Source organism: Anopheles coustani, chromosome X, assembly GCF_943734705.1.
Source record: "Anopheles coustani chromosome X, idAnoCousDA_361_x.2, whole genome shotgun sequence".
Taxonomy (NCBI): domain Eukaryota; kingdom Metazoa; phylum Arthropoda; class Insecta; order Diptera; family Culicidae; genus Anopheles; species Anopheles coustani.
The window spans coordinates 15,136,936-15,252,723 of NC_071290.1; the positions used below are offsets into that span (position 1 = coordinate 15,136,936).

The 115,788-nt window shown below is 44.3% G+C and overlaps 10 protein-coding genes across 15 annotated transcripts; 5 read left to right on the top strand and 5 right to left on the bottom strand.

Moving 5' to 3' along the window:
* Positions 1-871: 871 nt before the first annotated feature.
* Positions 872-10,844, top strand: LOC131269692 (neuropathy target esterase sws). Of its 3 annotated transcripts, none has more exons than XM_058272181.1 (13): positions 872-942; positions 1,038-1,137; positions 1,205-1,286; positions 1,374-2,131; positions 2,216-2,545; positions 2,621-2,865; positions 3,400-4,399; positions 5,020-5,295; positions 5,366-5,552; positions 6,172-6,288; positions 9,409-9,620; positions 9,696-9,907; positions 10,402-10,844. In XM_058272181.1, the coding sequence occupies exons 2-13, from the start codon at positions 1,045-1,047 to the stop codon at positions 10,673-10,675; spliced, it is 3,786 nt and encodes a 1,261-aa protein (XP_058128164.1). In that variant the 5' UTR covers positions 872-942; positions 1,038-1,044; the 3' UTR covers positions 10,676-10,844. The 3 variants fall into 3 exon arrangements, with proteins under 3 accessions (XP_058128164.1, XP_058128165.1, XP_058128163.1); XM_058272182.1 differs by lacking the exon at positions 6,172-6,288 and adding an exon at positions 8,114-8,230; XM_058272180.1 differs by having other exon boundaries at positions 1,374-2,545.
* Positions 10,845-12,224: 1,380 nt separating this feature from the next.
* LOC131269347 (uncharacterized) lies at positions 12,225-15,209 on the top strand. Its single transcript, XM_058271698.1, has 2 exons — positions 12,225-12,551; positions 12,594-15,209. Exons 1-2 carry the CDS (start codon positions 12,225-12,227, stop codon positions 15,207-15,209), a joined length of 2,943 nt encoding a protein of 980 aa, XP_058127681.1.
* A 989-nt stretch (positions 15,210-16,198) lies between these two features.
* On the bottom strand, positions 16,199-19,019 carry LOC131269026 (protein ILRUN). Of its 2 annotated transcripts, none has more exons than XM_058271336.1 (7): positions 18,691-19,019; positions 18,506-18,608; positions 18,318-18,437; positions 17,989-18,242; positions 17,253-17,371; positions 17,085-17,192; positions 16,199-16,997 (listed from the first exon to the last, which is right to left on the bottom strand). In XM_058271336.1, the coding sequence occupies exons 1-6, from the start codon at positions 18,767-18,769 to the stop codon at positions 17,157-17,159; spliced, it is 711 nt and encodes a 236-aa protein (XP_058127319.1). In that variant the 5' UTR covers positions 18,770-19,019; the 3' UTR covers positions 16,199-16,997; positions 17,085-17,156. The 2 variants fall into 2 exon arrangements, with proteins under 2 accessions (XP_058127319.1, XP_058127320.1); XM_058271337.1 differs by having other exon boundaries at positions 16,199-17,024.
* An 18,601-nt stretch (positions 19,020-37,620) lies between these two features.
* Positions 37,621-40,119, top strand: LOC131269065 (probable methylthioribulose-1-phosphate dehydratase). 2 transcript variants are annotated; one of them, XM_058271381.1, is made up of 7 exons: positions 37,621-37,853; positions 38,623-38,646; positions 38,725-38,819; positions 38,948-39,061; positions 39,146-39,299; positions 39,373-39,575; positions 39,650-40,119. In XM_058271381.1, exons 1-7 carry the CDS (start codon positions 37,812-37,814, stop codon positions 39,735-39,737), a joined length of 720 nt encoding a protein of 239 aa, XP_058127364.1. In that variant the 5' UTR covers positions 37,621-37,811; the 3' UTR covers positions 39,738-40,119. The 2 variants fall into 2 exon arrangements, with proteins under 2 accessions (XP_058127364.1, XP_058127365.1); XM_058271382.1 differs by lacking the exon at positions 38,623-38,646.
* Positions 40,120-41,688: 1,569 nt separating this feature from the next.
* Positions 41,689-43,784, top strand: LOC131269011 (F-box/LRR-repeat protein 4). The gene is made up of 4 exons (XM_058271320.1): positions 41,689-41,692; positions 41,777-41,979; positions 42,056-42,798; positions 42,861-43,784. Exons 2-4 carry the CDS (start codon positions 41,788-41,790, stop codon positions 43,660-43,662), a joined length of 1,737 nt encoding a protein of 578 aa, XP_058127303.1. The 5' UTR covers positions 41,689-41,692; positions 41,777-41,787; the 3' UTR covers positions 43,663-43,784.
* A 505-nt stretch (positions 43,785-44,289) lies between these two features.
* Positions 44,290-46,699, bottom strand: LOC131269348 (uncharacterized). The gene is made up of 2 exons (XM_058271699.1): positions 45,841-46,699; positions 44,290-44,654 (listed from the first exon to the last, which is right to left on the bottom strand). The coding sequence occupies exons 1-2, from the start codon at positions 46,697-46,699 to the stop codon at positions 44,290-44,292; spliced, it is 1,224 nt and encodes a 407-aa protein (XP_058127682.1).
* A 3,980-nt stretch (positions 46,700-50,679) lies between these two features.
* LOC131268607 (armadillo segment polarity protein) lies at positions 50,680-90,980 on the bottom strand. 2 transcript variants are annotated; one of them, XM_058270830.1, is made up of 7 exons: positions 90,387-90,980; positions 82,395-82,461; positions 57,839-59,469; positions 57,565-57,768; positions 56,539-56,811; positions 54,702-54,795; positions 50,680-52,285 (listed from the first exon to the last, which is right to left on the bottom strand). In XM_058270830.1, the coding sequence occupies exons 2-7, from the start codon at positions 82,423-82,425 to the stop codon at positions 51,891-51,893; spliced, it is 2,628 nt and encodes an 875-aa protein (XP_058126813.1). In that variant the 5' UTR covers positions 82,426-82,461; positions 90,387-90,980; the 3' UTR covers positions 50,680-51,890. The 2 variants fall into 2 exon arrangements, with proteins under 2 accessions (XP_058126813.1, XP_058126814.1); XM_058270831.1 differs by lacking the exons at positions 82,395-82,461; positions 90,387-90,980 and adding an exon at positions 63,707-63,734 and having other exon boundaries at positions 50,680-52,089; positions 52,192-52,285.
* A 2,355-nt stretch (positions 90,981-93,335) lies between these two features.
* On the bottom strand, positions 93,336-94,468 carry LOC131269196 (uncharacterized). Its single transcript, XM_058271533.1, has 3 exons — positions 94,351-94,468; positions 94,188-94,293; positions 93,336-94,125 (listed from the first exon to the last, which is right to left on the bottom strand). Exons 1-3 carry the CDS (start codon positions 94,387-94,389, stop codon positions 93,737-93,739), a joined length of 534 nt encoding a protein of 177 aa, XP_058127516.1. The 5' UTR covers positions 94,390-94,468; the 3' UTR covers positions 93,336-93,736.
* Positions 94,469-95,043: 575 nt separating this feature from the next.
* Positions 95,044-96,101, bottom strand: LOC131269188 (tubulin-folding cofactor B-like). Its single transcript, XM_058271523.1, has 2 exons — positions 95,904-96,101; positions 95,044-95,841 (listed from the first exon to the last, which is right to left on the bottom strand). The coding sequence occupies exons 1-2, from the start codon at positions 96,024-96,026 to the stop codon at positions 95,239-95,241; spliced, it is 726 nt and encodes a 241-aa protein (XP_058127506.1). The 5' UTR covers positions 96,027-96,101; the 3' UTR covers positions 95,044-95,238.
* A 1,074-nt stretch (positions 96,102-97,175) lies between these two features.
* Positions 97,176-98,818, top strand: LOC131269014 (retinol dehydrogenase 13). The gene is made up of 3 exons (XM_058271323.1): positions 97,176-97,273; positions 97,354-98,196; positions 98,289-98,818. The coding sequence occupies exons 1-3, from the start codon at positions 97,176-97,178 to the stop codon at positions 98,401-98,403; spliced, it is 1,056 nt and encodes a 351-aa protein (XP_058127306.1). The 3' UTR covers positions 98,404-98,818.
* Positions 98,819-115,788: the final 16,970 nt, after the last annotated feature.

Genomic DNA, 115,788 nt, shown 5'->3' on the forward strand with positions numbered 1-115,788 from the left:
AAGTTGATTTAAAAAGCAGGTGAATTCATCTCGCATGACTCGCTTTAATTTCATTAGAAAACGAAAAAAAAATTTTAAACAAGCAGTGCTGATTAATTTTCATGTTGACTGCATATCATTTTTCTACTTATTTTTGTGAGCAGTTTCTTTCCAATGAAATCGAAAAGCTTCATTCGTTATGAACTCACCTGCTATGTAGATCAACCGTGGGCTGTCATTCGTGCGATATACGTTTACACTCACCAGTTGCGTACTTCGCTCAAGCTGCTGTACCAGGAGGATTATAATATCAACTGCTACGATTCTGATTTCAACTGACACAGTTATAATAAACATGATTGCGTTATAAATTCAACTGACACAGTTGGAATATCATGTGCTGCAGTTGGAATAAATGGTGCTACTGTTATGATATCATCTGAAAATCCCTGTAATTAATCAAGATTTAATACGATGCGTACGAAGAACACGGTATGAAACACTGAACAGTTGTTTTGGTTGCTGTTCATTCAAATAATGTTGTGTTTTATGAATGATTTCGATTCTACGCTGGAAACGATCTATTTTGAGAGAAAAACGGGGTTTTCCCTCGATTGTTGTCCTAGAGTAGCAAGTAACGCTAATGGCACTGCGTAGTGTGCATGCTCCTAAAGGATTCAGCTGACTGCTTGACGTACAGATGACATTTAACTGACAACCTCTGCTTGGAATACCCCTCAATGTGCGCTCCCTGGCACATCGTAGATTGCTAGTTCGAGAAAATATTGTAGTGACAATAGGACAAAGCTGATGCGTAAAACCAAATAATAGTGCACTGTGTTGTAAAGTGCTCCGAACTTTGTGTTGTAGCTGGAGCTGCTGCTGTTTCTGCATCGCAGAACACGATGGAGTGTTTTGTCAATTAGGCTGACTGATTTTTTGAGTTATCAGCGCTATTTAGACGTAAGTTTATTCATAGCGCGTCAACAACCCGTGGCCACATCTCGATCTGCGATTACAGTAAACATGACTTCGCACACTCTCTTCTCTTTTTGCAGCAACAAAATGGATATTGTAGGGTTGGTTAAAAAATCCTACGCCGATTACGGCACAATGATTAAAGATTCCTGGTACACCATTAGCATTGAAGACCACCGAGTAAGTACATGGAATCACAGCCAGCGCTTGATGAATGATTTTGTGTAATCTTTCTCGCTTCCTGCAGCTCTTTTGGCTGTTCAAACTGCTCGTGGGAATGGCGCTAGTAGCTTCTGTTTTTTTGAACTGGCGGAGACGGTATCTCAAAAGTAAGACAATTGTCTCCTCTCCTGTCGGTTGCATCAATCGAATTGATCTTTGAACATTTCAATTACAACTGCCTTCGTCTGTTGTAGAGCTCGCGGAGAAGGCATCGCAACTGCAGCACCAGTACGCTTCGCAGTTACGCTTCCGCAAGCGTGACAAAATGATGTTCTACGGGCGGCGCATGTTGCGTAAGGTAAAGTCTATTTCGGGTCAGGCCACGAGTGGCCAGGGCCGAAAGCGCAAGGCTGTGATGCGGTTCGCCAAGCGGTTACTGCTTCGGAAGGACGTCACACCGACGCAGCTGCTGGTGATCGAACCGCCGGCGGAGTATCTGGAGGTGGCCTCGGAGGGGAACGATCGTGTGCCGCCGGATGCACTCTACATGCTCCAATCAATTCGCATTTTCGGTCATTTCGAGAAGCCCGTCTTTCTGAAGCTCTGCAAACACACGGAAATCATCAACCTGATAGCCGGCGAGAGTCTGATCAAGGTGGGCGATCCGGATGACAGTGTGTTTATCGTGCAAACCGGTCAGGTGAACGTGTTCCTCAACAATCCCGACGGTAGCTCGGTCACGCTAAAGCTGGTGCGTCAGGGCGAATCGGTGACGTCGCTTCTAAGCTTCATCGATGTACTGGTGGGCAATACGAGCCAGTACAAAACGGTCACCGCCCGTGCCGTTGAACCCTCGCAGGTCATTCGCCTACCCATGTTTGCCTTCAAGCAGGTATTTGACGAGTGTCCCGACCTGCTGGTGCGCGTTATTCAGGTGATTATGGTTCGCCTGCAGCGTGTTACTATAACCGCATTGCACAACTATCTGGGCTTGAGCACTGAGTATATTCAGGTAAGGAAAATTACACCACGTGCATCTACATATCACAGGAGATCGAAATTATTCACTTTGATTGACTGTTACCTCGTTTTCCAGTGCTCATCGCAACGTAGGAAAGCGAAAAATAGCCCTGGCCATCGGCGGGTACCATCGGATCAAGTGCACCACGCAATCCACTCACTAGTCGGTGAAATCAAACCGGACATGCTGGTTGATCTGAGCGCCGAAGGAACGCACAACGTTGCCCGTCGTACGTCCACCCTACCGAACGAACCGGTCGACCATGCGGTGCTGAAAGCGTGCGCGGTAGATGGCTTTATGCAAGAGCTTGGTTTGCATGCCACGCACCAGGGTACGATCGAGGAAAACATCCTTATCAAGGAGGTTTCGCCGGGAACAACGCTGGTGCATCAGGGCAAGCTGGACGTAAGTGCGGGAAGAGTAACAAAACAATCGACCCGACACACTCTCTAACACTTTACCTTTCCAATGGCATGGTAGGATGTGCTGCTTATATTTGTCATCAGTGGAGGGCTTACGCTCACGCAGTATCCGCAGACCGGACCCATCGGGAGCCAGGAGTCTGGTGCGACCGTGGCAGACAAAACAGACAATCACACCGTTACGATATACCCCGGAGACGTAGTGGGCGGTCTGGCGGTGCTCACGGGAGAGTGTAGTCTATATACGATCAAAGCTAAACATAATTCGCGTGTCGGTCTGCTTAACAAGGAAGTTATTTACAAGTAAGTAGAACCATTTGCATAATGAATATCTGTTTTAGTTGTTTAGTTGTGTCATCATGCGCTCATTTGTTTTATTTTATCTTATTAGATATCAAAGTAACAGATATTAACTATCAGAACTATTTCAACATGTTCTTAATATAAATCGAATAGTGTAAGTTCTCTCCATCTACGAATAGTTTCTAAACTGGATAAATTTTCAACATCGTCTAAAGTTTTTGTTAAGTATTATGGAACGTTTTATAAACTTTTTTGTTGGTTTCTTATACTAGTTTTTTAAATTTTGCAATATATTAAATGCAATATTTAATCCATAATACGTCGGTCTGTTATTGTATTATTTTTCAAAACCACGAAGTTGAGGCGAAAACAGTCTTAGCTCGTTGGAACAAATAGTTTTCACAAAGAAACCATTTTGAAACCATAATATATAGAATAAGACATCAAAACTGGTGTACGTTGCATTGAATGGTTCGTTTTTTTTTGTTTAAAATAGTAATAATGCGCGGCTCAACATCACTCTCTATATTGCAGAATCATGCGAGACAGGCCTGCGGTGGTTTTGGACATAGCGAACAGCGTTGTGAAGCGTCTGTCGCCGTTAGTACGCCAGTGCGACTTCGCGCTCGACTGGAACTTCATCGAGTCGGGCAGGGCCGTGTACCGGCAGGAGGAAACGAGCGACTCGACGTACATCGTGCTGAATGGGCGCCTTCGCTCGGTGGCTACGAATGCGAACGGCAAGAAGGAGATCGTCGGCGAGTACGGCAAGGGTGACCTGATCGGCATCATTGAAATGATCACCGAAACGCCGCGTACCACGACGGTGATGGCGGTGCGCGACTCGGAGCTGGCCAAGCTCCCGGAGGGCCTGTTCAACGCGATCAAGCTGAAGTATCCCATAGTGGTGACGCAACTGATCAGTCTGCTAAGCCATCGGATACTCGGCTCGATGCGCTCACGTCCCATCTCGACCAGCACGTTCACGTCGGTGCCGTTCGACACCAATCAGCAGATCCAGCACCGCTACTCGACGGTGGCGATCGTGGCGATCAGTGACGACGTGCCGCTGACTGCGTTCACCTACGAGCTGTACCATTCGCTCAGCACGATTGGCTCGACCGTGCGGCTCACGTCGGACATCGTACGCCGTTCGCTGGGTACGAACATCATGGAGCAGCCGAACGAGTACCGGCTGACCAGCTGGCTCGGCCAGCAGGAAGACCGGCACAACATCACGCTGTATCAGTGTGACAACACGTTCGGCCAGTGGACGCAGCGGTGCCTGCGCCAAGCGGACGTCATACTAATCGTCGGCTTCGGCGATCGATCACCGGTGATGGGCAAGTTGGAGCGCGAGATCGATCGGCTCGCCATCCGCACGGCCAAAGAGTTGGTGCTACTGCACTCGGAGGACAGCAATACCCGGCCGGCCAATACAATCAGCTGGCTGAATATGCGAGCCTGGGTATCGCGCCACCACCACATTCAGTGCCCGAAACGAATGTTCATCCGCCGAAGCCAAAACAGAATCGTAAGTTGCTGCTCTCTATTTTGTTGTGAACACAAGTAACTTTTCTAATACTAACAGACTTAAACAAGTTTTATCAGCAACGTTATACTAGCTCAAATTTGATTTATTGCTGTTTTTATGGTGCAAAGCAGTTTCAATAATATCAACTTTAACTTTTCATATTTTTTTTAATAACATCAATCTTTAAAACGGTTTAAAGATCACTATAAAAACCGACTATCAAGTCTTATTTTTTGTTAACTTAAAGAGTTCAAAGAATCGTCTTAAAACCTCCTTTTAAAACAATCATAGATAATGCATATTAAAACCATCATATAGACTTAACGTAGTCGTGTGGGAAAATCCTTAAGACTAGTTTAAAAATGTTATTGAAAAAACTTTTTGTTGTCTTTTTGTTTTGGTTTCCATTGTATTGTACATGGCATTCTAGATATTAGCATTAACAACAGCATTTGAACTATCAGATAACTTAAAATTTTACTTGAGAAACTATCTTCTAACCCGATATTTTTCATTTCATTATTCTCTGTGTCCTTATTGTCTGAATCATTGCATTTAAAATATCCTTGAGTTAAAACTTTATACTGGTGTACTAATTTGAACATTCTCTTATCTTGTAGATCGAACTTTACGAGCGGGTGATGATCACCCAACCGTACATCCACTCAGACTTCTCTCGCCTCGCACGTTGGCTCACCGGCAACTCCGTCGGCCTGGTGCTGGGCGGTGGTGGAGCGCGGGGCGCAGCCCACGTTGGAATGCTTAAGGCCATCCAGGAGGCGGGCATTCCCATCGATATGGTCGGCGGGGTTAGCATCGGTGCGTTCATGGGGGCGCTCTGGTGCATGGAGAAGAACATCACGACCATGACGCAGAAGGCTCGCGAATGGTGCATGGTACGGGTTCACAGCAGATCCTTGTCCCTCTTTCCAACTAACCATTCTCCTTTCTCTGCTCTGCTGCCAGAAAATGACCCACTGGGGACGCCAGCTGCGGGACCTTACCTACCCGATTACTTCCATGTTTACCGGGCGCCACTTCAACCAGACCATCCGTAGCACGTTCGGTGATATCTGCATCGAGGACCTCTGGATTCCCTACTTCACCCTGACGACCGATATCTCCGCCAGCTGCGCCCGCATACACACGCACGGTAATGTAGACGCAACCGTTTGTTTCAGCACTCTATCTCAGGCCGGCCGCTAAGTTTCGATACGAGATGATCATGCTATTTGAGGCCTCTGCGACCCTGCATCGTACCGGTACCTTAACGATATCTAGCCTTAATCTCCTCCAGACTACACTATCCAAAATCATTCGGATACTACAAACCTACTCAAAACTTGCCTTCCTCGCCCACCCTATTTTTCTTTCGTCCCCCGTCTCTATTTCATACTCTGCACCGTTTTGTCTCTGGATCTCTCTCTTTCTCTCTCGCTCTATCTCTCTCTTACACATACTTTCGCGCGCGCGATCCCTTTTTCTCTCTTTCTTTTGTCTTTCGGCGATAAATGAACGATCGGTGGATGTACGAATGTCTCTTGGGGGCCAAGTTGATAATTTGCATGCTTTAAAATCTTTTGCTTCGTTCTTCGTGTTTAGTTTCGTTTGTTTATGTTTCATTATTTTTTTTTATCTAAATTATTTATATATATATATACTTTTACCAACAATCAAATTATTACATCCCAGTACTTCAGTATAATGTTAATCTACCAATCAAAGTAATGCGTAACTAGCTAACCAATAATGAGCAATGGATGCCAAAACAGGGTCAACGTGGCGTTATGTTCGCTCCTCGATGTCGCTCAGTGGATACATGCCACCGTTGTGCGATCCGAAAGATGGACACCTACTGCTGGACGGTGGTTACGTCAATAACCTGCCAGGTAATTAAAATTGCGTATGTGTGTGTATGTGCGTGTATGTATGTACCCTGTATGAGGTTCGTTCTGGTTTAATATAAGGATGTTTTCCCCACCACCGGTCGTATAGCGAGGTTCACAGACGCTTATAGCAGGTATTTGGTTTCCATTTGGCCACTGCACACGCTCGAAATGCTACCAGATGTGCAAACTACTCTTGGTTTCCCCTAATGCACGGCCGCATTAGTGTGTACTAATGTGTTAACATGTGTAATAATTAGTAAGTCGGTAAAATTTGGCTACGGCTTCCAATTGTAAGTCGCCCAATCTGTACATATACAGTATTCTTGTAAATGCATATTTACCAAGCCTTGGAAAACCTGTGCGCGAACCCGGAAAAAATAGAATTGGGTGGTAATACTGTAAATATATTTTTATGGCGATCGTACATCTAGGTTTTTGGTATCTTCTTCCTTACTTGGTCGAACGACCGAGCTGGCTGGGTTTATCTGTTTGTTGTGGTTTTCATATCATAGCACGTAAATCATATTCGGAAAACTTCGACTGTACTAGCCTAAGTCTAAGAGGGAGGTTTTCCTTTCGTCGAAAGACGGACCAAGTACGTGATTGAAGGATGCGTTAATGTTACGTAAAACAATCTAGAATATTAAAGCTAACGTGGTGTAGTGTAGCTCAACCTGATAGGGACCACAAGACCTTGAAGTGAAGCTAACGTCGGCTGGATTATCAGCGAACATAGTCTGGTAGTAGATACATGCATATGCGAAAAGAGTCAAACATTTCTAGACTCATTTGAGGTACGGCTAGATTGTTATACAACTTTAATCTTTTCCTAATTACTTGTTTTTGTTGCCTATCCTCATCGATCGATAAGAGCTTACCACCATTTTGTTTTGTGTTTGTTGTTTAACTTATTTGTTTGCATAATATTTCTCGTAGCCTCATTCTACTCTTTGCCTTGTGTATTAGCCGTATTGTTTACGACCGAAAACAACACCCAAACAGTTTTTGACCGTGGCGCGCCCCGTGGTAAGTTTACCATTTTGTGCATAAATCACTGCCAAAAATACTCTTTCTATGGCTCTTGCAGTTATAAAACATAGACAATCAAAAATAAGGTAATTCGGTAAATTCGGTAAGCGGTCGTAGACAGTAGGGTAAAATATTCGATATTGCGTGCATCATTTATCAACCATCTCGATTATCTGTTGCCAATCAGATGGGCGGGATCCGCCTACCGTCACATTTGCTCTAGAAGTTGTATTTTTGTCGATTTATGTTTTCTCTCCTATTTATTCTGGTCCTCTTTATTGCCGCTGTTCGATCGAATCGTCATTATGCCAAAGGGAAAAGAAAAGAGAAACTTTCCGTGTCCATTGCTTCCATCTTTGCTGGCTCGTTCTTCAGGAGCTTCTATTTATCCTCACCACCCTCAACAACCATCCATACTCGTTCACAAGATCGTATCCTTTCACCATGCTCCTGCAAGCCCCCTCCCCTCTCTCATTCCCTTCCTCACTATCTTTCGCTATCTATTCTTTCTCTTTCCCTCTCTATACACGTTACACAACAAGATCAGAGATATACGACGCGGGATGTGCGCGAGTAAAAAAAAGGCAATCTTGTCGTGACCCACATACACACACACACACACACACATCTACACCCCCACATACACGTACACATACATTCATTAAAAAAACATGAACAAACACACATCCTCAGGTAACCGTTTTGCCAAATTTAATTTTGTTTCTAGTTTTGTTTACACGCTGTTGCTGCTATTTGCTAAACATATTTCGTTGTGTCGTTATTATTACGAAATCAGGATGTCTGTGGCGTTATGCACGTGCCAGTATGTCAGTAGCCGGTATCTTTCCCCCTATCTGTGATAATCGAGATGGCCATCTGCTGTTAGATGGTTGCTATACTAATAATGTGCCAGGTAAATCGAAACCCATTTGTGTTTTTCTTCCCCACCCCCCCACCCCTGTCTTCCTTTCAATGTGTTTATAATGTGTAAAAATGTGCTTCGCTTTCTTATCCTCCCTGCGTTCAGTTTGTTGGTTTATTTGTTTATAATCGTTTTGTTTGCTTCATTTCCCAACTGTTCGTATCGACTAAGTACATTGCAAAATTATTAGGACGTTGTTTTTTAAACACCAAGCGTCACACATTCACGAACATCATGTGCAAACTTGGTGGTATCATCAAGACAAACTCATCTGAGATAATTATTACAGCTCCCAAGATATTATTCCCGAAATTCACGTTCCACCTTATTTATTTGTTGCTTTCTTTAGCCTTATAATTTCATTACGTTGGTGTTACGCTCACGATGGTAATATTTCATTAGCCACAATTTGTCTAAACAAAGCCGCCAATAAATTACGCTTATACCAAACGAAATATTCATTACAAATCCACCGTTGTCACTAAACTAGCGTACATCCAGCAGTGTCTAATGTTGGAGCCATGATATTTCGAAAGCAATCCCTTTGTCAAGCTCATAAAACCTCACTAGACAATTTTCACTTGAAAGGTACTTTGATTGTAAACAGTAATCGCCCTGTATAAACACATGCCGTAATCAGAAAAATAACCCCATGTGTAAATATTCTTGATAGAAGCATCACTGTTGTCGGGGAGACAATTCCGCTGAATATGATAGCAAACACGAGCCGCTAGTGCCACTAACACACATCTAACCACTAACCCAGTACATTTACTAACCACCAGCAACAGAAGAGCGAACGACGGTCGATGTGTGATTAGAAAAAAAAGGTCAAATCCTGCGCTGTTTAAAAAGGCATTTAATGTCCTGTTGATGCGTTGATGAATGGCAGCAATCCGCACGCCGGTGGGAATCGTTGAACTTAACTATGGCACTGCCATGATTGGTACCTAAAAGCCCTTCGTTTGCCGGATTGCTGATGTCAAAAAATCTCTATTGGTTGCTGAGTCACTGTTAGGACGAAACGCTGATATACCCTCATTTAGTATAATGTAGTTTAGTCAGTACTCCTTTTGTGTATGGATGTGTCCTCGAACCAATTCCGTCTTGCTGATGAAACAGTGAATAAAGTTGCGGCCTGTTTGGTTTTCTCTTTTGCCACTGTCCAGCGGACGTCATGCGGGCCCAGGGAGCCGCTCATATCATTGCAATCGACGTCGGTTCGCAGGACGACACAGACCTGACCGACTACGGTGACGATCTGTCCGGCTGGTGGCTGCTCTACAAACGCTGGAATCCGTTCACGTCGCCGGTGAAGGTCCCCAACCTGCCGGACATCCAGTCGCGATTGGCCTACGTGTCCTGCGTGCGCCAGCTCGAGGTAAGCTGTTGCGCTCACCTCACGATATCGGAACGCTTATGCTTATTTCCAACCGTTTCCTGCGTCGTCAAACAGGAGGTGAAGAAGAGCGACTACTGCGAGTACATACGCCCACCGATAGACAAATACAAAACCCTCGCATTCGGCAGCTTCGACGAGATCAAGAACGTCGGCTTCGAGCACGGCAAGGCGTTCTTCGAGGACATGGCGCAGAACGGGCGCCTGACGCGCTTCAACCAATGGTCCGTGCATCCCATTCCAAAGAAGACAAACCACTCACTTAGCGAGTAAGTATCGTCGTTACTTCTTACGTCTCTTACACTGTTTTTTTTTGTTGGTTTTATATATTTTAATAACCTTTACATAAGTTCTTTAGAAGCTAGAATCGCTCCAGAATCTATCTTCTATCATATTAATGTTAGATGAGACATTTGAATGTTTTGCCCGTAAGGGTCTCCGGCTTGTTTTACTCTTTCGTACTGCCCTTGTCTCTTTGTTTTCATTTCATTTTACAAGAAATAATTATACGATACAGTTTCGATGGGAATTTCAATCCTTTATCGAAATAATCCATAACAAACTTACAAATAAAGGTGTGCTTGATGATTGGTGTTAAACAGTGAAAGATTTAATATGAATTAGTGTAACTTAACTGCTAGGGCAGCTACCTCAGATGTTCAATTTTGGTAACAAGACTATCCCGTATCAACAGATAAAATTTAAAAAAAAGTAAATCCAGATAGCTATAGCTAACACGTCCTACTCTTTCTGCTCCTTCTAGATATTCCTTCGTTGACCTGGCGCAAATCGTGTGCAAGGTGCCGGAAACGTACCCAGAGCGCGGCTACTCCTCCAGCGAGGACGACTACTACGACGGTTACGCGTCGGAACCATCCGGCATACCGCTGAAGAAGGGCATGCAGATCGTGCGATCCGCCGGCTCGCTGTCGCTGTCCGAGAACGAGATGGACTCGGACGAGCTCGAGATACCGCGGCCGTTCCAGCCGCTGCAGACCAGCGGCAGCCGTGCGCTGGTGGGCGATCGGAAAGAGTAGCCTCCACCCCCTCTGGCCCCGCCGGCCCTCCCGTTCTCGAATTCTTAGTTACCTATGCCAATGTCTTAATAATAGAGCGAACTTTTTTTTGCGTGTGCTTTCTTTTGTCCTGAGCCATATCATCTCACACGGTTTTCTTTTACAATCGTTTCAAATAAACTCATTTTAAAAGTTATAATGCTCTCTTCTGCCCAGGTGGCAGTGAACTTTATTTGAAGATAAAGACCTTTAGCTCTTATCGCCGAAAAGGCGGAAGGAAACATTATTTTTTGGTCAACATTTATTGACATATTTCAGGCCGATCGTTAAATCGTACCGATTTGAACCGCTTTGCCAATTTCTAGCACAAGGACAGCTGATGTGCAGATAACACTGCTACCCGCCCTTGAATCGATGACGGATCGGTTTTCTCAGTTCTATTAAAAGCGTATCTATTACTGCGACGGGTCTTGTGGTATTTCTTCGTTTCGTTAATAAGTTGGATTAACATCGTCGTGGCACTGATTTGTGGTGTCAGCTGCCAGGCGAATGGCAGAAGGCTTTGGATGCCTGACCCGATTGGGCTCGTTCGGAGAAAAACACTATCTAGATGGCTAGTGAGATAATGACTTCCGGTAAATGAAAACCCCCGATCCCACCGCGCGCGATACCACGTGGAGTTTAGGGCCCGTCGAGGCCCGTAGGTTCCTTGGAAGCGTGTGTACTCCCGATATAGATGCAGCCGAACGGCTGTCGGTGCTGCTAGGGCCGTGGAGCTTCCCTGTATCAACAACGGCGCAGATATGAGCAGATTCGGTATGCCAGTGCGATTGCGTCGTCGTAAGCAGCATGAGACAGGAATTTGAGCTTTATTAGTTCCTCGTTGTTATCGTCGCATCCCCGATAACCGTGCCCATCCCCCAGCACGCTGTCAATGGGTTGATGAGTTGGGTTTGCCTCGGAAGTCGGAAGAGGGTAAACAGCAAACACATTCACCAGCTCAACGAAGTGCGATGCAGCACGAGTCTCCCATCCCACATCAAACGTTGGTGTGATGACGAAACCCTCCGCTGACTTTGATCTTTCGGAGCCGGCTCTCCAGCCATTTCTCGGGGGATGGAAAAGCCTTCCTACCGGGAATTATTATTACTGCTCGCCACGACCGGCGGATGTCTTCGCGGCGCGAGGCGCACTTTGCCAGTTGTTTTCGTATGGCGGCGAGGTTACTTTATCGTTGTTGCTAATTTGGCTTAAACAGTCATTTTATGGCTTGTTTATCAGGCAGCACCACTGCTGTACAATAAGATGGTCATAGAGTGAAGAGCGAGTCTGGTGGAAAACATCCCAGTCAGGGGCGACTATCCATTCGGCAGCGTTTTTCTCGAATGCTGTTTATGGCACCGGGCGATAAAGTGGCTATGTGTCCCTATAAAACTACATCGGATATGAGCACTGTAATTCAGTACAGCCTAGACAGGGCAACCTAATACAGAGCGTTCAACAAGCAGCAGCTGAGTGGCAGAGGAGACGGTTTTGTGTGACGAAGCTAGAAAACTAAAAACTAATCAGAATGCGCCGAACGAGGCACGAAGTGTTGGCGGTGATTTGGACAGTCCTGCAGGCGCTGGTGGGAGAAAGTGCAACACAGCAAAGCTTTTCGTACGTCGGCCGGATGACGCGGGAGTACGCGGCCTGCGCCGCCGCGGGCCGCATGCCGAACAGTGCGGCGGAATCGTGCGCGACGTACTTCCTGTGCGCCGTCAACGCGGACGGCATGCTAACGGTCGCGTTGGCGCACTGTCCACTCGGGACCGTGTTTTCGCCGGATAAGCTGCAGTGCGTGAGCGAGTCCGCCTACGCCTGCCCCGAAGCGCCGTCGGTGGCCAAGGTGGCGCTGGTGGGCGAAGCGCCTGCTCCGGTGGCGGACGAGCCGGTCGAGTTCCAGTGCGAACAGACGGGCCGATACGAGAACCCGGAGTCGGTGGACTGCAAAACGTACTACCTGTGCACGCGGAGCCCGGAGGGGGTGCTGCTGCTCTACGTGGCCAGCTGCCCCGGCGAGACCGTGTTTTCGCCCGAGGTAGCCACGTGCGTCGCCTCACCACCGGGTACCTGTTCGTACGTGCCACAAACAACCGCACAACCGGCAGATCCGACCACGGAAGCACCGCCGTTTGTTTGCCCGGGTGTGGGCCGCTTCCCGGATGAACAATCAACGGACTGTTCGTCCTACTTCCTGTGCGTATACACTCCGAACAACGGGATTATAGCCGCTCCCGGCGTCTGTGCGATAGGAATGGTGTTTTCGCCTGGCGCGGAACAGTGTGTAGACTCTGCAACGTACACCTGTCCAACGACAACCACAGAACCGAGCGTAACGACCACCACGGAGGCGTCGACAGTCAGTGAAGCTGCGACTACCGCTGAGTCTACGGACACGACAAGCCAAGCCACTACGACGGAGGGTAGTACAACTACTACAGAAGAACCGACTGAAACTACGGAATCCACAAACCAGTCTACAACGGAGGCAAGTGCAACTACTGTTCAAGAACCGATCGTCACCACCACAGAAGCACCGCCGTTTGTTTGCCCGGGTGTGGGCCGCTTCCCGGATGAACAATCAACGGACTGTTCGTCCTACTTCCTGTGCGTATACACTCCGAACAACGGGATTATAGCCGCTCCCGGCGTCTGTGCGATAGGAATGGTGTTTTCGCCTGGCGCGGAACAGTGTGTAGACTCTGCAACGTACACCTGTCCAACGACAACCACAGAACCGAGCGTAACGACCACCACGGAGGCGTCGACAGTCAGTGAAGTTGCGACTACCGCTGAGTCTACGGACACGACAAGCCAAGCCACTACGACGGAGGGTAGTACAGGTACTACAGAAGAACCGAGTGAAACAACGGAATCGTCGAACCAGTCTACAACGGAGACCAGTACAGAAGAACCAACTGATACTACGGGATCAACAAGCCAATCTACAACAGATGGTAGTACAGCTACTACAGAAGAACCGACTGAAACAACGGAATCGTCGAACCAGTCTACAACGGAGACCAGTACAGAAGAACCAACTGATACTACGGGATCAACAAGCCAATCTACAACAGATGGTAGTACAGCTACTACAGAAGAACCGAGTGAAACAACGGAATCGTCGAACCAGTCAACAACGGAGACCAGTACAGAAGAACCAACTGATACTACGGGATCAACAAGCCAATCTACAACAGATGGTAGTACAGCTACTACAGAAGAACCGAGTGAAACAACGGAATCGTCGAACCAGTCTACAACGGAGGCAAGTGCAGCTACTACAGAAGAACCAAGTGAAACAACGGGATCGTCTACTATAGAGGCTAGTACAACTACTACAGAAGAATCAACTGAAACTAGTGGATCAAGTACCACAGAAGAATCAACTGATACTACGGGATCAACAAGTCAATCTACAACAGAGGGTAGTACAGATACTACAGAAGAACCGACTGAAACTACCGGATCAACTACCACAGAAGAACCAGCTGAAACAACGGGATCAACAAACCAGGCCACGACAGAGGTAACCACCACAGAAGAAGGTACTAGCACATCGAGTAGTATCTCAACGACGACTTCCTCGACCGAGCTTCCGACAGAAGAAAGCACTGGGGAGGAAACGACGACGACACCCTTGTCGACTACGGCACAACCAGCGTCGACGACGCTTGGTTCCATCGATGGTTCGGTTACTCCTGGTGCGAGTACGGAGGTCCCTACCACGACGATACCGTTCGTATGCCCCGACGAGGGCCGGTACCCCGATCCGAACGCGATCGCCTGCGAGTCATACATGCTGTGCGTCGTCAATAGTATCGGCACGCTAACAGCGGTTCGGTTTCCCTGCCCAGCGACCGCCATCTTCTCGGAGGCCATTCGAATGTGCGTCTCGGCGAGTAAATACTCCTGCGGCCAGGTGCCACCGACCGAGCCAACCCCAACCGAGCCGAGTACCCCGTCCAGTGCCACGACCATCACCACTGCCTCCACCACCCAGTCGACGGCTTCGGTGACCACTCCATCATCGAGCAACGTCACGCCAGTGCCGACACCGTTCGTGTGCCCTGCTAGCGGTAGGCACCCCAATCCTGACTCGATCTTTTGCAAGTCGTACTACCTATGCCTGTACGACACGGCCAACCAGCTCTACCCGATTGAGCTGAGCTGTCCTAAGGGTTCCATCTTTACGGAGGCAGAACTGCGCTGCGTTCCGGCCGATGAGTACTCCTGCGTCCCGGCAAGTACGACGACCACGACAACGACGACGACGACAGCTGCTCCGACGACGACAACAGCGCCATCAACCACAACAACCGAGCCACCTGTTCCCCAGTGTCTGTCGGCAGGCAAATTTCCGGCGACCCAGCTCCCCGACTGTCGATCGTACATCTACTGCATCCGGCTGGCGACGGGCGGCTTCATGCAAAACGTCTTCCGATGCCCCACCGGTACACTGTTCGACGAGGAGAAGCTCTTGTGCTCCACAAGCTACGTGTGCCCGCGGTAGTGCTACAACTGAATGCATTTCTAAGGCAACATTAAATAGAATAACATATTTAGAACTTTCGGAGCTACTTGTTAAATCGGTTGACTGCTTTAATTGGCCATATCTCAACGAGGTCCCGTTCAGTTTGGAGTGCAATAAAATATATATAATATGCTTAAAACAAGGAACCCAGATGAAGTGTCTGCAATATCCTGCCGTATATTAACCCCTTCACAGTTTTTTTTTTGTTTTTAAGCAATACAGCTTTTGCTAGTTTTTGTTTCTACTTTCGTTGCGTGTCGTTTATTTCGAGTGCACGGTCTTGTGTGTTGGTAAACTTTTATTCATATATTTAACACTAATCGGGCAATTGCAATTGAAGGAAATGTTTGCTTGTTATCGGCAAATTATTGCTGATAATCATCAAGAATCACATATGTGCAAACTGATCATTAAATGATCAATTAATCAACAAAAACCTAATTTTTTAGAAAATATAATATTGTCTTTGGTTTTAGACTAAAAAGTATACAAACATATAAAAAACAGTGTGACAATTTTTTGAGCCATTTTCTCGACTTGGAAGAACTGTGAAGGGGTTAATTTGTAATTCAAATTATTTTCACTAGTTGGCAATGAAATTGAAATATGTGAGTAAGCAACAGAGGGTAAAGCATTGGGAACAGAGGCGGATCAACGCATTATGTGGCTCCTAGCGGTGCAGCAATCTGGAGCCTTTCATTTCCACCACTTTGAATGTTTCTCTACCAAAAACTCTAGTGGTATTAGCAATAGGCAACATTGTATATATGGTAATTCGATGTGGTGAACCTACATAGAAGTTTGCTTTTTCCTGAAACAATTAATCAATGTTATTTTTATTCTTGCTATTGTATACATTTAAACGCCCCTGACCGCCTTTTTATTCATCAAAAGGAAAGTAGGAAGATCCGCCTCTGTTCAGGAACATCGGAAAATGGTGAAATAACAAAAAATAAAAACAATTATTATCCAAAATCTAGTTTATATCGCCGCTGAAGGACGCCAAAATGGTTGTTCAATTTATTTTATTTAAGAATAAAATATTTACTCCTACTGCTAGTCCACTTGTGACAACATTCATAACATATACAAGTCCTGGCCATGACGGTGGCAATGTTATTGTCGATTTGTAAAAAACAAAAATAAACGAAGTCCAACGAACCGAGTTTTTGGGGACTGACTCAAAGTTGCCTGGACTGTTCGCTCTCCCCTGCCTTATCTATCCCGCCCTGTAACATCTTTGCAGCCTGTTTGCAGCAATAAATGCCGCCTTATTCGATGTTTGTCCGTCATTAGGTGGTGACAAAAAGTTTGCTTTGCTTAGCTGTTTTTTGTGGTTGAAAGAAGCCGCATGTTTCCGTTGTACATAACAAATTTATTGATCAGATATCGTTTTGAACGGAGAGACAGTCTTGGTGCATTACTGACAATGAGCACAAACAACTATAGTGCATATGCATACTTGGTCGAAGAGTATAGCACCATTTGTACCAAAAATTCAATCTATTGTTTCGAAGAAAATAAACGCTTCTCTGATTACAGGTGACGCACCATTCAGATATGATTGTAATGTCCGTTAAGAAGTCTACTCGACAAGCTTGCCATCTGTACCTGATCTCAAAGAATAATTTTGAAGTTCAATCAATTGTAATGGATGATGGGAAAAGAAAGAAAATTATTTCAACAAAATGTTCAAACATGTCCGATTCTGGTCTGAGGAGATTTCATTCGGAGGACCTCAGGTAAGACCTCAACTTATACCATTCACTGCAAATAAAATGGAAAGATTGCAAACTACTTTAAAATGCCACGTTAACATTTAAAGAAATGAAATTAAGAAGAACATTATATTACCAGCATATTATCAGACCAGGTCGTTCTAAACTGTTGATGTATATAAACAACATCAACACCGCCCCATCCCGGCTATCCGAACATGTCAGAGTCATCAGGTTCATTAGGCTAGAAGAAAAAAAGGGTAAGTTAGCGCAATGGCGTACAACAACATGCTGCGAAACATACCTGTGTTTCGGCAGGTTCAAAGTTTACATCACTGCCGGAAATGGTCTCCAGTTGCGAAAATTGTTGGGTTACAGCCATAGTGCCGTCCAGGCTGACCTCCAGTCGTGAAATAATTTCCTCTGAAATACATAGTACAACAAAACAAGTTCATTAAACCATATTAATGTTGAAAACTGAAAAAAAAACAAAACAATCGCGAAACATCACATTTCGTATTGCAAACTTTGAAAGTACCATGGTGTTACTGCATCAACAATGGTTTCATCTAGAACAATATTATAATGAAAATTGTGAATCGGTTGAAGCCGAATGGGGTCGCTACCCTTGAAAAAACATTTAAAAGCGTTAGTAGAGGCGACAAAAGGCCAAAGGCTTTACCCAGGATAGATTGTAACGACTCGGTAGTGAACCTGCTACGGTCCCAAATAAATAAATTGTCCTCAAAGGACACGAGATTCCGGAAACGAGATGGTTAGTCAACATTAGTAGGCAAAAACTGAACGAACGCCGAACGAATCAAACCACGTAACAACTTTAAAAAGCAATCAACAATAACATTTCTTGCTCGGCACATACACACATAAAACTATTGTATGTACCCCAACATAATATTATAAATTCTAGTTCATAGAATAAATCATTATCATGTTTGATGATAGAGATGAATTCCTAATACTTTATCATGTGAGCTTCTCGTTATGCTGATATTTCTAATATAAAAAAACAAGACTCTTACCCCCAAAGCTTGTACCATTCGGGTTGTAGGTTACCCAAACTGTTTCGAACACGCCTTCCTGCGGTGGACTGACGAGCTGCACTGAAACGGGTACCGTTTCGTTAGGCAGAATTGCAGGCACATAGAACTTCAGGTCTTCGTAAGACAGCGTTGGAAGATTTGGAATCACATTTGGTTGGCGCTTTAGGCCAACGTATGTTCCACTCGGCCAGGCGACTTCGCCGTTATTTTGTACCAACCATGTAAGCTTGATACTGCAAATATATCGCCAGAAAAAGAGTATTATTTCGCAAGCTAGTACTCGATGATGCAATCCAGTTGGTACTTACGCTGTATTGGGCGTGATCTTTTCGCCTCTACCGATGGTTAGGTCTTCCACGAGCCTCATCGAAGGTTGTCGCGACTGTGTCATAAAATCGAAGTAATAACCTACGGCCGCTTGCAGATTCCTAATGTGAATAGTAGGAGCGGTAGTAAATGAAACACCTGACGGCAAGGTTATTCATAATAGACTCACCAATTACTCATATCCAGGAAAAACATAGCTGTGTTGCTGTTAAGATTTTCGCCAATGGTCTGAAACTGCTTGATTAATTCGTCTTTGTCCGTAGTTACCATTGCTGTAATGAAAGAGCAGCACGCAAATGACAGAGCGGAGAAATGGAAGTGTTCGTTCAATAAATAATTAATGCGGATACTTACAACTGAACTGTGTGAGGAAGTTCTGTTCGATATCGTCTGATATAGGGGTGCTGGTAGATTGTTGATCGGAATTATCCATTTTGGCGATTGGCAAGACAGGATTGTACACGATTGGACCAGCTCGCAAGCAGTTGGGCTTAGTGCCGCCAGATGTGTTGCACGAATGTTATTTTTAGCATTTATCTATTCCGGAAGCCTACTATTCCTACCTTTACTATGCACAGTATGTTTTAGCAACTTCTACTGGCTGCAATAAGCCAAGTGACCTGAGATAGATTGTGAACCGACAGTTTCAAGGATAAGTCCGTTATGTACTGCGAAAAACAACAAAATGTTCAGGACGGAATGTTTGAGCATTCGCTAATGTCAGTGCTTAGGGCCTTTGTTGATTTCCAGCAGGGGAATGACAACTGATTTCTCAAGCCATATACCCACACAAGGTTGATAGAGCTGTTTAAGGTCAGCAGTATTAACTAATTTTACTGACCTTGGTATTTAGGCCACAATTTAATGATTTATTTTTTTGAACTATCAAAACTCCTCCAGCCAAGTATAGACTCTTGAAAATAATAGCATGAAATCATCCTAGGATTATAAATTCACAAGACTAGGCAGATATCGCACAAACAAGCTGACTAGTGATGAGTATGCGGATTGGTTCCGATTGAATCCGGGATTGAATCTTCGAGAGATTTCGTACTGCTAGAATTGAATCCGGTAACTTTGGAGGGAAGTCATATGTTGAATTCAAAGCATTAAAAGCTAATTTTTTTACTTTTAGCTTCTACGGTGATCGAGATTTCTATCACAATTTCTATTTTATGGTATAGGCCAGCGCCGACTTTTTTTGCACATTTAGTGACGGTGTGAAGTTTGTATGCAAGGCACAATTAAACTGTTCACAATTTAGCATGTTTACACAATAAAAAGGTTCACTTTACGCCTCCTCAACCTCTAAATTCAATTTATTTCGAGAAATCGTGAAAGTAATTCCAACCAAGATGTATCTTAAGGATGCACAACAAAGTTAAGAGAGATTCGCACGTCGGCAAGTGGCAAGTGCAAGTGGCAAATTGACGGGTACCTACCCCGTCCTACCTACCTAGCAAGGAGCAAGTGGCAAGTAGCTACTTGGCCAACCCATATCCAGCATAGCGCTGCTCTTCAATCTCGAAATCATATATTTACAGCTATTCTCCAAATTATAAATGAGGTTTTCACTTCGTTCGCCGAAAGAACCGATCGTTGTGCTCGTCTTTAATACGATATTATTAAGGATTCCTATTCCCTCTAGCTGACGCATACTTTTCGCACAATCTAACTCGGGGTCCACACTGCAGCGCGACGTCCCGTTTCAAAAGTAGCCCAGTTTTGGCAGAACAATCGCGCAAGCCAAGCGCGACAGAGGTAGGAGAGTATGTGGAAATATGTATCACATTGGGGCGCAAACTCGGCTAAAATTGTTTATTGAATTTTGAGGTAGTAATGCATGATATTTGTTTAGCTACGTATTTTATGCACCCTGAGTGAGTTTGGCGCTTCCACATTTGAAATTCACTGAGAAAACAAACTTAAACAAACAACGACGACATTTTGGCCCGCCGTAGGAAGTATATATTTGCACATCACCTCCTACTTGTTGAAGAGCAGTTTGCTTACGTTTCGGCCCGATAAAACTTTGGTAAAAATATCAATTAAAACTGAGTTTCATAACTGAATTACATTTGTGAAGGCTAGAGACAAGTAGTACAACGAAAAATCCGATGTTTCGTGGAGAATATTGCTCGTTTTGTTCGCGTTGGTGTTTCGGTTTGTTTACGTTTTGTCCAGCTGTCGGTTTGTTTTCGTTTCGAATTGACATTTGACAAGAGCTAGCGTGACGTCGCGTTTTTCGCTGTTTCTACACTAGCGCGATTTGTGCGACATTTTTTTTGTATGGAGTTCAGCCGCCTGTCAGGCGACGTCGCGCTGTAGTGTGGACCCCGTGTAACGGAACAAATTGTTCGACTTAGCGTAGGAGGATATATCCCGACTCGCATAACGAAAGAAGAAGAAGAAGAAGAAGAACAAAACGAGCAACATTCTTCACGAAACATCGGATTTTTCATTGAACTACTTAGTTTTGGGCTTCACAAATGTAATTCAGTTATCAAACTCCGTTTTTATTGATATTTTTACCGAGTCGACAGGAGAGTTTCAAAGCGACCGGACGTGTGTAAAGTGCTATCGACTAATAGACAAAGGTTTTGTTTTTTAGACGAGAGGACAAAAGGACGTTTTAGACGCGTGGACGAGGGTTGAGAGGACAAGTAGGAAAGTAGGAAAGTACGAGAGATAAGAGGTAGAGTGAACGATCTCAGTGGGTGGACGGGGAAGGAGATGGGGGTGGAGGACCCCGGAGGGGGGACCCTCCTAAAAAACGGTTATGCCTTATTGGCGGAGCCAACAAAAGAAAAGAAAAAAAGGAAACAGGCATTGCATATCAGCGATGATGAGGCTGTGTACGAAAACGAACAATTTATGCTGATGGAATCGACGACACCTGGCAAGGACCTGGCTAACGCAAATCCTTTTATCCTGGCGAAAATATTTGACAAAGTTCTGGACGACAAACCGATTGAAGCACGACGTTTGAGAGACGGTAAGATGCTGATCAGGGTAAAGTCTAAACGGCAAGCACTCAAACTTATGAAGATAAGCTCGATCCCGCATGGTAATGAAAACATCACGGTGAGTGTGAGGGAACACCCTACGCTCAACGTAGTTAAAGGAATTATCAGATGCGAGGATCTTCTCTTCTTGAGTGAGGAGGAAGTTTTGGAAGGTTTAACGAAGCAGATGGTAACGGAAGTTACCATAATGAAAAGAAGGAACCGAGAAGGTGAAATTGTCAACACGAAAACGGCCATCCTAACGTTCAAGCTTGCTCGAGTACCAAGGAAGGTTGATTTTGGATTGTATCCAGTAAAGGTGGAATTGTATATACCAAGGCCAATGCGATGCACCAACTGCATGAAACTAGGCCACACTAAGAAATGGTGCAGAGGAGAAAGAGCGTGTGCCAAATGCAGCCGTAAGACGCATACCGACGAATGCATGGAACTAAAGTGCGTGACCTGTGGTGGCAATCACCACACACTGGATAGAGAGTGTCCGGATTTTATAGATGAATGCGAAATCCAGAAGATAAAAACGGAAAAAAAAGTCTCTTATGCCGAAGCTAGAAAAATCAGGAGAGAAAGGTGCCCCATGGTCCCGAGGACCTATACAAAAGTAAATAGTTACGCGAATGAGGTAAAAAAAGACAGCATGGATGATAACACACAAAGAAAGGATAATACCCACACAAAAAACAAGAATAATCAAACAGTAAATATCGAACTACAAACACAAAGTACAGAGAACACTAACACACACAAAAATGACAACACGCTCAAAACAGATACAAATAGCCACACAGCCAATAGAGAACCACAAACACAGGAAACAATGAACACAAACAAAAACACAGAAAAAATGAAGGAAAAAACACAGCACGAAAGTGATAACGATACAGAAACAATCATACAAGTAGAAGAAACAGTAACCATAGAATTTCTAGCTTCCTCACCAGAAGGGAGTATAATTGAGGAGACGCGTATGACGGATGTGGAGGACATGAACATCCACATCGCGGATGAGGAGCTGGGAGCAGACTTGGGATGCTTGTAATTCTGCAAGCCAACATACAGGGATGGAGGCAGAACAAGGAGGAAATACAAAAACTAGCAGTCCAAGAGCAGGCCGATATAATAACCCTGCAAGAAACATGGGTAAAGCCAAAGGACAGAGTGTCACTGCCAGGATATTCGTTAATAACGGAGAACCGTGACGACGGGTATGGAGGAACGGCCATAGCCATTAAAAAATGCTACAAGACGGGAAGACCTCTAGGGGCAGTAACTTCCAGCAAGTATGTCCAAGTAGCAAGTGTCTATGTAAGGGAGCTAAACATGGTGGTTTGGTCCGTGTATGTGAGTCCCAAAACCCCGATAGCAATATTTAAGCAAGCTGTACGACAAATAATATCCAACGTTGACAAGACAACTCACAAGACAGTTCTAACCGGGGATTTTAATGCCCACCATACGTCATGGGGCAACACATACTCAGACGCGAGGGGAAAATTCCTGTTGGAAGAGATAAACGAAACGAACCTCATGCTAGTGCACAACAGGGAGGAAACGTTTATAAGCCCAGACCGTGCGAAAAGAAATTCAGCCATTGACCTAACTGTGATACCGACGTCGGCTTACCAAAGAATACAAAGAACGGTCACGGACCTGCACGTTGGGGCTAGTGGGCATAGGGTAATTTTAATCAAAATGGAAGAACCAGTAAAAGAAAACCAAACTGTGATAGTAAACATAAGAAAAATGGCCGCCCAGATGCAGAGTATAAGTGTGTCACAGGAGTCCACCATCATGTCAATCACCAAAGATATCATTAGAATTAGAGATAGTAACACCAAAAAAACGAAGTACAATCCCAAACCATGGTGGAGCGCTGAGGTGGAGAAGGCCTGGGAGGATAAAAAAAAGGCCCAGATGATATATGATAAGGACCAAAGCCTGAATAACCAAATAGAACTGAAAAAACGAGTGGCACGTTTCAGATATTTGAGAAAGCAAAATAGCTCCAAGAACTTCGAGAAATGGCTGGAGAAGGTGGATGGTCAGACCTCTTGCGGGAAACTATGGCAATTAATAGCCAAATGCACAGGAGGAAAAAAGAGTGGAATAAGGGAGAACGTGGTACACAGCAACATAGAGATTGCCAAGGGTTTCATGAACAAAAATTTTCCCGGGAAAAAAGCAAAGACGGTCAAAGCACCAAGCGTAATCTACGAGGACAAGATCTTGGACCTGGAGAAGTGGAGCAACATTCTGTCAAAAAAGAAAAACACGGCCCCAGGAGTGGACGGTATTACGTACAGAATGTTGCAAATGCTAAATGAGGAGTGTGCTGTGCGAATAGTGGAAGAGCTGAACAAAAAATATAATCAAGGCAAAGCGGGCAACAAGCTCAAGACAACCAAAATCGTGGCAATTAACAAGCCAGGTAAGGACCCTACTAAGCCAGAGAACTATAGACCAATAGCAATGCTACCAACCCTGATGAAAGTAATCAACACGGCAGTCCTGGAAAGGCTGACGGAAACGCTGGAGAAGTTCCACACCATCCCAAGCACCTCTTTCGGCTTCAGAAAAAACAGATCGATCACCACCGCAACCAACTGGATCGTAAACGAAATCTATAAGAATAACAGGGCAGGCAAAACCACTGGGATTATTTTTGTGGACGTCAAAAATGCTTATAACAGTGTAGACACCCTGAAACTGAAGAAAATCCTGCAATCCTCCATGATCCCAGAGACTGTGATAAGATGGATTGGAGATTTCTTAACAAACAGAAGGCTGCAAATGGTGGTTAACGATAAAAAGATCGAAAGAGTTGTGTCACAGGGTCTCCCCCAGGGTGACGTCATGTCACCAACCCTATTTAATATTTATACTAGTCAGTGCCATTCCCTTAATAGCGATAGAAAGATCAGTCTAATTCAGTATGCCGATGACTTTGCCATAATCTCGGCCGGCAACCCGCAAGCAGTCAAAGCCGAGCTCCAAAGACTGCTTAATGCCCTCATCGAGCACACAAAATGGCTTGAACTAGACATTAACACAGAGAAAACAAGACTGATGACCTTTCCTAAGGATGAAGCCGCAATCGTAATAAAACATAATGGCATAAATATTATTAAAACAAAAGTACACTCATTCCTGGGAGTAGCAATTGACCAAAAACTCAAATTCAACCGCCACATAGAGAATGAGATTCAAAAGGCACAAGGCAAACTCAACGTGATGAAAATGATCTGCAACAGGCGGAACAACGTAAGCCCGGAGAAGGCGGTCCAAGTTCATAGGGCAATCATAAGGGGGTCTATGGAACTTGGAGTAGCAATGACAAGTAATGCCACCAAGAAGGATTGTTTTAAAGTGGATAAAATACTACACCAATCACTGCGCAAAGCCACAGGGTGCACAAAAACAACCCCAATCAATTCCCTGATGGCAATTGCAGCGGAAGTCCCTTCCCCGATACGAAGGAAATTCCTAGTTGCAAAAGAGATGGTGAAAACAATAGCGTACTCCAAACCAAACCGGCAACAGCTGGAGAAGTCAACAAGAAGGGGCATCCGGAAACGGAGGTCGGCACAAGAAAAAGCGTTTATGGAGAACGCGGATATGGTTAAAACGATCCCAAAAATCATGTACAATGATCTGAAAGGCTGTGAGCTTCGGATTACGAAGCAGATACCGGGACTTACAGTCAGCAAAAAGGAGGCCAACCCCATGGTCATCAGACAGTTGTGCATCGCCCACCTGAAAAAGGGTGACCAAACCCGACCCAGAATTTACACAGACGGTAGTATCACAGAGGCAGGATGCGGCATCGGGATCTACCTCCATATACCAAAGACAAAAGAAACCAAAGAATTTGCTTATAAACTGACGCACAATGTAGCAATAAGTACCGTCGAACTAATCGCCATAGATAAAGCCTTGGAAATTGCCATAGCCGAAAGACTGACACAACCGATAATACTTACTGACAGCATGGTGGCATGCAGCATCCTGAGCAAGGCCCCCGGGGAAACCTATGTGGAGGAGATGGTGCTTAGGATACTGAGCAACTGCCTATGTGTCAGGGCGTCTTTTCAATGGATTCCCAGTCACGTCGGCTTGGAAATGAGAAAGCGGACGCGTTGGCAAAAAGGGGAGCCCACAGCAGCAACATCATTCCGAACCATTGCCGATTAAAAGACGCCATCCTCAACCTGAAACAAACCATGATGCTTGAGGCAAACGAGTGGTACACACAGATGAGCTCCACAAAAGGCAAAACTTTATACAGGCTGCAGAGCACAATTGAAAAAAAGCTATGGCACCACAAGCTGAAGCTACCGGCCAAAGCGACTAAGTGGCTTAACAGACTCTTGACCGGACATGATCACAGCAAGTTCTGGCTTAACAAGATGAACATCGTAGATTCTGGAATCTGCGATATATGTAACGTACCTGAGACTGGCAGGCATAAAGTTTTTTACTGTGATAAATACAAACTAGAAAGACAAAGAAGTGATATTAGCATAGACAAGTTCGAAACAAGCTTCAAGAAAAAAGACGCAAGGTACATGAAAGACACATATAATTTTATTGTGGAAAATAGGATTACGTTCTAGAAAGAACATCAAAAACCAAAGAGGATGAAAGCGACCTTTCCCATTGCAGCACGATCAACCACCGAGTGAGCCCGGTATAAGGCCAGGGGCAAAGCCTCAGCTTCCAGTTGGAAATAGCTGGACAGCTCGACAGGCAACCGGGATGGTCGTCTGGAATCCCTAAGCAGGGACCGTAAACAGAACGAAATGACAGCAGCAAGACGTCACAACAAATGATCGAACATCACAACACATGTATAGGGCGTCAGAACAGGAGTGAACAGAAAAAGGACCACTATCAGACAGGAAAGATAGATACAGAAAACCAGGACATATGGCCTTAGCAGCCAGTCCTTAACCTATAGAGGTCTATGTCTCCAGGTTAGCTTGCGAAGGCCCAGGAAGCTGGATTCAATAGCCGTACTGGAGTAAATCCTCGCGGAAGAAGAAGAAGAAGAAGAAGATATTTTTACCAAAGTTTTATCGGGCCGAAACGTAAGCAAACTGCTCTTCAACAAGTAGGAGGTGATGTGCAAATATATACTTCCTACGGCGGCCGCCGGCGGGCCAAAATATCGTCGTTGTTTGTTTAAGTTTGTTTTCTCAGTGAATTTCAAATGTGGAAGCGCCAAACTCACTCAGGGTGCATAAAATACGTAGGTAAACAAATATCATGCATTACTTACTTACTTACTTACTTATGTGGCGCTACAACCGCTGAGCGGTCTTGGCCTGACGAAGCTCCATCCGAAACCGCTCACGGTCGCTCGCCACGCTGGTCCAATTCCGTATCCCGGCTTTATTGGCGGCTTCGTCTACGCCATCCTTCCTCCTCAATTTAGGCCTACCACGCCTCCTCTGTCCTTGGGGACAGCCTAAAAGGACTTTACGGGCTGGGTCGTCCGGTGCCATTCTCATGACATGACCAGCCCACCGGAGCCTGGCGAGTCTAATTCGCTGTACGACAGTAAGGTCGCCGTACAGCTCGTAGAGCTCGTCGTTATAACGGCTCCTCCATTGTCCCTCCTCACATACGGGGCCAAAAATCCTCCTGAGCATCTTCCTCTCGAACACGGCTAAGAGGGTTTCGTCAGATTTGGACAGAGTCCATGTCTCGGAGGCGTATGTGAGCACTGGTACTATGTATGTTCGGTATAGTCCCAGCTTCGACTGTCTTGACAGGTATCGTGAGTGGAAGAGATTTCTCAGACTGTAATATGACCGGTTGGCTGCCAGCACCCTAGCGCGAATTTCATCTTCAATGTTGTTGTCGGTGCTGACCTTTGACCCAAGATAGGTGAAATTTTGGACGACTTCAAAAGTGCGTTCACCTACTTGTACGTCACCCCCGCGTAGGCTTTCGGCAATTGTTGGCAGGGCCGCTGATGGTGCCACCATCATCTTGGTTTTTCCCTCGTTTATCTGCAGTCCGAGGTTATTCGCCGCTTGCTCGATCCTTTGGTATGCTTCTGCTACATAGGAGAGTCTTCTACCAATAATATCAATATCATCAGCGTATGCCAGGATCTGGATTGACTTATAGAAGATGGTCCCCGAAGTTTCCACCTCCGAGTCTCGGATGGCCCTCTCTAGCGCTAGGTTGAAGAGTATGCAGGCAAGCCCATCCCCTTGGCGCAGTCCCTTGGTGGTAGCAAAGGAACTTGAGAGTTTTCCATCCACCTTCACCTGACAAGTGACGTTGGTCATGGTCATTCTTACAAGTCTGATTAATTTAGCCGGGATTCCAAATGAGCTCATGGCTTGATACAGTTTTACCCTGGCTATGCTATCATATGCGGCTTTAAAGTCAATGAAGAGATGGAAAGTGTTTTGTTGGTACTCTGCCATCTTCTCCAAGACTTGCCGCATGGTGAAGATCTGATCAGTGGTTGATCTCCCTCTTCGGAATCCCCTCTGATAGTTTCCTACTATCTCTTCAGCGTATGGGTCAAGTCGTTCTTGAAGAACGAGGGAGAATATTTTGTAGGCGGTATTCAACACCGTAATACCCCTGTAGTTACTGCAGTCTAACTTATCTCCCTTTTTGTATATGGGGTAGATGATACCAAGATTCCAATCACAAGGCATCGATTCGCTATCCCATATCTCAGATATCAGTCGATGAATTTCGTTCTCTAGATTTGCGCCTCCGTTTTTGATCAGTTCGGCTGTTATTCCGTCCGTGCCAGGCGACTTGTTGTTCTTGAGGCGACGGATAGCCTTTCGTGTTTCTTCAATGCTAGGTGGCTGAAGCATGATTTCGTCTGCTGGTGGAGCCTCCAGCTGCTCGTTAAACTGATCATTTAGTAATTCATCGAAGTACTGAGCCCACCGCGAGAGGACCTCTGGCTGGTTGCTGACCAGATCTCCATCCTTGCTGCGACAGCAGGTCACCTTCGGAGTAAAGGTGCTTCGGTGGCCTGCTATCGCTTGGTAAAACTGTCTTGTGGGTCCGTAACGCACTCTGGTTTCCTCGAGTTTCCGCATTTTGGCGTCCTCCCACAATTGCTTCTTTCGCTTAAAAACTCGTTTCTCTTCTCGTCTGAACCGGTGATATTCTTCTGCGCATGCCCGTGTTCTTTGTTTCTGCTGCATTGCTCGGTATGCGCAGTTTTTGCGTTCATTCACAAGTCTACACTCCTCGTCGTACCAGCCAGATCTGGTGTTGCCACGACGTTCTCCTAAAATGTTTTTGGCACAGTTCGTGATCGTTGTTTTTAGAGCATCCCATCTCCCGCTCGTATCTGTTTCTCCTTGTTGCAGTAGTAGAGACTCATTTATGGCTCCCTGGTAGGAGAGTTGGACTCGACTGTCCTTAAGAGAGTCCGTGTTGTATCGTGTCTGCGTGTTGTTTCTACCCACATTGGCTCGTGGGCAGGCGATCCTGCATCTTATCATTAAGCCAACCAGGTAATGATCAGAATCGATGTTGGCCCCTCTATAAGTTCTGACGTTTAACAGACTCGATTGGTGGCGGCGATTTATCAACACGTGGTCGATCTGGTTGGAAGTGGCTCCATCCGGGGATACCCACGTGATTTTGTGGATGTCCCGTCGCGCAAACTTGGTACTTCCGATGACCAGATTGCTCGCTGCTGCGAACTGGACCAATCTACTACCGTTTTCATTACTGTGCTCGTGTAGACTGTGGGTTCCGATGTACTGGCGGTACATCGACTCCCTACCGACTTTTGCATTGAAGTCCCCCAGGACGATTTTGAGGTCATACCTGGGGCAACTTTCATAGAGTTTCGCGAGGCGGCCGTAAAACAGGTCCTTCTCCTCTTCATCTTTGTCTTCGGTAGGGGCATGAACGTTAATGAGGCTTATATTATAAAATTTGCCTCGCATGCGCAGGTAGCATAGCCTATCGTTTATAGCCTTGAAATCAATGACTGCGGACTTCGCGCGTTGACCTACGGCGAAGCCCGTGCCGAGCATGTGGTGGCGGTCGTGGCAGCTATAGTAGATGTCGTAGCTACTGCCACGCCTATTCTGCACACCACTACCTAGCCAGCGTATCTCTTGTAGTGCGACGAGGTCCATGTTTAGCTTGGCTAGTTCTTCGTCCAATTGTTTCAAGGCTCCGGTTCTATACATTGTGCGTACGTTCCATGAGCCCATTTTAATCGTTGTCCGGGGGCGTTGCATGTGTCCGTTACCGTTGAATCCGTTCCGTATATTCGTTCGTCTTTCTGTAGTCGGAAGTACTGGGGCCGGGTGACTGGCCCTGCGACCCAGTGGCAGCTTTGGTTGCGCCTGGTTGCCCCCCAGGCGTTCAAGCAGCCCGGCAACCCGGACTGCTCACCCCCCTTCTGCCTTAGCCATGCAACCCCATCCTCCCAAGGGGGTGGGATTGGACCCGTTTACCCAAGCTCGGATAAGCGGGGCTACATGTACACGGTCTGTATGGCTTGGACATACCAGAATAGGAGTTGGGTAGGAGAGCCTATGTAGCCTTCAGGAGGCGTCGGATCCTACCCCATTCACAGACCAATATCATGCATTACTACCTCAAAATTCAATAAACAATTTTAGCCGAGTTTGTGCCCCAATGTGATACATATTTCCACATACTCTCCTACCTCTGTCGCGCTTGGCTTGCGCGATTGTTCTGCCGAAACTGGGCTACTTTTGAAACGGGACGTCGCGCTGCAGTGTGGATCCCGAGATACATATTACTGGGCTACTTTTGAAACGGGACGTCGCGCTGCAGTGTGGACCCCGAGTAAGAGTCTTTTTACCATTTCTTTATCGTTATTATTTATGGCGTACGTAAAAGGGATGTTTCCAGTGGTTGTAAGGAACAAATTCTGAGCAAACCATAGTAAACTGACGGTAATGTGGAGTGTAGACGCCCCTAGGCATCGGAAACAAATGTCATCACCTGAGCATAAAAACAGTATTATATTGGATTAACATATTATTATTCAAATCAAATTAAACAATTACACAAACCACGCGAACTTCCTTAATAGATTATTGATCTCTGAGTGAAATACATAGATCTTCCAAATGAATAATAAAATTCTTAGACTCTGGTAACTCACGCGATTGCACAAATTCTGATACATTTACATTTTCTTCAGGAACTGTTGAATTCAACAATGCTTCGATTCGATTTAGGTCAGCTACACTGATTTCCTTCAGTGGGTGTTCTAATTCATATTCAAGAAGGGACTCGGACAATCTGGAGTCATTACATTTCAATGAAAATGAAACTAGATCTACTTCATCTAAGCGCGTGATTCCATGGATGCCTTTTTCATTCGCATGTCGAAGCAAACTTTCTGCCAAATTGATCTTTTTCAAGTATATAGCAGCATAAAGTGGAGTATGTCCTTCATTGCAGATCGTCGTAATATTTGGATCGTGTTTTAATATTTCCTGTAATACTTCAATGGAATGATACATTACAGCATTGTGCACCAATGACCTTCCTCTACGATCCACTTCGTCTATAGAGCTTGAATTGTAATCGAGCAATAATTTGATTATATTTTCGCAATTTGATATAGGGTTTTTCAGAGCCATTTGAGCTGGTGTACATCCAAAACTATTTTTCACGGAGACATCAACATTTAACAGTAGCAATCGCTCAATTAGATCCCGCCTGCCGTTCAAAGCAGCAATGTGTATTAATCGATTCTTCATAATGTTATCTTCTAGATCAAGGAAAGAAACCCCTTGATCATCACGCAGATCACGATCTTGACAAACATCCAACAGGTAATTTAAGACTTTGTAGAGTTTAGCATTCGATACAGAACGATGAATCGCTGTCATTCCATTCCTGGTTGTCAACAGAGGGTCGGCACCGGCTTCAACTAGCATTTTAACTATTTCCAAGGATTCAATAATGTCCATACATGTATGAAGAGGAGTTTCCCCAAGGAAATTTCTATAATTAACAGTCGGTGACAAATCAATCTCAGCTCCGAGGGGAAGAATGTTGTAAACGCAGCTCATATCTTCTACTTGCCAGAAATACACTGAGGTCCCTTCACTTTGCTTAAAGCGCGCTGCAATAACTGAGGCTTCTGCAAACAATGCATTTGATATCATCATAAAAACATTCAGACTGTTCAACAACGATCCCGACTTCCGCATATCAACGTCTGTGGTTTGTTCCGATAGGTCGATATTTTCTTTGTTTGTTGACAACACATAGAACTCGACTGGCACACCTAGATCAATCGTGAACTCTTGCCAACCCATATCCAGCATAGCGCTGCTCTTCAACCTCGTAATCATATATTTACAGCTATTCTGCACATTATAAATGTGGTTTTCACTTCGTTCGCCGAAAGAAACGATCGTTGTGCTCGTCTTGAATACGATATTATTAAGGATTCCTATTCCCTCTAGCTGACGCATACTTTTCGCACGATCTAAGAGTCTTTTTACCATTTCTTTATCGTTATTATTTATGGCGTATGTAAGAGGTATGTTTCCAATGGTTGACTCTTCTACGAATCCTATCATTTCCCAACTTAGTAAAACTTTAATTGCCAACGCAAAGTGACTATCTTCTGTATTCAAATGCTCTGATGGAACGGCGTCTACCATCTTCCATATAGCTGCCATACTTATATCGTCCCGTTTTCTAATTGCTCGATGAAGAATTATAGAGCTGTCAAGCCAATCGAAACCAAGACGCTGCAAGGCTCGAACCATACTCGCACTAGCATTTCCGTACTCAATGGCTACCGTAAGAGGATGTGCTCTGCCATCGGCGTAAATTTGACAGTTGACTGATCGTACGCGATCAATTAATCGCCACAGCCCAAACTTTACCAGTATAACTAAGGTATTGTCCTCCCTACGTCTATTTTCAGGATATGGGACATCAACAGGGGCATCACGATCGAGCAACAAGCCGACACACTTCCATCGGCTACGTAATGCTGCATGATATGTTATTTTAGCAAGTACTTGACTGGTAGCTGGATAAATATTCAATAAATGCTGTAACATGGCTGTTTCGCCCATCCAGCCTGCTCTTAGACAGACATCTACGAAAACTTTTGGTATAAATTGTTTAAATGTATCATGCTCAAGTAGGCACTCTGCGACTCTGTAATTTCTCGCATATGCGGCGAATCGTAGAAGGATCTGGTATTTGTGGAAGTCCATCTCAAAATTGACTATCATTCTGAAGAATAGATCATTCCAATGTACGACAATTGTGAAAAATATTTCGCACACATGGAGTTCCAGTGTATGAGGGAACAATATATCAGCGATAGATTTAACATTACACAGTATAGCAATTCCTAGAGGACCAAAATCATCCCGGTCTAGGAATACATCAAAGTAGGGAAGCATCTCTCGAACACCGCGTTCGTTACCATTCGAGATCAACTTTGTTAGGATCGCGGCCTTTTTGAAGATAAAAGCCGTACTATTGAAGAAGTCGGTTTCGCGCAAACTGGCAATGAGGTTTGGCCAACGGTATAGCATGTCATGTATCTCCGTATCGCCTCGCCGTATTGTTAGATCAAATGCGGTCTGAAAATTGCCCACCAATAAAGCGCAGCCAAGCTGTATATCGGGATCTTTGATGTCATTAGACAAATTTGAATAGTATTTATTTAAGAATTCCAAAACCATCGGTTCTGCGTTGCACACAGTACCCACCAACTTTGTTAGGTCGACATATGTGGGGTAACAATTTTGTTTGCTTGGTGAACAGCAGAACTGGCTCCGAATTTCACCTCCATTTTTAATTGCATCGACAATTGTATCCACATTTTTCTTTCGAAAAGCGTCTAACAGTTGATGTTGCTCGTTTGCCCATTCATGTGTTTCCTTTACGGTCGGCAAGGCCGTAGTTATATCATCGGAGTTAGCAACTCGATTGGCAAACAATTTCAATTTAGTATATCCCAGTACATATGCATTAATTATGATTTTCTCCCGTGAGGAATCGGTTAGGATATCGTACGACAAGCTGTCGTGCGCCAAAAAATTGCGATAGTTTTTCCCCTGTATCATCGGTAATCGGTACTTCATGTATTGGAAACTATCGCCAAAGTATCCAACCGACACCAACATTTCACTAAGTACCAATTGGAGGTATTCCAAAGCAAAAACAGAAGACATGTGGACGCTCTCTAAATGTTTCACAAGAGTGTCCACGTTGTTTATTCCGTATTGTTCAAGTATGAAACGAAGTTTTTCACGATGATCATCAAAGAGTTGCTGTATTTCTGCTTGGTCCTCGTTTGTGAACTTATTTACCAACCCTTCGTCCAATACAATTTTCTGGTTGGTACAGAAGCTTTTCACTATTCCCCACTTACTTTGGACAAGAACAATGTTACTGTAATATGGTTTAAGCTGATCATTAAGTTTTTGCACGGCATTCTCATCTAAGCTGCCTAAATCTAGGTCTTGGATTAGCTTACGGGTCATATATATATAGTCAATTTGTTCAACGCGATCCATCGTCAAATGGAATGATACGAAAAAACTGGTCATTTTAAATGGATGTAGCCCTGCAAACCGTTCATCTTCTAATTCCAATAAGGTTGTCGTAGTTTGGATTGGTTTCCACGATTCCCGGACGTCAGTCCAAAATTTATTTGCCCATCTCCTAGTTAGTTTCAAGTCCAACGTACGGCGCGTAGCCGAAATATCGTCCCCTACGAAGCAAGCCCGTCGTATGTCAGGAAACCATGGCATTCGGTTAGCTTCTAAATCTTCCTCCATGCGTTTAACAATGGCATGTTTCATGTTAAATTGTTTTTTTTGATCTTCAAACGCTTCCGTTTGTGTTAAAGCACTCCCACCCAGCTGTTCAAATTTTCTATTTTGACCATCGAAATATTGTCGAATATTTTTATAGAAAGAATTCTGATATTCTTCTGTTTCGCTTACGTCACCAACATAAAGCATAAATGAGCGTAGTTCGTCGTAGGAACCACATCGGCGCATTGAGCCGTACATCGTTTCCATAGCCTCCTCTAATGTAACTAAGTGCAAAAGGTGAAAAGTTGCGCTTACTAGATTAAAATCCTCGTTCGGTCCTTTTCTAAGCACTTTATACATGTCGTTGCCCTGCAGTACCTTCTTGAGGGAAACTCCATGTGAACATACTTCCCGTAGATATTTAACCGCTTCCAGAAACTCAGCTGATAGAAAGAGCTTTAAGGTCTGCTCTACCATTCCCGGCATGTTTGGTGAGTTTTGTGTGTTTTTCAGTGTTTCTCCGAGCACTTGTATCATCCGCTGCAATATAGCAGGTATAGTGACGTCGTCCTCAGTTTTTAGCAGCATTACTCTATCCCAGTACATGCTCAATTTTTGCAGCGAATATAATTGCCTCGTTTTTCCGTACAATTTCTTCGACTGTCGTATGATGGATCGATCTTTACCACGCAGATGATGCTTCAAATCGAAACATTCTTCACCAACTGTTTCAGCTACTATTGCAACAATTGATTCACCCTTTTTCCATCCTGCCCTCAGCCGATTCGCCACATTCTGCGCATGGATGACGTGTAAATCTCCTTTTTCAATCGCAACGATTAGGCTTTGTTTCATCGTCTCGTCTATGGATTGATTTTTTTTGCTAAAGTACGCTTTATCGGATGATTTTATTTTCTTCATCATATCCTTTATCAGCACATCCTTGTTAAGTCCGTTTGTATCATTTATTTTCTTCGTTGTCTCTGCAATCCAATGGTCCTTATTGGGGAAGTTGCTTGCTTTCAATTTTTCCAAAATTTCCTCAATTAAAGGGACTTTAGCCTTGGCATTTAATAGTGCCTCTTCCTGCACAATCGTAGTAAGCTTCTTTTCCACCATCTCGAGATGGGTTTTGGTGAGTTTCAGTTGCCGATGAATCATGCGAACAAAATCAATTACATGCCGTTTGTTCACTAACAGACGAAAATGGTTTGATGCAGTATCATTTGTATTGCAAACTGAAATAAACTTCGCGACACAGAAGACAATCTCGTGCATAGGCAGATGGTTAAGGAATTGTTTGTGCTTGAGAAAGTAGAGGCAATCATGGATGATGTGCAATCGATGCAGCAACCGGTCATCAACATCGTCATACAATCGTGTATCGTATTCCGCGCTTATCACTCGCCAGCAGTCGTCGATAGTGTCGATATGGTTCTTCCACTCCGTAGGGTCCTTTACACCTGGCCAATTCCCCGACAAGTTCCGGTATGCGTAGTCCGAAAGCTTCCACTGGGCGAAGTATTGCAGCTCTTTCAACAGGACAAATTTTTTCACATTCAACTTCACGAACCCACTGGCGATGTTTTTGAACGTCTCATCCTCACCCATGTTCTTCATCGAAAGAAACAGTTTGAAAAGGTCCAGCGAATCATGTTTCAACATCTTATAGCACGCAGTTGCATCATCCAAGCCCTCCATTTCCACACCAATAAGCTGCTTCGTTAGCTCTAGATCTTTTTTTTTACATGCGTACTCCAGAACCGTTTGTCCTTCATTATCACGCTGATCAAAATCCACCAAACCACTAGCTAGCAAACGGCGTACCACGCCGAGATGACTCACGCCGTCACGTTTCACGCACAAATGCAGGGGTGATTCTCCGTAGATTTTCTCGAACTCCAATACAATCGCGATCGTCGCACTATTCAAGCACAATTCCACTTGTTGCTCATCGCCTACTGTGATGGCTTCGAAAAGAGTTTCCACTAAACCACTTTCCATGACGATCTTTTCCGCTGTGGATGATGTAAATTTACACAGAAAAGTATAAGCAAGTTTTTCTTCTTCTTCTTTGAATGGGATTTACTGCAGTACGGTTTTTGAATCCAGCTTCCTGTGCCTTCGCAAGCTAACCTGTAGACACCTGGACCTCTATTGCGACTACGTGATCAGATTAACCTTACTTCCTAACGAGCCTTTGACAGCTTGCCTTAGCCCCTGGTGGCAGTGTTATCTCAAAATTGCATGGCACGTCTAAGTCTCTCTCGTCTCCACCCGTTTCCACCTCTCATTGGCCAACACTTTTGCACGATGTGCAACACCGTTGATGGCCTAATCATAGCCTTACAGGGTTTGACAGGCCAACATACAACTGGGGCAACGTTCCTTCTAAATCGCACCTTCTTTCAAAACAATAACAAAATTGAAGTTCTAACGTCAACTGGGTTATAGATCAGCATCACGCTGTAACTTGACACGGAGGGCGTAACCGATCAGTGTCAAAAAGGAACTTGTCAATGAAATGAGCGTTCTAGACACGGCAGAAAATCATCACGCTTCTGATGTTTCATATTGTTGTACTTTTTTCATTGGAGTTTACCGCTGTAAATATTTTAAAAATCGCGCGCTTTTTTGTACGTTTGGTGGGCCTGTCAAACCCTGTAATGGGAGCACACATAGCGCGTTGGCCGCACCTATTAGACCGTTCGCACTATGGAGCGAAACGAGCATATTGCCGGGATAAAATTCAGAATCAAATGTTTTGCAATTTTTTCATTATAATATCGTGTAATACTATTATATTGTACGAAATTATGCATATTTTTAGAATTTTCTATGGGTGCATTATTTTTTCGATCTTTTTTTTATATTAATTAATATTTTTTTAAAGTTTGGTATAAAACAAACTAAATTTACAACAAAATTTCATTCAAAATATTTAAAATATAATATAATATTAAATATTCATCTGGAAAATAATTGATATTTAAAGCATCTAACTCGGACATAACGTTTCCTAACGAAGAGCTACTACCTGAATATTCTGAGCTTGTACCTTCATCTTCTTGGTTTTGAATTGGCAAGGGACTATTACTCGGAGTCCACACTACAGCGCGATTACGTTTTAATGTAATTAACCAAATGTAATTCAGTTATTAAACTCCGTTTTAATTGATATTTTTAACAAAGTCTTTTCAGGTGCCGAAACGTATACAAACCGCTCTTCAACAAGTAGGAGATGACGGAAAAATATATACACCTCCTAGGGTGGGGCAAAATATCGTCGATGTTTGTTTTAGGTTGTTTTCTCAGTGAATTTCCAATGTAGAAGCGCCAATGTTGTTTGTTACGGAATTGAATTCAAACGTCCATTACGAATGCTAGTTTTAATTATCATAAATTCCAAGATGGCGCTATGTTTACCTGTCAAATCGCTCCATATGAACCAACCTTGGGAATAATCCTGAATGTGCCGAAATTTGGTTTTGTTTTTGGTGGCGGTGTCTCCTATGAAACCGTATGCTATAGCTTAGGGGCAGAAACCCTTCGATTTGTCGAAAGAACCTAGTTGACATTCATTACTCGCTGGAGAACATCAAGCAAGGATTTTATTGGGGCCTGCTCGAGCAAGGCAAATTGTGCTTATCAGTGTTCCTTCACCATGGCATCAGGAAGGTCATCCATCTATCAGGATCTATCTGAGGTATGTTCTGCTATGGAAAACGCGTTTGAGATGTGCTTGTAGTTTAGTGAACAGAACAATTTAGGGAAAACTCTAAACATATCCACGATTTGTGTGCCTTTCATTTTGCGCGTGATACAATTGGCAATGGATTTTTCAAAATAGGCAGACTTTCCTATTTCATGAGTTTTAGTTCAGAGGCACTTGTACAGTATCACAGATACAAAGCATTAAAATAGGGTCTAAGCATTATCCTTCTGGGAGAAACGAAATAAAATATATACTGCTAATCTGTCAGCTCAAATTATAGGTTCTTAATTGCTTTTATCGATAACGTCTGTTTCAACACCAATTAAATTTCTAAAAAAGGCAATGTGAAACACTATCGTCTTGATGCGATCTCTGAGTAATGATAACCAGCTTTCTATTGAACTTAATTATCATGCAACCACGTTACAAATATAAAGATTCTTTCCTTATAAGTTTATCGATTTTTAGGGATGATGTAAGGGCCACGAGAAATCGATAGTAGATACTCGGACAGGTGCCCTGTGCTATACATTGCCCTGCATAGTAATCATTGGAAATGGAAAAATCGCACGCACAACTTCTACACGTCTTGGATGTTTGCATGTAGATAGTTTAGTTTTAAGAATGAAGCACTCCTGAATCTAATAATTACCCACACATATCCTACCAGCAGGCATTCCAAATACCCTTGGTAATGAATGTACATTTTCTTTTCTTGATTTGCCTCTGTTGTGTCCGGTTATTCTCCTCGCTCGTTTAGATTTATGATAATGTTATCAATAAGGTAAATTAAACATATTTTAGCCCGAAATGATGGCAAGAATTAATTAGTTTCCCTTCCTTAACGCTATTGTTTTAACAGGAACATCCTCGTAAGCTGATACCGGAGTTGTGCAAACAGTTTTATAATCTCGGATGGGTGACGGGCACTGGGGGCGGTATAAGCATTAAGCTAGAGTTCGTATCTTTACCTATATTCCCATGATATTACCAAGAAACATGTTGTTATCACTCATGTTAATCAAACATATAAAGTACAGCATTAAACCCTAGGCACTTATCTGGTTTATGTGTTTTACTTCAAGCGATGAGATCTACATTGCACCATCCGGTGTTCAGAAGGAAAGGATTCAACCCGACGATCTTTTCATACAAAACATCGAAGGAGATGATTTGCAAACCCCACCAGATTATAAGAAGTTTGTTATATTCGCCGACATATATATATTTTAATGATAAAATACAATTAGCTAGAACTATATCTTTTTTCATGTTATTTTAAGGTTGACCAAAAGCCAATGTACCCCGTTGTTTATGCTGGCTTACAAAGATCGCAATGCTGGTGCCGTTATTCACACTCATAGCCCGTCGGCCGTGATGGCGACACTACTGTGGCCCGGAAAGGAATTCCGTATCACACACCAAGAGATGATAAAGGTAAACAGGATAATTCTACTGTGTGGTGCTCAAAAATAATAATTTTATACTCACATTTTTCCAATTTTAATAGGGTATCTACGATTATGAATTGAATCGCAATTTGATGTATGATGAGGAGCTGGTGGTGCCCATAATTGAAAACACTTTGTTCGAGAGAGATCTTGAGAAGTCCATGGCGAATGCCCTGAAAGATTATCCTGGCACGTCAGCGATTCTTGTCCGTCGGCACGGTGTGTACGTCTGGGGCCACAATTGGCAGAAAGCCAAAACAATGTAAATAGGATGAACGATGGTTGATGGAGGTGAATGTTTGCTCCCAAACTAACGATCTAATTTTTCTTTTCCAGGGCTGAATGCTACGACTACCTATTCTCAATCGCGGTGGAGATGCATAAGGTCGGGCTTGATCCGAATGCAGTTCCGAAAGAATACTGAAAGTATGCACACGATGCTGTGTATGACACACATTCTTAAAACATATACCACTGTAGAATTTAGTGCAGTTAGTTGTTATCATGGACTGGTCATGAATTTGAAAGGCACATCTGGTCGCTATATTGTTTCAATCAAATGCACAATCACAGGGAGTAATGTTACTAGCATTTAATAGATTGTTGATCATCGAGTGCATTATAAATCCAATCAATATTATAGAACAACTGTTTTGTACGAAATATTAGTAGGATTCCAAACCAATACCGGGTTGCCTGCAACATGCCCGACACGACCAAGTTTTAATTCATAAGCACGAAACAACGGAGCGGTGATTTTATATAAACCATCTAATAAAGAAACAACCCCGATCTGATTGATTAATTTTGCAGTAACTGATTATTGTATTTTTTATAGTAATTAACTGACTTATTCGGGCGACTGTTTCGAGAATCCTACATTGGGTCGAGTATAAACCCGGCAAAAAAAAAATCAACCCGTTGATCCATAAGTTGATAACAACAAGCGAAGTACTTTGAAAAAAGTTTTGCCTATCTTATCATTAACAGTTCAAGGGTGTTTTACGAATTAATATTATTATATAAAATTGTCCCATGGCGTTTAATGGTAAGTGGGTTGGAGAAGATAACTTAGGCATGCATGGCATAATTGCACATCATTTGAATGCATACCAAATTTAACGTCCTTTATAATGTTGCTCAATTTACCTTTGCTATATATTTTTCGCACGATTTATGAAGCAAATCTTCCGGTCACGATAAGGACTGAATTGCCGTAATGGGAACAAACTACATTTCCCTTAGGTTTCGAATTTGCTGTATCTAAAAGCATGTTGAGTCAACCCGGCACTGGGGAGGTTCCGTTGAGGTATGAAATGCTTCATTTACATTTACATTTTGGGTGTAAAATTTTTAACAGTGTAAACCCGTACGGTTTTGGAATGGTTGGCCAATGAGCAATGTAGTTCAGCGTCGAAATGTCAAGTGAAAAGCGTTCGAAGATCCTTTCGCTCGTAAGTAGTCGAGGAAGTACGCCGTGTTTAAGAAGTTTACTGTGCCATTTCGTTGAGCAAATCAAACTATTGTTTGTAAGTAAGCAAATAGATATTTTATTTAGTACAACTAGACTATAAACTGCAATCAACATGTGAGGAGGAGTGTATTAGACAAAAATTGGAGCAATTTTTAAATGCTATTATAAATATAGTGTGCCTGTGCCAAAACACACATATTAAACCTTGCTAAAGTGCAGATTTCCTCCAGTGGGCCTCGAGTGCAATGTTCAAATCATTTTCCTAGTTTATTTTAATGCAAACGATACCATCCATGTAATACAGTCTATCGTTCTTAAAACTTGGCTTTTCGCAAAAGCTTTTCTAAGGTTTCATTCCTCGTAGATATTGTTGATCGATGGAAGGATGATGCAGATGTTTGCTGCTTTAAAGGTTATGTGGACAGTGCGTCATTATTGTTTAACCTAGGCTACCTTCGTCTTGCAATATGGTTTAAGAAATAATTCGAGTGGTACCAGCTTAGGCATTTGAGTTGTTGCCAGTATATATTTAATGTTGTATGTGCTGTGGATGGACATATTTCTTATAAGTGAAACATGTATTTTTCAACGCAATCTGGTTGCAAGCAAATTACCGAAGTAGTGCTAACCTGGTACAGTTTCTCTAAACAAATATTATTTATAAGGTTATCCGTGATAGGACACCAACTGTTAAACTGTTACTTTAAATAACAGGTCTAAACTTTTCTCATATGTCCTGTCCATTACGTCAGCGGAGTTGTCAGAATCGCGGCCATTGTTTTGTTTTGAATGTTGTAATTGCTGGGTATAAAAACATTGTATTGATATGCTGCGGATGGTTTAAAGGAGACTGTCCAAACAGGTAGCAACGTCGGTAATCCAAATTGAAAAATTCCCCAGAAATGGTAGAGAATCTTGACATATAGTTTTCGGATTCCTTAATTTAAAATTATTCATACGTTTAATGTATATATCATATTGTTTTCAAGCCTGCCTGACAATGCTGCAAATTCCCGGTAATCATGAGGAGTATGCCCCCTTGCCCTCGGATGTTCTACAGTACGTACAGTCGGTTCTTGGGGCAAGCGACCAGTACGGGCCGACTACGAGCATATCATACACAGCGGTTAATATTATCGGGAGGCCAACAAATTTCCCAACATACGGCGAGCACATTGATTCGTATATGCTAGTAAGGATTTGGCAAACGACCTTACAATCGGTAAAGGGGCGCGCTAATGTTTTCCACATCTTCTTCTTCGTTGCAGACAACACACGGCAACTGGTGGCGTGAAGCACCGTCGTTCCATCCCGAGTTCGGCCTGAAGAACGTACCGGAAAGCAAGAATCCACCGGTGCACGATTTCCTGGCCGTTGAGTTCGAACATGCCGTCGTACCCCGGATAATTGGCATCTACGAAACGTTCAATCCGGGATCCATACAGCGCATCTGGGCGTTCACTTGTACGAAAAGATGGGTGTTGCTGTGGGATGAACCGTCCGGTGCGAGCGATACCAACCCGACCGACTTAACGAGCCGCTTATTCTATCCGCAAATACGAAACATAAGATTCCACGTGCGGGTGCTGCGGCTGGAATTTAATACTAGCGAGCTCGATTACTTTCCAGCGCTCGATGGGATTTTGATGGTTGGCTCTCGGTCGTTGAGTTGCGCGAATGAAACTCTGGCAAGTTTCGCGGCACATGAAAGCGCGGCCCAGGTTCCTCCGCCTGGCACAATCAGTTTAATGCAACTGCCGAACGAAATATTGTTCGAAATATTTTCTTTCCTGGATATACCGTCGCTCAGCGCGGTAGAAATCGTGTGTCAGAAGTTCAATGCAGTCGCCCGCGATTCCCGACTCTATCGCGAGGTTAACCTCCGACCGTACTGGATGCAGGTGGACTGTAAGCGCATCAGGTGGCTAGAAACGCGCTGTACAGGGATACGCAAACTGGATCTCTCGTGGTGCGGCATGTTGACGGATCTTAACGCCAGGGATGTTATAAGGTAAGGCACGTGGTGATTTTCCAAACATTCGAAACTCTGCTACATTTGCTCACCTGTTGCAGACTCCTGAAAGCGTGCGGCGATACTATCACGCACCTTCGCTTGGATGACATGGGTTTGGAGTTTTCCGATGACGAAGTTTGCTGCATTCCCACGCTGTGCCCGAACCTGAGGGAAGTGAGCCTCCGTCAAATGACTATGACGTTGAATCCGGCGCTGCTCCACTTTCGAAATCTCACACGACTGAACTTAGCTCGCACCACGGTGGACACGGAGTGCCTTGTAGACTTGCTGCCTAGAAACCCGAGCTTGCAGCATCTCAATCTATCTTGCTGCATGAACGTCACCCCGCAGGCAATCGCTGCCACCGTCTCGGTGCACAACCGGGAACTGGTTAGCTTGAATTTGTGGAAAACCGAATTCATTTCGCCATCGGCAATACGGGCACTGCAGGCGTGCACTAAACTGAAGGAGCTTAACATCGGCTGGACCACCAATGGCACCACGAGCCTGGACGGGGCGATCGGCGATCTGCTGAAAGGCTGTCCCAACATGGAGACGCTCTTCCTCACCGGCTTCCGCTGCCTGCAGGATGCCGACCTGGCCTGCATCGCCGAGTACGGCCTCCAGCTGGCGCAGCTGGATATAATGGGGTGCATTAGCGTGACTGGTCCCATGGTTGAGCGTGTGCTGCAGCAGTGTAACAAGCTGCGCTTTCTCGACTGCGTCCACTGTGAAATCCCATCTATATACCTGCTACAGTGGAGCATATCCTACTTCAATGTCACCATCTGCCACGCGGACGACTTCTCGCGCGGCGTCTTTCCGTGGGATAATCCACTACGCAACCGTCCCATGAACTGACCGGCCCAATAGACGATAGAAGATGTGTCCTACATTGTTACCCATTCATTTATTTATCGTTGATTTAAAGTAATTTAACATGGAATTTGAATTACAATAAATTAGAGCATTTTTTCAGAGAACTATTGCTCATGGAACATACATCGCTTTTGGGGAATAGTTTCGATGCTCTTTGCTCGACATCATACTATTCAAGTTGATGGTATACATACATACACCATTCTTAATTGTTCAAATATTATTTAAGAGTTTGTTCTCTTCATCTTCTCCATTCTATTTTTATCGTTCGAATCATGTTATTTCATTAATATTTTATGTTTGATCTTTTCCACATCCAAAATGAAACTTATGAAACTGATTTATCTCAAAGTTGAACACATTTTCTCCCATAGTTTGTTTCGTAATACATATGGAGCGATTTCCATACGAATTAGTTGTTTAAGAATAATATCTCCCGTCTCAATCTTTCTTTTTCTTATATTCTCTGCTTAGTTTAAGGATTTCAGCACCTCATCAGTGATGATGGTTTTCCTCAGCAATGATTAAAATTTAATTTTGATTTAAGACCGAAAGCTATCGAGTGAGGATTTGGAGCAAAATTGGAGACGAAAGTGGAACCAACCCGTTTCACGTAAATTTGTAGCTGTTGATCGCGCTCAGAACCGCCGGAAGGTGGCGGTCGTCGATGGCGGACTCTCCGACTGGTGGTGTTTGGCGACGCGTCCGCTTCACCAGCACCCCCCCGGAGACGGGCGTTGCCGCCGTGAACGTGCTGTACGTGTAGTGCTTCGCCTTGATCGTGTTGATGACCTGCAACACGAGCTTGATGAGAAACACGGCGAAGGTGAGGAAGGAGATGGTCAACAGGGCGCCCTCGGCCGAGGGGAAGTCCATCGCGTGCGGGTCCCCTCCGTGCGGGTCCATCCAGCCGCGCTTCACCCGCCGCCGTCCGTGGCCCGCCGGAGCTGCCCAGAGAGCGGCTATACGTTTCTCTGCAAAGAGGCCCGCGACGGAAACTCGATTAACCGGGTTGACTGCTCGAATCATCTGAACTAATGTTGAACAAGGTAAGCGATTATATTTCAATCGCTAGAACATTACAAGCCTAGTAAAGTCACTTTCACACACATCGGAACCTGACATCGGAATTGAAGGATATCTTGTGATTAAAAATCTTCCCTTAGAACGCTGACATTACAACACTATCTAGAACTGAATTTCGAGAGGACTTCACGTACACACAGGGAAGCAAGGCTAGTAAGCCCTTAATGGGCAGGCATGACCAAACACGGTCGTTACGCCAAAAAGAAGAAGAATCGATAACAATGAATTTCGCTTATCACAGCTTCTTTGTCTATCTTTCAAAAAAAGGCATGTGCAAAAAGAGAGCTTAAAAGTCGGTCACCAAACGGCACAATGATGGAAAAAGTGCAAGCAGTTCTAATTTTGCCAGCCAAACGTAAAGTTGGACAGTTGCTTTTCAGATTTAATGCGTGGTTTGGTCAACTATTTTCAGGTGTTTTTTGATATTTAACACGTTAAGCGCTATGTGCAAATTGCACCGCTTTCCGTTCTGCCAGCAATTCGTAGAAACGCCGACCTACCTAACGGGCTTTGTCGGTCCGAGCAGACTGACGCCGGCTTACGGGAAAGAACACTGTCGGCTCTAAGGGACCGACGTAGCGCTTAACGTGTTAATATTGTTTCTGATGCCAAAGAAATCAGAAAACTGAAACTAGAGTACACTGAAACACTTACCTCAAGCGTATCGAACAAAATGAAATGTGCAAATAGTTACAGATGTTTGGAAACAAAAATTCAACGATTCCCTTACGAAATTACATTCCCGGATACCATTTTAGGGTTACAAAGTAAGATTTTAAAAAGGACGAGCTGATGAATTAAAAACGACGACCTCTTTTTGCTGATTGATAGTAGAATGATTGTAGGTGGTTGACAGGTGTATCTCCCTCATTCTATTCGTGAATTGGAGCTCAGGTTAAGTGCCGGTTAAGGAGGCTGGGTACATAATTTTTGTTTCGGTGTATCCTCCAGGATCGTTGGAAAATGTTCAGGAACCTTGCACGAACACGAAATGTGGTATGATGAACCCACAACCCCAAAGTTCGAGACTCGAACCTACGCACTGACGATTCGAATGAGAGAAAAAACACCTACCGATGCTGCTGAGCAGCTGATCCCGGAGGCCGGCCAGCGTCCGGATCTTGTCGCCGATGGTGTGCGCCGTTCGAAGCACAAAGTTGGCCTGCATGCGGCGAAGCATTTCGACGAACCCACCAAACCCGGCCACTGGGACGAGCGGCTTGCGCTTCCGGTGTACCACCGGCGACGCTGTTCCCGTCTCGTGCTCTTCCTGGTCGGAGTCGTCACTCTCCGCTGCGTTGATCGTACCCGGCGGTACGTGCTTTCGCTCGTCGTAATCGTCAAAGTCGTCAAAGTGCTCGACGGTGCCGGCCTCGGGACGTTGGACTGTGTACACACCAGGTTCGGATGGTGCAGACGCTTCGATCGATTCCTCCTCGTAGCGATTGCCGAAGGGTAGCAGTTGCGTTTCCTGTTGCTCCTCATCCTCGATCTCTTCCGGCTCCTGCTCGTCGTCGACGTCGTCGTCCGGTTCCCACGAATCCACCTTACTCGACACGTTGACCATCGCCACGCGTCGGTAGTCGTCGCCGAGGTGGAGGTCCACACTGGTCGGTCCACGCTCCCACTGTGGGTTGTTGTGTGTGTGCACTGCCGGGCCGGGCTCGTAGTCCAGCAGATCGCTGATAGGCGGCCGATCCGGGCCCCCCGGTCGCCACCGTCTCCGGACGGAGGTGCTCGGTTCGTGCGCGACGGACAGATGCGACAGCAGGTGCGGCGGTGTACTGTACCCTGTGTCATGCGTGCTACCACTACCCGACGGCTTCAGGTGCGGAATTTCGACCCAGTCCGTCCGACCGGCCGGACACCACAGAACCAACAGCACCGCCCACGCCAACGCTGGCCGCCCAACGCACACCGTGTACGCCGCCATTCCCGATGCCAACTGAACAGCGGACGCCACCGGAGATGCCAACCGAGGCATCGCTGCTCTCCGGCTGGCGGCCGTTTACCGCACCCAGCCGTGCATGGCATTGCGGGATTTGCAGCGCCGTTTAACGTGATCCAGATCGGCACGATGCGAGATAATGCACCGCGCCAGCGGAGTGTCATTTGTGGTGCACTCAAACTGCATTCGCCTCGGAGGACATTACCATCCGTCGACGAAGCGTATCGCCGGTAGGGTGAGTCGGGGCATAACCGTCAGGCAAACAAATTATACCGCCCATTGCGGTGTGCACATTATTTGCATGACAAAATAAAAACGACGATGGAAAAGGCCTTCAAGAAACAAACACATTAAGTGGAAGATGAAGGTAATCAACTAATTCTACAATCTTACGTCCCGAAGCTAATGTTTCGAAAGCAATTAGGGTGAAAATTCGTTGTGGACCGCTTGCAGGCACTGGGATGCTCTGGTAAAACTCCTCAAACCGAACGATGTTGTGTAAATATCTGCATGGAGGGCTTATCATATAGATCAGGGGTTGGCACTCGTTTCTGGAAACGATGGAAAAGAACCAAAAACCGCGGGCAAGATACCGATGTTTTAATGTTTGTAAAATTATGCTAACACATTTTAAAATATAATTTTAAGAACAATATACATATAATACAAGAGCATATTTTATAGTTTAACCATTAAATTTGAAAATTATCTTTGTTGAATTTTGTACATCTTCAACATGAATGTACGTTCACTGTACTTAAAATTAATCTGTTTTATTGTAACTAAAATTAACCAGCAGTCAAGTTATTTTTTCTGGCCTACGCTCGGTCATTTAAATAACTTAACTTTGGGATGTTTTGAATATTCTAAACCATATTCTGTTTATTAAATTTAATTATATCGAAAATTGCATTCTGGGAAAGTAGTAATTGTGCATGCAAAGTTAACATGTTATTTTACCGCTTGGACGAGATTCACGAGAGTTAGAAATCTAGAATCTAGATTTTAGATCTGATATGCGACCGAAAAAGCCTTATAGAAATAAACGAGGAAGTTCCCTCGGTATTCAATAGTTTCAACGTACATTTCAAGACGATAAACGAGCGATATCGTGAACCAATTCGATAAAAATGCTTGATTTTTTGTTTGTTTTTAATAAAATTTCTTACGGAGTGGATAGCCCATCAGCAAATGGACCGGATTCGGGCCGTGGGCCAGGACTTTACCGACCCCTGATATTGATGCGTGGCCAAACGATACTATACCTACCAACCTTACATTTTTTGGAAGCTGAAAAGCTATTTCCAACACTGTGGAAACGAGCCGCCCTGTTTACATTGCATTTTCCAACGAAATTGTAAATTAACTATGGCCTTTTCTATCAAACTAAACAGTGACTTGTAGAACTAATTGGAAACCAAAGCTTGTTGCAGCTGAACATGCATTGATCAGGGAACATAACACTTCAAGAATTACAAGAAATATACATACATCGGGGTCCGCGACAGCCGAGCGGTAGCGCCGGTTAGAACATCGGCCCATGAGCGCCGGGGCTCACCACCTCGACGGCGTGGGTTCGAATCCCAACCGAGACCGGACCCTCCCCTGTACGAGAGGACTGACTATCCACGTACAACAGGGAAACAAGTCTCGTAAGCCCTTAACGGGCAGGCATGACCAAGAGGTCGTTACGCCAAGAAGAAGATACATACATCGGCAATGTAAATTATGAGAATTTTAAACTATACTTTGTCATGCGATAATTTGAAGTTCTTTATTCTACACGTTTGACGAAAATTAATGAAATAAATTAATAATTCTTTACGTTCGTTTTGCGTTGGTAATTTTTCGAAGCGAGGATGAACACGCTAAAGAAGATTTGAACAACCAATTTACATCGATGCGAGCTTTCGATTGGTTAACGAAATGCGTGAGAAAGCCACAAATTTTCATTTACAAAACCAATAAATAAAACTGAAAGTAAAATCATAAGTGGTAATTTCAAAAGTAAGTTGTAATGGTTAATTCAATTTAAAGTTTAAAAGTTACTGTTGCGTTAAAACCTGGAAAATAAAAAGGATAGGACAGGTTTTGTAAAGGTATAACCGTCGCAAGAGTCAACCAAAAACCGATAAAAGGTATGATCGATACGTGTTACTCTTTGCGCCCTTGAATCCCCTATCAAGAATACGCGTCCTTTCAGCTCGTACGCTTCGTGTGTGGTGAAAGTTAACCCGCGTTTAAACTTTTAAAGCCGTCACACCACCACGTTCTACTAACCATCAGTAATCCAACCAACCGTTTATGGACAATTACTGCATCGCTGCTGCACTCTTTTTTTAAAGCTTCGTAGCTTCGTTTGAAGCTACTATCTTCTTAACAAGAGAGAAAAAGCATAGTGTTTGTCGAACTGCTTGTGAAATAGAAAGCTATAAAATAGTATCTATTTTCTGGATCATTATTTCTTCTGATATTATTTGCATGGAAAATGTGTCTTTCAGTGTAGGTACGCTATGCAAAGATGTATAATTATTTACGGCTGAACTAGGGATAATAATGCGACTAACAAGCAGCTGTGATATAGCGCACAAAGAGGAAACAACACGCAGTCGCTCGTTGATTTTTCCGATATTTTTTTTTTGTTTTTTGAATTCCGTTTTTGTGGGTTTCTTTCGTTTATTATACCTTGTTCATATATGAATGATAAAACATTGATTATATCGCTAAAAATCCTTGCTCTAACTTTGCCTCCTTCGCGCTACATCCGTGGGTGTGTGTGTGTGTATGTCTGTGTGTACGAGTTGAAATGTTCTTGCACACTTCTTGTTGCATTTGCTATGCTTAGTAATATGCTTGCTGCTTCTCGGCGTGATGGTTAGTACTTGTCCCGCATCCCGTATTCGCGCCCCCCCCCCCCTAACCAGGTCCTTCCTGCACCATTTTCCGATGCAATTTCCGCACTTGTGTTGTCGGTGTGTGGAAAGCGAACCGGGAACGCAAGGCGAAGGGCACACGGAGTCGAGGGCGAAGCAGGCCAGGAATGGAGGGGTTGGGTCGATGATGGTTCAAATTTAGGCTATGTATCGTGGGTTGCACCGTTCCAATTCCGTGGGTCGGTACGATTCCTTCAAAGACTCGATTGCGGACTCTTCCGGAAAAAAGGGTGAACCGTACGCTGCTCATATCCTGGAAGTACTCTGAGGTCCCACTATCCCAATCGAAGGGATAGTGCCAGAGGACAGGGCACAGAGACAGCAACGGTGCGACGGAAGGGGTGTCCTACTAAACTGATTTTGTCTTTCGCCTTCCTTTCCCTATCGCAAGAAACGTGTGTGAGGGGGTGGTGGTGGCTAGGGGTGAGTAAGCAGCTGTCTGGGATCTCTAGTCAACCTCAAAACAGAGGCGACGGGGTACACCGAAGGGTGGGCCGGAATTTTCTTTAAAACTTAAATTAGAATTATTTAAACAAACGTATAGATGTACGAAAAAAAATATATGGAAGTAGTAGTATGTAAGTATTAGTACTAGTAGCAGTAATATATTTGTTTTTATAAACCGGTTTTGCAGGAATATGATCGTGCCCGTAGGGAATATATTAAAAACTATGCTATGGATGATACACACACACAAAAGTGGGGAGGGGGGGGAAAACTTAAACGAAACCAAACGGAATCCTCGCCAACCGCTGCGCTCTACTTCTGGGCATTCGGCGGTTCACTCGATCTTCATCCTGCCTTTCGCACACCAAGGAAACCGTTTCGTCGGCGCTAGGCAAGGTTATGTTTCCATAGCATTTTATTTTTTAATTTTATTTTCCACCGAGCGCGGCAACTCGTTCAGGGGGGGGAGGGAGAGCAAGTCGTGGATAGTTGTGGAGCTGGAGAAGGGGGTGGGGAAGGCATTACATCAAACGGTTCGTGTATGTGTTTGTGTGTGTGTTTCGGTTTTCATAATTTTGTTGTTGATGTTGTTTGGAAGCACTTAATATTTATAATCATCGTATTATAAAAGTTGATTCTCTTATCCTCCTGATCCCCGGAGAGGTTAGCTTTTTTCATCTTTTTATACTAGAGTTATAATGTTGCTCTATCGATCGCTCTCTTTCTCTCTTTCTGCCGCATTGTTTCACACATACGCCCTCTCCTGCTGCTTCGCTGGCTATTTTTCCAGTACATTGTTAGTAGTTTCATGCATTCATGGCCCTACTCTAGTGCTCCTCGCGAGCTAAAGTGTTGCAGTTGGGAAAGAAAATAATAGTTTTTTTTTTTTGTTTACTATTCCTCCCCGGGGGGACGGAGGGGCATGATAAACAATATGAAATGGTCGAAACAAGCATATAAAAAGAAAATATATAAACTCGCCCATTGTGTGACGACGTTTCCATGCATAATCATTGCTAATGTATGGATCAATCTATTATTACTAGAGACGGTACGTGGCGGCAGCCATACGATACTCGTTTTACTTAATATTTCTCGTAAGTATGTTTCCTCGTGATACACATTTGCCATTATTCGTGGTTTATCAGGACGTGATAGTACAAGATAGGGAGAGAAACAGGAAGGAAAAATGTATCGATACACGTGAAACGGTGTACACGGGTTTCTACGCGTAGTAAGAATCGCAATAATCAAAGGGAAAAAGAGATAAAATAGCATATCCGTTCGATGACGGGTTGTGTACAATCGTATCTTGATGTTGAATCTGAATTTCGCAAACCGCTGACGCACTCTACTGCATTATGTGAAGTTGGACGATTTCAGCAACATGCGGCTGATTTCCTTCGCGGGTGCCTTCGCTGTGTTTACTCCTACAAAGACCCGAAGGCGATAGTTGCGATTGGTTGCGACACAAGGCAATGTAAAATGTAAATGTAAAGAAATCGTAATTGCCCCACACACTAAGCATTTTCGTAGCGTATGCTTGCTGTGCTGGTGGCGTGTGATGCTTGTTAAAATTTTGCATTCGATAATTCGTGAAACGAGAGCAACGGCTGCGGTGCGTGTTCACGCTGGGCGAACAATGTTTCAACGAGCGGATTAAAAAAATGGCTTACAAGCTAGAGATAGTTAATGAATCAATTCGCTGCCCCGCTTCAGAAAGCAGATAGTAGGACGGCCAATGGGCCGCTCTTTCGTTGCCCGCTGGTTGCCGTGGCCTACCACCGTGTCCCCGCTTAGAGATCGGTGTCGTACCAGGCGGCGACCTGGTTGTTGTCCTGCGGCGGCGACGGCATCACGTCCAGATGGTCGAACGTCAGCTCGCTCGCGTCCATCTCGCCGACGTCCATGTCCATGCCGTACGGGGAGGTGGGCTGGCCGGACGAGGACATACCGCTGGCTCCACCGCCCATCACCACCGAACCACCCGCGCCGCTACCGACCGACTGCTGCTGCTGGTGTTGCTGCTGCTGTTGCTGTTGCTGCTGCTGCTGCTGCTGCTGCTGTTGCTGCTGCTGCTGCTGCTGGTTGCCGAGCCCGTTGCCGGCCGGACCACCGTTGCCGACGCTGCTGCCACCACCACCGCCGATCTCAAGCCCCTGCATTGAATCTATCGGAAGAGTGTCGTACCCTGGGCGAACGGTGAAGGTCGTGAAAGAAAGCAAAACAAAAAAGATTAGATGGAAAGCGGAATATTATTGCAACAATGTGCCACACTACAATGTACAAACGAAAATAACTTAACACTAACAAGACCGGCGAACGAATAAAAACAAAGGAAATATAAAATAAAGAATTTTGCGCGTCTGGGGGAAAACATATGTCTAGCAGTACGCAGTACAAATTGAAAGAAAAAGTGAACCAAGGTGGAGAAAAAAACAAATCAATCAATCGAGTAAAACCATACACAAAGCGAACCAACTGAAGTGGTTGAAACGATAACTGATGGATGCGGAACTACAAACACAAGATATCGTAAACTTCACACAGTATAAACCAAGAGATGAAAAGCTAGTTCGCACATAATAATGCTTTACATCAGTTGGTGAACGAAAAGGAGGAAAACTAGGTAAAGGTACTAGCATACAAAAAAGGCATCCGAACGTAAAATTGGGAAGAACAAACGAAAGAGAAGAACGAAACAGCGCAAACGTTGGTCACGCTGTTCGTCTTACAGCTTTTAATCACCTCGTGCCGGACGCAACGAACAGCTCACGTTTGCTAGCAAACGCGAATACCGCCGGATGCTTGTTCTGGCCACCCCGCCACCTGTTGGCGCGCTGTTGCTGACTTGACTTGGCAGCTGACATCCGCTGGCCAACCGTTTCTTGTTGTGACGACTTTAAACCGAAAGGGTATAACATGGGCGATCAGGAAAAAGAGGATTGCCGGGGGTGGGAAGAAAGAAAGAGAGCGATAGGGAGGGAGAGAGAGAGAGAGAGAGAAGGGGACGCTGGGGAACAGGCAGGGCAAGGGGACTTTTCCCGCGGGAAAAGGTCATTGCTTCGGAGGGGTTTCCGTTCCGCCTGTTTCGTGCCACGCTCCTAATTACATTGCTTATCGTAATATCGTACTACCCAAAACAGGACATCGCTTGCCAATTGGATGTACCTTGTCCAGTTAAACGCTCTTGATTCTATCGAAATTGTCTCCACTCAAACTGCTTCACACGGGTTCCTGCTGAATTATCTACGCGCGCGGTTCCTTGCTGTTAGTTTGATTATTTACCGGTTCTACCTCAGTTTTGTCCAGCGTAAAACGATACACAAATAAAAACAAACCCAACAAACTAAAGCACACAAACTCGGTACCGATGTCATTCATATCATTCTACTTATCTACACTGGAGTAAGGATACACGTTTTACTTTGCTCTTCGCTCGGTTCTTCCTTCAATCGCGCTGCGGCGTTCTTTGCTAAGGTTACCACGGGAGACTTGGCGGTTTTTAAAAAATATCCAAACGTTCGACTGTCGCCTCCACCCCACCAATCCCTAACACGCTCGATAGCTAGATTTTGTGTTACTACGATTCATTTTTAAGTATACTAAACGCAAGAAAAGAAATACTTTGACCCCCCCCGTTCGATACCGTTTATTTTGCTACGCGTGTGTACGATCGATTTGCTCGCCGTTCACCGCACAGAGGGTGGGGGGAGAGGCTGAATGTAGGGGTAGGTTCAAAGATACACCCCCGCCACCGTAACTACTTATGACCTGTCGTATATCTACTACCGGGTTTTTCGTTGCGTAACTTTACAAACTAAAGGGAAGTGGTTTGGGTTCGAAAGGGAAAGGGGAAAGGGTTTTGGGGAAAACCAAAGAGAAAAAAAAACACATTCCCAACAGGACAAACGACGGGGAAGGAAAAAAATCGATACGGATTAATAGGTTGTTAACGGTTACGTTTTTAATCGTGAGATCTGTGATGAGTTGGCTGGTTACTTTTCAACGGTTTTTAGTGATGATATATGTTAGGCTGGTTTAGCTGGAATAAATAGAGAGAGAGAGAGCAGAAGAGATAGAAGCGTGAAACGGAAGCGAAGGAGACGGATATACAAATACTATCCAAAGAGTGTTATCCGGATATATCACAACCTGTGGTTTGAGATTAAAACCCTTCGCGACGTGGGAATATTCTAACATGAAAGGTTAAGATTGAAAATGGAAAGAGGCATGCAAAGGGTAAAAGAGTACACTTGTAACCCAAGGGAAAACATCGAAATGTGTTGAGATATCGTGGACGCCTTGGTAGAGATAATCTAAGAGCTATGTTGTCGAAAATGGTTACCAAAGGATAGACATTTTCTTACAGTTCGAATCGATAATTTGCTACATTCAATTACATTCCGCCAACATCCGGACGAGTCGATGGACAGTGAGAAACAACACGAACCAAACAAACAGAGACGGAATCGTGGTGAATCTGGAATTTACCCTATCAGTATACATCTTAATCTATAGGACCGTGCATAATGTACACACTAGACATTGGTTTGGTGCCGGTTTTGCTGCCGCTCTTAGCTAGGTTCTAGGTCCGGAATACGTACCTTGCTGGAATGCACGACCTCCGTGCGAGCTGTGCACGCTCGCGGGCCCCTGTCCGTAGAGACCCTCGTAGGCTTGCTCGGGGGACAGAATGTCCTGTGTGTGTGCCAATCAACCGGGCAACGCGTGTGGGTGTGTGGCGTGTGTTCATGGCGGGTGCGACGGATGTGTGCCGTGGCGCGGGAAATTACAAACCAACACAGCAAGCCCAAAACGTACATACATACCCCGGAGCGTCCCCAGGATTCGGGACGAAATACATCCGTTGATGTATTTTAGTTTGATTTGGTTTTCGCATATGTTTCCAATGGGACAATGGGAAGGGAGTGATGTCGGTAGTTGGTGTTGGTTGTTTGGTTGTTGTTGTGGCCAATTGCGATGCGATGCAGTGTGTATCGATGGTGCAGGGTGAGGGTCCAATGTTCAACCAATTGCGCCGTAGCCGCATTTCGTATTCCAATTTTTCCAGTGATTTTGGTTTCGTTTTTTCCACAATCCGCCCGACAGGTTTCCGATGCGCCGGTGTGTGTGTGTGTGGGTTGCCGATCATTGGGGTTTGTTTCAATTTTTCATGTTCGATTTTGGTGCCGATGGGGTGAAGTAATGGGAGCGGTGTAAAAATCAAACGCAAACGAAAAATTGCATCAGCCGGGATCAAATACATGAAATAAAAATAAAGAGGTAAAAGGAAAATTAAAAATATGAATAAATTATAACATGGCGAAGAAAGTGAATGACACCGGAATGGAGCAACGAGGTTATGATGGGGAGGAAAACAAAGAGAATAGTTGATTTGGTGAGAAAAGATGAGAAATTGATCAATAGAAACCAATATTTTAACGACGTACAAACGAAGCGTACGACAGATGAAGGTGGTGAAGTAAACCAGGAAGAGAAAAAGAGAGAGAAAGAGAACGGATATTGATGAAATTAAAACTGTTTTCTGCCACAACTTGGCACGAATGTACATCGCACTGTTGTGAAATGGGTTTGGTTTGGTTATTTTGCGGTAGCTCCAGTTGGCTTTCGAAAGGAACAGAGAGAATAACAGTTCGCAAACAATGGGAAAATTAAACGGCCTATATTTATGTGTACGTCTTTCGAAAGCCAACTCGAACTGAATTTGCCACATTTGCTTTAGTTTTTCTTTGCTTTTTTCCGTTCCAAATCGTGCTGGGGTTGTGTGTTGGGTTTTCGCGAAATGTTTTTGTTTTGATAGAAAATAGGCAAAATAAACTAAATGTGATCAGGAAAGTAAAAACTATGAATCATGGGGCGCGATTTTAATTTAGGGTTTGGTTGATCACATTCGAAACGAGTTAGTGTTTAGATTTCGACTCGTGTTTCGTTACCTTCGATATCTCCCATTCAACCATTCACCCATTGTGCCATTTGCAAGAGTTGTGGTGTTGGTGTTACGTGCCAGGAAAACAAAAAAGAAACACATCGGTACATTGTTGGGGCGACGTGTTTGTAACGTGTAGGGTTAGGAAATGTTAACACTAAATAATTAGAGCGCTAACAACGATCAAAAAAACGATGCGCCTATAAACTAACAACAAAGTAACGGAGGGAAGCTCGTTTACGGTGGAAAATGAAGTGTCCGGGCACGCAGAGTAGTAATGAGAGCAGTAGATGGTACACAATCGAGCGATATGCAAAAGAAAGGAAAAACACATTCGCAAAAGGGTAACGGCAGGGTCCTTCGATCGTCGAGGACGGGGTGCAGAGTTGTTGTGAGTGAGTTGGGGAATGGTGTGCCCTATTCGTCCGCGCCTGTTGCAACCACACAGTGTCCGATCGACCTTAGGAAAGACGTGCGGGTGCGCTTAGACTGACCTGCAGGTCCGGACCGATGCCGAGCTCGCCATTGTTCCACATGCTGTCGTCCCGGAACACGGGCAGGGTGGTCAGTTCGCTGGAGAAGCGCTTCTTGTAGTCCATCGATTTGTCCTCGCTCATCTTGAAGAGGACGGCGGCGGCGTACGTGGCGACGCCCTCGTTGGCCGAGTTGAGCAGCTCGGTCAGCGGTGCGGTGGCACCCTCGGCCTCAATCATCTCCGCCACCTCCTTGTCGACGGCCAGCTCGCACAGCACACCGGCGGCGACACGCTGCAAAACGAACAAAGCAAGAAAACGTTAGACGTTGGTTGGAACTAATCAGCTTCAAGCGTTTCGCACGAATGGGGACCGGGTTATCGAGACAAGGATACAGCGATAGTATCCCTTTTTCGCAGGGCGTTTAAAACCACGCCTCAAGAGTATGCCGATTGGCCGGTAGCCGCGTGCTAGTCTGCGTGACTGTGTGAGGGAGTCATGACAAAAATGGCAAACATCCTTTCTGGCATTCGCATTTGCGCAGAATCGCGTGTTCTCCATCTCCCATCGTGCACAGATCGTGTGTCCCTGTTTCGTACACACGCAAAGGAAAAAGCATACGGCAATTCCTTCCACGGCCAGCTGTGGATGTCCTTTCCCTTTGTCTGCTTGGGTTCCCTCGGTTCGAAGGATTTCAACTAGAGTTGGGCTTTATGAACCTTTCGACGAGATTCATCAAGGTGATTCTTTAATGAATGAATAGCGTATCTCCAACGATTCATGAACCTTTAGAGACTCCGACACGATACTTGTTCGCGCGAACGCATTGACAAATCACTTTTCCGGTAGAGAAACATACACGCCTTGTTTACAAATGTATGCGGGTTAAAAGTGGTATATGTTTGTACAGGAAACGCGGCTTGTCAAAATGTTCGTCACGGTTGAAAGATTCTTGGATCCCTAAAGATTCCGATTGCTTTTGTTTGACAGATTCATTCACGATGGAGGAATCGGAGCTACACGACTCTAATTTGACGCGACACGCACCTGAATGTTTTCGATGTCGTTGTAGAACAGCAGCTGCACAAAGATCGGGATGACGTTCTGCGAGCGGATCACTTGCCGGTTGTACTCTTCCTTGGCGAGAATGTGCAGCGCACCGACCGTACCCTCGACGATCTCCTCCATGCGTACTCCGTCGGCGTACGCACCCGGCGGCTGCGAGCCGTTCGTGGCAACTGATGCGCGTTGCTGCGTGAGTGAGAGAGAGAGAACAGAGTGTCAGTATGGTAATCGAAAGCAAGTGTCGTTTGCACTGTACCCGTTGCGTGTCCTGGAATGCCTTGAACAGCAGCCGCACGAGCAGATGGATGGCGCCGTGCTCGCGCAGTGGGGCCGCGTTGGCCGGGCACAGGGCCAGATTGCGGATCAGGCCGATGACGGCCTTGATGAGCGGCCAGCGCGACGGCGGATTGAGCAGCTTCACGATCACCGGCAGGCCGTAGCCGTTGCGGACGACGTTCTGGGCCGCCTCGGACTCCGGGTGGCGCGAGGTCAGGTGGCGCAGGGCGCACACGGCCGGCTCGGTGATCTCCTCCCGGTCGCCGGCGTTGATGATCGTGCCGACGAGCGCCTCGACGCCACCGACCTGGCAGACGGTCACCTTGTTGCGCTGGTTGTTGCACGTCAGGTTGGAGAGGATGCCGGCGGCGCACGTCACGACGTTGACGTCGGACGAGCCGAGCACGGTAACCAGCCCGGACAGCAGCGTCTCCAGCCCGTCGACCTTGGTGGCCGCGTCGGAGAGGTTGCGCAGCGTCCAGAGGCAGTTCTGCACCAGGCGCTGCGACGGATTGCCGAGGTGCATCGCGAGCGCCTGCATGCCGCCCGCCTCGACGATGGCCGGCTTGTTGCTGGAGCAGACGGACAGCACCTTCAGCACGCGCGACGTCGTCCACAGCAGCTTCTCGTAGTCGTAGGAGCGCATGATGCGCACCAGCTCGCTCGGCCCGGTCGACGCCAGGATGATCAGCTTGCTCTCCTGGTTGCCGTACGCCAGGATCTGCAGGCAGTCGGTGACGATAGCGAGAAACTTGACGTTGTTGCGCTGCAGCAGCGCGACCATCTTCTGCAGCCCGCCCGCCAGCCGGACCGCCATCTTGCTGCCGTCCTGGTGCAGCAGCAGGTTGTGCAGCGTGGTGATCGCGTAGAACAGCACCGACTCGACCGGCGACGACAGCAGCTTCACCAGCGCCGGGATGCCGCCCGACTTGAAGATCGCCAGCAGACCCTGCCGGTGGTGCGACAAGTTGTGCAGCGTGCCGACCGCCCCCTTGGTCGTCTCGAGGTCGTTCGAGTTGGAGAGGGCGCGCACGAGCGCGGCCACCATCTGCGGGCTGTTCATGATCGCGTGCCGGGACGCCTCCTTCTTCGACAGCTGGTGCACCATCATGGCGGCCTGCGACACCACCACCTGGTCCTCGTCGTTCAGCAGCTTGATCAGCTCGGGGATGGCGCGCGTCGCCAGGTCCGCGTCGTCCTGGTAGTTAATCAGGTTGACCACCGCGTGCTTGAGCATCTGGGACGGCTCGGCCAGCCGCTGGACCGCGGTCGGCTGCTGCGGGTCGAACTGCGTCGACGGGATCTCGATCCCCTCCTCCAGCGTCTCCGGGAACATGGCGGCCCGGACGCGCTGCGAGCGCGTCTGGCTCAGCTGCTGATTCATGTCGTCCACCTGGTCCTGGGTGAAGTTCTGCGAGAAGCCCTGGTCCATGTCGAACATCAGCGGGTCGTCCTCCATGTCGTCGTCCTTGCCGCTCAGCGACGGCACCTGCGTCACCGCACCCGAGTGGATGCCCGAGTCACCGAGGTAGGAGTTTTGCTGCCACATCAGGGTTTGCTCCTTGGCCGACGGCATCGGCATGTCCGACGGTTGATACGGATTGTGCGACACTGCGAAAACGAGAGCAACCGACAGGGCGTTACTTCTGGAACTTCTGGTTTCCAAGCAGGCGCTACATCTACCCGATTACTACTATTTCGACGGTGAGATAGGCAAAGTAAGTAATTTTGGAGCTACTACCAGGAAGGTCTATCCGACATGCACAAATCAAGAAATAGAAACGCTACCGGTTTGCAACAACTACAACCAATGCAATGCGATTGGTATCCTCTTCAGTAGTCCTCAAATACTCAAAAAAGATAGCTGTTAGTAGGGGACGTTATCAGTACCAGAACTCATGGAGGTTCCAACGAGCAAATGCCTTAGGTTCCCACAACTACTTATTTTGTGGAACGGCTGTTAGTAGCCCAGGTTAATTAGTAGTCGGCACACAGTTGCAGAATGGACCAAAACTTCGTACTTGGTTTCGTCGGGTCACCTTTAAGCTTCCACATATACCACCAGCCACTACTGCCGGACCGTTCCTTCGGTCGCGGGGTCTTCCCGACGCCCTCGGGAGCACTGCCCGGCGTCGGCTTTCGCTTGCCGCGCGTCAACAGCATCCGCAGCAGACCGTGCTTATTGTCAACCGGAGGCATACTGCCGCTTCCGATGGGACTAACAACACACTTCCTCACCCGAGTCGCCTACACAAAAGTTCACTGAATTTGGGGAATACGGCTGGTTGTACCCAAAACGCATGCGAATGTTAAGTGTCTCAGCTTTTCTCCCCTTTTTTTCTGATTGAGGAAAAGAATTAGCTATCTCTCCTTCGCTTTTTGCGGAACTTAGCTGAGTGATTTAGGTTTGCTGGAAACGATGTTAAGTATACGGGATTGTGTTCAGATATTAGGAATCAGGTACTTATGTTCGGAATTTAAAGATTGCATTCTATTCGCGGTAGAGAACGATGATCGAGTGGAGTCTAACCCACTCCACCGAAGCTCAGACCTTCGACGCAGTATCTAAAGATGACCTCAAAGCCCAATGTCGATGATAGCCACAGCTATCGAGTACTAACTTTCAATCTTTTCCAAAATGTAATCAAGCAACAAAGAATGGTGAAGTAAGGGATCGTTTCTAGAAAAAGACATCACAGTGAGATATGAGTACATTATAAACTAAATATTGGAAGTCACTAAAACCCATAAAAACGCGTAAACATGATTCATTGCCATTGTTATCATTTTTTATAGCCAGCTGTCATTAGCTCTAAACAGTTTTTGCCCCATAAATATGTAAAAATGCGAAAAAACGCTATAGTAACATTAAAAACAAATTCTTTAGTAGGCTAAGTCTTTGCTTGGTCTTTAAAAAAACATGTACTAAAAAAGTGTACTAAAAACGCTAGTCTGTCAACGTGTTATAAGATTGCATTTTAGCAGTAGAGAACGATGAGGCCATCGAGGTAGTATCGAGAGATGATGTTTGTTTATACTATTTTAGCTTCAATTCAATTCCAACACATGAGAAAGTAATCAAATTAAACCAGAAATTAATATCAGAAATCTGTTTCCAAAAATTAATCAAACAACGAAGAATGATAAAGAGTAAGAAACTTAATCCCAGTAAGATATGAGTACAATATAAACTAAACACTGGAAGTTGCTAAACCCATACAAACATGGTACAATATGACGCGTAGATATAATTCAAAAGCTGATAAATTAACTTAAACATCGCAAAGAAGATAAAAAGATGGAGGACAATTGAAAGAGATCTTTTAATTGCATGCAAATAAACATGAAGGGCGTCTCCTAAATGTTACCATGAAAAAAGAAAAGCACGCATGGTGGAAAATTATCGTAGCCAAAGGAAATGAAGAAAATGGTAAACGCCTAAATCGGGTAATGCAATCGCGAATTATCCTCCTTTCGGCGCGGCACGGGGAAGCCGGAGTTGGGGGAATTGAACTGGATCAAGGTCCACCTACGCCTTGCAAGGATTCTCCCTCCCTCCCACCATCAACATCAACGAGAAGAATCAACATAAGAAGCTCAGCTGCCTTCTTCCCGACTGCCCAGCTGGGTGTGGGTGGGGATGGGAGGTTAGGTTTTTTTTCCTCCTCTCAGTTTCCTAGACCATTTTCTTATGTATTTAAGAAGCGAACCAAAGGAGCGGAAAGAAAACCGATTAGGAAGTTGCGGTTGGTTTGCTTCGGGGCAAAGGTAAACAACGGTCTCCTTAATCTTTCCTCTGCATCTTCCTGTGCGTGCGTGTGTGTGTGTGTGTGTTTGCTATCGTCTTCGAGAGGAAGCACTTCAAAGGAAAGCAATAGCAACAATTTGGGGGGGCCAAGAAATGGCAATAGCCATAAAAAAAAACACACATCAAATGAGACAAAAACACAGGGAAGAGAAATAAGTCAATACAAACGACGCTGTGACGCAAGGTATTCTTCAACCGGCATGCCCCGTTAGCCAGGGATAAGTAACGCTAACACGCTCTTGATCCTCTCGAGAGGATAAATCTTTTCTTTGGCAGTTTCCGGTTGTTGCGACTAATTCCGCAAAAGGTGCTCCTTCCGTCTGGAGGAGATAAATTGCCCTCGGGGCGGGCGCGTTCCGGAGTATATGTTAGGTGTAATGCTTTGTTTGCACCTGCAAATCATCGGCTGAGGGAGGGGAAGTGGAAGGAATCACCGGTCGAATTATACTTTCTTGACCACGACAGGACAGTTCGTCTTGCCTTGCGGAGAGGCGGAATAGCGGAGAACAATCTCTTGAATCAGAAGCATTAAGAAACAAACAAAAACATTCTCAAGAGGAGGGCCTCTTGTACGCGCAGCATTGATTTTGATGGCAAAGGCGTCCTGGCAAAGGAAATCACACGGCCGGGAGGGGGAAATTGCCGAAGCGCCGGTCGAATTTCCGAAGCAACGCTCAAACGCGAAGCGAAGATATCTTGACGGTTTGGAAGAGCAACAAAAAGTCACCAAAAACGAAATTACCCCTCTCGAGCGCTTCTTCCAACGTCTTGAGTTGGGCACTCTCTGTCTCTTCATCCCGCCATTCCCTCCCCCCCGCGTTCGAGCGCGACGCTGAGAGGACGAAACTAATGACGTGAAGAAAATGGACCGTTGACGGCGCGAAGTGCCATCATGATGATCAGCATCATTATTGTCATCAATCCGTCACGCTACCATTTATTGGCACCCATCGCGGGATTTTTCTCTTTCGCTTTTTTCTTTTGCTGGCGAATTCGGTTCTGTTTCCTTTTTACCGGAAAAGCTACATTTTACAGATGGGGATAATTCGATGTAACCATTTGTTTTGGCTCATAGATGTAAGACAAGATCTAAACTAATATTAAATTTTATATTTTTAATTATTAATCAAAATGGAGCATGGAATTTGGGTAACAAGAGTTTCTAATGATTTCTAAATAAATATTATGCTTTCAAATATGTTTCGTTGCCTAGTTCATGTTCAACTTTGCTTCGAAAGCGGGTGATGTTGTCTATAACGCACTTTATTTTGAAATAACTCATCGACTGGTATTGAAATAGCTCATCGACTGTTGTCTCTAACTCATCTGAGTTTGCCTCTAACTCGAACAACAAGGAATAAAACAAATAATAAACAAAGTAATTGTGGTTTGCAAAACATTGTAAAACATCCAAAGCAATAAACATTATTATTTTTGTATGCTTTAAAGATATTCTTATGTATTTTTTTTTTAAATTAGCTGTCAAGTGGCATTCATTGATAGAAGCAAGTATCTACGTTTATGCCACCGGTATTTCTGACATTTTTGATGTTTAAAAAACTTAAAGTCGTCATTTTCTGCATGAGCTATTCCAAATGGGTTGATGAACCGAATTAACCCCGTTTCTGGAATTTACTAAGTTAGGCAATCATTTTTGACAGATTCGTGTTATAAGAAATCTCCACAATATTATGACATCTGACACACATTTGGCGTATTTCTGAAATTTTTATCAATTGTAACATTGGTTTCTTTGTTTCAACTATTAAACTCGTTGTTTTATCTTAGGTTCACACAATTAAACTATGTTATTTTTGAATTTTTGTTACGAATGAACTCAAAAGTCCAGGTGGCAATAGGATTATTTCTGTTGTATATTTAGTTGGAAATGATAGAAAATGTACGCGCAAAGTTCCCCTGTGAAAACAAAATATCAAACACCTCCAGGTGAGAGACATTGACTGCTTCTTTAATTCTATTTTGATTAATTTTATAGCGACATTCGATCGAGCTCGCTCGCCGTTTGGGCAAACAGATCGCGTTTGTTGGCGCTCGGCAAATAATTCATCCACCAGTGGATTGTTTTTAAGTCTCCCAGCTACACTCGCATGCTCGGAAACATGCTGTTTCCGGGCCGATGCAGAGTCGACGACAGTGGAACAGTGGAAAGAACTCATAAAGAACAAAACCAGAGAACCAGCGGAACGACGCGGGGGGACAAAAAAAAAGCAGGCTCGCGTCGCGACACGCGCCACGTCACGTTGCCCGCCGTCGACATCATATCACTTCATCTCATCATCACCATCATCCGTCGTGCTTCTGCCGCTTGACGGCAAGCGCGACCAACATCAAACGATTCCCGTCGAGGGTGTGCATCAAAAACAGACAAATAAAAACCCGTGCCCACCGTGTGCTCGGATGGGCCCAAGTTCCGCGGGATTTTTTTCCCCGGCTTTTCAGTTTTCCCTATTTTTGTATTGCTCCTTGCTTGCTCGTTTTTCCATCATCCCTAACGATTATGGCGATGACGGCGCTTCGGCGACGGTCGTGGCTTAAAAGAAATAGCAACGGGAGATGGGATGGGTTCGTCCTGCGCGTCAAGGACGTCGCAGAGACGGAGGAGAAATTAAAGCGCTCTCTCCTTTAGCGCCGCTGGAAAATTGTACACGCAGGGGGAGGGGTAACGGGAACAAACGCGGGACGCGGAGGGAGGGGAGAACAAGACCCGGACAAGGATAAATCCCCCGGAATAAAGGCGAGGCGAAAAGATCAAAGGGTTTTGCCGTTCCGGGAAAACCGTGGATGTACGCCACCGCATACACATCCGTATCCCGGAGCATCTCCTCCACCCCACAACCCACCTCTTCTGCACCCCTTTTTCCCCACGCTGCGGATCTGTTTCCCCTGGTTTTTATTTCTGGTTTCAGTTTTGCGTCTGCGTTGCTTTATAAATCTAATTTCAATCCCCCAAAACGACCGGATACAGCGGGTCGGGAGCTGGTGGCGAGGAGGGGGAGGAGGCCGGAACACTGGAAGTAAAAATATGCTGGTAAAACTTTACTCTAACGAGCCAGACGTTTTAATAAATACCACGTCACAGGAACACCGCTTCTCACATTCCTTTCGCAAAGGAAATGAAACATTTTGTAATCGCACATTTTAAACTCGACCAACACTTTTAAACGACCTTTGAACGTCAATTGAAACATACTCGAAGGGAAGCCCTTGCTCTTCATCATTGATAATAAAGGGTTGCGGTACTAACACCGTATAATTACACCTGCAAGGCGTGCGATCGCTTGAATGTATTAATCAGTACCTTTGACCAGTTGGTGTATGCAGCACACCGTTCAAAAGCATTAGGCTCTGTTACCTTCACTCCGGTTTTGTTCAAACATTTAAAAGTAAGGTAGCGAACAAAGAAAAACGGAATAAATCACGGGAGTTGTGGGTAGAGTTTAGAAAACGAATGATAAAACTCGTCAAGCAAACTGACTAACGGATTAAAACACTCAAGAAGCGATTATAACGATCGTATCGAACTACAAGTATAAAAAGCTTGTTGTTTAATTTAGCACCTGCGTAAATTACAACATTTATTATTGAAGACGAGATAAAAAAAACATGAAACAAAACAAAAACAAAACAGAAAACTGTGAAAAACATTGAAAATTGTTCAAGGCAAACAATAAGAACAGGGACAAAAAAGTGCATAATCGAGATTTAACAAAAAAATTAAAGCTCAAAATAAAAGCTACGGACATAATAAATGGACCCGGGCCGGTTTGTAATTAATCTAAATGATCGGCATGAATACGTAACCACCGATGAAAAAGTAACCAACCACATCTGTTGCATCAGAAACTTTAGTTTTTCTTCCGCTCGAAAATTCTGGAGAAAGTAAGCTACGTAAGTAGGAAAGTGTGTGTGGGTGAAGCGAACAATTATTAAGCGATGTTCAGTTTTTATCTTTAAACTATCGTACAACGAGTAGTTAGTTCGATGAAGGGAAGGGATAAAGTGAGTAAGAAGTCGTTCGAATGCACGGAATTATCCTTACTGTTTCGTCTTCCCCTCAATACCTGCCAAACAGTCGTCAAACGCATCAAAGGAAAAGCGTTCAGTGCCACTCCACGCGTGGGGTGGAAAACGGGAAGGAAAAACGGCGCAAAAGGAAACGGGTGGGCGGCGATGAGCGTACATATCAATTACGCCATAATTACGGCACACAAACCGAGCGTGTGTGTGTGCCCTCTTGTCCCTGTGGGTTGTAGTGAGGTTTGTTTGGCGCCTGCCGGTGCTTGTGGAAAAACCGGTGTGGTGAGTTTTAAGCACTGGGGCGGTGACATATTTTTCCCCCTGCAGCCGGAACCTGTTCCTTCACAAGCCCTCGGCCTTTTTGTACCGGAGTCCTTCTTCCCTACAGCGCTAAGATCCCTCGTTCCTACGCGGTTTAAATCAATCACCCCTCACTCTGATTGCAGTTCGGCTTTCGAATTGCGTCGAAACTAAGCACGGGCCAAGCAGTGTAGTGCAGCTCCTATGGCTGAGTTTTCTTCAAAGCGTTCTCTGGTAAAAGGATTATCTACGATTACACCTCGAAAATGTCGCTCCATTCGAATTCGTTAATGGAAAACAACGTGCACTTGTGTTACATTTTATGCGCCAAAAATACAGTCGTCGCCATCTATATTTGGCTCTAACCCATCCAAGATTGTACAAACACATCAACTTTTGTCTCTAACACATCAGCGTTTGTCTCGTGTTCATCTGATTTTGTCTCATGATTTAAATGTTGTTCCTATCTAAAAATTTCTTTGTTTTTAGAAAGAATGTAACAATGAATATTATTGTTTCTACTAAAATGTATGTTATAAAGATACCTACACACAGAAAATGAGACAAAATTATTAACAAATGAAAAGTTTGGTACTGGCCAAAATTTGAAAAATATATGACAGCGATTATGAACAAACAAAATAAAGTGACGTTTAGCACCTATGAAAATAAGTTTATATCCCCGATTTCAACGCATCTGTGCGCAAACAAAAATGTAATCTTAAAATTGGTAAACAAATCATGGTAATAGGCGCAAGTAAGGGTTAAAGCATATATTAATTTGTGTTTATTGATTTTCCAACGTAAATAACTGGGAAAACTACAATCACCCTTTTTATTTTAATCTTTTGGGCAACAGACAAAAGCAGTCGAGTTAGAGACAAACTCAGATGCATTAGAGACAAAACCTATCTATTGGCGAAGTAATTCCGTAAACCTGTCAAGTTTCAATCAGTCCCGCACTTTAATCTGTTTCTGGTTGTTTCTAAAAGGCTCCTTATCAAATAAATATTAATGCAAAGCAAATTCTTCATGTTTTATTTCATGCTAAAAAACCAATTGTTTTGGATTGGATCAAAATTGAGACATTTATAGATGGCTACGAAACAAAAATGTATGCGTTGATATCTATCCTGTTTTGCTAAATTTTCGAGCTCTATAACTCCACCAGAAATGTTATAAATAACAAAACTATGCTGGAAATAGGATGAAGCCCAATTCTTCACAATTCCATTCAGGTCAACAACAAAACTGGAGTTGAAAACTTTGAGTATAAACAATGATGCTTCGTTTTTGAAAAAGGATAAAACCTGACACAAAAACAGCTTTCCACAACGAGCACACGACGTTTCGAGACCCTGCGAAAGGCCAAGGACAAGTGGAAAATATCACCTCGAAGTGGACCTTCCGGTTCGCCTACAAAAAAACGGCATGGCCGTTGCTCTGAGTCCGACCTTCTGCTCGCCGATTTCCACCGGCGTGCTGTTGGTGTACGTAATTATCCTCGGCATCGTGGCGCAGGCGAAGGCGGAAGCAAAGGCTCACACCTACGGATCTGTTCACACCGAGCCATGGCATTTTTAAGTTTATGCCTTTGGCCGTGCTCCTTTGTTTTACCACCCACGTTAGCTTTCCCTCCCACGCTGGATGTCCTTAACATTTTCATTTCACTACAGTTTTCCGTACCAACTACTGCTTTGAAGCCGAAGGCTGCTGGAGCCTGCCACCGCCGGCTGCCATTTTGCTTTACCACCGACTGCACTCCCCCCTCCCCTGCAGCAGTCGACGCCCATGGTTACCGCTTCAACGAGGCGGATTTTCCACTTCATCAGCATCAGCGATGTGAGGGTGGGAAAGGAGGAGCAGCACGACCGGAGCGGAGGATCGGGATTGCAAAAGATCAAAGGGACAACTTTTCCTATCAACAGGGTGTACAGGACGGAGAGCGTAACGCCTCGCCTCGGGTCCACCACCCCCGGCCTTCGAACTGCTTTCACGGTTGCTCAAAATGATTCGCATTGCCGAATGCCGGTGGCTGGTAGGGGGAGGAGGGGACGGGGGAAGGGTGAGGAAACGTGTTGGCAGAAAGATGGAAAACACCTCCGCCCCGCCCCGCCCCGGTAGCAGGCTTTTCTCGTTAAGTTAGTCCGCTTTTCCCGGAGCCCGTACGACCGCCGGCGCACGCACGCACACAAGCACGTGTAAGAGGATAAAAGGACACGTTTTAAATTGTGCTGCTTTTCAGCCGGTGAAGAAAGAAAAAGAGGCAGAAAGGGGGGAGAGAGAAAGAGAGAGAGAGAGGGAGAGAGAGCAAGTTTATGGTTCACCGAAACTCGAGCGCAGAGGCGAAGATAAGTTTATTTCAAATGTGAAAAGAGCCCCCGTCCCACCCGCTGGTCACGAGGCGATGCCCGGTGAAAATGGGGAAAACTATCCATCATCATTTAATTGAACCGCAGCACCGGTGATTGAATGCCATGGCTTTTTCCTCCAAAACACAAAACAAAGCAACCATTTTCTTTGAATTCCACCGAACTAACCTAACCATTGAAAGAAAAAAAAAAGGGATAAAAAACGAGGAACACTCGAGTGCATTTTATGTAGCATAACCAACATCCATTCACTAATTAAGAAACGTTAAACTGACCTCTGGAGAGGAACAGGAAAGGGGATGTCCAGCATGGGCGGACGGGATGCTGCGGTGAAGGACAACAAACAACAGGCAACGAAAAGATGAAAAGAACAACTGAAGAGATCAACCAAGCGAACAACCAAAAAGGTAAACACTAAAGGAGTGTGCAAACATGGGAATGAAGATGTTTTAATTTCATTCCGTGTGCCATCACTCTCCTAGCAGCGTTTAAGTGCTTTGTACTAAACGTCAAATGATCGGCTTAATTTCAATTTTATCAAAACCATGGTGGATTCGACATTAATAAATTAAATTGAGCAACAATTGAGTCCATCGAAGATATTGGAAGCTCTGCGCAAGGACAAAGAAACCTCGAGAAGAACATTTCAAGTGGAGATCAAGTGATAAAATCATAAAAAATAATCACTCGAAACATTTTTCGCTACAAAACGAAAACTGGGTGACAGTAACAATAAGTTCTAAAAAGTGTTTGATAAAAAGTGTTAAATAAATGGAAATGCAACATAAAAACCATAGTAAGATAAAACCAACTTCTTTGCGAAGTTAAGTCTTTATTTGGCTTTCGAAAACCGTTGGTTTAACAAATGTTCTAACCAAATTTTATTAGAAAGAATATTGTACTAAAAAGTATGCTAAAAACGCTTGGAAGTCAACGTGATATAGAAGTTGGCTATAAAAATGATTGAAATGCATCCTTTGGGAAGTCTAGTTTTGGCTTAGTTGGCGAAAACAATCGGTTCAGATGTTTTCTAACTAAATTTTATCAAAACATATTGTACTAAAAATCTGTACTAAAACAGCGTGGTAGTCAACGTGTTAATCGGAGACAATTTTAATCCCCGGGAACAGCTAGTACTCAGCGGACGCCGGAGAGGATTGCAGATGAAGATGAAAAACGAAAGAACAAAATAAAAACACACAAATATACACACCAAATCGGAAGATCTAGGTAATCTTTTTATCTCTAACAGCAGCCAACAGCAGTGTCGCCAAGCACCGATCAGCAAAGCCTCGAAAGGAAGGTAAAGCTGTTACAACAAGTTTTTCATTTCTCTCAAAAAGAAAGTTGACAAAAAAGAAAATGGAAGATCTCGGGAGTTCGAGTCAGGGGGCAGTGCACAGTCAAAGCCCTTCTCCCACCTCCCTGGAAAGAAAAAGGACCCATCCCATGGTCGCTCGCATTCAGTCGCTCTTTTCATCATTTTCCCGCGCAAAAAGGGAATGGATCTCCGACGACGTGTCCTTTGGTGGTTAGGGTGGGGAGAAAAGCTGAAGGTGGAGGAGGTACGGAGGAGAGAGTGGCTGAACAAATAAGGCACATAGCGGGGAGGAGTCTGCATGATGGGGGGGACGGGAAAGGCAGGAACCAACCCTCGTCTCATCGACGTGATTAGAGATTCTCTTTGAAGTTGGAACGCTGGAAAGCAGCAGCAGCAGGCAGCGGGCGTGGGCTTTTTTGCCATTTTCCCACCCGCCATCCTTTCCCCGCCACCATTCCGGCTCACAATTCTAAAGACAATTCAATTCGACCTGGGACGGATGCTGATTTTGGGACGAAACGAATAACGAGCAGAGTATTGCTCGAGCTCGCTTTTCCCCAAACACACACACACACACGACCAGCGAACCCATTGGGTGCAGGATGAAAATGGCAGCATGTTGTGATACGCTGCTGGAAAATAGCACATACAAGTCGTATTACTGCTGGTGCTTCTGACGAAAGCAATCGCAGAAAAACCCTTTTTCGGACGGTGTGTGTCGCATTCAAGCCATCCAGTTCGGTCCAGTATGATCCCTTCAGAGATCCCCTTGAATTTGTAGGGTAAAGTGGGGCAAGATGCACTGAAATTTGAGCTGGATTATGCCAATAGCGTGTCTAATACAGCCTGTGTTATTTTCACAGCTCTAGTACAACAATAAGTCTGAAATCGTGTAAACTGTTTATACCATATTGCAAAGTATTGCAAGTATTAACATTCCAAGCAGACATTCATATCTGACTTGATAATGTCATGTAATTAAATATTGAACAGAAAAACTGATTCAAAAAATTGCTATATCTTAAATAATAGACTAAAATCGAAAGTTTATCATGTGAGACAAAACGCACTAGCTTACAAAATATAAACAATTAGGCATAATTCACCACCAAAAAGGATTAACACAGAGCTGCGAACACTCTGCCTTCGTAATGATTGATTTTAATGTCTCACATTGCAGATACGTTGCAAATTTCATCGAATCGGTTATTTGTTCGGTTTTGACTCGCAAATTTGGTGATTTGCTTATGATAAACAACTGTGTTTTCGTATCGTGTATTTGCATTATAAAAAACTAATCTTGACTCTATCAGAAGTGATATCTATAACGTTGATTTTGAACGTTTCGTTGAACGTCTTTCTAATGCTACAACACGAAATTGTCAAACATGTTTGCTATTTCGAACTGTTGCCTTTGATAAGCAACCTTAGGCCTTCTACTTGTTGTTTTGGGTTGTGTTCACCAGTCCGACCATTTTGACCAACATTTGTCAATGCCGTACAGGCTAAAAAATAAACTTTAAACACCGTTGCTAACAAAAGGTTTGGTTGGTGTGCTGTTGGGTAATCGTATTTTTCGTTAACGAAACCAGAAATCTGTCGACATTAAGCAGTCGAATTGTGAAAATTTTGGATTATTTTATTGAATGGAGAATTATTGGGTTTCTCTAAAGAGGTGTATATTGCCTCATCTTCCCTTAAATTGTGAAATTCGAATTGTGACTGTCAAAGCCCTGTTTAAATTGATTAGCGATACTTTCATCTGAGAAAGTTCCAGTTGCATTGAAAAGGATGAACGTGAGGCGATGTAAGCTTTACTAGAAAATTCAAACGGAAAACGTCATTCCCTCCAGCCTGCCTGGTGTGTGCTTGGTCGGCGAAACAAACTGCCATTACACGGAACGGTGCCGCCAATGTGGGACGATCACAAGTTTTCCCCGAACATATACATAAACAATGACTCCCGGCCGGCGCAATTCGCAAGGCAGGGCGTACTATCAATTATCGCCTCGCAACTGCATCACTTCCCATCGGGAAAGTGTGCCCGCACCGACACACCAATTTTCCATTTCCCGAGAGACCCCCCGGCCGAAGCCATAATTAGCCCGTTTGCCCCGATCGGGTAGATATGTCGCAGTCTTTTTTGTGTCGGAAAATTGCGGGTCTGAAAATGTCATAATCAAACCACCCGTAATTTGAATGTGCCAATCTATATTTTCCTCACCGTTTTCTTTTCAAATGAACAACTCACTCGGAAATGATGGGGTGTTAAATTGGAGAAAAAAACGAGCAAGACTTGCGGTTTAAAAGGCAGGAAATGAAAGTCGGTACGGTGTTTGACATGTTCTAAATTGTAAAATGTTTTCATTATGGGTAAACACAATTTACCAAGATAGTTCATTACGATTTATCTGGTTTGCTAGCAATTGTGTGGTGAATGTTATTGAAATGTAAATTTTAGATCAACTGAAATCATCATGCACAAACTTATACTAAACATGATAGAGGAGAAAATAATATTGACAACGTACAAAGTGGAAAAACATTAAAGGACCTCCACCAAGAGCTATATGCAAAACACTTTGATCCGTACATTTTCCTTTCCCCAGCAGTGGCCCCACTTCCCGAAGCTCAAATTTCCATCTTCCAAGTTTCCATGGCTATGGTGAACTTCCACCCGAGTTGGCAACGGAATTGGGGTGCGTTTCCCTTTGATCTACGCAGGATACGGCTACTATGGTATATAGTGGAGTCGAATTGCTCCCCAAAAACTCGCTTAGTGGCGTGCAGCGGTGTCGAACCAATGCAATGCCAGAACGAGTTCGTTACCGTTCTCTTTATTGGCATATCTTTGATGATTACGCGTCTGTTCGAATCACATTTTTGGATTATATTTTCTTGTGGCGTTTTTTTGAAGTGGGAGATGTCTGATATGCAATTCCGTTATGACTTTAGTAATACTTCGTTTGTTCATTTGTTTGGTTTTTACTTGTTGGAGTTTGTTGCTAGAGGGCTGCAGGTTACCATTTAAAAATAAATTATTAACATACAATTCGAACTCATGCCGGCGTGAAGTAAACTTTTCATCGCGACGGGAAACCATCGTTACGACGTTACGGGATAGCAAAAACCTTGCGTAACTCTTACGAAGTCAACCACCGTTCATCAACTAAATGTTAAAAATGTAATGTCGCCTACCGTCAGCTTACTTACAGGCGGACTACTATTTCTGAATGGAAACTTTATGCAAAATACGACGGTAATAGAGCAAGCAACTCCAAAGGAATAAAATCATCACTTTGCCATACCGTTACGTAAATATAAAATTAGCCGGAAAATTATTATTGCTCCACCATTGGCGTCCGTAAGCGCTTAGTAGAATGTTTGCGTGCTTCACGAGTTGCGAAAAATCAGCAAAAGCAATCAACTTATTCTTAGTTTACGTAATTTTTATTTGCTTCCTAGTGTTCCCCTTCGTGTTGGTAGAATTTTAATTGTGTTTATTGAAATACAATAAACGACAGCTGCCGACAATAATCATCATCGTTACGGACTTGTTTTATATGTGTATATTGTTTGCAACAACAAGCACAATTTGCAAACAATCTCAAAAGAAAGCCAGCGTGCGGAAAAGAAATAATTGGCGCAGACAAAAAAAACAACGGGAGCAACAAGGGTTATCGAAAAAAAAAACTGGATGGTAGGCTTATCTGAGGGGAAAAGAGGGGGTATGGAGGGGGAGGCAAAGCGATCGCCACATACGCCGATCGGTTGTTGTACACATCGAACTCATTGTTATAAACAGTAAACATCTTTTTACGATCGGCGCACGATTGCAGTAAATGTACAAACATGGAGGACTCCGCAAAAAGGACACCTTGACGACGGGGCTAAAGCGATCACGGATCTAAACACAATAGTCGCTGCAGCGAGGCAAAGTTTATAAGGTTTATGATAACCACTCGACAGACAAACTAAGAAAGTTAGAAGGGAAACTGAGAGCACGAAACATGAACCAGAATAACACATAAGCTACATCCTCCTCAGAGAAATGAGAAAGAGAGTGAAGGAAGGAAAGTCCTCGAATTAACATAGACATGCACTAAAATTGTGTCCACCAACCAACCAAAGTCAGGTCTTTAAAGCACTTTTAAACAACAGCAACACCAACTGTCAAACGCTCATTTCACTCATCCCGAACGCTAAGTTAGTATGTCTAATCGCAAAATAAACAAATTATTGTAGTTGCCCAACTAAACTTTTACTAAACATAGCCAGGCTAGCAATGTATTTCACATCAATGAAACTTGTGTAACCACTTTGCTCCAATGACAGCTTTGAAAGGAAACATCAGTATAAAGCCTTTTTAAAATGATTGTTTCGTTTGTTGTTTTGCGATTGAAGTTCACTTGAATGAATGAAAATGAATATAGTTATGAACTTTAGAAACGAAATAACTAGGCTTATTTACAATTCTGCACAGTTTGTTTATCTTTCCAAGATACACAGTTAACGTTAATTTGTATTAAATATTATAGCTAGGTACCGGGTTCGGAAACTTTCAATCAACTTTAGTCTTAGAATTTGGACACCATTTGACCTGCCTATGTCGCTCGAATTTTTACATATCTTAAAGACCAAATTTCTATACTCTCACTACACTTATTTGGCTATTGTAGGCGACATTTCGCCTAAGAAGAGATATGTAAGTTTCGTGACAACAAGCGGTGAAATGTGTGTCTTAACCGAAAAGAGCTAATCAGGATCAACTTTAAGGCGTTGAGATCGGAGATCAACGGAAGTCTGGAATTCTCGCCTCAGCATATAGCGTAATGTTATTTTGAAAGTTCCGCTTAAGCGTAGATCTCTTCAAGGAACCATGAAGGTGATTCTGTTGGCGAATATCCCGCTCGACAAAATTCCACGAAAATTCTCACCTCCGTTAGGATCAAGGTTAGATTCGTTCCTCGGAAAGGAACTATCTGGCCATAAGAGTTCACCAGGAAACTGATATAACGGTAAGGAATATGCTATTGCGGTCCAAACCGAAAGGTTTTGAATTGGCTAGATTCTAGGAAGACGAGACTTTAGTCGGTTGACAGATGGAAGAACTTCGCGATATCAGATACTAGGAAACTCAGGCTTTAAAGACAGACTAATGAGATCAAATTGGGAAACGAAACAAATGTCCTCGGTCGGTGGGTACTGAATCTCCTGTATCGGGTACTGGACTCGCTTCGATAGGATTTAATTCTAAATATTTGTAATTTGTTAACCCTGGACTAAGGCACCTTAATGCGGTGGTTCCTTACGTTCTCCGAGATATTGCAGAAACTCCATCGCATCCAGCGCGGACGGTCTGTGGACAGTGGGTGCCCGTCTGCCCGCACTCCTGGCGGTAATGTCCTCACCCTTGACCCTCCCCCTCCCTCTAGCTTCTCTCGACACTTGATCTGGTGTTACTTTTAACTCTTAACAATTCAAATAGACCGTTACTAAACCCTGCTGTCATCGAAGAACCGCAACGATAGGCAACGCTTACCACCACTGCAACCACCACACCCGGTACTATGTGTCACTGTTCCTCAACCCTACCTCCGACCCCTCGAGAACGTCTGCTATCATGGTTTCACTTCCGTTTTTCGGGGGGGGGGGAGCTCATCCGGATGTCCTCGTTTTCGTGACCGGCGCGTAACACTCTCTCGCTCGCACTTTTCTTGGTTCCTGGGAGTATCTAATTTTGGTCTGGGTCGCCACACGCGAACGGAAGGACTTCGACGCGCTGGCAGACGACGAAACGACGAACTTTTCGAGGTCGCGCGCGAGGTGCGATTTGAGTTTTGAGGATGAAGGATGTGTCGGTTGATCGGTGTTTCGGTTCGGTTGATTGTTGGAGGGTCCTGTGGTTGATTTGATGTGCTTCCTTGCTGGCTCAGAAGACGCTTACTTTTACACTGTAACACTACGAGCTCTTGGAGAAAAAACAATGTCCACATTTAAACGCGCACGACCGGGGGGACGACGACAAATCGAGGATCTATGTGACACCGGTGGTTGAGAGTAGTTCTGGGAAGCGTCTCTATCGCGGTACTGTCTAGTAGGCGAGGATCGTAACGGCCTTCTACCAACTTGGACTGCAAGTCCGCCAGGAGCCGAAAGCACAACACGCCCCTGGCCACCCGTTCCCTCCTCCCCCTCCTCCGTGTGTCCTGGTGGACGGTAGGGACTCGTCTTCAGCAAAAGGGCGCAGCAGCCAACACACCACGCGACCGAGCGGGCGAACGTTCACTAAGCGAGTTGGGCTACACGCCGTTTGCATTTATAGAAAAAGCCCAGACCGTTTGGAGTTGGAGGGCCGCCCCCGGGGGGGAAACAGAGAAAGAGCGATAGACAGGGGCGGGGATGGGGGTGGGGGGGCCTTTGCTCGACCAGGATCAAAAGTCGCCCTCCTCCCCCTTCCGCCTCCCTTCCCTTCCTGTGGTCCCTTTTGTCATCCTTTGGGACTGGCCGCCCAGTATTTTTTGTCCCACTTGCCACAACTCGCGCCAATAAACGCAATCTGCGACGTCGTAAACGTCATCTCTCACTTGCCTTTCCCCCCCCCCCCACCCTTCTCCTCCACCATCATTCTCTTCCTAATGCAGCAAGCCCGACGGAAGTGGAGTGCAGCACGGAGAGGATGCGTGCGCGCGCGTCGTAAAAAAAATATCGCCATAAAAAGAAACACAAACATGCACACAACATCCCTCTTCGCTGCCCGATTTTTCCCATTCTGATTTTATTTGTTCTCATTTACATTTATATCAGTGTTGCTTTCGAGTTGTTTGTTTTCTTTTAATCCAGAACTCCCAGGGACGGTTCGAAGAGAGCAAAGACAGGTTTCGGGATTTTAATAATCTGCGGGCATAAAAAGTACTTCCACAGGTGATGATTGCATTTGCTTTTCGCAAACTAGAACCTCGTTATTTGCAGCGATAAAACGTCCATCTTGGAATCTGTGCAAAGAAGGAGAGGACCATGCTTTCGCTTCGACAAGGGAAGAAAACGATACGCAGCGAAAAGAAAAACCAAGAAGCCGAACGCGGTATAAAAAAAAAAACCCCTCGTGACGATAATCTACGCCCCAAACAAATTCGAAAAAAGTCGTGGGAGCGTGTGGAGGGGGGACGTCACAAGGGGGAGGGAGGGAGAGAAGCTGGATGTTGCGCATTATGCTGCCGGTGCGATATGGCGCATGCAATGTCGCCCTAGCGCTCCAACCAATCACCGGTGGAGCCAGAAATAGACTCCCATCCAAAAGACGCACACAAACACAAATACACACACGTGTACGGTGGTAATAAAACGTGTGTGCGCGCGCGCGCGCGTGCCAGGACACGAGGATGCCTTTGGACGAGAAAGTGTTTTCTCCTTTTCTTTACTCCTTCAACCTCATTTGCCAAAAAGCCGATTGGATGTTTGAACGGAAAGATTGATAAAATGCGCAGGATTGCTAGTGAAAGTTTAAATGAAACTGTCGTTGTGTGAAAATAGGAGTAGAAAATTATTTGAACAATATAAATTTGAGGAAATATAAAAGCTACGAAGTAATGCTAACAGAAAATTATAGTAACATCGAACCACGCAACGTCCTTAAACGTCGCAAAGATTGTTCTTTTAAAAGCGTTTCTTTTGCCAAACGAAATATGCAAATCAAATTCCTTCAGTGTTCGGTAACCCTTTTCACTCTAACAGGATTGTTTTTCATGTGGTTGAAATAAAGAGAATATCTCGTTTGTTTCTTTTGACTTCGAAGGGCATTTAACAAACATAAATTTCATGTTTTAAATAAATAACTGAGTTCAAGACTAGCAATCGACGTTTAAATTGATTTTAGAGCATGTTAAAATTGATAACTCCCAGTAACAGCCTATGAGAAGTCTAGATCGGGAGTAGGTTCCAAAGATTTGTAGCAAAACAAAAAAGAAATTTAAAAAAAAAACCACATCAAGAAACACTTAAGCACAGGCAACGAGAAAACAGCGACCGACAAGCAGTAGGGAGAACGTGTGCTGCATACCTACAAGCGAGCAGTACCAGGCGCTAAAATCCGGCAGAGGCTAATTCCGCAGCACACAACTGTTCGGGGCAGCTTCCGGTTTTGCGTTCTAACAGCGGAAGTGGCTGCTGCCGTGCGACATTATCTGTCTGCTTTTGCCCACTAGAATTACCGTTTGCAAGCGTTCACTGGAGGTGGTGGTGTCCGCCCAAAATATCTACCGGAGAAGGTGTTTGTAACCAACTAGAAAAGAGGACGTCAGTTAAAAACATATCCCTGTGCCGGAGTGTGCTTTGGATCTTTAAATTAAGATGGAGTACACCGAAAGGGTTGGAAAACGTTTTCCAGCCTAACCTAAAAGCACGATAAATTAAACAAAAAGCACCTGGTGACACACACAAAAACACACTCACATCACACACACCCACGGGCACGCACAGACTCGAACCTCACTGCCACCGGAAATGGAGGTCCTAAGTTCACTCTTCACTTTACTTTTTTGGGATTATCCGATAGGGGGTCGCTCTAGTATTCGGTGTCCACTTCTGCAATCTCTGCACGAACGAGAAACCTATCCGCACGGGATGGATTCCGAATTTCTAGCTCGCTGTCTGGTCGACTACCCTATCTGAACTTTACTAGATCCAGCGAGAGGACCGAACTAGGGACACGCACCCGCAACCGGCGTTGGCAGATAGACGAATGACACGCAACAACGTCGAACTCCGGATGGTCAACGGTACCCCGGAGAGTTTTTCCGATTTCCCGAAAATTTCCCCGGGCAGCAGCATGCGCCCGTCCCATTCTTCCGTACGCTCGAGCCAAGCGCTTCTCACTCGCTCGCGTCCGCAAGGACTTTCTCTGCCATCTCGTTCAGGCAGTCGTGCGCTACTTTCTTCCTTTCGTTTGCATGCCAAACTTTCTCTCTTTCGCACACGTTGGCTTTCGGCCGTAAGTTCCAGGCAGCGCCCAGGATAGGTCAATCTAGTTTCACTCGCGCGCCGACGGGGGAGTCTCGTCGCCATTTTGTAGCACGCCGACAATCTGTTGCCCCAACATCGCGCGGCCCAACAACAGTAGGCTTAGGCTCCACCTTCCGCGTTGTTGCTTTGTACCCAATAGCTCCTTGTTGGAGTTTCCAGCGTGGAAGGTCCTTTTGCTGAACCGATCCCAAAGTCTGGCGATTTGCTTAGGCGTGGAGACGAGAATAAGACCAAACACTGGACAAGCGCTACCGAAATGCCGGGTTGTTCTCACACGCCTAGCGTCTCTCTCTGGAAGTCCCGGGGGCATCATATTTCCCAGCGCGTGAAATATGGCTCGTAAACATGTCAGTCAAGGGTTTTGCGCTGTATGACGCTTCACACTCGGCTCGACTTCACTTCACACCAACGAAGGATGGAGAAGGCTAAAAGCAAATGCGCGATATGTTTAACATGTTCCTACTTGCAAGTAGCAGCGTCAAATTACTAAAACGACCCGCTTATCCAGGAACCTTCTGGTCGCTGGAAAGAGAAAGCCCTAGCACTGCCTCCTAGGTTGCCCTGGGAACCTACCGTTCCGGGAGAGTAGCACCGTTTTCGGGAGTGTCTTCGGACAAAAAAAAAAAAAAAATGAGAACGCTGCGTCCCTAGACAGTGTGACGCTTCACCGAAAGTGGCAGCTCGTCGACATCTGGTTCTTATTGAATTTCGCTCCTCTTTACCTTGCGGTTGTCTTGGCGAACCCATAACCTGGGGCAACAGTGACGAAGCAACCTAGATCGTGGAGTTGGAATCGTTCGGGACATAAATGACACACAGGCCCGGCTCGGCCCGCAGAACAGGGGGCAAATGTCGACGCTCTTGAAATTGCACCACCTTTTACGAGTGCTTCGTGTGCAGAACCGACTATTAACCGACTCGAGATGTAACCAAAGGCTCATATCGATACCTTTCCGTCAATTCTGAGCAGCTCCAAGACGAACGCCCTTAAGCCATATTGTTCCAGAACGTTTGGACGTAAAATGATTTAAGATCGAAAGGGCACGACGTCTGGGCTCTGGTATTCTGGACGAGGTGCATTATGGCTCTCTGAGAAGATTTGTGGGCACAGAGCTCTGATGGGGGAAGAGTGTTTTTACATGATCCCTGTGTCCATTCCTGATCTCCAATCCTATATCCCTGTGCATCCGTATAAGATGTGCTAGACTAATCCGTCAAAGATCTGAAACCGGGCACAGTGGCTCAGAAACCGGTCATTTGGTTTGACATATCATGTAACCCATGTCCAAAGTCGGTTTGTCATATGAAAGAACGATGCCAAAGTGGTATCTTAAACATTTTTCGTAGGAATCCTCAAGAAATAATTTAAAATAATAAAAAGAAACACAAAATCTTTACTGTGCAAAGTATTATAACGCAATGCGCAAAATAGCTGGAACTGGGTGAACTTGCGATTTTGCAAGTATGAGGTATATGAAATAGTAACATCGATGACCATTTCGATGGCTGATTTAGCTGCGGGGAGGTGTCTATGATAGGTAAATAGAGCTGGGTTCTGAGACATAAAGTAGAGAGTGTTTGCTTAGACAAGATATTTAGAATGGTTCAAACCACGATCAGGTAGATCTCGAAACATCTTTTCATACTTCCAACTTATTGCAGTAAATTCAGTAATATATAGCTCCGCCACCTTTCATTAGAGGGAAAACTTGTATTTTAGTACACCATTGGTCGAGCTATAAAATTGTCATCATGTTTTCAGCTCAAATCAGAACGCAAAATGGCCCGTTAATGCCGTCACAAATGGCAATCGAAAATGGTTACGCACATTTGATGGAAGATACATTTAAATACCACCAGTCGCGCCCGGATTGTGTCCCCTTCTACTTTTCCGATCCACAGATTCCTTCTCCCGTGGTTGTTGGCATTCGAAATTTACAATCGCACGCATGCAGTTGCGCTAATGAAATATGCCCCCGGTGCCTGCACATGCATCTGGATGGCAAGCGAAATTGCATTCCCGTGTCCCCCTCTACCAACGTCTCGCTTCTTCAGTGAGTTCATTGGTTTACAAGTTTCATATGGGTTATTACTTTTACAATAATTTTTTTTAATACGATCCAATTTACCGTATCTTAACGGCGCGAAGGATTAAAAGCAAACGGGCGATAGGCTGAGGATCAGCGGAGGCTTTTCGCAAGACATCCCCCCCCCCGTGTGTGACAAAATTGAAAATCCAAGGGGCAATAAAAACGCGGGACATAATAATAATAATATTACCCGGCTGGGCATATTTCTCCCGGGGCGAATTACGACGCTCGAGGCGCGATGAGCATCTCGTTCATCTCGCTCCCCACCACCAGAACCACGCGAGCGATCGCTTAATCCTTCGGGTCCTTACTCGAATCCAATTCGATTTCCAATAGAGTAATAAAATGACACTTAAATAAATAAAGCTGGATGTTTCCCCGGTTCCGAGCGAACCCGGTTCCGTTGGCCAACAGATTCGCGGATCGGCTTTACCAGCGCCTGGCTCTTGGGCGAGTGTAGTCGAGGTGACATTCTTCTACTCATCACAGTTTTCCGTCATCTATTCCACCCCATGCCTGCAAAAGGCCGAAGCCAAAAACCCAAACCCCGGAGTATCCCACGCGTGGAATAGATTAAAACACCTTGTTGTTCAGTTTGGCGAGCAATAAAAACATTTTAGTACTCAATTTCCATACCGGTCCTGGACCGGACTACCTTTGGTGCGTATTTTTATACCTTAGCCAGTCCGTTTGCAGTTCCCATCTGGAGGTAATTAGCATCTGCAGTCAAGAAAAACATTGCCGTGTGTCGCTTCTTAGCGTACGTTAAACGGGAATATAATAAAATAGGTTACGCAGACGCTTACACTTAATCCGGAATGGTCGGATTAACACGTTGACTGCCGTGTCACCCAAAAATGGGTGACAACAACATTTGTTCTAAAAAGTGTTTGCCTCATAAATAAATGAAAATGCAACATGAAACCCATAATAATATCAAAACCGAGTTCTTTGGAAAGCTAAGTCTTTGCTTGGCCTTCGAAATCTGGCTGTTTGATAAATGTTATGAACAAGTTTAATCAAAAGAGATTGTACTAAAAAAGTGTGCTAAAAACGCTCGGCAGTCAATGTGGTAAGGGAAATTGATTTGTACTGTGTGCAATGCATAAACCTGAAATTAGACTCTCTTCACAGTATCCAAACAAAAGTAATATAAAAGAAGTTCACTGAAGGATTGACGATTTTTAGAACATGCCACCGCAAAGTTAACGACTCTTCACTTGTTATTAAAGTCGCAACACCGTTTCGGCGAGGAAGGCTATAAACATTCAGATCTTGTTTCACAAAATCCAGTTTTTGACCCAGCTGTCCCAGCTTAACTTTCCAAGAACCGAACCATATCCCCGACGAACCGGATTTGCGAGGAGTTGCAAATAATATTAAAAACCAAAAAAATACATTGCTCAGACTACCAGTCATTGCCTGTTTATGAAAGTTTCGATTTGTAAAATAGATAATAAATAGTCCGGGGAAAGCCTTCCCTTTTCTAATCACTACAAACTACAGATTAAATTAAACATAACCCAGGGACGTACCGGGGCCCTGGGAACGGTAACATGCAAAACAAACTATACACTTGTACTCACTTGTTCTATTTTGCGGCATCTGATAGCTCATGCTGATGGCGCGTACGGGCGGCGAACAATCTCACGCCTGAGGCGGATGACGAGGTTTGTTGGTTCGATCGATCGAGATCGCCGGATCCATGGAAGAGAGAGAGAGAGAGAAGAAAAGAAGGGAAGAAAGTGTTAGACGGGTGGAAGTGGAGAGTTTTGTCACGCCCGCCGCACATCGCTGCAAAACATGTGCAACGCCATAAATCACTCATGGGGCTCAGCTTTTACAACCCAAGGCGCGGAGATCGAACGATTGATAGGCGAATGTATGTGTGTGTGTGTGTGTGTTCCGCGAATCCGTGCCGATGAGTGCGAGATCGCGATGTTCTAGCGGTTCCAACCTAACCTCGTTTTCGCGAAAATAATTGACGAAGCAAGCAAACAAGGTTTGTTTCATAACCTCTCGCCCGGGGCAAAGAGTATTTTTAAAACAAGCATCTTTCCATTCCCCTATGAAGTCCCGATTAGGGTCCGATGGAATTCTTGGAGAATCGAATTGTCTTTATAGTTTGGTAACGTGTTGCCGGCCTGTCTAGTCCCTCGCAGTGGTTAGAAGCGATGTAACTCAACACTTCTTCTGGTACAACACTGCTGGAGCTCAAGAGAAGGCCAATTTGACAGCTATGTATTTTCGGAAGGATAGTTTCCTCGGAAAAAATGTGTTTTTCCCGTTCACTGGGTTGTTATTGTTTCCAACGGGAGTCCCTTCGTCGCTTCTAAACGCCGTGGAAGGCGCAAACGATTTACGTAAGAGCCCATCGGACTCGTTATCATCGCGGGATCCGTTTGCCTTTCAAGGGGTTTCAACGAGACAAATTTATTGCAAACAGATGATGTTTGACCCGGAACTTGCACGCAGGTAGGTGGGCCCGAACGTTTCCAGCAGTGGTCCAGTGGCCCGAAGAAGTCGGGTGTCATCTTCGGAGCACCCGAACAGTCGACACATTTTATCCCTCATTTGTACCCGGCACCGCCTCTTCCTGTGTGAAGGTTGGTTTTTTTTTTACCTCTCCGCACGCAAAGCGGACACATAAAGCATTAGCATATCGGTTCGGAGTCCCTTCCCGGGACAGCTTCTGCACCTCCACGCCCATCGAAATCGGGCCTGGGAGTGAGACCGGGAAGTTTTCCCTTCGACGAAACGCTACATGTCCAACCATTTTTATGCATTTTATGGACCTCAATGAACCGCCATGAGAGCTCGACTGAGCCTCCGATGCTTCACGCTCGTCGGAAGATGTGATATTTTTACATAACCTTGAAACCCCGAGAAAATTGATTCTCCGTTCCACGAAGAAAGATCCACAAAGCAGAACGCAAAACAACAATATGTCGCACATATGGTACCAATTTTCTTTCTCCTACATGAATGGTGAAAATGAAATACACACAAAAAAAAACACATAAATTGTTCCCCCCTGCTAGCGGGGGAGGCGATCGGCCAGCAAAACGTTCTATTAATGACTCGTCTATCACGGCGTTCCATAAAGCAGCGAACATTGGGACGTGCCCCACACATGTGTCGACGTCTAGACGCTATTTGGCACAAGCCGGTATATTTATCCGCCAAACGGTTGCATGTGCAACAACGAGGGGGGTGGGAGGCGACGCTAGACGAAGCAGATGCGCGCTCTCCCGCAGGTAAACAAAACAAGTGTCAATCGCAATGAAGAGTGGACGCGAAATTGTTATTGCCACTTTTTAAAATAACGATAGCAACAGCAACATGTGGCGGAAGAAGGTGTTTGGAAAACACGATTGCTGGCCGAAGAACCGACCGGGAGGGCAACATATGGGGCATGCCCCTGACGCAAGGTTTACCACCACAGAGCCACGTGCTGTTCGCGCCAATTCCTATTTCAGAGGCTGGAACAAAAACTGGGGCAATCAGAATGCAGAATTATTCGCGATCACTTACAGATGCGGATCTAATGTTATAACAGCATTCGAACTAACTCCTTTGTGACGTTTGCTTCCCTTTTGAGATCGATGTAAGTTTTAAATGCGGAGAAAACATCCATAGACAACAGCGCTGTGCCTCATTGATCTTTAGGCGATATTCATTCATTTGAATCAACTAAGATTCATTCAGATTGATTCATGAATCTTTTGGGATTTCAATCTTAATACATTGATGAAACTTTCGAAACCTTAACACGTTCACTGCCAATGACCCACATAGACGGTAACAGGCAATCGGGAACTTGTCACGAAAATCAAATATTATTACACTAACACAGTAATAGCCTATGGTAAATGTACAAATTTATCCTTAGGAAAGCTTAGTTCATTTGTTATTTGTTTAAATCTCAAAAATGATTGTACTAAAATATTGTTCTAAAAATGCTCGGCTTTGAACGTGTTAATGAATCCTCATTATTCTTTCATGAATCTTTCAGGAATCTTCATGATTGTTTCATTGGCGTGGATTAGGGGATGAAAAAAGGGTGTGTCGATTCCCATGTTTTTTACTTTTCTTGTTTGTTAAAGGAATCTTTGGGATTCGTGAATCTCTCTAAAAAAGATTCATAAATCTCGAAAAAGAAGCAAAGATTTACGAATCTCAATCGGAATTACACAACTCTAATAGACAACTAAAGACCCCACCGTTCCGCGAGCGCTGAATCACTTCCAGTTACCAGTGAGAACAGTTCCGGGTGCTAAAGTTTATTCCAGGAAAGGGAGCAATAAAACAAACATAAAATACTGCAAGCGACACCGAAACGCGAGTGTACGAGATTGGCGAAGCTTTTTTCTGCGAATTTGTGATTAGCTGATTTCCTCGTAATAAAAAAAAACGAAAAATAGCGCAACAAAACCCTGGTACGTTCTTTTGGGAGGTTGTTTTACAGTAAATCCCACATCGTGTTTTGTGTTTTCCTACTTGAATAATAACACATATTTTATCGAAAGAAACGTGACAAAGACGGAGCAAGACCCAAATCATTTGAACCATTTCAAATACACAAGAAGGGGAAAGTTTTTGTGGAACTTACAAAACCCCTTTTCAAATTCTAGTCGGTTTTGTTCAAGATTATTCTTCCCTATAAACGGTCCAGTGAAACTGTTAAATATTGACGAGAAATTCAAACTGTTGACGAGATATTCCATACCATGGCAAACTTTTTCGATCGTATTTCAATACATTCAAAACTTATTGAAGCGACTAATTACTAAGAGTACGCTTTAAAGAAAAATCACTATGATAAAACAACTTTAGGACACGGTTTCAAATATAATAAAAGAAACCCATTTAAACTATAAAGAACAAACAATTACATGTTAAAGGCGTACAAAATCTCAGAATTAGTTTTCAAATTAATTAATGGTCAAAACTTCGCAAATTTTTAATTGATATCATTGTTTCATGCTGCTTTCCAGTTTAGAAAATTGGTGCTCTTTTTAAATCGTGGTTTAATATCACTTTCAAAGTATTAAAACATCATTCAAGGTATCTGGTTGCCAGTTTCGGGCGCTGTTCATCATCTGACACCTATCGGGAAACGTAAGCAGACTCCTGTTCTAAAGTATGACGCATTTCGCACGGGCCAACTGGAAAAAAGCTGTCTTTGCACATCACAACAAAACAATCGTGCCAGTAGTGCCGACTCCAAGTGACAAACTTTACCAGCACATGGCAATTGGTATCTCGCACCTGGAAACGTGCGTCACCAAGTTGGAATTATATCGAAGTTAGTCATTCGGGCACGGCGTCTCTGGTGTTACCCCCGAGCCGAGGACGGTCACGTTGCAAAGCGTTGAAAGAGTTTCTTCACAGCATACAGAAAACGTGCGCGGTGATGGCGTCTGTATACCTGGCACCAAGCGTGTCTGCATGCGCGATGGACCAACATTTGTCCGCTCCTGTATAATCGTCGAGCAGGAAGTGGCAATCTAGTTTGTCTTTAAATTTACCGTTTTAGTAAGCCGACATTTGAACCGCACGTGACTCACTCCTTCGAAGCACTGTTATTAAAACCCTAACAAACCAGAACAATGCGTTTGAAACTGGTTCGATTTAAACTGTAAAACTTAATCTTACTAACTGCAAAACATATGACAGCGTGTCACGAACCGTACGACTCGCCGGTTCTGTGCGAACTAATCATATTCTGCGAATTTGTAGAATGTGGAAGAAGGAAGTTTTACCGCTGCCCAGAACTTTACGGGTAGAAGACCTATTCTAAATATTCGCACATCTCCCCCGTGGCTTCGCTAAATCTCCCTCACAAAGGCATCCTCTGCCTCAGAGCCTTTTTCCGATTTTGCTACCAAAAAAAAAAAAAGGTATTCCTCTTCTCAAAGCATCGTAAACCGGACCAGTGTGCATTGGGACGGGCGGATGGTGCTAATTTCGCTTAAAACAAGTGAATTATTATTTATTTTTAGAGCGATGTTTACTAAACCACCGAGAGATAAACAAACGGTCCGCAAGAAACGTGATTTGGAGTGCGCTGGTTTGGGGAAAAAAGGCGTTAGAATAAATGCGCATAGTGTATGCCGTTCGCGATGTGGTTCGAGTAGATTGTTTGTTTATTTTCTTCGCGCACGGAAACGCTACCATATGATATAAGAAAAGCGAACCATGAAATACATGATTTGTAATGTATTTTCAGTGCTGCTGAATGCACTACGCCTGCAAGAAACTTATCTGGTTAAGATTATCTATCATTATTTTTATCAAGAAATAAATTTTAAGATTAGAATACATTTGAATTTTGGGTCGGGCGTAAAACTTTCAAATCATATGCTAATAAAACTAGAACCATTAAAATAGCAAGAAAAAGATCCCAATAAGAATGCATGGCTTGCTCACGAACCCAACAAACAAAGCCAAAAAATTGTTACAGCAGTGAAAACCCAAATATAACAATTGACCGGAAGAAAAGCGACCAGCTAGCCCACTGTGCGATGTTACCCATTCCAATTGGAATTCCCTTTCGCCGGGGAAGGTAAGGGGTGCGGAACATTTGAACGTTCTTTTTCCGGTGGCGATGTTTTTTTTTCTACCAATGAATGGAATGTGCATGGATGAAAACTTCTTGAAACCATATAAGAACTTTGACGGTGCGCAGAGTGAAAACGAAAGAGGATGCTGGTTGAGGTAGATAAATTCAGAATCGCGTGCTTGAACTTGGCCAGAACACACTCTTATTATTTATTGGGGTATGACGGACGTTGCCGTATTGTTAGAACACACTCTTCAATCAAGTTAAATTCCACCAACCAACTCGATTCGATGCGTCGATAGAATATGATTTTGGAAAACAGTTTTCCCTGACATTTTGATTGTTTTCAAACACAATATTCTACCAATTCGAATATTTCGATGCGATTCTCATTTGCCATTGGTCCACACACGATGGAAGTTTTATGTTTTAGGGATGATGTTTGGTCACTTACGCGCGCACACACAACACTCATACACAGGAGCTTTAACTTTGATTGTTTACCGCTATAACGCACTTCCAGTTTTTGCGGGATTTCTTTGATAAAACGGCTGCTCTCAGTCACAAATTAGCTCCAGCGGAAAATGGATTGTTTTGGGGTTGGCTTCTATTGGTTGTTTGACACAAGTGTTGAGTTTGTTGAGGCGTCTCGAGACAAAACGCATCCTAATAAACAACTTGCTCGTGCACGCACACAAGTTGCCTGTGTGTTTGAGGCAACTGCAATGAAATCATCGATGATGCGCATTCCTCACGCTTCAGACTTCTTCGCCTGACCATCCTGCCACCAACCAGCCGCCGCGTCCTGCACTATGCTACCCCTCGGACCATTCACATAAAACTCTGCCACACACACACACACCCGTATTACCAACAAACCCCAACACAACGATGCTATACCGTTAGAGGAAAAATAGATACGAATAGAGCGAGAGGGAGCAATTTGGAAGCATACAAAAATTCGGTGAAAATTTGATGGTGCGTTTTCCACGGTGCGGCAGGTAAACCTGCCAAATGCTGGCGAAAAGCGAGCATGCAGTTCTTGAGCTGCTAAAACGGATACGGTGGTCTCGGAACCTGCATTTTCTATGTTCCTGGTGATAGGCCTTGTATGTTTTATGGCTGGAAGCATAGGGAGGAAGTTTTCCGTTGGTGTATTGTGCACTTTTCATTCGCAGCATGGCTTCTGGTGCGAGCATAACACCACCAACACCACCACCGGTTCGACTGCTTAACACGCACCCACGAGCATCAAAGCACCAGCAGGCACTTTTCGGTGACTAACATCCCGCTGAGAAGCCGTTTACTTCCATCTCGGCCATGTGCCGTCCTTTTCCCTCCCATTCCAAACCTCCTCCTCCCTCGGGCCCACAACCCGGTGCAAACCAGTTTACGCACTGGAGGGCTAGCAGCCATTTTGAAATGCTGTTTACATACAGCATCCACGGTACTTGCCTGCGCGAGGTACCTGCCTGTAAAACGGGGAGAGAAAAAAACCCACCCTGAGGGCAACCATCTCGGCTGTAAAGGCAGAACATAGGTGACAGAAACCGATCTTCGTTTGGAAGATCTTTCGCTGGAATGGTGGTAGTTTTGCTTCCTCACACAAGCAAAACGAGGCCACCCAGTGCAATACCCGTTTGTGAATTGCACTTGCAGAACATCAATCAGAAATGACTCAGCAAGGTTTCCAGGGTAACTCTGCACCGAGGTTGTATGTTTTTATATCTTATTTGCATCCCCAGGCACTGGATGGATCGATGTTCTGCATTGGAACCCGTTTCCTTCGAACACATTAAAGCCACGACGAGTTCGCTGTTTTCTGCAACATTTTTAAAAGCAGCCTTTTGTTCAATTATTACCTAAAAAGGACGAGACAATTTCTTACAATAAAGGCGATAACGGTAACCATGCTAGTTACCAGAAAGGAACTGCTCGCGAAAGATCTCTGCTTGTTTCGATCTCCAAAGCCACTCTCCTTCTTGTATTGGCATAATATTCGATTGACTAACATGATCGCAGCACCGTGTTATTCATATGGCGTTTGTACAAGGGTTGTTTTCCTCCACCGGGTCTGGGAATAATGCCAATAATAATAATGGAAAGAGCTGAGAAAACATAGCCATGGTTTTAACCATCAAAGCACCTAGATGTGCTTCTGAAATTAATGTTACCAGAGTGATGCATGGTGTATGCCAGTTGAATCAAACAAGAACGGTTCATAGATGCTTTGGAGAAAAAAGTGCATTTCTAGATGCCTCCACTATTCATGGGTAGGTAGAAGGGTATGCACCAGGGAAGGGGGAGGGGGAGTGGGGAGACATCCACCCCAATGAGTGGGTACTTATTCGAGCAGGGGTCGTCTGGCCTATCTCCTGGTCGCTGGTTCTAGATGGCGCCCCCGCTCTCCTCCCCCCGCATCCAACCATCCTTCCCGTTTCCTGTTGCCCTTCAACTGCACGGCCAACGCTAAAAAAAAACAAGGGCTCCACTCCCTTCCGCCAGCTGGCCACACCTGGCTTGTGGTGGTAGTGGATACTGAGAGCGGTGCTCCAACCGAGCGCTCTCTCTCTCTCCCAAGTAGTAGTGTACATGGGGGAGCTGCAGCACAAACACTCTCATACACGGGTCAGCAAGCCAGCTCGAAGAGGCTGACGACGACGACGACGACGATGGCGGTGACGATGTTGACCGATGAACGTTGGGGTTCGCTTTATTTATGGCTTGTGTTATGGCTCCAGTTTTCGATCCGGTTTTCGGTTGCTTGAAATGATGAGCATTGATTGGTGTGAAATGGCTGCCCAGTCAAACAATTCCCCCCTTCGTTTGGCCATCGAGCGTTGCGGATGCCTAATCGATACGTGCCTATACTTTGCCCCCGTTTGCCAAGCACCACCACCGCCGGATTATTCATCCCATTTCGCGTTACCACCGCGCGCGCTACACGCCCAATTAAGATGAAGGCTGACTGTCTTCCCAGTAAAAAATAATTTAGGGTGCTGTAAAAACCTACCGTTACGGTCGTAGCCTGAGCCTGCGTTTGGAAATCCGTGCGGTATTAACTTAAGGAAAACCCGTACACACAACACCACGCACTACTGCCCGTTTTTGGCGAGCAGTTTTGCAGCAAAAAACAAGCGTAATAGCAATCACTTGTTCACGTCCAATATCTCACGACCGTCACCACCGTACACGAACGATTTCTATGTTTTGTCACGATGCGTTTTTTCTCGGCGGTAACGACCACTGTCGCTTTTTGTTGTTTTCCTTTTTTTTTTTGAACAGCGCCCTGTCCTCACATCACACCGTGATTTGGCGTGAAAATCACGAACCACTGCCTGCCTCTCCCCCGTCGCAGCCCCGTCAGACGGTTTTGCCGAAGAGCGCCGCGTGTATGATAAAACTGTGTGTTTTTCTTACAACCGTGATATTTCCGTTACCTCCTCTCAGATAAGACGCACAACTCAAGGTGCCAGGAGAACGTTAGATTTTTTCTTTTCATTCAGCAAAAGCAATAAACGGAACGCAGAAAACTCCGGGGCGCACCGATCGCACACTTTTGGGTCTTCCGTACGGCGACGACGACGGTGGAAAACTGCTGCCTTGCTGTGTAGCTTCTACCTTGCTGCTTGCTGCTGCCGTTGCTGCTGCTGCTGCTGCTGCTATTGCTGGAGAATCCTTGTTGGTCGTAACGAGGGGGCACGACGAAAAGAAAGCACAAACCAATTAAATCGGTTCGGCTTGTGCGATAGCGAGAACGGGAGGGCGATAACAAGACTGAATCGTTCAATCGCGCAGGGGGTGAGGTGGGTGGGTGACGGCACGTGAGCGGGGTTGTCCTGGTGTTAGGTTGCGGGGAAGGTGGAAGGTGTGGTGCATGGGAAGGGGACATCAGAAAACCCCGGAGCAAACACGGAACGCGAGCCAGAGCGAACCAAGTGCGAGCGAAAGCCATTTGTTTTCCTCTCATGCTGCCCTAAATTCTCACGCATACCACGTACACCTGTACATGAATGGTTCCTTTGTGTACCCCACGGGTACACGGATAGAGCGGATATTGGCGTACTACAAGCGCCATCGTTTTTACTACGATTCAATTCTTCTATTCGGCGCTCTCTCACCTATACCATCGTAAAATCGAACCGTGGGAAACGCGAGCGCATTCATACGCACGCACACACACACGCGAACGTTATCTATCGAACCGACATGAATCGATTGGCGTTACCATTACGTTCGATAACGCCTGTAACGCTTCACAGTTCGAACCGGTCCTAAAATCGGCAGAATTACCCGACGCTAAAAAACGCAGAATTCAAATTTAAAATTTTAAAAACAACACTTTTCACTTAGTTTCAGTTCTTAAAGTCTTATGACCAATAGAAATAAATTTAAAAACTTCTAACAACAAACGTTAATCGATGTCTAAATAAGATGTTTTGCCATAATCGGGTACGTTGGTAGCAATTCATGTAGAAACAGAAAAATGTATAATATATGTTCTTAGGATTTTCGATTTTGAACATGTTTTTTAAAGACGTATGATTTATAGAACCGAATATACCGACTTTAATCGTATAAATTGATAAATTTCCATACAAAATGATTCCAGAAATGCTGGTTGTTAATGTAAGGGGTGCAAAAAGGCAAATCAACTTTGGCGAACAAAATTTCACCCACTTCGTAAAAGCAATCACATGCAAGAACTTTTTCTTTTTTTTAAATATAGGAAGAAAGAGGGACTTTTGAGCTCATAAAAGCAGCGTCTGTATAAAAAAATGGTTGCGTTAATGGTATCGAGCATAAAGCGGCAAACTCGAGTGTAGAGTAATTCTAAGCTTTCGTTTCGTTTCATAGTTTTGAGTTTATGTAAAGTTTTCATTGAAAAATCATCAATTCCAGATCACGCTGTCTGTCGTTATTTTGGCGCAAACACTAATCCTAGAAACCACGTGCCGTTATTGCAAGATCACATTCGGCAAGGAGATGTGCTGCAAAATATGCACGAACAAGCGCAACATAGCTGCTTATGCAACATATCTCACGTCTCTAAGCTTCGAGATAAGTACTCTACAGAACCAAAGACGTCCCCATTGTATCTTCAGCTGTTTTATGCAAACTTCTTCCGTAATATATGTGAACGTTAGTCCCCTTTACATGTTGAAGTTAGTGCGTTCAACTCTTTTCAGTTTTGTACGATTGGACGAGAGGTCTTACTAATTCACGTACGCAAAAAAAAAACCCTTAACATATAGATATGACCGAAGACGATCATGGTACGCCTAAAATCGAATTTTTTCACCCTGGTTGGGTTACAAGATTTCAGTGGATATTTGAGGCAAGGGTAATTAAAGAGAGGAATGGAAATAACACTCTTTTCAGATGTTGTTAATTCTAGTCATAGTCTAGTCGTGTAATATATTGAAATTAATGCTTCAAACCTTCAAAGGGTGCTAGTAAAAGAATTTCGAAGCAGAGATGTGCTTTTCTTCGGATATCTCCAAGTTTAACTGATCTTGATCTGACGCTAAGGATGCCCATAAACATATGTTTGCTATTGAGCAGGAGTAATCGTTAAAATATTGTTCAACTTTTTATCAACCATCAATTTAGATTAATTTTATTTATATATAAAATGGATTTTTCTATATTTTTATTTTATGTATGTGCTTCCCTGTCTTGATTTACGTGAAATTATTGTTTAAATAATTTTACAATTGATTTCTTTCGAACTATATGATATGATGACAGTGAGGTAAATTTTGTAGCAATTTAGAACTTTTAGTGGACGTTATAGTATGGTTTCACATGTTGCAAATAGAAGCTGGTAAAGTTGGTCGGCGTAATACTTAGGGCAAATAATACATTGAATATGAATTTCGGAGGAAGTAGAACAACAATTGATTGTAACCGCACAGCAAAATTACTTGCTCAACAGGGCGAAGACTTCTAATTTCGTTTTGCATTTAATTGAAAAACTGTACTGTTGGAAATAATAACTTTATTGCCGATGAGCGGATAAAAAAATTTCTTTTATAATAATGTTTATTATTTCTTTAGAAAATTAAGTACACTGTTTACCCCTCAAGACACTTTTTGGAATGTTGGCACACATGATTCGAGATAGCTTCCCTAACTTTAATATCGTGGTAACTTGTTCTAATACTGCTAACCAGCGTGTATAAGATATGATGAGTAATATAATCACACGACATACGAAAAAGCCCAGTGATTAAAACCGAGATGAGTAATAATAATAATAACAATCTTATCCCCATATCTAAAACCATTCAAATACAAATATCAATACCGCATATTTAAATAATCAACAGTGATGAAAAGAAGCGCAGTTGCGGCTCTTTTCTACATTTCGCGTAAATATTCGCGAACATTTTCCAAGTTAAATTTGTTAGTGTATTCGTACATGCGTGACATGCTATAGTAGCCGGTAAGAAAGATCATGCCTATGATGGCCACCATTAGAAAAACACCGATGAGCAAACTTACGAGCATAACCGAGGCCGCAGTGATGAGGGCACCTTCAATCAGCACGAATCCGGTGAATGCCATTACAGCTGTGGTCATGGTGAAGAAGATAAACACCAGAAACGGAAGGGTGAAGGTGAAGATCACAATCGCAACGCCAAGTGCCAATAGGGGATACTCCTGAAGGCTGGTGAAAATTGCCTGTGCAATTTCCTGCAGTCTATATCGAGCAGCCATTTGCGACAGTGCTTTGTTGATCCGGGTGACTGGAAAACAAATGCAGTAACATGGATCAGATTTTAATCGATGGGGGGTACGTCCTACTTACGATAGATTGAAGAGCGGCTTAGAATGAATCGAGCCAGATCCTCATTTCTCCTCTGACGCCTTTCCATTTGTTCTCGTTTCTGGCTTTTATAGTCGACTTCATTGGCCTGGAATGAGAGAACTATGTACAGTGTTCGGCTAAAGGTTGTACCCAGCACACTGACCTCTACTTCAACGCCTTTTTCGGTGGTTTCTGAAGACATTTTTGCCGATAGAATTAGAATATAACTTGCAATTGTGCGGGACACTTTATTCCAGAGCCAAACCAAAGCTTGACACTGTCCAACGACTGTCAACAAGGTGTTTGTTTACTATCCGAAGCATTGTTGGTGGATGTCACTTGTTTGAATGAACGGGTACAAACAAGAAATTATCCAAAAATTGCTTAAATAACCCATACAATATCTTTTATTAATTTAGAAAATTAAATCAACAAATAAATTTCTTCCAAAACCATGCTATATTGGCCGTCAACGATCGTGAAAATGAGCTATATATTTGTGTGACCATACCCTACAATAAAATATGTTGTCATTTATATTACCACAGTAGAGCAACTAACCAAGGATGCTTGAAGCAAGGTTGGATTCGTTTCAGCAGCCTTGTAAAAGATAGACAAATAACCGTATGAAATTTCCCATACTTTTTGTCTGCAAAACGTTTTATTCTAGTATTATTTTAACGTATAAAAAGAAAAATATGTCTATTGTCTTCAAAATTGTATTTTAGACTATATATTAAAAGCATGAAGTCATCATTGGGTTGGAATTCGATAGATATTCGGCCATATGGTATTGATTAGTAATAAAAAAGTAGGTGCGTATATTCAATGGATTTTTTTTTATTTTTCATTTTAATTATTACTATTAAAGATCACATTAATTCCATAAATGAGAAATATTTTATGTTAGTACTGTTAAGGCAAAAAAAGGACGTTATTTCATTTGAAGCTTAATTTGAATGGTATGAGCTGAATCATAACTAAATTCAGTGCAAATAGTAATAGACTTTAGAATGAGGAATGACTATGACTGGTTGGCGATCCAACCAATTTACAGCTCGTCCTCCAGGGAAAATTCTTCTGGTGGAAAATCGCCTACTTCTACCGCTTTCACAGCTACGAAGCTGCCGTACTTGGGACCGCATTCAAAGTACCGTTTGCCATTAACACTGCCATCGTTAACCCCAAGCGGCTCATCAAACTTGACGCCGAAAAACTTTCCCTGCTTGCTGTCGAGTGATCCTTTGTACATGATCGTACCGAGACGCGTCGGTTGACCCTTGGTTGTAACACGGCAGCGCGCCCCGATGGCCGTCTCTGAGACTTTTTTCTCTTCCTCCTCCTCCTGCCGTTTGCGATCCTCTTCCAGCTTGCTCATTTCTTCCTCGTTGTACTTGCCGAGTTTGTTTTTCTTAAGAAAACTTCTCAAACTGTCCGCCTTTTTGTCGTATTCCTCCTGCGACAGCTCAAATTTGGCCACATTCTCTTGGATGAACTGAAAGTTGTCAGTAACGTGAATTCGCATGCCGTCCTCTATTGGAAAATTTGCGAGCGATTGGCTGTCGTCATCCAGCTTGCACACCAATCGGGAACCACTATACAGCTCCAGCTTCATCGTACCAGCGCATCCTCCTGTGATCGTTTCTAGTTTGCCCTAGAAAAAGGATGTATTGATGTTACAGATGAATAGGTCAGGAAACATTGAACAATCCTTACCTTAAGCTCGGCTATCGTCATCCCCCGACTATACTTCCGCTCGAAGGAAATCACATCGTTGTGCGAATTTGAAATGTTGATTGTGACTGTTTCAGATCTTTGAGCCGATTCGGTAGGAGCCATTGTAACTTTTCTGTGGATTTTAATGCGATGCGGCAACAGCAGGTTAAATATTCGACTACACCCGACCGAGTTTGATGTTCTTTCGTTTGACGTTTCCTTGGTGTTGTCGAGTGATGCGCGGTAGAAGCCACGCACACCGTCGCCGGCTTGGCTAGCAAAACAGAAAGGAAACTCAATTACATTTTCCGTTTTAATTTTTCCCCTATTTAGCTTCATATTTTATTTTTTTATCCTGCTTGGTAACTATCTACAAAGCCCACGATTTGTAGTTGTCTCTCGAGATGGACGGCGACAATTGAATTTAATTTAGTAGCGGTATGAACCTAGCAGAGCATTTACCGATTTATGTTAAACTGGTGGGTTCAACCCACATAGGTTTATATAAACAAAATTTGTTTAAAAAGTAAACCATAATTTCAAAATCTATTTTTCTTAGCTTGCTATGGTACAACGCAAATAGTTATATCGAACTATGCTGACATGTAGAATATCTAATTTAATCATTGTGAAAACTGAATCAGCAGAAAAATTGAATCACTATCTGTTTAGTTTCTATACCCATCTCCTCAATGTTCGCAGTGTTCGCTTTAGACCGACAAAGTAAGTGAACGTTTATTTAATTTGAAGCTGCACATATTGAGTTGGCCATAGTGCCACTGGTAGGTTGATGTATAAAATCGGGTTTGTAGAGAAGTTTTTGTTGCTTGAATAATTTCTGTCTATCCCTCACCCAACCAGTAGTTTTACGAAAAAATCGGTTTACAAAATTATATGGATATTTTTTATGGACATTATATACATAGTTTTTGTGCAAACATTCGATTCGTTAGAGCAATTTGATCAACAAAAATTTGGACTTCACGAAAATAAAACGAGTAAAGGGGTTTGCCAACGCTACATCACTGGTTAAGACCAGCATGTACTGTGTTGCACTCGCATCAACCAATTCCCCGTCGCTGCCAGACACTCGATCGGCGCGGCATCAAATTAATCAGTTCCGGTCGGTCATGACGGTTGACGCACAAGCTTCGGCAGCAATTGGAGCCAGCAAATAGCTAGATTCGTTCAGTCAACGCACTGTACCCGGAAGAGGAGCTGTCCGTTGGTTTCTGGTGTGCTGTCTACAGGTCCATTTCCGTGCCGTCAACGATGGAAGAGATAAAGACGGCGCTCGCTGAGGCGGATCCTTTCGCCAGCTGGTGGCCATTTGTGTTGGCTGGGATCGTATTCGTCGTTGGCACCGTCAGGTAAGGTTTCGCAGAGCCGGAGAGGAAGAAGGCTGCAAAGGCGGATGTGACTGCAATCAACACCTGCCCTTCCATTGTAGAACGTTCATGGGGGGTCAGCCGTGTCCGAATGGGAACACCATCCCCGATCGTGTGATCGTTGTGACAGGGGCATGCGGTGGAATCGGGCGCGAACTGTGTCGAGAGTTAGCGCGCCGGAAAGCGCACCAGCTGGTGCTCGGTTGCCGCAGCACGGAGAAAGGTGCAGCGCTGAAAGAACTGCTGCGTCGTGAAGCGGTCGAGTGTCGGGTGGATGTCCTCGCGCTTGATCTCCGTTCGTTCGACAGTGTCCGAAGGTTCGTGCGGCAAGTACAGGCATCGTATCGGGCGGTGGATGTACTGGTCAATTGCGCCGGCGTCATATTTCATCCACCGGAACGCACGCCCGATGGTTTCGAGCCGCATCTGCAGTGCAACTTCCTATCGCACTTTCTGCTGACGCAGCTGCTCCGCCCGAACCTGGTTCGTTCGCAGTATGGTGGTGGGCGAGTGGTAAACGTGTCCGCACACGGCTATACCGCTGGCAAGATAGCGAACCGTGAGGATCCACTCAACCTGCGCCTTTCGACGCCCGTCTCCGGGCGGGATGCGTTTGCCCACTCCAAGCTTGCGATCGTGCTGGCCACTCGGATACTGTCACATAAGTTTGCGGCCGGACTTCAGGGGGACCGCTCCAACGGTGTCACCGTCAACTGCTGCTCACCGGGGCTGGTCAGGGGTACCGGTCATCTGCGCCATTCGCCCATCATGAAAGCACTGTTCGCGAAGGTGCTCACCTACCCGTGGATGTGGCTGTTCATGAAAAGTCCCGTCCAGGGGGCGCAGACAATCGTACGGCTTGTTACAGACCCCGAGCTTGCTGGAACAAGTGGGGAGTTTTTCAAGTAAGTACCACCTTACATTACCCCCGTCCACTGGGCAATATCTAATAAGGCGATCTCCTCTTCCATTCTCACGCCATACGGACTTTGCACAGCGATTGCGAGCGCGTTGAACTCTCCGAGATTGCCAAGGATGACGAGCTGGCCGAGCGGTTATACCGGGAGGCAATGAAGGCGGTCGGTCTAGATGAGGATGCGCCAAAATTGTAGAACCCGGGGAACTACGGAGAAATCAATCATTAAATTCTTTTGTTTTTCAAATAATAGAACGTGGATTTAATAAATAAGTTTACCTACCTTGGGTGCCATCTACATAATCCCTTTACGGTTTAATTAGTTGTGCTAAAATTAGAAAAATGTTTAGATGTTAATGGATCTATAAAGAACGGACGTCGTATAAAAAATAGTTCTTACCAATCCTTGCCCTGTTAATTTACATCAGGATAGCCCTATGCCAGGACATTCGGCGAAAAATCTGCAAACCATCTTCCACGAGCGTTTCGGATCATCCAAAAACATAACATGGATTGTTTATGACATTTCGCTTTCGTCCATTTTATTAAATTCTGATATTTCTTCTATTTCTCTAGATTTTCTTTTTCTCTTGTGTATTTTCATCCCTCGTTTCTTATGTTTTGTTATTGTTGATTTTTTTATTTTTAGTTTTTGCACGTGTACAAACGATTCCCCAGTCCATTCGATATTTACGCTTCTTAAGACAAATACGTTCGGGTAATGTTTCCCTGATCGTTTTCTTTATCCCATCCGGCAAACAGGGTAGGGCGGTGCGATGTGCGACTGTGTGTTTGGAAAACGATGAGAGTGTAGTGTTCGAATATTGTGGGGGAGGCTAAGTAGCTTTGTGTCCGGCCACGTGTTTTGGTCTGAATATTATAACTAGTTTTGCTTAATTTTACACACTCCGTCAATACTGAGCTTTTCCTTTTTGGTTGGTTCGTTTTGATCACTCTTTCCGTGAAATGTTGGTTGCTAAATAGAATAGAATACTTTTTTGCTGTGTTTATTATTATCTAACTTGTTTTTTCCACTTTGTGAGCCGGTCTTGTGCTGGTGTATGATTGTATCGCTTTTCCCCTTTTGCTACTTGCATTTTGTGCAACCATTTTACTTCACATGATATTTACGCTAACGTTCGTTACACTGTTGTGCGTACACGTTCCCGGGGTGGGGAAATATGATGTTGAGGATTTTTCGACGACGTTCGAAAAATGGAGGGTCAACGGGTTGAGATTGTACACATGGATGCAAAACGAAAATACTAAACAGTACACTGCAAGATGATCTAAATAATGGAGGAGTCGAACAAAAAAAAAAATGAACCGTTATGCTTCCCTAACTAACTAGCATTTTTCTAACCGTTTCGCTCACTCCCGCGAGCGGAACTAATTTATCTATTGATTTAGATATTTGTTAATTTTATTATTTTCGTTTTTCTCGCAACCATAAGAGTTTGTTCTAGCACACAGTGCAGTTGTGTTCGCCCTTTGGCTTCGTACATTCTCTATCGACTGGTTGGTTAAATTACAAAACAAGATCCTATGGAGTTTCAAGATTCTTCTGCGCAAACTTCTCATTGTTAAAAAGGCTTCCGTGTCTCCGCTAAGTCTACCGAGCGAAGATATTTTCCTCTGCGGTGATGTTTATTTCTCTCGCTTCTTGAGCCTGCGCGAGATTTAAACTAACGTTTGATTTAACACGTCATATGAGCATGTTTTCCTTACGATCGTGTGCTACACCCATGCTGCGGCCTCGTTTTTCATACAAGCATCCAGTGCTGTTTATAGTGCGACCTGTCTCATGAAGTAGTTTTACTTTTGTTTTGTTTTTTTATTTAGATAGAAACTAACTAACAGCAAGAAGTGTTTAGAGTTGACATTTGGTATGAAAAAAAAATCAAACTTCTTCCTATGTGGTCTCGACAACTCGACTACGATTTTGTAGAGCAATTGGTTCATTTGTTTGTGTTATACAGTTTACCACGTCTCCCCAATCTCATCATTGATTTCTTGGTTCCACGATGTTGCAGGTTATGTACTTTTATATAGTATCAGATTGTGACGAAATAGGTTTTTTTGTTGCTGGAATGTTTGCTAATTTAAATTTCATGTTTGTCCTTCACTTTCTTTAATTTAAATTTTTATCTTTAAATCGGTACCGCATCGATGCATTCTCGATTGTTGTGTATGCTTTTAGTTCGCGACTATGCCACAATCTGCTGCTATTGTCTTTTTGCTTCGTGTTTGGCCTACCCCTCCCTAATTGACCCTTCCTCCTCTCTCGTGTCCCCCCACCCACTACAGCCCCTCGCCGTCTCACTCTGTCGTGGTAGAGTTTTGCTGCCACTAGGTTAATGATAGATGTGATATGTCGATGTCCGTTTCCGCCCCTTTTGCCGCCGGTGGAGCTGCGGGTTTTCCAATCCCGCATCCTGCAGAATAAATCTAACGTTTGTGGGGATGTATATGTGTGCGTGTGGGATTTAATGTACAGACAGGAGCATCACATACATTATAGGCGAAACTTTAACTCTTTGCTGCCCTCAAGCTAAAGCGAATTAAATTTGAACGCGGAACCGTCAATATTGATGTAATGTGAACCAAACCCATCAAGATTCCTGATTTGTTCATTCATAGTTTTTTAGTGTTTTTTTCCTCTGTCCCTAGCACTTATGGATATCTTCTCCTCCCTATCTGGACCTATCTTTTGTTTAACAAAGATTAGTACACACTAGCAGAGTATCACAAGATTGTATTTTTTGTGTGCACCGATTGGTTGCTGGTACTTGGATGTGCAACTTTTGGGTTCCTTTCTAACTTATATGTGTATGCAGGTGTTTTTACGTGTGTACGTTGCTGTGTTTTGTGTTTTTTTGTTGCTATTTTTGTCTTTTAATTTGAATCTAAACCTTTAATGGAATATGTCTGTTCACTGCACCTTTAAAATACAGCATCATCCCCTTTCATCTACGATGCCCCATCATCCCAGTGGAACGATGCCGATTTTCACTCAGTTTTCCAACGTACATGCTTGTATATTAACGCCATATTTATGTGTGCCTTCGCTTGCAATCGCGTTCCGGGTTCTTCTGATTAGTTTGAATTTTGTCTAACCCTTTTTCTCCTACCGCTAAATCGTCTAAAGCATCAATTTTTCACTAATTATTTCAATAACATTGCCTAATTTATGCAACCGGCACTCCTAACAGCCACTCGCGCGCACCACGTTGCAATCTCCCGGCCGGCAACAAAGCAAGGGTAAAAGCGCGTTTCCACAAGAAGGCGATAAGAAGGACTCAATACGTGTCTGGTTTTGCTTCCCATTTGTTGGATTTCTTTCGTTCGACATAGAAAAATATTCGCGTGTAACCGGGTAAACGCAATCGAAAAATACAACGAGATTCAATGTAACCTTGCTATGACTAGAAGAAAAGCGTTAATGTAACAATAATGTAATTTGTACTTTTGTACGTAGTTTTATATACAGTAAAACCTGAACGAAATTGTACCGTGCTCCTGATGGGCCGCTACTACTTGATCTATCACTCAGGCTTGGCTGTACCTATATTTGCTAGCTTTATTGAGACGTGTGCGACTTGAGCCACATAGGACATGTGATGTTTTGCTCTAACTTACTTTCGGCATGATGGTGCAGGCTCGTCCCGCGTGTTATTGTGTTGCGTGTTCATCTACATACGTTTGCTATGGCTACAACATACCATCCTCAATCTACTCATAATCGACTAGATAATTTGAAAACTCTTCCGTGTTTTCGATTCCTTTTTCTCTATAAACATGAGATAGCAGGCGAAACTTAGTCGGCATAAAATAATGCAGTGACAAACCCACTTATCGAGCACCAGAAACTGACGTTCTGCTAGCGTGTATTCACAGTTTCATACTTCACAAGCTGCGTTTTTCTCACTGCCCGTCTCTATCTATCCCGAATAAATCGGTTTGCGCTGTTTTTAAAATAAACTTAACCCCAAATAATTGCGAAGCGCAGGGCGTATTCCCGATTGCCATTTGCGAAACCGTTCGTAGCTTTCTCTAAAGCTGACAACGGTTCAACGGTTCATGTTCTGCCTAACATCAACTAATATTGTGCCCCATTCTAGCATCACGTTTCCCTTTTGCCGTTAAAATGACTCTTTGAGCGCGTGAGACTTGTGTGGTATGTTAATAAACTATTAGGATGATTTTCTAGCTTCAACGACTCATAAATACTTTATTTTTCCATCTCTCGCCAACGACTTTTTTTTGTAAGCGAGAATCTTTACGCACCTTAGGCAATCTTTCGTTTTTTTTTGTCTACTCTGGTAAGTGCCTTATTTTTGTTTTTGTTTTAATATTTCCTATTCCATACAGCGCTTGGTCACGGCTTTGTTTTACTTTTCACGCATGTTACTGTTTACCACTGATTAGGAAGATCGATAAACCAGTAACTACGCGCAAGCACGCCATTTATTTCGTTTTCTATTCATCCGCTGACTAAATCCACATCTCTTCTCTGCCTCTACAGAACATCTCATACAGACCTTCATTAACTTTTGATATATAACAGTTGTGGGTAGTGTGCATTCGTGCGGATACAATTTGTTCCCGATTAAGAGAGTGTAGAAGTTTATATGCCTCTTTTTTTAATGGCTTCGATTAGGAAGATTTGTTTTGGATAAGATAAAACGGTTAAGTGTTTTAGTCCACGATTCGATACGCTAAGGTTGACTTTTTGCTTTAAATGTTTTCTGCTCCTTGTCCGTTTTTATTCAGCCTACTCTACTATACAGTCATGGAAAACTTAAATCTGCTTCAACTTGTTGTAACAACGTTTTCGCCCCCTTCTCTAACTGCTTTTTGTTTGACTTTCGCGTTTGACACTAACTTAAAATGTTCGTTACGATACTTAACATATTACAATTTGTGATAAATTAGGATAAATCATATTTTTGATCTAACTGACTTTTACATACATTTGACTCAACATTCTACGTTTCATTTGAAACGAAATAAGCTCAGACTTAGTATCACTCCTCCATTACTTCTTTCTATCTGTGAGTATTGATTTTTAAAGTATCGTGTTGGCGGGTATTTATGTCACGTTGAACAAAATTAAAATAAATAGCATTGAAAAGCAGGATCATTTGAAATAAAAAAAATGTTACAAACTTGTTAGATACAATGTTCTTGTTCTTCCGTATAGTGCGTGCACTATTAAAGCACAGCCCTTGGGTAGATAAAAATGACCATGATCGCTTGAAAGAAGGATGGTGCATCACGCACATTAAGAGCCCATATAACCAGGGCAATTGAAATCAGATGTCGTTGTTTTGTGAAGTAAGCTTCAATTGCAAATGGAGAAATAAAGAAGGAAACACCACCTCCGGTTGACACCACCTCCCAAACACTCGGACCGTTTGGGGCAGAGTTCCCGAAGCTTGAATTTTAATTCAAAGAAGTGGATACGACATCATTCTCCCAAATCCAAACCATGGACTGGATATCAATCGGCAACTATAAATAATTCCCCAGCTGAAGCTGGACAGAGCCCGGTCTTTTAGTTTGACATTTGATAAAATCAATTTGCAAAATCTCTCCTCTATATGAAAGAAAGATAGTTTAATAAGAAATCTCCAGAATATTATCTATTCTAATGCACAATTTCGTGAGATATGCATCATGAAAGTTGGATAAACAGAAAAACATGAAGTATGCTTTCAAATCTTTGCTCGTTCTGCAGTTAAATTTGTGGGATTTACATTACATGTTCAAATCGTTTGACATATTAGAATATGCAAGCCACATAACGGACAAATATAGCGAAAGTAAAGCATGACCGTAACTAAATTAAACCAAGGAAAGCGCGCTACTGTGGCGCCTCTAGCGGCGTCGAGCAGAAACTAATATTTTTAGTTCTTCTTCTTGGCGTAACGACCTCTTGGTCATGCCTGCCCGTTAAGGGCTTACGAGACTTGTTTCCCTGTTGTACGTGGATAGTCAGCCCTCTCGTACAGGGGAGGGTCCGGTCTCGATTGGGATTCGAACCCACGCCGTCGAGGTGGTGAGCCCCGGGCGCTACCGCTCGGCTGTCGCGGACCCCCCGGAATAGTTTTAGTAGTATTAGTAAATAGTAACAATGAAGTTGTGAAAGTTTCAGACCTGTACTATTTTTTTTCGCGAAATGCCGTACCGTAGATGTACCATATTTGGCGCAGTTAAGGAAATTCTGCATAAAAAAATGAATAACAAAATCAATTTTCGGTCAAATCATACCATTTTTTTGCACAGTGCTAGCCTAACTACCATAGAATATAAGAATAATAAGCGAGAAACTCTTAAATTTATATTTCTTCAAGTTTCAGAAACTCTTTGTGTGGCACATTATGTTCCTAACTCGGCGCATGGTTTTTGCAGTGTTCTTTACTTGGCGCGTTGTGTTCCTAACTTGGCGCACTTAAAACAAATTGGATGTAGTTCATGATATTCAACAGTTTTATTCAAAAGTCAACTTAAAGCAATAGAAACACTTTTCAACAGCAATTATAAAAACAATTTAGCTGTTTTTGCATCGGACTTTGGCTTCTCTGGTGGAAATAAAACTCATCACAAACTTTAATAATCTCATTCATCAAAGTCTTCTATGATTCAAAAATATCTAGCAGCGCAAACATTCATAGTCTCCACGGTGAATAATTAGGAACACTGTGAGCCAAACTTGGCGCAAAATATTTTCGCTTCAAATTAGCATAAATAACTCAAAAAGCACCGAATCTAACCACGATTACCACGATAACATGTTTTGACTGCATATTTTAGGCTGAAATGCTTTGGAAATAGTCTAATATCGAAGAAAATATTAGAGAGTGCGCCAAGTTTGGACCCGCGCCAAGTATGGTGCTTCTACGGTACAATGAAAATTGAACGACCAAAAATGAATGCGCACAAATAACTGGAAAACCAAGGTAATTGAGCAAATTGAATAAGCCCATAAAAAAAAACAATAAAAATGAAAAGTATTTTTCTTTTGTACAATTATGCATGACGATTGTTATAAAAATAGGTTTTTAGTATTCTAGTGTTCACTGTTCTTATGAATTCACGTATTTTGTGTTTTGGTTCCTGCATTAGCGCTCGTATCGTGGAAAGGGGCACCACGTTTTCGCAACGTCAGTTCACTTCTTCTTGCCAAAAACATCTCTAACTGTTCCACCACTTCGTCTAAGCTAAAGTTTTGTGGTTTTCCAGATTTTTTCGATGGGGCAAAACTCTGGGAAATTTCATTGTTACTATTTTAATACTACTAAAAATATTAGTTTCTGGCTGACGCCGCTAGAGGCGCCAAGGTAGCGCGCTTTTCTTGGTTCAATTTAGTTATGGTCATGCTTTATTTTTTTAACACTAGAACTACCGGACCAATCATTTTGACTGGTCACATACTTTTCCAATCACATTTATTTTTTAAGATGTTCAAGATGTGACCAAATGCCAATGCATGACGACTTTCACACATCCAATGGAATATTTATTTGGACTACTTTATTTTTATGTATTCAAAAATATTGAACATAAATCGCGGAAGTTCTAGTGTTAACGCGAGCTGCGTTAGTTGATGATGATGAGTCCCACCTCTTACCCCAACATAGAGTTACGGTATGCACCAAGCAATAACTGCACGGCAAGCAGTTCAACGACACCGCATGGCAACGAACAACAGTACCGGCGCCAAGCAGCGTCAGCAACGCAACGGCAGCCGAGGGCACCGTACCTTCCAAGCGGAGTCAGCGGAAAGCGACCAGCCGATATGCAACATGTGCAGGAAAGAACGAGTAGGAATAGGAACCACGCAGACCGGCTCCATTGCTTAGTTAAAAATAATTGATCAGTGTCATTTTGACTCTTGAGGCAACAGGTCCACCTGTTGGGAATAAAAATATTGTTTTAAGATAACCCGTTAACCCTTAACGTTTTTATAGGTTTGAGAATGGCGGAGTTAGCTTAAGATATTTGTAAGCAAAAACCTGTAACATCAGGATCGAATACCGGTCGTCATACGTCATACAAACCTTGTCAACCGAACGTCAGGCCGTTTGACAACTGTTCACGTCGAAAACTACCGCCCCAGAGCCTGCTTGTGAAGATAGTCGTGACACCGCTATCGCCATGAGGCCGCAACAAAATGGCGACACCGCCATCTTATCCCAACCTGCCTCGACAAAGCGGTTATAAAGCAGGACATCTCTTCCAAAGTACTTCTTTTCCTCTGTCGTGGTAACAATGTTGACAAGATGTTGTCTCTGACTTCAGAATCAGGGGCACAGAAAATCCAAAAACTGAAAAATACGTACGGTCTCATGAACAACGTTGGAAAGGGTGGAAATACAGTAATCACCCTTTCACGTGTTGCTGCTGTCTTCTCGCTGGTCACTGCTCGCATACTTGCTTGTGAAAGTCTCCCAATACCAAGGGGTGTGACTTTATCTTCGCGAGATTTTGGAGAAGCATTCCCCAGAGCAATGCAGACGGTAATAGTCGCTTCATTGTTCCCCAAAGGATACATTGGCCGACAATTAATGAAGGCTCTCCTGCTGTACTTGATTGATGAAAACAAGCTTCTCAGTACGGAAAGATTGGGAGATGATCAGGCAATATTGACCAAGGTCACTTCATATGCTCGAGCATCATTTGTATCCACGATGTTCGACCAGACTAGCCGAATCAAATCTTGTCAGGCTTTGAATCTCATCACTCCGGAAAATAATAGCCATGCGAGTGTGGCAACTGCTGTGTCTTCTTTTAATTCGAAGTTTCCTGGAGAGAACCTTTCCTTTGTTTAAATGAAATAAAATTCCATTTCATAGATTTAAGTCAATTAGACACTAAGACCAGCCCTATAAGTTAATTCTTATATGCTCATATATGAGTGCCATATTTTAATCCAATGACAGTTAATCCAATAATCAAAGAAGGCTTGGCAAACCGACATGGAAAAGTTAAAGAAATAGGGCATTTGCAGGCAAGACTTTGTGAGAAGTTGTAGAAATAGTATTTTACAGGGTCTGGACGAAAATGCCGACAAAGCGAACCGGTAAACCGGTAAACCGGGCAAAAATCATGAATTGTAACTAGGTTAAACGCAGAACAACGCAGAGTCGACCCACCCAAGTTTATAAACAATTCAGGAACCAGGAACCACGAACCAAAAGACAGTATACATAAACCGACGCACCCGAAGTGCAAGTAGGGCAATTCAAAACTAACCAATCAGGAAACCGATGATGTCAACTAACCCAATTGTACGACCCGATTAATTATTATAAAATAAAGTACATGGCAAGTGGAGGACGCCCAGTCTGACCGCAACGCTCAGGCAAGAGAAGTCGCGTCTTTTGATTCCAGTTTGAGCGACCCCGTCAACGTACACCACGCTCCTCAGCGACGAAAAGAACCAGTCCACCTATCGCCGACGGAAGCAAAACCGCCGACGAGGCGCATTGCTAGTAGGACGGCCGGTAGGAACTGGACAAAATGCCGACCGAGCGAACCGAGCGAACCGGTAAACCGGGCAAAAACCCAACTGTAACTAGGTTAAGAATGACTATATAAGCTTAAATATATCTTATATTAGACCAATGAAGTTAGTATTCAACAAACGACAACTCGCCTATTAGCTCCTTCGTCGGTGGTAGTGCCACTCGCAGTTTCACGAAAAATGTTACGATGTACTGTTCCAGATGAATCAGCCCGCCGGAATTTATAGTCAGTCAGAAGATACTGCCAGTAAGGATGAAGATAATTTGCAGACGTCCCAGCAACAAAATTTAGTCCAACAACATCAAGCACATAATCAAATACAAGAAACACAGGACATCTAATGCGGCAACAAACAAATCACCTATCCAGGACGAGAGCTTGGAGGATTACAAAGAGATGTAGCTACGCAGCAATACCTCTCGGGGTACATGAGCTTAAGGCAAGCGTACGCAATCATTTCGGACGAAAATTATGGCCTAGTCGGCGAGGCCCTCAACCGTAAAAAGAAAGAAGAGTATTGGACCTAAATAAACTGCAGAGCTGTAAGAAGAACAGCAAGTCTAGCAAAAAAAAATGAGTGTATAGTAAAAGAGTGTAATATGCAAAAAAAAATCCCACGGGGGATCCCACGATGCAAACACAGAGAGCGTTAGGGATAAACATAATAAATTAGTCTGACAATATGACGTGTCCGTTATCCATGAAGCAATTGATCGCGTAGTGTCAGCTAGTGGACATTAAAAAAGAGCTGGTTTCTAATAAACTCCAAAGTGCGACAGCAATAAAGAATCACCTCACAACTTTAATGGACGTATCTATGCAAGCAGCCAAGGAAAATATCTCTACGACAGTGAAAACCACGACATCTACCATATCGTCAGACCTGATTAGTCTGAACGACGAAATCAAACAACTTTTAAACATGACTATGGATAGATTAGTTAACGCCATGACACATACTCCTTTGCTGACCAGCGACAATTGCTCCAACTCGGTGTTGCGGTTCACATTATAGAACACCAAAGAACAACAATGCAAAATCTGGAAAGGGAAGTAGGAAAGAACTATTTAATGGGGAGCCCGGGGTGAAAATCATTCAGAGCAAAATGGAGGCCGTTCAGAAAATCCACAATTCGCTGGAAGCAGAGAAGGGACCCAGAGAAGACGGCAAGCGCTGGGGGAAATATCCCGTGCCCAGTGAGCCCGAGTATAGGGAAGCCCTCGGGGAGGTACTACGACTACTAGAAACCTATAAGGAACTGGAGCCGTCGCCGACAGTCGTATAGGCATCTATGCATGCACCTAGCGAGAGGCCCAGGTAAAAGAAATAGCACCCAATAAAATAGTCATTGAAGAAAAAACACTCCCGTCTAATGAGAACATTCCGACCCAAGAATGTGGGTCCCACGAGAAATCTGAGAAGTTGGACAGGAAATCAAAGCAAACAACGTTTCAGGTGATAAATATACGATAACACCAGAAACACTTTGCAAAGAAAGGTAGGAGGGAGAGGGGAGAAAGCAACGGTTAGGAAAGAACTATTTAATGGGGAGCAAGAGGTGCAAATCACTCAGAAGCAAAAGAAATGGAGACTCTAAAGCAAATATATGAGTCACTGGAGGAGCATCAGGAGCCGAGAGAAGACAGGCGCTGGGGGAAATATCCCGTCCTCAGCGAACCCGAGTATAAGGAAGCCCTCTGACAGGTGATTCGACTCCTGGAGAGACATCAGAACCTGGAGCCGTCGCCGACGCTCGTGGAGTCGGCAAAAACGTACGCCGCCGGATACATACGTAGCGGACAGGCTACCAATTAATTAAGAAATCCCTGGAGGGATAAGAGAGATGGAGAGAAGAGAGACCGAAGTCAAACAAATAAAGAAAACTGAATATTTGTTTGAAAAATGTAATACCTTGTTTAAAATTCATTTTACGAAAGAAAAACATTATCACAAGAAAGAAAAAAAAAATATGTATATTCAAATAAATTTTCCAAACTAAAAAAAAGGTTTAAGGAAGTTATCACAATTTAAATAATAAATGACTTATTAAAATCTCATTTTCAAGTGCACAAACTAGAGGAACGTTAAACTAACTACCACTAAGTTCTAGGAAGAAAGAACCACTCCCGTGGTAACTCTTTCCGGACACCGGGTTGCATCCAGGCGAAGGCCGCTTTATCTTCCCACTTAGTCAACATCGCGTCGGATTTTATTCGGAGTTCGAAAAAACTCAACTGGAACTATAATTTAGCGGTAAATTTCAATGCTCCTTGCGACGGAACGACTTATGCCAGGTCGGGTAATCCAGGTCGCTGGGCTCCCGATACACAGGGAGGAGCGATAAGTCTGGGCCGCCAGATGAGGTAATCGTCCAGGTTTTGCAGCTGAATCATGTCATTCCTGCCACCCACAATCCAGGCCAGATCCGTAGCTCCGCGGGTACCGACCAAAAACCCGAACTTCTTGCCGACAAAATTCATGTTTAAGCTTTGCTGAAGAACCTGACAAACTGTACTCTCGTCTTCGTCGTCATTCATGTTTAAGCTTTGCTGAAGAACCTGACAAACTGTACTCTCGTCTTCGTCGTCATTCATGTTTAAGCTTTGCTGAAGGAACGACTTATCAGGTAACGACAGGTCCGGTAATCCAGGTCGCTGGACTCCCCATACACAGGGGGGAGCGATAGTCTGGGCCGCCAGATGAGGTAATCGTCCAGGTTTGCCAGCTGAATCATGTCATTTCTGCCACCCACAATCCAGGCCAGATCCGTAGCTCCGCGGGTACCGACCAAAAACCCGAACTTCTTGCCGACAAAATTCATGTTTAGGCTTTGCTGAAGAACCTGACGAACTGTACTCTCGTCTTCGTCGTCATTCATGTTTAATGACCACCTTGTGTACCAACGAAACAAACGAACTACTTATTTCGCCGCCATTTCGTGGTGTGATCGAAAGCATGATAGACAATTACAACAAAAACAGGGGCGTAGTGAGAACAGAAACGTGTCCGATAAAGTTGGAAATAATACCCGATGCGCAAATTATGCCTTTTCGTCATACGCCAAGCAAGTTATCGTTCGCGGAAACAGAAGCCGTTGAAAAGCAAGTGCAGGAATGGTTGCAAAAAGTCATTGCCAAGTCTCTTATACAACGCCCCGGACAAGCAATCAGTACCAACAGCACGACCGGAAAATACCAGCGATGAAAATCGTATATTCGCTACGCGGACGGCTGACAGAAGAGATCACCGCGGAGGATACCCGCAGAAGGAGGCCATCAGTGCGGAACACCTTTGAAGTCCTGAGCAACACGCTCAACATATACCACAAACTAATCGCACAGGAAGCAGCCGGAGGAATACTCGAAGTCATGGAGGAGATCGAAGCGGCCGCGGAGTCATACCAGAAGGGAACAATGAAGTTGTCCCAACTGTACGCAATTTTGGCAGACTGCCGACTTTGATGCTACACGGACGGCTGGCAGAGGAGATCACCGCGGAGGATACCCGCAGAAGGAGGCCATCAGTGCGGAACACCTTTGAAGTCCTGAGCAACACGCTCAACATATACCACAAACTAATCGCACAGGAAGCAGCCGGAGGAATACTCGAAGTCATGGCGGAGATCGAAGCAACCGCGGAGTCATACCAGAAGGGGACAATGAAGTTGTCCCAACTGTACGCAATTTTGGCAGACTGCTGACTTTGATGCTACACGGACGGCTGGCGGAGGAGATCACCGCGGAGGATACCCGCAGAAGGAGGCCATCAGTGCGGAACACCTTTGAAGTCCTGAGCAACACGCTCAACATATACCACAAACTAATCGCACAGGAAGCAGCCGGAGGAATACTCGAAGTCATGGAGGAGATCGAAGCGGCCGTGGAGTCATACCAGAAGGGGACAATGAAGTTGTCCCAACTGTACGCAATTTTGGCAGACTGCCGACTTTGATGCTACACGGACGGCTGGCAGAGGAGATCACCGCGGAGGATACCCGCAGAAGGAGGCCATCAGTGCGGAACACCTTTGAAGTCCTGAGCAACACGCTCAACATATACCACAAACTAATCGCACAGGAAGCAGCCGGAGGAATACTCGAAGTCATGGAGGAGATCGAAGCGGCCGTGGAGTCATACCAGAAGGGGACAATGAAGTTGTCCCAACTGTACGCAATTTTGGCAGACTGCCGACTTTGATGCTACACGGACGGCTGGCGGAGGAGATCACCGCGGAGGATACTCGCAGAAGGAGACCATCGGTGAAGAACACCTTTGAAGTCCTGAGCAATACGCTCAACATATACCATAAGCTAATCGCACAGGAAGCAGCCGAAGGAATACTCGAAGTCATGGCGGAGATCGAAGCAGCCGCGGAGTCATACCAGTAGGGAACAATGAAGCTGTCCCAACTGTACGCAATTTTGGCAGACTGCCGACTTTGATGCTACACGGACGGCTGGCGGAGGAGATCACCGCGGAGGATACTCGCAGAAGAAGACCATCAGTGAAGAACACCTTGGAGGTATTGAGCAACACGCTCGATATATACAACAGGCTGCTCGCCCAGGAAGCAGCCGGAGGACTACGAGACACAATGGAAGAGATAGAAGCGGCAGCAGAAGCGTACCAAAAGGGGACGATGAAGCTGTCCCAACTATTTGCGATATTGGCAGATTGCCAATGTTATGCCATAATAAAAGACATAGAGGTGGAAACCTCTCACAAGTAAGCTACAATTCATCTTATTGTTTTCAATTCAAAAACGGAGAAAGAAAGAAAAGATGCTATAGGGATAGTAGCAATAATGGACAAAAATATATGAAGAATGAAATGAAGAGAATATGAAAGTTACAAAGCAATGAAGAATAACCATAATATAGCCAAACATCTATGAATAAGTAACAAGCATTGGGGATAATATGCGTAATAATGAGAATTTCTACAACAAAGTGAAGCAATGCAATCTTGCGTACATGGTACCCGATGGACCTTGGAGCGCACCGCCAAATCAGTTAGTTTAGCGTAGGAAGTTCTATATAAAGACGCCGTCCACACGACTACACGATTCCCTCCGAAACGCGGCCCGCTACAAAAGCTTACAATTAAGCCAGCAAATAGTTGCACAATGAACGATGACAGACAAGATTAAACCCGCGGACGGAATTAAAAAATTAGAAAGGGTCTTGGATAGGATTAGGGATTATACGAAAAGGCATAGAACAGCCACATTGAGAGCAATCGAGTTAACTTCAGAAGAAACCTCGGACCATGAAATAACTGCATATATGGTAGCAGCATAGTACACCCAACCACTTGTAAACACATCCGAACACCAACGCATGACATTCCAAGTACTTACCAACCACTAAACAGTAAGAACCGACCATAGACTATTAGTTTACTAGAAGATCACGTCTTTTTTAAAAAAAAACCAAAATTTAAATTATTACATAACTATATACCACTCAATATAGCGAAGGAGCCAAAGTTGCTCAATAAGTATAGTTAGAGATAGCTAAGGACGCGAACTGAAGACGCGAAGGATCCAAACATGCTCAAGTAGGGACAGTTAGGGTCTGTTTAAAAAAGCATTAGTACTAGGGAACCGAACGGGTTATGCCCGAGGAGTATCCGTACTCCTGGATTCCTTTAACCAACTATTGTGTTAGGGCTGGGTTCAACTCCCAGTACCCATTCGGATACCGTAGGTCGATTAGCAGACCAAAAAAAAAATAATAGGCCGCTCAACATAGCGAAGCAGCCACCAACGCATGCTCAATACTGTTGTAAAGGGGGAAAACCACGGAATAGACCAGAGAAGAATTCTGCGGAAACTGACCGGACGTGGTCGTAATGCCCGTCGCGTGTCCTGTTAACTAAAAGATCAGTTTTCCGAGTTTTAACCTAAGTTCTACACGATGACAAACCCTCCGCTTGGAACAGTCCGCGAACGCGGAAAAGGGGACAAAGAGGGAGACAAACATAACACCGAAACTGATCGGTTGGTCGGATGACAATAACTTTGGGCAGATCACTAGTTTGAACCGACAAAAAAATAAAATTATTCGTTTATCCTAATAAGAATTACCGGGCGACTGGATATCAACCATGGGTCCATGTCCATCTTCTTTTCAACCGAGTGAGAAGTACACGGGGGCGTTGCTATGGGATACGCAACTGTCAAAAGTGCACGATGCTGCGTTGAAGAAAAGATGTCGAACTATTTGATTATGCTTATACTTACATTAATTTCGATCACGTGCATAGTGTTCGAAGCACTAGGTAGTAGTAACTGGCCAAAAGCGTATGCAAGCTTGTAGGAAAGGCTTTTATGCTGAGCCAAAGGTGTATGCAAGCCGAAGAAAGGCTTATGCAGAGCCAAAGGCGAATGCAAGCCGGGAAAAAGGCGTATGGAAGCCGAGTATAGATGTGTGGGTGGTAAAGAATATGATAAATCATTACAGGAAGATGGCGAAGTTCGAGATTCCACCATTCGCGTTCAAACAACGAGGTCCGCGGACAATGGACGAAATGGAAGGAGAATCTCGAGTACGTGGTTGTTCTGAGCGGGGAGACCAATAAAACACGGCTGAAGTATGTGTTATTGGCGAGGGCTGGACCAGATGTGCAGGATGGTTTCCAGTCGATTCCGGATGCGGACGAGCAGGAGAGAATGAGGATGCCACAATAGACCCATTCTTGCGACCGGAGCGGAACGAGAATTTAGAAAAGTTCATGCTTAGGGCACGAGAACAGGCATATAAATGCAACTTCGGAAAGTCATCACAGGAGAGTCGGGACATCAGCGTAATCGACAAGATCATATTGTTGGCCCCGACAGATCTGAAAGAGACACCACTCCAAAAGGGGTCCTTAGAACTGGACGAGGTGTTTAAGATGGTTGCGGCTTATCAAGCTGTTAAATTTCCCCAAGACCAAGTGGGCTATAAATAGACAGGGGACAGAAGAAAATCAACCTCAAACCTCGTCTCAGTCATTTGTCATACGATCCAAAAGGCCCGGCCAGAGACAGAGAAAGAAATTATGCAAGTGTAAAGGTCATTTCGCAACGAAATGCAAAACGGCTGGTGCAAAAGGGTCTCCTTTCACTCAGGGTTTGCTCTCCGATAGAACGAAGAACCCTAGTTGCTGCACCAACGAGGTTAAGAAATAAGCCCACTATAGACAATTTTGGATAACTGTAACATTTCGGTAACCGGTACGATCGTTGATCCAAATAAAGAAACTTTCCGAGAGGGACGCGACGTACCGGAAACCAAATGCCCAAAAAACAAGTTTCGCAAATAGAAGTTAATTTCGATGGCTGCCGCCGTGCTGCACCGTGCTGCATCAGCGAGTTAAATGCCGTTCCGGGTGACCCGTTGGCGCGTATTGCTGCGTCAATACAACCCACGGCGCACCAAGTGTTCGGCCAGCTGCGCGTTGCTGCGTCGGCATCGTTGGCAGGCCGGCTTACTGCCCTACTTATTAATAATCAATACACCCTACGGTGCGCCAAGTGTCCGGCTCGTTGTCTTACTTTTAAAAACATAAACAATGGTGACAACCACAAATGTGAAATTTGGGTATATAAACGGTAAGAAATTTTATAATAAATCAGTGTTAACCCGTACTTCGACTTGTCGTTTTATACGTTCACACTCAACTGCCATATCCGAAAAGCTTGAAGCGCCCAGTCCCCCCTTTCGAAGCATAGGCCTCCTCTATACGCAGAGGCAACTAGCTTGAAAGGTAATAGGGATCCAGGGACTTCAGCCATTAGCCGGCAGTAATTAACTTCAGTTTCTCTCCGTTGCTCACCCTAACCAAGCTAGGAGGTCTTCCTTCGCGGGACCTGTTTGGTTAGACGTGAAGTAACAACCCTCCTCAACGCTCATGCAAAGTCCCGGAGGCACACGGTAACCCGCAGAAGGAGGGCAGCAGCAACGTGAGCCAGACGGCCATCGACCGAGGGCTGCCGACGCAGCAACACGCGCCGACCGGACACTTGGCGCACCGTGAGATATGTCGACGCAGCGATACACGCCGA

Bases quoted from the DNA above. Each gene is read 5' to 3' on its own strand.
- LOC131269692 (XM_058272180.1), top strand. From the start codon at position 1,045: ATGGATATTGTAGGGTTGGTTAAAAAATCCTACGCCGATTACGGCACA. The intron at 2,546-2,620 runs GTAAGTGCGGGA...ATGGCATGGTAG, and splicing joins TGCATCAGGGCAAGCTGGAC to GATGTGCTGCTTATATTTGT. The intron at 5,553-6,171 runs GTAATGTAGACG...ATGCCAAAACAG, and splicing joins CGCCCGCATACACACGCACG to GGTCAACGTGGCGTTATGTT.
- LOC131269347 (XM_058271698.1), top strand. From the start codon at position 12,225: ATGCGCCGAACGAGGCACGAAGTGTTGGCGGTGATTTGGACAGTCCTG. The intron at 12,552-12,593 runs GTGGGCGAAGCG...GAGCCGGTCGAG, and splicing joins CGGTGGCCAAGGTGGCGCTG to TTCCAGTGCGAACAGACGGG.
- LOC131269026 (XM_058271336.1), bottom strand. From the start codon at position 18,769: ATGGATAATTCCGATCAACAATCTACCAGCACCCCTATATCAGACGAT. The intron at 18,609-18,690 runs GTAAGTATCCGC...CTTTCATTACAG, and splicing joins CTTCCTCACACAGTTCAGTT to CAATGGTAACTACGGACAAA. The intron at 18,438-18,505 runs GTGAGTCTATTA...TATTCACATTAG, and splicing joins TTCCTGGATATGAGTAATTG to GAATCTGCAAGCGGCCGTAG.
- LOC131269065 (XM_058271381.1), top strand. From the start codon at position 37,812: ATGGCATCAGGAAGGTCATCCATCTATCAGGATCTATCTGAG. The intron at 37,854-38,622 runs GTATGTTCTGCT...TCGCTCGTTTAG, and splicing joins TCTATCAGGATCTATCTGAG to ATTTATGATAATGTTATCAA. The intron at 39,300-39,372 runs GTAAACAGGATA...CAATTTTAATAG, and splicing joins CACACCAAGAGATGATAAAG to GGTATCTACGATTATGAATT.
- LOC131269011 (XM_058271320.1), top strand. From the start codon at position 41,788: ATGCTGCAAATTCCCGGTAATCATGAGGAGTATGCCCCCTTGCCCTCG. The intron at 41,980-42,055 runs GTAAGGATTTGG...TCTTCGTTGCAG, and splicing joins ACATTGATTCGTATATGCTA to ACAACACACGGCAACTGGTG. The intron at 42,799-42,860 runs GTAAGGCACGTG...CACCTGTTGCAG, and splicing joins AACGCCAGGGATGTTATAAG to ACTCCTGAAAGCGTGCGGCG.
- LOC131269348 (XM_058271699.1), bottom strand. From the start codon at position 46,699: ATGGCGGCGTACACGGTGTGCGTTGGGCGGCCAGCGTTGGCGTGGGCG. The intron at 44,655-45,840 runs GTAGGTGTTTTT...GCCTCTTTGCAG, and splicing joins TCAGCTGCTCAGCAGCATCG to AGAAACGTATAGCCGCTCTC.
- LOC131268607 (XM_058270830.1), bottom strand. From the start codon at position 82,425: ATGAGCTATCAGATGCCGCAAAATAGAACAA. The intron at 57,769-57,838 runs GTACAGTGCAAA...TCACTCACGCAG, and splicing joins CATTCCAGGACACGCAACGG to CAACGCGCATCAGTTGCCAC. The intron at 54,796-56,538 runs GTCAGTCTAAGC...GCACACACACAG, and splicing joins GCATCGGTCCGGACCTGCAG to GACATTCTGTCCCCCGAGCA.
- LOC131269196 (XM_058271533.1), bottom strand. From the start codon at position 94,389: ATGTCTTCAGAAACCACCGAAAAAGGCGTTGAAGTAGAG. The intron at 94,294-94,350 runs GTCAGTGTGCTG...CTCTCATTCCAG, and splicing joins AAAAAGGCGTTGAAGTAGAG to GCCAATGAAGTCGACTATAA. The intron at 94,126-94,187 runs GTAAGTAGGACG...TTTGTTTTCCAG, and splicing joins AAGCCGCTCTTCAATCTATC to TCACCCGGATCAACAAAGCA.
- LOC131269188 (XM_058271523.1), bottom strand. From the start codon at position 96,026: ATGGCTCCTACCGAATCGGCTCAAAGATCTGAAACAGTCACAATCAAC. The intron at 95,842-95,903 runs GTAAGGATTGTT...TCCTTTTTCTAG, and splicing joins TGACGATAGCCGAGCTTAAG to GGCAAACTAGAAACGATCAC.
- LOC131269014 (XM_058271323.1), top strand. From the start codon at position 97,176: ATGGAAGAGATAAAGACGGCGCTCGCTGAGGCGGATCCTTTCGCCAGC. The intron at 97,274-97,353 runs GTAAGGTTTCGC...CTTCCATTGTAG, and splicing joins TTCGTCGTTGGCACCGTCAG to AACGTTCATGGGGGGTCAGC. The intron at 98,197-98,288 runs GTAAGTACCACC...GACTTTGCACAG, and splicing joins ACAAGTGGGGAGTTTTTCAA to CGATTGCGAGCGCGTTGAAC.